Source organism: Talpa europaea, assembly GCF_964194135.1.
Source record: "Talpa europaea genome assembly, chromosome: 11".
In the NCBI taxonomy this organism is placed as follows: Eukaryota; Metazoa; Chordata; class Mammalia; order Eulipotyphla; family Talpidae; genus Talpa; species Talpa europaea.
Window position 1 is genome coordinate 81,338,864 of NC_140078.1, and position 144,179 is coordinate 81,483,042.

General features: G+C 44.0%; 2 protein-coding genes across 2 annotated transcripts; both read right to left on the reverse strand.

Moving 5' to 3' along the window:
* Nucleotides 1-7,613: 7,613 nt before the first annotated feature.
* Nucleotides 7,614-67,610, reverse strand: TRIM71 (tripartite motif containing 71; the record flags this gene model as incomplete). Its single annotated transcript, XM_084247294.1, has 4 exons — nt 7,614-9,133; nt 13,152-13,286; nt 21,733-21,900; nt 66,759-67,610. The coding sequence occupies 4 exons, from the start codon at nt 67,608-67,610 to the stop codon at nt 7,682-7,684; spliced, it is 2,607 nt and encodes an 868-aa protein (XP_084103420.1). The 3' UTR covers nt 7,614-7,681.
* A 26,581-nt stretch (nt 67,611-94,191) lies between these two features.
* On the reverse strand, nt 94,192-130,450 carry CNOT10 (CCR4-NOT transcription complex subunit 10; the record flags this gene model as incomplete). The annotated part of the gene is made up of 19 exons (XM_084247695.1): nt 94,192-94,343; nt 95,987-96,062; nt 97,846-97,973; nt 98,187-98,222; nt 99,054-99,184; nt 99,775-99,888; nt 107,123-107,203; nt 108,794-108,970; nt 110,938-111,059; nt 113,253-113,455; nt 113,612-113,761; nt 114,541-114,658; nt 115,019-115,102; nt 115,867-115,953; nt 116,832-116,974; nt 119,993-120,143; nt 125,206-125,367; nt 127,391-127,485; nt 130,249-130,450. The coding sequence occupies 19 exons, from the start codon at nt 130,448-130,450 to the stop codon at nt 94,192-94,194; spliced, it is 2,412 nt and encodes an 803-aa protein (XP_084103821.1).
* Nucleotides 130,451-144,179: the final 13,729 nt, after the last annotated feature.

Genomic DNA, 144,179 nt, shown 5'->3' on the forward strand with positions numbered 1-144,179 from the left:
TTATATGCCTTTAACTATTAAGACATTTTCTTACATAATCAACATACTTTCCAAATTTAGGAAATTCAACACTGATATAACATATCTAATCTACAGGCCATTTTTCAACTTTGTCAATTTTCCCTATAATATCCTTTATAGTAATTTCTTCAACAGGATCCATTGTATTGCTTCAGTTGCCACATCGCTAGGTTTTTTACATTGTTCTTTCATCAGTATTTTGAATGACCAACTATTTTATAGAATGTAATGGAACATTCAATTTTGACAGGTTAGGTTGCCTGTTATAATCACACGGATATTGACCAAAGGCAGATTTAAGGTGAAGCTAGTGATCTAACTTCTGTCTACTTCAGGAAGGAGTTAGCTGTGGCACTAACTCTGCGTGGGGATCCCCGAGCTGTGGAAAAGGTCACAAGTCTAGCAATTTCTCCCCGGCAACAAAACCACCCATGGTGGCTCTCACTGCATGTCACACAAAGTATACGACTTAAAGAATTTGTAGATGTTACTGTTATTTCCTCCCTAAAAACCTACCTTTATATAGTTACTACCTGCTCCCCGCATCTCCACCCTGCAGAGGCCCCTGGGGAGATGGGATGCAGAAAGCAGAAGCATCTCAGGAGCGGGGAGGACCTGTACTACCTGCTGGATCACTGCGTAGCCAAGGGCAGGGGAACGGTGTGCATGCCTCCCCGCCCAAACACACTGAACGAGGGACATGTAGCATAATGTTCAAAACGAATTATGAAAGGAAATGTTCTTAAACTACCAATAATAAAAGACAAACTTAAATCAATTCTGCCAGGTAAAATAATTTGTTCCCTAAAAAAATTATCAAAAATCATTCCTCTAAAAAAAAAATCATTCCTCTATGAAGAGGCAATTAGCGAATTCAGTCAAAAATACAGGGTAAAAGTATTAAGAGATGTGTTGTCAGTTAACAAGTTTCTCTGACTACTTTTCTCATTCTACATGTTTTTATTTGTATTTTTATAGAGAGCCCTGAAAATTGCAAAGGCTTCAGACTCGACTAGTTCTAGCTTTGTCAGTGGTTAACCACTACATAAGTACAGGAATATATAGTTTAAAAACTAAGAGAATGAGAGAATCATTAGAATCCTTACATCAAAAAATTGAAAGGAAAGAAAAATAACATTGAACAGCAAGAGCAGTAGAAAAGCACATAGTAAGCTGGTAGGGTGAAATTAAAATATATCATTACATTAAACTAAAGCTAAACAGACAATATTTCAGCTTAAAGAAAATTATTTTCACACTGGGAATTAAAAAATGTATAATCCTGCTATACATTATTTAAAAACACATATGTAATATAAATATACTCAAGAGGGAAGAGGAGAATAGTCCTCCCATAGCATATCTTTAAAAAAAAAAAAAAAAGCTTCCCAAGATTTCAGAAATTAAGATTTTAAAACCTTTATGCTCTTCAATGTTTCCTATTATTTTAAAATACTGGTATCCACTTATTAAAAAAAGAATCATTGCTCACCAGCCAGAATGCCACCTCTGGGCCCTCTCCCTCAGGATCTCTCCCCAGGGAGTAAAGCACATACGCCCTTACTTATTCTGGAGTAAGTATGACACGGACACATATTTCCATGGAAAAACCCTCTTGTTTATTTGATTAAACAAAAATAAAATAAGCTGCATAGGAACAATTTTAAAGTCCAAAGAGACACCAACTTTGTTTTAAGGCTGCAGTAGCTGATACAGCATCTCCTTGCTACCTTCTCCAGCCTTCTCTATGGACCACAGCGATACATTCAGAAGCCTGTTAGCTAACACAGGAGTTTTTGAACACTTTTCCATTGGTTCTTCATCTGCTCATTGCCTGTCATGCCAGCGGCCTACAGTAAAACAATTTAGGATTTTAAAATAAAAACCCAAAGGGTGGGAGAGACCCACACTGAACAAAAACCCATTTTAAAGGTTTTGGGGAAAACCTTTGATTCCCCATTCTTCACTTAACTAATGGGATCCACACCATCACAGCAATGTCTATTTTAAGCAGTCACAAGAGGCAGTCAGCACCCCCAGATGGGCTTGCAGTATGGTTTCTGTGGCCCAGGGAGTTACTCTGGTGGTGTATATTCCTTATATCTTCTCTGCCTTGGACAAATAGAAAAATAAAAACTTAAGTCATTCCAACATCAGGCAACACACCCATGTTAACTCTCCCAATTCTGCATTTTCCTTTCTCATCAAAACAAAAACAGCAACAACAAAGAAACACTCAGATCTGAGTCACAAAAATTAAAGCATTTTGCTGACCAGGCATGACAGCTAATGGACAGTATTATGCAAGATTCATAAAAAAATACCAACATCCCTCCCACCCACCCAAATATACCTAACATGCTAGTTAAAAACAACATCCCTTACCCACCCCACCCTCTCACCTGCATTGATTTTAGGGGGAAAAAGAAACCATACCACCCTAAGGAATAAGAAACCCCAGAAACGTGAAAAATCTTCCTCTGAAGAAAGATAACTACAAAGACTGCTAGAAACATAAAGAACTATTACAGAGCTGGTTATTTAAAGAAAGTAAACACTTTGCTACACATGTTAACATTCAGTCAGTGTGCTCTGAGATAGAGCTGTAAGACAAATACTACCTGAGCTTGAAAGTTAATACAATCATTAAAAGGAGGTCTAAGACCATGTGGATACACACAACTTTTAGAACCATTACTGGTTAAATGATGATGGAAAAACATCCCACCAGGCTGGCTGGTTAACCCGTAAGATCAGTTTTAAAAATAGACATCATTGAGGTATTTCTTCACCATGACATTTAAACCCAATTCACAATTACAGCGGTCTTAGGGTCCTCTCTTCCAATCAAAACAAAAATTAACTAGAGAAAGGAGAGAGGTGGAGAGGCAATACAGTATTATCATGGTAATGTGCTTCTCAACTTTATCAAGTATTTAATCAACAAGCAAAGGAAAAGAAAACCCGTCAACATGTTACCTTTGGTAGAAAAAGAAATTAAAAACAAACAAAAAGCAACACAGACTTCACCAGTCACTGCTCAGCACAACAGTAAATGTTGCAATGTCATGGTGATGGACATCATGCCTGGGTCCCGGAAAGCTACAAATACAATCAAGAAGTCTAAAGAATTCTCATTCCCTTCAAATATTTGATGTTTCCAACAACTAGACCCTTGGAATTGCTCCTAAAAGGGTAAATTTGTAGACATTCAAAATATAAAATATTTTTCTCTTGAAGAGAAAAAGAGACCTAAAGGTCTCTATTTGCAGTTAAGTCCTCAATAAGTCACGTGAACCAGTAGTTTCATTAATACTGAGCAATATGGTGGTGGTGCGCACAATTCCTGGCAGGGGAAGAAAAAGCCAGACTGGTATGAAATACTTTTTATGACTACATATGCCTGAGTTTAGGAATAATTTGGTTTCAAAGTTTATTTTTCAAGGTCAAAAACAGTTCTCCTGGGAGAAATCTGTTCTGGATTTATGAAAACATTTCCTTCTAGAGGTAGCTTCCCATTCCCGCCGACTCCCTAGTGGATTAATACTATTTTTTTTTCAGGAACTGTCAGGTGCTAATAACATGAGGTAGATGATCTTCGCCAAAAGTGAGGTAGAAACTAAACAAAAGCAGAGGTATTGTGGGAAGTGATGTGTGTCCTGTGCCCCTGGCCCGCAGGAAGCCAGAGAAAGCTAAAGAGCCTCTGGAGGTGCTGGCTCTACGATATCATCACACGCAAGTACAAGAGTTTGACTTTTATACAGCCCCAGACTGTTGGAAACTCGGTAAGAGTGATGTTTTAAATAAATACCCTAAATACTTTTTGGCACCATTAAAAAAAGAAAAAAGAAAAGAAAGAAAGAAAAACAAGCCTATAACTTTGGCATATCTTTTACTATCTACCAGAACACAGCAATCTTAGAATCTTCCAAAGAGGAAGACAACACATATACAAACAGTATTTTGCTGCCTCAAGTCTAAAAGACTCCTCAAATAATTAAGCTTTGGCTTAACTAGAGTAAAACAGACTGAGCCAATCTCAAGCTATTCTCCTACAACTCCATCACAAAGTGCCTTAAATCTGGCAACTTGTTTGGCCCAACACATAATTTAAAATCTGTTTATGGTACCCTTATATGTGTTTCCCCAAATAAGTTAGACTTAAAAGGGCATCCATCAAGCAAAGAGTTAGTGCACTTGGGGTACTGCCCAGGCCACTGGGCTCCAGTCAACTTGCGTGCCACCTGCCAGCCACGTAATACAGCACAGGTTCTAAGAGCACATTACTGCTCAGACCACATTTACAGAGGAATCGTTTCTTCAAAAATTAACACTTTGAAACGTTAAGTCAGTGTCAACCAAAAGTGGTTTTTACCTGTGGGTTAAATTTCCTTTAGTCATCTCAAACCTATACATCTAAATCTAATTGCTATCTCCATAGATAAACTGACCTTCCACCCCATACTCCAGCACCTGTCCAAATCAGACATTCATGGGGGTTATTGTGTCAATATCAGTGACTCACCAGTAACATTTTATCCTCCTCCCTCACAGCACCCAGGACCCTATCTTCTAACCATGTTAAAAAGACCCCCTCCCATCCCCTTCCCATGCCCCTTGACCCAATTCCTATCTGCCCTAGCATCACCTCATAATGGGCAGTGGACACAAATTTAAATATTCCTATTTTTAAACAGCCTCACTCACACTAGGGAGTTCTAAACATTTGCTTTTCGCATCTCTTTGATTTGGAGCATTCTACATTGTACAATAAACACACTCCAAAGTGCTTTGCACCAGTCCATGTGGGTCAGGAGTCAACCATGGGCAGCCACAGATGGCCAATGTTTTAAAAACAAAAGCTTCCCAAGTGTGACCATGCTTCTCAAATGGCAACCAGGCATAATTCTGGGTGCAAAAGGTAAGGCGGTGTGCTGCCACTGAGAACAGGGAGCCAGGACAACACCCACTTGCACACTCAAAGTCAGGGGAGGGCTTACCAGCTTTAAGCCTGCGAATCGGGTCAGTCTTATTAAGACCTTGATTTATTTCAGCCATGCAAAGAAACCCTGGCTTTACAACCAAATCCACATAAAAATTTTAACTAATAAAGCAGTTTTAGTTACAGTTATTCACTAAGAAAATCTCTCACTCAGGTCCCAAGATTTTCCCACATATGGAGAAACTGGGAAGACAAAAGTAAAGATGATGGATAGTACAAAAGTGAGGATGGAATAATCAAAGCAGCAACTACCTGAAGTAAACTGCCCCAGTCATTACCTAGGTTTCTGAGAAACTTTAAAGGACTTTTAAGATCATTTCCTCAGTAAAAAATATTTAAGCATTTAAAAGCAGTTGTCTTTGGTATTTAAAGGGTGATATGGGGGTGGAGGGTGGTATGTGAGGGAAGGAGGATTAGCACCAAGTTATTCTGAAATAAAAACCAATAAAAAATGTTTAATTGCATGATGTCTTTACCAAAGAGCTTAGGGGACAAAATAAAAGGCAACTGAGTATGAATTGGAGGGCTCATCATTAAATTCTTCAATAAAAGGAAAAGGCGCTTTTACAAAACATGATTTCCTAACTCCTCCCCACCCTGTAATGCAGCAGCTGGGAGGCAGCTGTGTAAAGCTACTTTCCAAATTTTTTAATCCATTATTACATACCGCTCTCCTTTATGAAGCAATGTTTCTCTCCCTTGGTCACTCAGAAACTAAAGCAATGAGAACACACAGGTACCTTTAAGCAGAAACTGAATGGCCAGAAGAGGTGGATGGGGAAAAAGACCTTGATTAGTTCTCCACACTGTTCCCCATCATCTCCTTTTCTTGGGATGAGAAAAAACAAATTATTTGTGAATTTATTCTGCTCATTTAAAACTACATATTGCAACAGAAATTTCTCTTCAGTAAGGAATGGAAACTGATGTGAGTCTTTTTAATGAAAAGGATTTTCACTTGCAAACCTTGCTTGCCAAATGATCGTGTGTCCGTGTGTGTAAAGAAGAGGTCTCCCGGTACTCCACTGCTGTCTGAAAACACCTCTTTTTCCTGAGGTGTGTTACTCTGGAAAGTAGTTCTTACTTCATTGTGGGAGAACACAGGGACCCATATGGGTTTTGACAAGCAGGGTATTTGCTTTTACCTACTTCCCAATCAAAATACAGGTAATGCCCAGAAGCATAGGTTTTGTACCTAGTTTACCACAAACACTGTAAAGTGACAAATGCCATCCCACAGTACAGCAGTGGGAGACTGGCTTAAATTTGCATTCTTTGGTACCAAGAAGTAAGTTTAACAGAAGATCTTAGTCCTTACATTTCAGGCTGGGGCAATTTGGTTTACAAATCCTTTACATTCAAAGGCCTTGCTGGGGGAGGGGGCTCAGGTTAACCAAGAAGTCCTACAGCATAAAAGCAACCCTAGCAAAGGGTGTGGGGTGGACTGTAACTATTAATGTGACTTCAAACATTCAATTTCCCTGAACATCCAAAGCAGGAAAAAATTGTGCTTTTAAAATAAAAGTATATCCCTTTGCCTACTCTTCCTAGCAAAACAAAGAACTAGCATTACAGAAAAACATTCAAACTAAGGTTAGGGATTGGCCCATGCCCTCCCACAGTTTGGGGGTGCCTTGCTTCTTTATCGTGCTCTCCACTTACTACCCAGCACATGCATGTCACCCACACTTATGTCCACATGTCAGTCCAATGTCTGGAAACCCTCTTTATAACCAACAGCAAACTTGACTGTTTAAGAATACTTTTGAAAAAATCCTGAACTACATCTACTTTCTGGTGGAAACTAAAGCGTAAAAAGAGGTTTCTTTAGGAGGTGGCATATCATTTTCAGCTTTACTATTTCGGTGCAAGATGGCTTACACAAATACACACCTATCTTCCCTTAAAAAAAAAAAAAAATTACATATCCTAAAATAGGAATGGTCTGCTTTTCTCAGCTAGTAAGTGACGGCCACATCGTCTAGTAAGAAAAAACTCTGAACAGGATGATAAACACTGAGGTATAAAAGGAGAACACAGCAAAGTTATCTGTTGCAGCATTTCAAAAAGGAAACAAAATTTAAAAAAAAAAAAAAAAGATTTTTCCAATAAGATCACACAACACAATCTAACTCCATAAACATAGTATTCTCACGAACACAGAAACTCTATAAGCATTTTAAATCCTATTTTTCCATGTCTTATAATTTTTTGTTTTTACTTAGTAGTTTTTTTTTTTGTGTTTCCTTGGCTCAATCTACAGAATTCACCTACCACACACATCCAGTGCCCTCCCAGCCACAGAGATGCGAGGCTTGTGCATATCACGCCCCACCGGAGAGGAAAAGGGAAGCGTGAACTCCACGGAGTGAGGACAGGAGGAGGGGGCAGAGGGCCTGCTGGAGAGGAAATGTACAGATTGATGAGGTAGATAGAAATTATCACTTCACAGGCTCAATCCCTGCAGAAAAGATAAGTACATTCATCTGTAAAAAAATAAAGATGAGGTAGGACTTAAGCAATGTTGTACTCTTCTTGTTCTCTTTTAAACAAAAGAAAAAAAGAAATTTCCCTGAGACTGTTTCGTCTTTGAAATTCAAAAGGAGAGAGAGAGACGCACACATGCACACCCCAAACACAGAAGCCTAGAAAACGTGATTAGAAGACGAGGATTCGATTGTTGCCAAAGTCCACCACAACGATCATTCCGTCCGGGGTGACGGCGATGCCGGAAGGGCGGTCCATCTGTCCAAAGCCGCTGCCCTGAGCGCCGAACTTGCACAGGAAGCTGCCGTTGGACTCAAACATCTGTACCCGGTGGTTCCTGGAATCGGCCACGATGATGCGACCCTCCTGGTCCACGGCCACACCCTGCGGGCGCAGGAACTGCCCATTGCCGGTACCCTCTGAGCCCAGGAAGCGTGCTGACTGGCAATCGGGGTGAATGACCAGGAGCCGGTGGTTGTTGAAGTCGGTGACCACCAAGTGGCCCTCGTGGTTGAAGGTCACACCCCGCGGGGAGTCAAAGTGCTTCCAGAGAGCTCCCTCGAAGCCGTACTTATTCAGGAAGACTCCATCCGGCCCAAACAGCTGGATCCGGTGGTTCCGAGTGTCAGAGACCAGGATCTTGCCTTCAGGATTCACAGCCACATCCCAAGGGTAGTTGAACTGCCCATTCTTGGTTCCTTTCTCACCAAACTTAAGGAGGAACTGGCCCTCAAATGTGAAGATCTGAATGCGATGATTGTCCTTATCCGCCACCACAATTCTTCGGGAGGCGTCGCAGGCCACTCCGGCTGGTCGGTCAAACTGCCCGGGCCGGGAGCCCAGGGTGCCGAACTTGTGGTGGAAGGCACCACAGGGCTTGAACACCTGGATGCGGTTGTTGCTGCGATCGGCGACAATGATATAGCCCTCCTTGTCCACACTCACGCCCCAGGGGCGGCAGAGTTTGCCGTCGCTGTCACCTTCACTGCCGAAGCTCAGGCCGGGAAGCCCGATGCCTACGTAGCTGCGACCCGACTTGACCACCACCTTGAAGGGGCTGTTCTCTATGTGCTGGTTGCACATAGTGACGGACACCAGGTGCTCGCCCTCTAGCTGGGGCCGGTAGCTCACCACATAAGTCCCATTCTGCTGATCGCTCACCTCTGCGCCAAAGAGATTGCCATCAGGGCCTAGGACCACGGCTGACATTAGATCACCTCCAGAAAGACGAGGTTCCCCATCGTGGTCATAGCCGATGACGGTGAAAGAAGCCACCTTGCCCTGGAGCGCCCTCTTGAGACCATCACCCGTGGCCTTGGTGAGTGGTGCAAAGGCCCCGCTGCTGACGAATCCGAAGGACTTGATGGCGAGATACAGTGCCTGGTCAGGGGGTGTGAACATGACCCGGTCATCTTCCTGGGGCTGCAGGAGGCTGCGCACGGTCTTGAGCTCCTGCACCTGGGCCAGCATGCGGTCTCGGGCCAGCAGTATGTCCAGCGCCCGCCCCTCCTCCAGGACCTGCTGTACAGCGCTGATGGTGCTTTCCAGCTTATTTAGGTTTTGCCGCAGCTTCTCCACCTGCAGGTATAAAGACTTGGCTTTCACCTGTCGAATCTTCTCTACCTGGAGGAACAAATGAGAATAAGGAAAGAGGCCACAGGGGCTTAGAACCAAGCTCAGAAGGCAACACATAACCCAGGCTCTACTCATGAAGCCTCAGACAAACCCCCTTCACCAAGGAACATAAAACACAACTAGTTTAACACGCTTCAAAAACGACCAAATCCATCGGCAGAGGAAAGCTGAGTAACTTCCAGATTAAAAGATGCTAGAAACATGACAACTACAGCTGTGCATCACTCACCAACAGGGATGTGTTCTCAGAGCTGCATCACTGGACACTCCATCTTTGTGTGAACACCACAATCTAACGACGCAAATGGAGATGGTACCGTCTACTTCCTATAGCCAGACTGCATGACATAGCCAACTAGGACCACTGTTGTATATGTGGTTCGTTCTTAACCTGAATGTCATGAAGTGATGCATGATTGTAAATGCAAAGAGTGATCATGGATTGGAGGGGGGCACATTAATAGCTCTTAAAGCCATTATGGAGAAAATTGGTGAAATCTGACCACAGTCTGAGGACTAGACACTAACAAAAGCACCAAGATTCCTGATTTTGATAGCTGTGACAACTCTGGACTATATAAATGAATGCCTTTGCTCAGAGGAATGGAACACTGAAATGTCTACCCACCACATGTCTATGCATACAAAGGATGATGAAGATGGAGCAAAATGTAAATGACTGAGTCTGGGTCAAAGACATACACAATTCTCTTACTATTCCTAAACTTTTCTGTAAGTTAGAAATTATGTATAAATAAAAATGAAAAATCAAAGTCATCCAACAAATGTTTACTGTGTACCTACTTTGTGGCAGGCACAAGTACACTCCTTGCTCTCACAGAGCTTTCAAAATGACAGATATTAGGCAAGTAAACAAAGAAAAGAGCTAAGATAATTTCAGAGAGTATAACAACAGGGCGTGAAATTCAAGTAACCTGGAAGGCCTGATTTAGAGGGCTGTCAGAAACCGTTCCTTACTGGAGCTGAGACTTGAAGATTGACACAAGCAAAGGGAGGTAAACAGAGACTGACCCAGGCAGAAAACAGAGAGGCAGGCACTTATTTGAACTTTTTTAAAGTTTTTAAGATTTATTTATTTATGCATATAAGAACTGGGGTGCAGGCCAGAGGGGTGGGGGGGGGGGTAAAAGGATTCATCAGAGACAGAGTGGGGAGCAGAACAGGTAGACTGACTAAAAACACACTGCAGAGGGGAGCAGCAGGTGAGGCAGGAGAGGTCTGCTAGGCCATGTGGGTCAGCTCCCTGGCCGGGGATCGAACTCATGTTGCAGTGGCTGCAGATAGCTTCAGAGTGCTGCGACTTAACCCCTTGTGCCACCGGGGAGGCCAAAAAAGCCAGTTTTAAGTAGGGAGTGACATTGACAGATTTGTTTTGGTAAACGTCAGCTACATAAGTGTGCACTAGAGAGAAGCAGCAGATAAGGAAGGAGATGAAACCCGTGATCATTCAGGTGAAGGAAGGTGGTAACACAGGCAGCTTAGGGGGGTGTGGAGGTGGAGAGAAAAGCAGCAGAACGGATCCTGGAGTCAGAATCAGCAGGGCTTCCTGATAGACTGGAGGACAAAGCTAGTCATGCAATCCCCCCCAAAGTGAATGTTGAATGCTGCTACAAAGAGGCAGAAGATAGGAGACAGTGTGTAGAGAAAGCAAAAGTATTTGGTGAGGACCTAATTCAAAGGTACAAAGTCCCCCATTTCTCTAAGTGTCCTCTTTTCACATCTGAATCTTAAGTATAGGTTTTAGAAACCTTCAACAGGGGACTGAAAGGTCCCACACCCCAGATTTAGAGATAGTTTTTGGCAACTGCTAGCCTGCGTTGTTTCTAAAGGAGCCCTTCAAATATAAGATGCTAAAAAACAAATATAAGATGCTGTTTTACATAAACATGGACCCTAACCCACCAAAATAATCCCAGCTTCATAAATTCTCAAACCATGGTCATTGGGAATGTGGGATTTTGTCTGACCACGAAACTGTCATCCCTCCGTTCTAATACAATAACTAATCAAAGTCCTCTAATTTTAAGTGATCATTTCCCTCATGAAGGGAATAAACAAGCAGCCTAGCTAGTTCATGCTCTCCTGCAGAGGACCATGACACTTTGGAGTGCTCGACCAAACGATCTGAAATCCACAGAAAGTCTTAAGTGTCCACTATTGGGTGACCAAGGGTTTAATTTTTCCTCTTGAGGGGTGAGGAAGTGATTTTTGACCCATTTATGCTTTCTCATCTGTCTACTATGGAGGCAGGACGTGTGTGTGCACAGGCTCCTGTGGGGACAGATCAAAGAGAAGCTTCATCCTTTGGTCTTGAACTGGGTCAAAGCTCTGGGCTTTATGATTCTTCGAGAGCTGCTTGCAGCTAACCTTACTGGGGAGGTCAAGTCCCCCGGAAATTTTTAAACCACAAGAATGAAGAGATACATGAGGAACTGGTACTCAAGTAACTCATGTCCAATAACTAAGGATACAAGAAAACAAAACACAACAAAACCCAGGCAAAAACAGGCAAGAAGGCTTTGCTGGAAGTGAACAGAAAAATCAGCAATTAATAAAAGAGAGGGGGTATGCCCACAGGCTTTTGGGCAACAAAACGTAACCAAGTGTAAAGTTAAATGAGACCCAGGTGTGTCCAGAATAAGCAAGCCTATTTTGGAGTTATCTGAGAATGAGCTGTTTATCCTTTTTAAGATTTGATGCTTCTTCCAAATTTGCTTTTCCTAGAGTAAAAATTTCCTTTCCAATTGTCCTGGAAAAAAACTGCCTTTAGAGAGGACCCTGAGTCAGCCTCACAGGAGGGAGGGCAACTAAGGTGAAATCTGCAGAAACTCCTACACACAAAGGCCTTTTCATCAGCAAATCCAGAAGAGCAAGTTTGTGACAGAGCTCACCGCAGAGCTCTCAGGTTGCAAGCAGGCCCCTTTCAGCTATAATTAACATTCGTGGGTGGCATGAGACTGGCAGACCACGGGGATATCTGAATGTCTGTAAACCATGTCAGGTCCACAAAGGTGCCTGAATAAAATATAATAGCTGAATTAAATCTTGGACTTTTCCCACCCAAAGAAAGGACTTTTCTTGTCAAAAGTAACTAAGCCAGATTCCTTGAAAGGTTGGAAGAAGCAGAAAGCAGCTAATTATTAGGTAACTAAATGAAAGCTGCAATGTGAAATCCAACATGGCCTTCTAGAACATGCTGGCTGGATGCAATAATTGCTAAGGGTCACTTTCAGAAACTACGATGTCATCTGTATCACCATATAGTTTAGATGATCAAAACAAGCTTGCTAGCTTGAGTGCACCCCTTTAACTGGCTATGTATACAGTCTAACTCATGTCTTCAGGTAATGAAATTAAAGTGAGCAGGTATTGGGCTCTAGCTCACTGACAGGTATAGTCCCCTCTTCTTCCTGAGTGGGAGTGAAGCATCAGAGAAGGAAATATTGGGGTGGTGCCTTGGGTGGAGAGTCTTTCCAGATTCCTGATTTCCTTCTAAAGAGCACACCCACATGCTGCTCAGCTCTCTTTGTTGCTCCAACAGAAGAAATGGCACACATTGACTGCCCTCCTATGTGGCAGACTGCTTTTCACAAGGGGTCAGGAAGCGCAACCTGCCAGGACACCAAAAATGAAAGATGCTCTCATAAGGACATTCTCAATTATATTCCTTTCTTTCTTGCTGCCTCCTTTTGAGTGTGTGGAATATAAAACCTGAGACTCTGTCCAGTCTTGGGTAGCCCCCAAGTTCTGGAAAGACTTATTGCTTCACTACATGGACAGCACCCAGTTTTCTAGAGAACCCTGCCTGTCTCTGCCAACAAACTTTTGAACACTACTGAAAGTTTTCTTAACTCAAGAGCCGGGGCCAGGATCTGATGTGAGAATTCTAGTCAAGTTTTACTGAGGTTCACAGAAGAAATACTGGCCAACCACCCAGGAGGCCAAGTGGGGGGCAGCCGAGTGGGGGTGGCATGCTCTCCATTACCTTCCACAGCAGCTCACACTCCCGCTCCTCCAGGGCCTTCTTATGTCTTGCAGTCACGGCTTTGACTTCTGACTGTACCACCTTTGCCTTCATCTCCACCTGTTCTGCCACCGTCTGGGCCTGCTCGATGCTCAGCTGGAAAACCAAAAACAACCTCAAGGCATCTGAAGGAACTTCTTCACTCATCAGACAAGACATTTAAGTCCAGGCACTTTTTTGTACCTGGGAAGTGAACAGCCTTCCTTGGCAGCCCCCATACTGCACAATCCACTTCCTTGGAAAGAAAGCAGGGACTTAGCGAGAGAAAGGCAGCTCTTGGACATGTAACTGAAGAAGCTTCTGGCAAGTGCTGGATTTCTTTGTATGAGAAATGGCACCTACACTGTGGATGACAGGACTATTAAGAGATACGTCGACACAGTGAAACCAGTGTTGCTGGGTCACAGCCGAACACTGGGAATGAGGAACAGATGCGAAATATACTCCGGACGCAACAACTTCCCACAGACTTTGCAGCCCACCTTCAGGAAAGCACAAGGGCCTGCATATCTCTCACATGCGGGGACAAGTGGCCGCCCTGCTCCTTCCAAGAGAACCAACACTAAGTGCAGCCTGAGAACATCACTGGACCCAGCTCAGAAACCACGTGCGAGTCCATCACGCACCACTATATACCCCACCCTGTACCACCAGCCCCAGTCAGTCAGCTTAATCAGAACGTATTATTGTTCATAAAAAATTAATCGAGACAGAAGGCCTAGTGTTTTCATTAATATTACATTACATGTCTTGAAAAGCCACAAGGATTGAGAGATTGAGGTATTAGATCAGAGAGGTGACAGTGACCACTGCTGCCGGTGCAACACGTTTTAGAGCAGGTGTCCCCACCAGGAGCAGGGTCTGGATCCTGATGGGGTCTCAGGAACCAGGTCATGGTAGCCAAGCCCCCACATGCCCTGCCTGGATGAAGGATTTCAGATATGGAATACAACTAAAACTTGGACAGGCTGAGTAAGCAGGTTAGATGGGTCTTCATAGGAGTCAGGAGACCTAGGTTCAAATCCTGGCCTTCTCCATCCTTGGTGAGCCTGAGGAAAAGGCAGAACAGTACCAGGCACAGAGCAAACCACTGCTATTACAGGGCATTCTGCAGGCTAGTAAGACCATTCTTTGCTGCACCCAGCTCAGCTCCTGTCATGCAAGCAGGGCCAGGTAACCTAGGCCTATTCGCACTTCTTGCCTTACTGTTTTTAAATCATGGTAAATACAAATAACAAATTTTACCATTTGTGAATCTAGCACATTCAACATTGTGCAACCATCACTAGTATCTGATTCCAGAACAATTTCATCACTCAAAAAAGGAAACCCCACGCCCATTAAGCAGTCATTCGTCATTTACCCCACAGCAACCACAGTCTACTCTGTCTCTATAGATCCGTCTACTCTGGATATTTCACATAAATGGAGTCAAACAATACATGACCTACTTTACATTTATGAATATAATTCCCACTAAACAGTTGTGACTTGTCTTAATCACTTCTAATAGGGGCCCCTCTTTGCCATCTTTAATCCTCTCCATATGAATGACACATTATTGGTACGGGAACCACACCCTCATTGCAGCTACCCCAAACCACTCGTGGCTGACAGGCCTAGCAGCTCACTACGGTTTTGCCCCAGTCCCCACAAAGCCTAAGAGTCCACTGAGTGGATCAGAGTTGGCACTTGGTTGCATGGCCTGGAACGCCTTCATCACCAAGTTCCCCAAAAACTTCAAACTAGCTTAGGTGACGCTTCCTTCCTAAAACTGGAAGTGAAGGACACTCTCCCGTTGTGTTTATTACTCCATCTTTACAATCCTGCCCAAGGGTCACTACATATCAAACTCAGAGGAGATTTAAGAACAGAGTCCATAGTACTAAGCCACTGGGTTGCAACAGGAACACTGCATGGGGCCTCCCCGGTGGCGCAGCGGTTGAGCGCTGGGTTGTGGAGCTGCCCGCAGCCTTTGCGGCACCGGTTCGATCCCCGGCTGCTCCCCGGCCACCGGAGGAGGGTCCCACATGGCTCGCAGACCTCTCCTGCCGCCCGCTGCTCCCCTCAGCAGTGTAATTTGGTCCTTGTGCCTGCTCTGCTCCCCGCTCTGGCTCTGGAGAATTCTCTCACCCTCCCGCGCTTCTGACTGTACCCATGCTTGTATAAATAAATAAAATAAATAAATAAAAATAAATCTTAAAAAAAAAAAAAGGAACACTGCACGCATTTTACATTTGCTTGTGTCTATGCCATAATGACACAAAAGGCACCAAAGCAACTTTGCTGGGTTAATGATTCAGGTAAATTCAGGCCCATCTGAAACCTGAGAATGTTGAGCTTATTTGGAAATAAGTTGTTTGCAGATCTAATTAGTGAAGATGAGGTCTTCCTGGATTAAGCTGAGTACTGAGTCTAAAGACTGGTATCCACAGAAGGCCAGATGAAAACAGAGATGGAAAATCACATGAAGATGGGGGCAGAAACTGGGAGATATACAGCTACCCAGCAAGGAACAACAAAGCACTGCAGGCCATAACCGGGAGCAAGGAAAGGAGGGACAAGAAAAACATGGTTCTGCTTATACACCCGATTTTGGACCCCCATACTTGAGATAATGAGAGAATTAATTCCTGCTGCTTAAAGTCTCCCTATTGTTAGACCAGCCTGAGAAAAGGAATATGGTAGCCAAGAAAATGAAGCAGATGCATATATTCAAATTACCCCAAAGATAAGAAATTAGAATGGCCAATCAATGAGGTATACCTATGAGCAGGTATTACAATGGAGTTGGTAAATTTCCAACACCTCAGGCTATCAGTCCTGATTGATTCAGAAAGAGAAACTTCACTAGACATTTTAAAACTGCCAAGGCCAGCAGCGCCCTGAGGACTAAAGACAAAGTAACTGCAGGAGCTACCTGCCCTGGGACTGGAAGTGGGGAATGGAAGGGGAGTGGGGGTGGGGAGGGTTTCACAAGAACCCAGAAATATGTAGACGTTATGTTCTACTCATGCTGGGAATTGCAAAACCTGGAAGTTGGAACCAACCTCTGTTATCAGGATGAAATAATGTTGCTGATAATGAACAGAAGTCAAAGGGAAGAAGCAATTTCTTCTTCCCACTTTCAGATGTGTGTGGTTTGATGCACTGCAGTCCTAGTATCACATGGATAAGAACTTAATAACCAGTACACCCTGTTTTCAGATGTGCTGGTTATTAATTAGCATAGAGCTACTCCAAGTAGCATGTGACCCACATAACAAAGCATATGTCATACTATTTTTTAATTCCTCAGTGGAAAGCACGGGTGGCAAATTGCTTTCTACCTGCACCAATGTCATGTCATTTACCAAAAAGATTTTTCACAAAAAACCAGAAATACAGAAATAATAGGCTCATAGTTGGTCAGGGCAAGAGAGGCTGGAGAGCAGTGATCACCCTGTACCCCAAGAGTGGATTCACACAGTGTCTCCTCCTTCTCCCCCGAACTGTCTCCCAATCAGATATGCACTCTGGTGTTTTCTTGCCAGTTCCTTGCAGATGCTAGGTTGGGAACGCCTATGACAACTGTTTCTTCCATTCTTCAATAGAACTGGTGCAAAAGGGCTTACAAATAAGTTATTCCCAAGCATGCAAGGATAATATTCCTAAAGTTAAGAGTCATAAAAAAAGTCGCATGTGTAGACACAAAATAGACCTTTCTGCCCCAGACAGTACACAACCCAGTCAAGGACTGCATTCCAGGATGTGCTGAGCTGGATCCCTTTCTCTAAAGCAGGTAGGAGGTAGGTGGGTGGAGGAAATAAATGACAATGTGTGACCAGCAGCCATAAAATACAGAAAACATAAGTGATACACTACTGGACATCAACCACAGAGACGTATTTAGGAACACAACTCCAACAGCAAGAGAAACAGAAGATGGGACTACATCGAACTCAAAAGCTTTTGTTTCACAGAATAAACCACCACCCAAAAAAAGGGGTGGACTGCAACATAAGGACTGGGAGAAGCTATTTGCACATTATATGCAGGACAAAGGAACAATTTCCAAAATACATAAAGAACTCCATACACCTCAACAAAAAAAAAGCAACCCAACCAAAAAAATAAATAAATAAAGGGTAAAAGACCTAAATAGACACTTCTCCATATTAAGGCATTCAGATGGCCTGTAGGCACATGAAAAAAATTACTTCAACATCATTTATTATGAAGGAAATGCAAATTAAAACTTCAATGAGATATCATTTCACTGCTACATCAAAAACACTGGGGAGGGGGGAATCAGGTAGGTGAGGATACTGAGGAAAAGAAACACTTGCCTACTGTTGGTAGGAATGTAATATCGCATTGCGTCTAATGGAGAGCCCTCAAAAAAAATAAATAAAATCAGAAACACTGTATGATTCAACAACACTACTGCTAGGTAATTACCCAAAGAATATGAAAACTAATATGAAAAGATTTGTTAACTCCTATATCCAAAGGAGCATTATTCATAACAGCCATGAAGATATGGAATCAACCTAAATTAAAGAAATTGTGGGAAGATTACTCAACTATTAAGATTACTGATTTACTAACAGAGGGAAAGTAATAAAAGTGTGTATCTCATTTAAGATTATGGTGAGCCTGCAATGAAACCCACTGTGCATAACCAGTATGATACAAGGCTGGGTTGTAGTCAATGGCTACAAGAAATGCTATGCAAGGCTTCTTCTTGAATCTCTATAAAAGGCTGGAAGAGTATGCCCACTTCTCTTCACTGTCCAGAACGTCAAGGTGACAGACTGAGTTCTGGCAGCCCTTTTGAGACACAGGGATCAATGTCAACACCAAGGAATGGTGGGTCAGAGTTGAAGGCTTCTCCATCGACTGTATCACAAGACTTCTTTTTTCAATAGGAGAGATCAAACCTTGAGATTTAAACCGCTATTCTGCGACAGTAAGGACCTTCAAAAATTCATTGCTGGGGCCTCCCTGGTGGAGCAAGGGGTTAAGTCTCAGCACTGCGAAGCTATCCACAGCCACTGCAGCATGGGGTTCAATCCCTGGCAAGGGAGGTGACCCACATGGCGCAGCAGACCTCTCCTGTCTCACCCACTGTGTCTCTGGTGAGTCCTCTTACTCCCTACACCTCTGGCCAGTACCTCAGTTCTTGTATGCATAAATAATCTTTAGAAAAAAATTCATTGCTAAATTCATTCTGTAGCTGATTCAAACAAAACAAAATCTTCATCTATCACAGAAAGCAGATTTAGTGGTTATCTTGAAACAGGAAAACAGAAAGGAAAGGAATACCACTAGGAAACTTGTGGAGGTTCATAATCTTGACTGTGGTGACATTTTCAAGGGTGTCAAATCTATGTTGAACACTTTACATATAAACAGATTTCCTCAAGAAAGTTGAAACAATTTTGCTTCCTTCCAATCATATGAAGAAAACACTATGATTAATATTTTGGTCCATTTTTATTATCCTCCCCTATTTCTTGCATTCTTTTCTGGGTTTCCACAATTTTTTCTTGAACCAACTTCATGGCTTTCTTGTTTTCATGAACACTAACTATGTTTTGTTTTATGTGGTCACAAATTTTATTTTCCCCAGAGCAATAGAAAGTACTCTTGAAAAGTTGTGAAATACAAGTGAAAACTAGCTTCTATTTTTTAACCTTAAGGGGGAGTTATATGTGTATTTTTAAGAAAATACCACTCCCCCCAAAATTGTATGTTGGCTGACTGCACACTTTCTGCTCCAATGTTCATACTAAGAACAGAAAACAGTCTTCACAACATCTCCACTGTACTCTTTAATACAAACACTATTAAATGACAACATAAACAGCATACAGTTGGGCATCCTATTTCATTAACATTTTGACTAAATGTCTGAAAGAATCAAGAGCCCAGTGCACTGCACACCCAAGACAGCATTTTAATGGCATTTCTACATCACTTCACCCCATGGACCTCATGTCAAGATTTCAGTGACTGTCGTTTTTTTTCATTGCTTAGGGAAACCAATAAAGGAGGAAACACTTATTTATACAAATCTAATAACTATATAAGCAAATAAAAGCATACCCCTGTGCTAGAGCCTTTCCCAGTATCTTCCAGATGCGCTTTGTAAGTGACTTTTGGAGACAGGGAATCCACCTGAACCTCTCAGAACAGGGTTCTCCCTTAACATAGAGGTTCAGGTCAATATTTGCTGAACACAAACTCCTGTTCTCAGTGAGTTTCAGTGACACATAACTACATCATCCTGACCCCTACTAGGAAAATGAAAACTGGGGCCACACCAAATCTCTTGGCCTTGGGGACAGAGCTCATTTCAGTGGCTTAAAAGGCAACAAACTAGCTTTTCGGCAACTGGTTTTTAAGCAAGGCTAAGAGTCCTCAATCTTTACCTCTACTTCCCCTCCCTGCCCTAAAGGTGGGTGCTGACATTACAGAGTTAACTCGGAGGGAAAGAGCTGTTGTGTTTTTTAACCAACACCCAAGGCCTTCTTTCTTAACAGGTATGGGGTGGTAGAAGGGGAGAAAGACATGCTCTACTTTCACAGAAGGTCTCCAGACAGTTTTCCAAGTAGAGTCAGTGTGCTCAGGATCTGATGCGCCTTTCAGATAGAAGAAAGGTGTACCAGATCACTGGCTGAATGCAGTTTGTGTGATTCCATGAGGGCTTTCTAATAAGTGAATTCACATTTGTGCAGTTGGTATTCCGCAGGTGCACAGCAGTGTGGCCATACAGATTAGCAAACTTAACTCCCCCTGACCCCAAGTACCAACCAACCACCTGGCTCCTCTGCCCAAACTGCTCCATGATCCAGTATTTACATTAGCACCAGGTAGGTAGTACCACTAACATTTGGTTTTCATTCCAAGGTTATTTTCACTGTTACAGCAGAATCTCAGCTGACAGTGTATCTGCTTTAGAAGGTTAAATATGGGGGCCTCCCTGCTGATGCGAGGGGTTAAGACGCAACCTATGAAGCTGTCCGCAGCCTCTGTAGCACAAGTTCAATTCCCAGCCAGCCAGGGGGCCACCCACATGGCACAGCAGACCACTTCTGACTCACCCGACGCTCCCCTCAGCAGTGTACTTCTGTCGATCTGCCGGTCCTGTTCCCCACTCTGTCCCTGGTGAATCCTCTCACCGCCCCCCACCTCTGGCCTATACCCCAACTCTTATATGCATAAATAAACAAAACTTTTTTAAAAAGTTGAATATGGTAAACAAAAACCTTCTGCACCCTCTCTGCACAAAAAACTACAATTTCCACTTCCCTGAGATTTCATCATTTTAAACACAGATCTCTCTTAAGCCTCCAGCAAATCACGACAACTCATCTTTCTCCCCTGAGTGTTTCATGCCAAAAAGGACAGAGAACACCAACATTCTCTCAACTGTGTCAAGGGCACTCTTAACTGTTTTCAAATATCCATGGACAGAAAGGAGTTAATAAGATCATCCTGCATCAAGGGGATACACCCAGAAACCAATTCTTAGTGTTCCCCAGATGATGCCAACAGCAGCCAATGCCCAAGATGCATCAGCAAGGATAAGCATTTGACAAGGTCCTAACGGCAACATAGGAAAATGATTCATGGAGACAGGATTGAAACCACCTAAAACTGTGCATGCCAGCAAAGAAGAATTTAGCAGCAACTAAGAGACACTCTAAAGCCATGAAGGAAAGGAACTCTGACACAAAAATATGACAAAAATCAGTCTTTCCAGAAATATGGACCCTCAAACTTCAAATTTTATGACTTTAATATCAGATAATCTGGCTCATCAGAAAGATTTCCTCAAAATCATGCATAGGAACTTGATAGTTGCTGAGAAATTTATTTTAAAAACAGGCCTCTCTGGTGGCACAGGGTTTAAAGTCTCAGCACCATCTAGCTATTGCCAGCTGTCTAGCTATTGTCAGGGGGAGTTAAGTTTGCTAATCTATATGGCCACACAGTTCAATTCCCCACCAGGGAGCTAACCCACATGGTGCAGCAGACCTCTCCTGTTGCGCCCACTGCTTCCCTCAGCAGTATATTCAGTTTATCTGCCTGTTCTGTTCCCCACTATGTCTCTGGTGAATCCTCTCCCCTCCGCACCTCTGGCCTACACCCCAGCTCTTGTATGCATAAATAATTAAAAAGAAAAACTGAATAGTAATGGTCTCTGTCTAAAAATCACTAAGTGTTCAGTCTTTCTGCAGTCTTGACTGAAATATACTAATATCCACTTGGATTGGGGGAGGGAGCTGGATGTGAAACAGGCAGATTAGGTGATAGGGGCCCGGTCTAGGTCTGAAAGCACCTTATAAGCCCTGACTGGCCACATCCTTCTATCTTCACAAGACTGCTAGAAGACATCTCCCCAGCCCCCCAGGGTACACATGGTATCACACGAACTAATCTGGGTCACTGTTCCATGGTCCTTACAAACTGGCATCTGCCTAGTAGTCTGCACATGCCATTTGAAAAGGAGTGGGAAAAGCTTTGGGGAAGGACAGGGTGTGAAGGGACTGACCTGGATAGCCTGGCGGCCCTGCTGGGCGTCAGCCAGCAGCTGGATGGTTAGTGCCCGTGAGTCCTGCAGCGCCTCCTGGAGGTAGATGAAGCTGTGGCCCCCATGCCGGCCCACTGTACACTCACGACAGATGGGCACTGAGCAAGTGTCACAGTACAGGTGCAGCACCTGGAGACCAAAGAGGGAGACAGGCATCAATGAGAGGTGTGGGGTGGGGGCAGCATGAAGGAGGAGTGCTCTGACCCATAAACCCAGACGCACTACCAGCAAGCACACTCCTACAGGGAGTAGGGGCAGAGCAGTCAACTGTAAGCACAGCTTGCTCCCCGCCACATTCCCACCCGCTCTGCCCTGTTCCCATCTGCTCTGCCCCAATCAAGTAAAAAACAACCCATTCCCTCATTCCCCTTTTTCATTCAGAACCACAACTGAGACACTTCAAAGGCAAAGATGAGACGAAACATTCCTCCGGGCATGAGATATTTCTATGTCTTAGATTAATTACCCAGGAAAGTTATAAGATTATGTTTCTCTGGTCTGAGATTGGTAGCCCTAATGACAGAATATGCCAAGAGCTTCCCTTGCTACCCCAGTCTGAGTGTGTACAGCAAGGTTAGGGGCCAGGATCAACCACCCTTGCACCCTCCCCATCAAGGAGATTAATGCAAAGGAGCTTTCTCCCAGCAAGCTCTGGTTAAGCTTCTGGATCGAAGGGGGGGGGGGGGGGAACCTAGTGGTAGGTCAGCCAGCTTCTTTTCTTTCTTCTTCCTGCCAAGTTGCTCCAAGGAGTTGACCCTTGGGAGGCAGCCTGGAATGACAGAATTGCTTTCTGTGATGCTATATATTTCCCTGGGCCCCAGCGTGTGTGTGTGTGTGTGTGTGTGTGTGTGTGTGTGTGTGTGTGTGAGAGAGAGAGAGAGAGAGAGAGAGAGAGAGAGAGAGAGAGAGAGAGAGAGAGGGAGGGAGGGAGGGGTTGGCACAAACCCCACCTGCTGAGAGAGAGAGAGGGGGGGAGGGAGGGGTTGGCACAAACCCCACCTGCTGATAAATGAGGAGGTCTCAAGAGAGAAAGTTCCTTGGCACAGAAAATGGGCCAGTTTCATTGTATCCTTCCACAGAACAGGGCACTTAGCACCACTCTCCGTAAATGTTTGCTGGATTGCTTTCAAGAGCAGAGCTTAAATTTGCCTCTCGTACACCTGGCTGTGAAGGAAAGCCAGCCAAAATGAAACAGGCAGGGAAGCAGTGTCCAAGCAGAGTCCTTTAGCTTACACAAGGGACTAAGTCCCCAGCTAGCAAGGAAGGGCATGGCAGGAAGCCTACGGGCGTCAATGAGGAGCTGGTACCAACACAAAAGATACCAGCCACCTCATCCAGAGCACAAGCAGCACCATGCTAAGTGTTTGTGGAGCTCAGGATACAGACAGCAGAACTTCTGGGAAATGGTCCTGGCCCAGAAGCAGGGCGGGGTGGGAAATATAGTGAGAAAAAGTAATAGGAAGGGAAGACTGGTGATACCCAGTCAGCTAGAAGCCCAACACAGAAAGACCTGGGGGCAAAGGCTAAGAATGCTGCTTCTTGCCTCTTTCCAGGTCTTTTATTAATTACCCCAAATCTTGGCACGGAGCATGTCCACTAGGAAGTGCTCTTCCAAGTGGCCTGCTCCACCTAGGGGTAGGAGAGTTAACAGGGAGGCGTGAGAGCTACAAGGGCTAGGCTGCCTCTCTGGGAACTCCCAGAAATAGGTAAGAGGAAAAGATTTAAGGCATTATGTTCCTATTTTTAAAGAAATGTTTGTCTGGTATGGTAGATTTTATGGATCCTATTCCCTACTTGGTAGGTGGGAAATGTGATCAGGTTTGTGACTTTACTACCCTTTCTGTCCAGGGAGGTGCTATTCCAGCAACCACGGTAGAGTAAGACCACCGGGTAATGACAATTTGCCTTCTTCAAGGCCAATCGCTTTCTAAAACAGGTCCATTTAGAGGTGGGTGATCTAACTTTTCTAACCCGACAAATCTCAAATTCTCAAGCTAACCTTAAAAACGAACTAAATAATGCTCAATTGTATAGATTCGGGGGGAATTCCTGCACAATCTCATTTTATGACAGGGTGCTAAAACAATTCTCTCACCAGTTTCAAGAACCCAACAGCACCCTTCCATTTGCTCTTTCCATTTGTCATGGGAATATAAAGGAGTCAGTCCTATGCTAGTGTGAAGTGTGAAAATCTCCCATCAGATGGTTCTTTTTAAATTAGAATGAAAACAAACACTGAATCTTCAGCTCTGCTCCCTCTCATCTCTTGTATCTTTTCTAAGGATTTACCTTTCCTGGAGCATAGCTGTGGGTACTGATGAGCACCCCCTTGCTTTCATCAGTGAGGGTGCAAGCAAACGGAATGGTGTAAGGATGAGACGGCTTGCATCCATCTGCACAAGCAGTCAGTGGAAGGAAACTGGGCTGTTAGCCTGAGCTAGCCCATGGTACTACCTGCCCATGGAATCTTCTGTCCAAACACTTGGTCTGAGCCCCAGTTTCACGTGAAACGGAACCTCAGGAGATCCCTTCACCACTTAAATCTCAGGAACCCTATTATCTCCAGGAAGTGGACATCAGAAATCAAAATGCTATGAAATAATTTCTGGTCCGAGCCATGTGCCCTCTGTGTGCAAAGAATTAAGGTGGTTTTTCAGCTTGTTATAAAATCCGACCCTGGAAGAAGATACCATGACAAACCCCACGACTGGTTGGCTTTTATAGGAATGTGCAGACGTAATGGCCAGAAGAGAAAGCCTCATCAGAATAGGTAGCAACTAGGGCCTCCCCAGTGGCGCAGCGGTTGAGCGCTGGGTTGCGAAGCTGCCCGCAGCCTCTGCAGCGCCGGTTCGATCCCCAGCCCCTGGCGAGGGTCCCACATGGCGCGCAGACCTCTCCTGCCGCCCGCTGCTCCCCTCAGCAGTGTACTTTGGTCCTTCTGCCTGCTCTGCTCCCAGCTCTGGCTCTGGTAGGTACCTGAAGTCCCTGGCACCAGGTCCCTCTCCTCCAGGACCTGGATACCTCTCAAATGTGCAAAAGTCACCCCACCCTCACAGGCAGTCTCCACACAGCATCATTTTCACACATAGATTTCCATGCAGCTCTAAGTGCCCAGAACACAACAGGTGATTTCAGATGTGTGCTAGTTTCTGTAGTTCAGGCTGGCTGTAGGGACTGCGGGGAGGGGGAAGCACCCAACTGAATAAAAGAGGCACAGCACAGGTGAGTGAAAATATGACCTCAGTGGTTCATGTAATCTACATACCATTGGTTTTTAAAAGAACATTGTCCAAAAATTATAAAACACTTACAAGCCATCTAACTGAAAATTGGGAGTAAAATTTTAAGATTTCACACTCCATTTAGAAGCTCCTCCCCTCATCAACTTTCAGTTTCTAAGCTCCCCGCCCCCAAAAAATTGCAGTTTTAATGTTGGTCGCATGTGGTCAATGGGCAGTAATACATGGTGCTCTTTGAACCCCTGGGAATCATTTTAGAAGAATGAACTGGTGCTTCCATCTCCAAAGGATTGAGCAGCAGAGAAATGTGAGCACCACCAGAAATGTGGCACCACCAGAAATGTGCACCACCAGAAATGTGGCAGAGGCCCTGAACTACAGCTCTGTGAAGTGGGGGAGAGGGGCTGGAGATTGCTGTCCTCTGGCGGCAGGAATTCCAGGGTCTGGCACAACCGGACTTCCCCGGGAGATGTGTGGACACGCCTCCCTCCACCCCATGGCGACAATCTGGCTGCCTCTGCTGAATGGAGCAGGCTTGACCTCTGACCTTGCAAGTGACCACCCTCTTCCCTGCCCCCAGCTTCCAGAAGGCCCCACCTACTGCCTTCCTCTCCCAAAATTTCTAAAATACCAGGCAGAGACAAAGACCTCGGAATGCAGGCCCAGCAGGAAGGGAAGGGAAAGGTTAAAGAAAAAATAAATAAATAAAAATACGGCGTGGTAGGTTTACCTTAACCAGTTTTTAAAATAAAGTTCCTTGTTAACAAACAAGGCCTTGTGCGGGTGCTTTAGAATGTAGCTTTTTATCCAACAAGGAACACATATCCCAGGACCCCTGTAAAGACCACCACACATCTGAAGAAATGAGCTTCCAGTTCAAAACACAACTACCCACATGAGTTGAAGAATGTAAACTGAAAGGAAGGAAAGGCCTTTCGTCAAAATGCCTCAACTGAAAAGTATCAACGGCTGTGAGCTTAGTATTTTGAGATGTCTTTAACACCCCTTAAAATGAAATCTCGCCTCCCCAAAACTCTGACCTAGCCAAGCGGCAGTCTCCATTCAACCAAAAGGGTGTTTTCCGCTTTATAGATAAGAGGTCTCTTGGGTGACCACCTTTCTACCTTACCTTTCTACCACTTTTGCAGGCTCACCTATTAAACAATGGCAAACCGGGCCTTCCTGGTGGCGCAGCGGATGAGCGCTGGGTTGCGAAGCTGCCTGCAGCCTCTGCAGCGCCGGTTCGATCACCAGCGAACAGGCAAGGGTCCCACATGGCGCGCAGACCTCTCCTGCCGCACCCGCTGCTCCCCCCCTCAGCAGTGTACGTCGGTCCTTCTGCCCGTTCTGCTCCCCGCTCTGGCTCTGGTGAATTCTCTCACCCTCCCACACTTATGACTGTACCTACTGCTTGTATCTTTAAAAAAAATAAAAAATGGCAAACCAAGTTCAAGGAGCAAAGTCCAGCCATGAAATTAAGTCCACTAGATAAACTTGATTTAGGGGAAATACACTGAGGCCCCAAACTCAAGGGAGAGACACCCCGGAATTTTGTCCATGTGGTTGCGGTGAATGGGGGTGGGGACAGACAGAGGAGAGGAGGAAGGAGTCTAAAGCTCTTCAACCACAAGATGGGGAGGGGGGTGTGTGCTACACAGGGAGCATCAAAAACTTTTTTTTTTGTTTATTTACATAGAGAATATGCACACATGTTAAATGCAAGGAAAAAAACTAAGTGCAAGTAGTTTTCATCTCCCTGATTCTCAATTATTTCTACTTTTTAATGTAGCCATGCCAGACAAGCTATATCCTATGCATGTAAATGTTCTGAAGACACCAACAGCAGTGTATTACTTTTCTCAGTTAACTCTTACTAACTTCGGTCAAGCTACCTGTTTCTGTAGTGCATGTGTGATGTTTGCCTGTTAAATACATCACAACTTATTTACTTAGTACCTGCTGTTTCCTTTCTTTAAAACACCACCAGCTATATTGCAATGAATATCCTTATTCTTTGTAACAATCCCTAAGATTTCACTTTGGTAATATATTCAATGGCCCTATCACTTGATACATGCAAGAATTCTGGAATTGAAGGTTAAGTCACATCAGCCTCCATGTGTGAAGAACACACCAGTTTCTGTCTCAGTAAGACTAAATGTACACAAAAGTCCAGCAGGGCAACACCAGGAAGATGGCCAATGCTGGGTTAAGTTCCACGGGTGCTTGGCTGGAAGGCCCTGGTGGATTTGGAGACTGAAAAGAATTATATGCTAGAGGAACAGCAAGAAAGCAAGCCAGCCTTGTGTTTCTCTCTACCATAGGGTCTGCCAGGGAAGACTGTCCCCCACACAACCACACCAGGGGGTGGAGGAAGTAGAGCTGCTTCTTTGGTGTGTCTCTAGACACAGCAGAGGGGGTCTTCAGAAAAACCCACCATCCCATTTCTGCAATACCAATGCCTGACAGGTTCTGGAAATGTAAAGTTCCCACACAGCTATTTACAGGCTGCAAAGAACTTAGTTTTACCTGTAACATTTAGCGTGAATTTCCATGTATTTCACTAAAGAAATACCAATAATTGTTATTTTGTGGTGCCACTTCTCAATATTTGTACATGTACAGTATTAACTTTTTAAAATCACAAAGTTGAGGGGCCTCCCCGGTGGCGCAGCGGTTGAGCGCTGGGTTGCGAAACTGCGGCGGCCTCTGCGGCGCCGGTTCGATCCGCGGCTGCTCCCCGGCCACCAGAGGAGGGTCCCACATGGCGCGCAGACCTCTCCTGCCGCCCGCTGCTCCCCTCAGCAGTGTACTTCGGTCCTTCTGCTCTGCTCCCCGCTCTGGCTCTGGTGAATTCTCTCACCCTCCTGCGCTTCTGACTGTACCCAGTGCATGTATAAACAAAACAAACAAACAAACCAGCAAACAAATAAATAAAGCATGCCTCTATAAAAAAAAAAAAATTAAAAAAAAAAATAAAATAAAATCACAAAGTTGAATGTGAGACACAGCTGATTCCAAGGATTAGGGTAAAAACTTAAGCCCAAATAAGATTCATTCCTGGGCTAAATGAGCAAAAGAAAGGGTCATGACTACCTACCTGATGGAGTGGGAAAGTCTAAGAACAACTCAAAGTGAGGTCAGAGCGGCCTACTCGGCTGTAGGCCAAGGTTTTTGACTCCATGGATGGGCAAGGCAATCCGACAAGGGCCGAAAATAAGAGAATACCCACCACTCTAAAAACTTCAGATTCAATGCAGTTGCTGATGTCAAGGGAGAATCCTAGTTTGACCATCACAAAACACCATGTGCTGTTCACATGCGGTTTCAGCGCCACCCAAAACACCCCAAAAGCCATAACTTAATCCTTTCCCTGTCTTTTTAAAGGAGAAAATCTTCACACCCCCCATTAAGAAATGCTCCCCAATTCCCAACACCACCCAACCATCACCACCCCCAACACCTTCAAAACCTGCACGCTCCTCTCTCACCTGCAGCCCAGAACCTCAGAGCCAGGGGTTTCTACTTTATATTCCTATAACCCTGCCCAAGGTCCTCGCAAAAACTGTTCCTTCCCCGGAAGGGCCCTCTACTACTGCAGCGGTGTAGAAAAAAAACAGAATCATTGCCTTTTTAAAGCTAAAAACAAACCCTCAAAGCAACATATAATTAGAGGAGCAAGTTCTGTTTCCACAGTTAAAGACTTCAATTTGCTTAAGATTATTTGCAGATCTGGTGAAAACTAACCCAAACACCGGCTTGCAGAACTGTCAGAATTATAAAAGTGAGCTCTCATCCTGGAAGAAACCCATTTCCCCTCTAGCACCGACTCCTGAGGATGAAGTCCCCCAGAACAAGGACAACCCAGGCAGCTCAGCACACGCACCTTCAACAGGTTTTGCTAGAGCCAAAGACTAGAGTTTCACAAATGTGACTACAGCGGCCTCCCAAAGCGGAGGGAACAGCAGTAAATCTGACTCAAGAAAGGGCCTTTCCGGGACAAGAAAGGAAGGCATAACCCTGGTCTGTTTTCTTTCTGGAATTCTGACCCTGCTACTCAGGCAGCTGAGTTAAACAGGACAGGTTACATCCCCCAGGTGAGCTTTAGAGATGGAGGTTGAGGCGGGGAGGGAAGAGATGTCTATGCCTCAGTTCATTTCCCTTTCCTGGGATACCCACCCAATAGCTTTTGATAAGTAACAAGTTCTCCCGCTGTAATCTCACTTCTGGAGAACCTGGCCTGCAAAGCCGCGCCGCCCCCCCCCCCCCCGCCCGTGGCTCTTTAGACCCAGGTCAGATTGTGGTTGTCTGGCTGGAGCTTAGTCAACTCTGCCCAACACACATGCACAGCTGGAGGCACACTCATGGCCAGCCATGCCCACAGCCTGGACTCTCACTTTATAAAGGATCCATGTAGGAAAAACAGTGTCTTCTGGGCAGCAGCAACAAGAGGCACACCTGAGCTACAGGTTTTCCTCCAACACGTCCAAGTTACATTCTATGGGCACTTCTGAAACATGCTAGAACTGTGCTTGGGATTGCTGCCCGCCAGACAGAGTTAATTTGTTTACTTAATAAGACTTGCTTACCAAAATAAAAATTGTTTACAAACTCATCATGTTCAAAAAATAAAAACAAGACAGCTAGCTACATCAACAGAGAAAGCCTATATATAGTATACAGGATTAATTTTCAGCAACGAAAATGAACTACTGATTTGTGCTATCACACAGATGAAACACAAAAAAGCATTATGCTTGGTGGAAAATGGCAGAATCAAACTGCATGAATCCATTTACATCGAGACAAAACTAAAGTGAAAGAAATCATGGGCCTCCCTGTTGGCGCCAGGGGTTAAGTCTCAGCACTATGAAGCTACCTGCAGCCATTGCAGCACTAGTTGGATCCCCAGCAGGGAGTTGACCCACATGGCACAGCAGACCTCTCCTGACTCACCAGCTGCTCCCCTCAGCAGTGTGTTTCAGTAGATCCACCTGTTCTGTTCCCCATTCTGTCTCTCGTGAACCCTCTCATCCCCATGCAGCACCTCTCTCTGACCTATACCCCAGCTCTTGTAATGCATAAATAAATAAAATCAATCTTTAAAGAAAAAAAAAGAAATCAGAAGGTGTACCTGAGAACACCTTCTGGAGGGCTGGAGGGCACTGTTCCAGGGTGATGGAAACATTCTATTTAATAGTTACAAGCTGTATGTAACAATCAAAACTCAAAATGTATCTTATAATCTGTTTGCTTCTTGTAATTTATACCTTTTTAGAAAGAGGGGGTGCAGTCTCCTGTCAACCTAGTACTGGTGGACTGAACTGGGAGCCGAGCTCCAGCGTGACCCTGTTCATAGCTGGGAACTAATAAATACTCGAGTATAACTCCATAAATGAGTTACTACAAGGGCCCCACATAATTTACTTCTAATAGGTTGCTACCATTCTTCCTCACTATATTCTCATTAGGTATTATTTTTCCTTCACCATCACTATAAATATTATCTTAAGTTCTCTCTGGAAAGAGGCAAGTACCACATGAACTCCCTGGAGGTTTTGAAAAAAATTAGAGCCCTGAGTCCGATTTACAGCACCACAGGCAGCCAGCGGTCACACAAAGCCGTATGAAATCATTAGTGTCCCAGCTGCCGCCCCGGCATGCATCTGACCTCTGGTGTACTAATGAGTGGCCCTTGCAGCTTCCAGCAGCATATAAAAGATCTGCTCCAACACAGAGATCACTGTCCATGCAAATTACAGATTTTAAAGCCAGACACTAAAAAGTTGGATTTTAACATAGATATGTAGTTATCCCGATGTCTCCAAGGTCGCAAAACAGAGATACAGGTTTAATCAGTTGTGTTCTGGACAAGTGTTACTTGGCGGCTGAATTTTAAAAAATGGCCAGGCTCTGTAGGTGGCCGTGTAACTCGGTCCTCACCTCTTAAACAGTGGGCTACATTGTGCACCTGAAACCCTTTTACTCCTCCCCCTCCCACCCCCCAAGTAGCAAAAGGGGTTTCAATTGCCAGAGTGCCTGAGATCCTGGACAGGTGGATTTAGACAGAGTAAGAATATTACTCCCTTATTTTCATCTGTCAACACACTACAACAAAAATTTTCCTTTATCTCCCTATTCCAACAATATCTTTTTTTATCTTGAGTAGCTGGGCTACCTCCCTCGTATTCTGCCTTGGGCAAGAAAGGGCCAGCTCTGACCTTCCCAAAAGCCCACACTGTCACCTGTTGGCAATTTCAGAAGCGGGTGAGGAGGTTATTATCCCAGTATCCATTGCTATTAAGAATCTTGTTTTAATCCATAATTGTTCACAGCAGAAATTATCTGAATTGGGAAGGGGACCAATCAAAGACACCTCTGAGGTTTCTCAATGCCAGTTAAGTGTCCAGTGCTTAGCAGGGGACCAGGGCAAGGATTCCAAGCCCCATGGCCTGGCCTCTTTTGAGGAACTCCTCAGAATGCCCCAACTTTCTGAACAGCACACTCTTGCAGCACCTCCTCTTTCCCTGACACCTCAAGAATCACCAGGCTTTCTCAGCAGTTTCCTCTGTGAGTAAAAGGCAACATAATCAAGGGCAAAGGGAACTCTACCCAAATCTGCTAGTGCCACAGTAGGGGTCAAAAGGAAAGGCCTTACATAGTCTTGTCAAGAGATAAGAATTTTCTTTTTCCTTTTTTTTTTTTTTTAGTTGGCAGTTTGTTAAGCAACAATTTAAATCACAAGACCCTCTAAAAATTAGAGGAGATAATCCTATGGAGATCCCACAAAAATGCCAAAGGGGCAGTTGCTGGTCAGAGCCAGGAGACCAGTTTTAAAGAACCACTTGTCACCCTAGCCAGGAGTCACCAGGGGAACAGGAGAGCCGAGGCGAGGCGGTTCTGTGATGTAGGTAAGATGGCAAAGTGGGTCTCCCCACCTCAATAAAGAAGAAAATCCCAACTATCGTGAACAATGCAGACCTCCACCTATCACTGACCTTGGCAGAGCAGATAGGGTAGGGATCAGAGCAGCAGAAACAAGGCAAACAAGAGCAAATTATCTCAGATTAAGAACCATTAACAAGTAGTCTTTTTAAAGAAGGGTGTGGGAACTGAAACCAAACTTTAACAATGGGTGGTAGACAGGTAGTCTAGGCAAACCAGTAGAAATTGATCCAACAGGGTGGCAGAAAAGCTGGATTCCACTCTGAAGGGATGTGGCCAAGGCAGAAGGGCCCACCAGTGCTGACATCCCAAGAGCACCACTGTCAGCAGAGGGTCAATTCAGAGGCCAAACCAGCCAAACAATCACCAGCAGCAAGGACAGATATGAAGCCCTAGTGCCTTGGAGTTCCCCAGCCTCTTCCCATGAGTGTGCAACTCTTCAACAGCAGCAATCTAAATAAAAAAGGTAACCAAATTGAGTTAGGGAGCACCAGAGTGCAGGCCAGTGGGATTTCAGGCAGGCAAATGCCAGCTAACTAGTATATTAAAATTCAGAGCAGAGAACTACCAGATAAAACCCATGGAGTCAAACTCCTCTTTATAAAACCTAAATGAATTCCCAGTAACACCCATCATACATTATATTTTCTCTCAAAGAAAAAAATTCTAGTTTCTGATACAGAACTTTCTCAGAAATTGCACTTCACTCCAACAAATGATGCTTGTGGGAGTGAAGTATCCCTTCAAACTCTATTTCTGTGCCATCCAATAGATAGGAATGGGCAACCTGCTGATCCTGACTCAATCAAGAGCTGCCACCCCCTCCAACCCATCTTCTGCCCCCACGCCCACCCTCCCAAGCAAATAATCAAGAATAAGCTCTTAAACTGAAAAAGATGAGAGATGGGGGGAAGGGCTGTTTCTCACTCTGCTAAGCTGTTGAAGCAATCAGGTGGGCCAGTTATTGTAATCTAGTTTCAGGAGGTAAATAAAAGTAAATAAAGAACTGTGCTTAATTTATCTCCACTGGATTAGAGAAATCCCTGCCTTCCTTCCTGAGGGCCTGTGCTGATTAAAAACAACAAAAAGCTGCCCCTATTTTTGTTAGGAACTAAGCCAGGAGAAGGTGAGCAACCAGGGAAGAGCTACCTAAATATTTAGCTCTATTCGATCCTCTAAATCATTGTTTTGAATTTCTGGCCCCAAATGGTTTTTCCTTAGTCCTTCTACCACTTTAACCCCACTGCACCTAAAACTCAAAGGGCCTTTCCCCTAAGAGGCACTAGCCCAAAGTCTCAGACTGGCCAGTCCACTTTTTGTTCAGCCATGGGGAACCTCCTGGTTCTTCAACTATTTCCCTCATGCACAGCCTCATACACACTAAGATGCAGGCACTGAGTGTACAATACCCTTACCCAGTGCTTTGTGTTCACTGCTGATTTTCTTTACCATTTATACAGACTTTAAGGTTGTAAACTAAGAGCCTTGGAGATTTGAAAAACTACAAGAAGCTTCCATTCTTCTAGAAGTCCTGGTTGGTCAGTCTGAGGACATCTATTATGCCATATTGTCTAGGCATATTTATAAGAAAGCCTGTGGGATGTAAAGTATCCCTTTCGCTCTCAAAAATGGTCCCATTTCAGGCCTCCCCGGTGGCGCAGCGGTTGAGCGCTGGGTTGCGAAGCTGCCCCCAGCCTCTGCAGTGCCGGTTCGATCCCCAGCTGCTCCCCGGCCACCGGAGGAGGGTCCCGCATGGCACGCAGACCTCTCCTGCCTCCCGCTGCTCCCCTCAGCAGTGTACTTCCGTCCTTCTGCCTGTTCTGCTCCCCGCTCTGGCTCTGGTGAATTCTCTCACCCTCCTGCGCTTCTGAGCGTACCCAGTGCGTGTATAAATAAAATTAAATAAATAAATAAATCTTTAAAAAAAAAAATGGTCCCATTTCAAAACCTGCTAGAAAGAATCGGTAAGACAAATGAGGAATAAACCAAAATACAAGAAAACATACAGAGAAAATACTTGCCACCCAGAAAAGTTGTGCAAAATGACTTCCCAGTGTAGGATTTATGATGGTCCCATGCCATGGGGGAGCAGGGAAATAAGAACTGGTTTAGAAAGAAAAGGACAGAAAGAGAGATACAGTGGGAGATTTACAAATCTCAGCCAGGGTCACCCTGTGTTCCCCAAAACTACCACCCCCGAACGCAAAGCTTAATTCTGGGATAAGCAAATCCCTCTGGGAAGCACTTTTTCGGGAAAGCACTCCTGAGCCTGTTGTCACTGTCCAAGATTACCAAGAGGCTTGGGGCTTGTTTCCTGGGTTTCCCTACTTCTAACTATTGCTGTCCTTGTGTCTCCCCTGGACTGTGACTTCTCACCGCCTGAAGGGTGCTGTCAGTTTGCTTGTTCATGGTCAATCCCATCGCTAGAACGAGCTTAAGTAGTGCAAAGGCTGGGAATTTTCTGTCTTGTTCATTGCTTCATTCCCAGCACCTAAGGGTCTGGCACATAGGTGCTCAGTAAGTATTTGAGTAATTATTTAGGAGAGTGGTTGGCATTTGTTCGGACAAGGAAGCTGGGGGGCTGAGCAGCCCGTAGCACCGAGCCTCCCAGCCCCACCTGATCTCCACAGTCTCTCTGGCATCTCTCCTCTGTCTCAAAAATCTCTCAGTCTCTAGCTTCTCAGCCCAAGTGTTGACAATCAGGCATGTGTACCCAGCACCCAGACTCCCAAGCGTCTTCTGCATCAACACAATCAAGACTGCAAGTGATGGCCACAGAGGCTACTGATATAAAAGGCCTGATTAATTCTGTTTACCCTAACACTGCGCCACGGAGCAACTTGACTCCCCAGTTAAATGGCAGGAATCTCACTATAAAACTTCCAAGTGGGCCTCCCCGGTGGCGCAGCGGTTGAGCGCTGGGTTGTGAAGCTGCCCGCGGCCTCTGCGGTGCCGGTTTGATCCCCGGCTGCTCCCCCTCCACCGGAGGAGGATCCCACATGGTGCTCAGACCTCTCCTGCCGCCCGCTGCTCCCCTCAGCAGTGTACTTCTGTCCTTCTGCCTGCTCTGCTCCCTGCTCTGGCTCTGGTGAATTCTCTCACCCTCCCACGCTTCTGACTGTACCCAGTGCATGTATAAACAAAACAAACAAACAAATAAAATAAATAAATAAATAAAAACATGCCTCTATTAAAAAAAAAAAAAACTAAAAAAAAAAAAAAAAAAAAACTTCCAAGCAAGGAGCTTTCACGGTTTGGAAGACTCCCTTTCTGGAAACCCGGTAGCCTCCCGAGAAGAGAAGCGTAAACCACCGGGAGAATCCAGGCACTGCACTACCAGCCAGGTGGGAAGGCTGCCTCCTAGAACAAATAGAACAAAAGACTCCATGAACAAGAATCCAGTCTACCTACAGAATCATGAAAAACAATCAAAACATTTTGTTGAGGTATAGCTGACATTAGTTACAGAATGTGCAACATAATGATTTGATATTTTTGTATTACAAAATGATCAAAACACTATTTTTAGGACCTCCCTAAGTGGTGCAAGGGGTTAAGTCTCAGCACTGTGGAGAGATGGCCAGCCAAGGAGCTAGCCAAGTGGTGCAGCAGACCTCTCTTGACTGGCCTGCTGCTCCCCTCAGCAGTGTTTTTCAGTCAATCTGCCTGTTCTGCTCCCCACTCTGTCTCTGGTGAATCCTCTCACCCCCTGGACCTCTGGCCTGTACCCCAGTTCTCATATGCATAAATCTTTTTTTTTTAAAAGATTACTTTATCTATTAGGTAAGAGGGTAAATACAAAAAATTACTTAAAATAGATAACAGAGGGGCCTCCCCGGTGGCGCAGCGGTTGAGCGCTGGGTTGCGAGGCTGCCCGCAGCCTCTGCGGCGCCGGTTCGATCCCCGGCTGCTCCCCGGCCATCGGAGGAGGGTCCCACATGGCGCGCAGACCTCTCCTGCCGCCCGCTGCTCCCCTCAGCAGTGTACTTCGGTCCTTCTGCCTGCTCTGCTCCCTGCTCTGGCTCTGGTGAATTCTCTCACCCTCCCGCGCTTCTGACTGTACCCAGTGCATGTATAGACAAAACAAACAAACAAATAAATAAATAAAGCATGCCTCTATTAAAAAAAAAAAAGATAACAGAGTGTGATGAATGGTAAGTAAAATTATTGTGATCGTTTTATAATAAATACAAATATCGAATCACTATGCTGTACACCAGAAACCAATATACTCTTAAATGTCAACTGTTATTTTAAAATTAAAAAGATAAAACAGTTTTTCAGTGAATTGGAGCTGGGGTCTAGGAGGCTTTCTTTAGCTGAATAATGCCTTCTTTCTTCCTTGAGAAAGGCCTAGGAATTGAATGAAATATTCAATGCCCTTTCCCAGCTCTGCAAATAGCTAATTTCCAACAAATTTTAATTCATGGATTCCCTTGCTGAGCCTTGATCAGGCAGCAGAGTAAAGAGGGAGAGGGGATGGGGGGAGGGAGAGGGAAGAAGGTGGGGAGAAAGAGAGAGAGAGAAATTCCCATTCCCTAGATCCTAAGAGCTGTTCACAACCTCTCAGAACCTCAATAGCCCACTGAGCATGTCAAAGACAGGCTGTGACACAGGTGGTTCTCCAGAGATAATCTCCCATCAGAATGTGATGAAAACAAAGCCATTAAGGGAGGAGAGGGGAATGCAAATCCCCAGGAAGCCTCCAAAGGGACCAACCCTTAAGTTGTCCTTCCACAAGACTCTCCCACAAACTTCAGGTCTGCCTGTGGTCCAGGAGCTGCATTTCTCACCACCGGGTGTGCTGTGATGTCAGGAAATGTCTTTTACTTATATTTCTTCTCAGGTAAGAGTGAATCCCTTCTCCAATAAACATGAACCTTTACAAACTACGGTGTATAGATGGGTTCAAGCCATCCAGCTAGGAATGGGGCACTTCCTTTAAAAAAAAAAGATGGGGGCCTCCCTGGTGGCACAAGGGGTTAAGACACAACCTATGAAGCAATGTATGAAGCTATCTGCAGCCTCTGCAGCATGAGTTCGATCCCTGGCTGGCCAGGGAGCTACCCACATGGTGCAGCAGACCTATCCTGTCTCACCCATCGCTCCCCTCAGCATTGTATTTCAGTCAGTCTGCCTGTTCTTTTCCCCATTCTGTCTCTGGTGAATCCTCTCACCCCCGCATCTCTGCCTATACCCCAAGCTCTTGTTGTATGCATAAATAAATAAATCTAAAGCCAACTGGGGGGGGGGGTGGCCAACAACAGGGGACTGGTGAGATTATGGTTAAATAGGTTGATTACTGGGCAACCATGAAAAGATGGAGCTGCTCTGGTGCCTTGGAATGATCTCCAAAATACATTACTATGGAAAAATAAGGGCATGGTATGCATAATACACTATTATTTGTGTAGAGGAAGAAAAACAATAACAAGTATTACTTGCTAATGAAATCCACAGTGAGGGGTGCCTGGATGCACTTGATGTCACAGAAGATTGTGTTTTTCATCCTACAGTACACCAAACTGGAGTGTGTCTATGTAGGTACATTCTTTCTCTCTCCCTCCCTCCCTCCCTCACACACCTTAAACTGCAAATACCTTTTGCTCTATCTTTCGTTCCTAACATATTTCCTAAGGTAAGCCACATTTTAATGCTAAATAACAAACAATAATGACTGATTTTATGGAAAGTGAATATGAACAGAATGCAAGTAAGTATTTACAGTGTGGACCCAATCAGGGAATGGAGGTATGCATCACCCCCCCCTTTTTATTACCATAAAATAATGATACATAATTTTTATCAGTTATCTTATTTAGGCTCACCAGCAATTTAAATTTTCTAAGACTCCCCCTTAAATTCTAAGATTCCTCGTGCACAAATGAGCACGAGGCCCAGGGCACTCCCCTAAGGTTCACTCACCAAGCTGTGTCAGACCCAGAAGGAATTTAATAAAGGTGAGCTGAGCGTTTCTGTAAGTATTTACAGGGGGCCGGTCCTAGGACAGGATCTTTGCATATCTTAACTTGTTTGAATGCTCATCACAGCCAAATTATCATCCTCATTTTACAGATGAAGAAACTGAGTCCTACACTAAGGTGCCCAAGAACAAAAGCAAAGCGTAAGCAGCTGGGTCCAGGTAGAAACCACCCAGCTTTGCTAGCTGCCTCTACTCACAGGAACAGGCCCTGGAGAAAAACTCACCTCTATCAAGCTTCATCTACCCAGCTAGGGTTTTGTAATCCTCGTGGCATGAGCATTGTTTGAGCATTGTTATCTACATGCCAACTATCACTGCTTTAAAAACAGACAGTAAATAAACAAATAAATCCCCCAACTGAATCCTTTTCTTTGTGACTTCAAAATTCCTCAATGTCTCCCTATAGCAAATAGGTCAAGAATAAATTCCTTTCGAGTTTAACATGCCTGACTTGAGCAGCACATTCCCAAGACACCCTAAAATGAGGTATGATGAAACCTCTGGAGTCAAAAGTCCCTGTCTTGCTCTGGGCCTCTGCTCTCCAGTGCTCACCTCTGAGGGCCTCCTCCTTCTGAGCTTCTTCCTCCCTACACTGCATTTCTACCAACCACTCAATCTTGGCTCCTAATATCTCATATTTCTATACAACCCCCTCAGGCATAAGCCAGTAAAACCTATTTACTGCCCCCACCCCCACCCTCCCTCTGGTCAGAGGGAACACTGCCCTCAGTGTCCTCCTCCAGGATGTGCCCCCAGGGGCTCCAGTTTAGGCCACAACACTGTCCCTGTCCCTAATTTCACTCCTGGCCCCACAATCCAAAAGGCTACCCCTAGGGGACCTGTGATCAATTTAGTCCAAGGCTGGGGGCCAATCATAAATCGCTGGGCCCAAGATGGCAGCTGGTCCAATACAGGGCCTTTGTTCATACAGCTTCCCTCAGGCTGCTCCAGCAAGAGGGTTCCTGGAACATTCTCTCTCCCACTGAATAGCTGCTTGCAAGCAGAGAGTGGACAGAAATTCCTTCCCCACCCCCAAAGAGATAGCTGTTCTTATGCCTGGATGGTAAAATCAGCCGTTTATTTTTTTTTTGCCACTTTGATACAATCTTTGGACACTTACCACTCACCCCCCCCACCGCCCTCTTGCTACCCTGAAATCATTAAGTTCCCCAAAAATTAATTTTTCATGATTGTCACAGAAGAGGTGATTAATTTAAACCAAAATTGCCCCTTCCCTCTCAAAGCTGCAGCTCTACCATCCTTACTGATAGGAAGAAAAGGTATGAATAAAACCAACCAAGAGATTTCATACAACTTTATATTTAGTTGAGTGAATTTAGTTGAGGAGAAAAGCATGAAGTTCAAGTTAACTCCACACAGGCTTTTCACCCATTGTATTTAACTCTATTAACAATTGTATTCATTTCCTTTGCTAAATGTAGGCTGCAATTCTAATTTCACTATCTACTTAGGAGTGTGTGTGGGTTTTTTATAAGTGGAGTGATGGGGTGTGAGGGGTGAAAAACCTAACACATTTAAAAGAACTTCTCCCTGTGCCCCACCAAGAAACACTATCAAAGGAGGTTTTTAAATGTCTAAGTAGCATTTAAAATGCTACTTAACTTTAAATTAAAAATACCAGTGACATTTTTAACCGCATTTTGTGAAAGGCAGTTTTTCAATAGGCTTGTTCACCAAAGTTTTTAAAAAAGAAAACATGCACGGTGAAGAGGATTGTATTAAAAATAATTTGTTTCATTGTGGTTTTGATAAATAACCTGTCCAATGGGGAGGGGCTTAAATCCCTCCCCCACTCGCACCTCAGGGCTTCTAATTAGAATGGGGTGAGTAGTGGGGGTGGAGAAATGACTTGAGATTTCGGGATTTGATCAATGCAACATGTTAGGGGCAGAGCACAAGGTCAAAAGGAAATGATTAATCCAGCAAGAGGAACAGGCGGATGGGGCAGGGAATAGTTTCCCTACAAAATCCTCACTAATAAATAGGCCAACAGATACTCTGGTTAGCTTTGCTCTGCTCAGTACGTCATCTTAAAACACATTTTTTAAAAATCCAAAGAACACTAATCTAACACAAGGTAGTTTTCCTTAGAGGTTATTGTTATTTGTCAATTACATTCCAGCCGTCCAAAATGGGGGTCCAGCATTAAGCAGAAGGGAGAATGATTCCAGTCATCTGAATGAGTATGACATACTATGACAATTTCCATTACTGGAGGGAAATGCTGATCATTGATGGAGAGGGGATATTTTAGGCCTATTTAAAAGAACTTACCAGTCAAGACATACAATATCCCTTTGAAATGCTATGACATCAACACTCTGAAAGTACATAAATAGGTCCAACACAAGAGGAGGGGGAAGGGAAATGCCTTACAAAAAATCCTCTGGGAGACAATTTTCTTCTTAGCTTTTTACCCTCTCTAATGCTTGTCTGCTTTTAGAGAATCACATGCAAAAATTCATATTACTAATTAATGACGTAAATTCCCTCCTCTTGTTTCAGGGCAGTCCCGATACAAAGCCTGTATGGAATTAGCTCAGGACATCCTTTCCCCTAACACTCTTATCACTCCATTCACCTACATAAAGCTCAGGCTTGCCACAGGGCTGGCATTGTCAACAATGTTCAGAATTGCTGACACTTTTATGGCCCACTGTGTATGTGCCCTCATCTCCAAAAGAAGCAAGCACCCAGAGTGGAAGGGTTTATTTTCCGCATCATCCTCAGGGTCAAGTGGGCTCAAATCTGAAATCATCCAGGTTGAGCAGGGGTTTTTGTTTCACTTTTTAAAATTTATGATTTACAGATGACTGTGTTGCTTTTACAAGTACTGAAAACGGTCTCCCCAAGAATGTTCTGAGAACCACGGGATCTTAGAAACAACATGGGAATGCCCCTCATTCTGTGAGCACTACACTCTGACAGTGGTACCCACCTTTCTCGGATGTGCACGAGGGTGCCTGGGCAAATTCTCAGAGGTCCCTGACTATTGATTTAAAGTGGGGGGAGGGCCTCCCCGGTGGCGCTCTGGGTTGCGAAGCTGCCCGCGGGCCGCGGCGCCAGTTTGATCCCCGGCTGCTCCCCGGCCACCGGAGGAGGGTCCCACATGGCCTGCAGACCTCTCCTGCCGCCCGCTGCTCCCCTCAGCAGTGTACTTTGGTCCTTCTGCCTGCTCTGCTCCCCGCTCTGGCTCTGGTGAATTCTCTCACCCTCCCGTGCTTCTGACTGTACCCAGTGCATGTATAAACAAACAAACAAACAAACAAACAAACAAACAAATAAATAAGTAAAACATGCCTCTATTAAAAAAAAAATAAAGTGGGGGGAAGGCCCTCCCCAGTGGCACAAGGGGTTAAGTCTCAGCAGGGTGAAGCAAGCAGCCACTGCAACACAGTGAGCTAAGCTGCATGAGAACTCTCCTGTCTGGTCCACTGCACCCCTCAACAGTCTATTTCAGTAGATCTGCCTATTCTGCTCCCCACTCTGTCTCTGGTGAATCCTCTCATCCCCAGCCCTGAAACCCTGGCCTACACCCCAGCTCTTGAATGCACAAATAAATAAATCTTTAAAAAAAAAAAAAAAAGTGGAGGGGAATAAGGTTCATTAACATGAGTAAAACAGGAGAACTGGAATTCTGTCCTCCCCCATCCTTGCTCCTTCCTCCAACCATGCTGTCTGCAAGTTGCAGAGGGAAATCTCAATGCTGGGTTAAGGACTTTGACTTCTCTGGGAAAAGATCAAAACTTCATAGCAGCCCCACAAGATCTGATTCCGTCTTGTCCAACCAAATTGAGTCCAAGGCACATCTTTTAAATTTAACTTACAATGTTATAATGACTATCCCCACAGCTCTCTACATAAGTCCCCCTCCCCCAGATCTCCCAGGGCCAGGTTCCCCAAGTTCCTATTTTTTTAAACAGATGAACCCTTAAACATTTTTTATTTTTATTTATTTATGCATACAAGTACGGGGGTGTAGACCAGAGGTGGGGGGAGGGGGGAGGGGATTTACCAGAGACCAGGTGGAATGACCGAAATACACTGCTGAGAGGAGCTGCATTGAGACAAGAGAGGTCTGCTGTGCCATGTTCCAGGCCCCCATTTTTAAATAGCCTCTTAACCCTTACCTAACCCCAGACCCAATTGTTGTGGGGAACTCAATGAAGGGGCTCTTGAGGATCTAGAAATGTGAATCCCATGACATCTCCAGGGCAGTTTGGTGTGACCTAAGGGGCAGGTGGGCAGCAACTCATCCCTTATGAGGCTCAGTCTCTGGGTCTTCCTGCATTCTTGAGTCCTGGCTGCTCCCTGTTAACCCAGGAGAACACCCCTCCCAGAACCCCCCTCTGGTACACCACCTTGGATCAAGGTGGTGGCCATGGATCAAGGAGCAAAAATGAAGGACACAGACATTTTAAATTTTTCCTGGTAAGAGGAAAGTAGCCTCACAGATGAAGGGAAGTGTATTACTAAAACGCATTTCCCCAAAGGAGCATGGGAAGAAGTACTCAAATATAAAACTATAAAAAGAGGGCAGAGAATTAGCAAAGTAAAACATCTCCTTGTTTCTTCCAAAGGACCTTCCCAACAACCCCGTGCCTTGATGACTCACTCAGGCCCCCATCCCTCCAGGGAAGAGAGCTGGTTTCAGGGACAGAGTGAGGAAACTAGCTGACTTCTGTAGAAAAGATAAGCGTTTATGGGCCAGGCCAGACCTTGTGGAACTCCCTTGGCAGGATTCCTGTCCTGCAGACCCATGAGGACAGAGAGAAAAAATGAGCCCTACCCTGGGGTGTACAACTGTCAAAACATTTCAGACCTGTATATAGGAATTCACGAATTATTATCTCTACTTAACAAGTAAGGAAATCGAGGCTAACAGATTAACTGGCTTGCACAAGGTCACGCAGCAGTAAATGGTGCTTGGTGTCTTGTGTAAAACACACCCAAACAGATTTTTCTAAAATGTGTCCTAGCACAAGCCAAAATAGAAAGAACAGAACAGAGCCCCATGTAGAGAGTGACTAGTGCCAAGATGCGGGGCCAAAGTGGGAGAGGATAGGCCTTCAGTGGTCAGCAAGTTCACTGGTCACATGAAGAAAGGGCCACATTTAACTGAGCACAAAGCTGAGCTCACAACAGATAACCAACGTGTACAAGCCGAATGGGTGGACACGGTAAATCAGGATCTGGGCTGGATGCTTCCCGAGATCATCGCATTCAGATAATAGCACAATGTAATGAGTAACAGTCTGCCCTCCATTTTAGTGGGGGAAACTCAAGTTTTGCCCCTATCATACAGCTGGTACACAATCTGACCCAGAAACCTCATAAAAGATCCCAAGAGGCATGCAAGTTAGTGTTATCAAGCCACAATACACACAACTGGTCTGAGATCTCATATAAAGCTCTGCTGCCTGGTGTGCGCTGCTTTAAAGATCTGTGTCATGTGACAGACCCTAAACAGGCCCCCTCAAAACGTATTCTCTGCATGAATCTGTCTTGTTGGATTGTCAGCCCAATGTCATTCACATCAGAGAACTGAAGGAGTAAAGGATGCTATCTCAGAAAGTTAATGATCCCCTTGAACCCTTTTTTCAAAGGTGAGGGCTGGCTACTGGTGGATAAAGCTATGACTCAAAGTTGAAGAAATATCAAGTTGGTTCCTTCGTTGAAGCGTCAATATTATCAAGGGCTGTTTAAGTCGGCTTTTGATGATAAATGGGTGTTAACAACTCGGGTCCAATCACTTAGATGGGATAAATAAAACATAATTTATGATTGGCAATGGGGGAGGGGTAAAATGCCAGTGCAAAATAAAAACAACAACTGTCTATCATAAATTATCTGTTTCACTTATCCCACCATCCAAGTGACTGGGTTGTGCTCAGGATTCCGCTGTGACCTTAAATCTCCTCTCCTGGGGCATCATTTAAATCTATTTTTCAGAGGCCACGGGCATCAGAACCCTGAGGTGCTAGTTAAACATGCAAATGAGCCCCACCCCAGTTTTAAAGATTCAGAATCCCGTGGGGTGGGGAGCCCTAGGGTTATCTTCTCCCTGTCCTTGTTCAACTGGAAAAGGCTGATTGAAACAGGAAACACAGAATGAAATGAGAAATCATAAGCAAGCTCGTCGTGGGCAGTCACTAAGAATGTTTTTTGCATAAAATACTTCTACTCTATAGTAGTTTTCTTCTTTTTCACATCCAGGCACCTTGAGTCCTTAACAGAAAAAAGTGCATTATCTAGAGTGATTTGCATAACACTGAATCCAGGAGGATTGATGGTGCTCCCTCACAAAGGCCGGAGGTGTAGTGTTTCCCGGCCAGGGACCAGATTAACCCTTGCCCACGCCCTGGTTGCTTTCGGGGTCAGCTCTGCACCTTCCCAGAAAGCAGCAAGACAGAAGTTTTCCTGGAGGTTCTAATGGCCCTTGGGAGAAGATTCCCTCTCACAAAGTTACTTGTCCTTGGCTGAGCTGGAACAGAAAACCCAGCGGGTAACGGGATAAGCACGAAGGCAGGCAGCCTGCTTCCCGGGGAAGATTAAACACAGTTAATTAAAAGCCTGCAGAACGGGAGGCAGAGGGATTAGCTGGCAGGGGGAAAGGAGGGACCTGCTAGCAGGAGAGGTGATGCCTAACTTCCCAGAGTTCTTTTTGTCTGTAATAATCAAGATTTAATACCCATTCCATTTTGACAGATCCTAGTATTCCTCGACTAAAGGGAAAAGGACTCTAGTAAACCCGTCCCCAAGAGCTAGCCAACACCCCACCAAGCCAAAGTGCTTTTGTCAAAAAGTTAGCAAACCCAGGAGAGTTCCTGCTATGCCTTAAACACTGGCAAGTGAAATGAAAGAAACTGGGGAGGGGGATCCTGTTAAGTGCAATACTCACTCAACCCTCAATTAAGGTCTCCTTTACATTTCTCATCACCCCAAGTCCTATTCTGAAGGTCAGGTGGGTGGGGCTGAAAATTGCAAAAAGCAGAGAGACAAATGCTGTCCCCACCTAGCTCCAGCACCCAGGCAGTCAGTGTATGTACCCAGTCCACATCAGCCTGGAGAGCTCCCACTACAAAGCTCCCAGTTACAGAAAGCCCAGGGCATCACCATCAAAAAGCATTTATTAAGCACCTAACTGCCTAGAGCTTCAGCAAAGATATAGGGGCCTGGCTCCTGCCCTGGGAGAGGGTCGTTTATGACCATTAAGGCAGGCTCCCAGAGGCCCATAAAACTCCCAGGGAAGGAAGTGGGGATTAACCACTTCCTCCCACCCCTCAAGATGGGGTTTCAGGCTCGACCAAATTGCAGAATGGAGGGTTCCCGGGAGGGTCTGGGAAGGCGGGGGTCAGAGGATCCTACACCCGGCCACAGCCTCTACCAGGGGACATGACTAACCCTGGGGTTTCTCAAATTGCTTTGATTTTTACAGATGAGGGCTTTGTAGTCCCTGCTGCCCCAGCAGTTCTATGAAGCACATTCTAGCAAGTCTCCTCACTGCCCCCCACACACCCCCGCCCCACCCCGGCACGGGTCTGGACTCTGTCCAGGGAGGGACAGAGCATACACCAGGATTATGTATTTGTTTGACAAGCGCTACACAGCTACGAACGCGTGATTCTTTTACATCCTCATCAGCCAGCTTTACTGCATCAACAACTGTCCATATCCCGCGCAGTTTACAATCCCCTCATCCTTCACTCAATTTTTAGTGAAATTGATTTCAGCAACTCTTACCCAAATCTAAAGACAGCAAACTTTCAAAGAAAGCCAACAACATGCAGCAACAAGCTTGAGTCGAAAAAGCAGAGAAGCACGTCAGTGAGACTTCCTAGATCTGAGTCCTTGAGTTTGGCTCTGAGTTTCTTGGCAGTCAGAGTAAAATGAGCAACACTATACAATTATGTCATTGTCAAACCATCAATTTGAGAGGACCAACAGTTTTCCTGGCAACAAATCCAGACACAGCAGTGGAACCTGCTAATTCCCCTCCTGGGCAACCCCAGATACACAGCAAGCAGCAAGGAACACAAAAATATAACCAACCTGCTTCTGAGTTTTCCTCTCCTCTCCTCTCCAAGCTCTGGAAATCCCTGCTGAATCACACAGGAACAATCTTTCTTGTACTGGAGAAATGCAAGTACATACAGGTACACAAAATTAAATGGGGTGCCCCTATGATATGTGGGGTGAGTTCCCAAGACTGCACCAAACCCTCTTCTGGAAATCACTCTCCTTATCCTACACTATGCAAACACTTGAGGACAGGAATGGGGGAGAAGTGGCAGCACCCAGTCTCACTGTGACCAATGCTATCAGCCCCCTCCCATAAACACAGTGGCCTATGGGGGACACTGAGATCCCACAGTGTTTAACAGTGGTGGACCAAGAGTGGGAGAGAGGAATTTCCTCCCTCTCTGGGCTGGCCCCTTTCTTAGTCATGACCCTCTTTCCCTTCTTTGCCAGAAGCTGCAGGGATTGGTATTGGAGGACTTCTATTCCAGGAATTGTGTCCTGTAACAAACTGCTGTCACCAATGAGGACTCCTGCAATAAGGGTCAGGGGAGGAAGCGGGGGACTCCTGTGTGGAAGAGCCTTCAGATTGGGGATTTCAATCCCTCCAACAGCTTTAAGGCGTGTCGAAATTAGAACTGGCATATAAAACAGCACTGTCAATTAAATTCCATTTCAGACAGCCATTTTTCCAATATAAGTACACTCCAAATGTTGCATGAAACATACACTGAAAAATTATTGCTGCATATGAGTTGGGCAGAAGACTGACCAGAAGACTTTCTGGTGAATTCTGGGAGTCAGATGAGAATCCACAAACATCTTGAGGAGAGTCCCAAACTCTTTTTTTTTTTGCGGGGGGGGGGGGGGGGAGGGGGGAGGGGAGATGGTGTAGGCAGGGGTGAGGGGGAAGGACTCACCAGAGACAGAGTGGGGAGCAGAGCAGGCTGACTGGCTGAAATACACTGCTGAGGGGAGCAGAAAGGGAGACAGGAGGTCTTGCTGCACCATGTGGGTCACCTCCCTGGCCCGGATCCATAGAGGTGATAGAGCTGAGACTTAACCCTTAGGCCACTAGGGCTAGGAGGCCTGAGCCCCAAACTTTTAACACACTGAGAAGCCATAGAATAGTACTAAACTTGTTGGCCATTTTTTAAATGGGGAGGAGGGGTGTCTTTACTTTGATTTCTTTTTTTTTTTTTAAGATTTATTTATGCATACAAGAACTGGGGTACAGGCCAGAGGTGTGGGAGGTGAGAAGATTCACCAGAGACAGAGTGGGGAACAGAACAGGCAGATTGACCAAAGTACACTGCTGAGGGGAGCAGCAGGCATGTCAGGAGAGGTCTGCTGGGCCATGTGGGTAGCTCCCTGGCTGGGGATTGAACTCCTGTGGACAGCTTCATAGGTTGCTCTTAACCCCTTGCGCCACCAGGGAGGCCCTAATTTGATTTCTTAATCCAATCCAGGGGTACTGAGCCAGAGACCACCAGGTGCACCCGTGTCTCCATCCCTGCTGGAGGAGCCCTGAGAACTCCCCAGGAGCTGAGACCTAAAGCTTGGCCACTGAGGCCAAGGCGATCAACATTCCAGGAGGCAGCCATTCCTGCCCTTCAGGAGAAACAAAGAGCCTGAGGAGGAATTCCTGTTGCCCAAGTTGGGGGTGGGGGGGAGAGGTAGTATCCAAACAAAACTGGGCAGAAAAAAGTGCCCCAAGCAAGGGGCCGAAGAAAAGGCCCACTTCCTCCCTCCCTGTCCTGTTAGAGAACTGAAGAGTACAAGGAAGACTCCAGCACTGATATTAAAACTGGACCCGATAAACTCAGAATATATTTTGGGGGGGGCTGAATATATAACCCAGATGGAGTAAAGAACTAGAGAAAAATCTCTCAGGGAAATAGACCCAAATCTCTGAATTTAATCATCAATTTATCTTGAGGATCTTCTTTGTATTCATACTACCAATCGGCTTTTACTGTAAACCAGGTATAGTTTACAGGGTCCTTCAAGACACAGAAGGCAGGTTTTGTCATTGTATTTTGATGTACAGCTCCTATATCACCAAAGATGATTCCAATCTAGAATTTTCAGCAAAAGGGACCTTTAGAGGGGGAACTAAGCGGGGGATAAGAACTGATGAAAGCAGCCTTTCATCCCTCTAGAAAGATGGTGGACCCACAAGTGTTGATAATACAGTCAACAGGATCTTCAGACAGCTCAAAGGGGAGTAGAACACTTGGATTCTCAAAAGGCTCAGTGAGTAAGTTTGGGGGCAAACTTACACAATTCCAGGGATGACTGCTTCATGAAAGTCCTCTTTGACCATCCCCAATCACAGGTTTTAGATGGGGCCCAACAGCTCCCTGGAGCCTGTTTGAATTAACTCTGTAAACATTGGTTGAACATTTGCTTTGCTGATAAAATTCTAATCTCAATGGAAGCCACACCTAGTGCTTTTCCCAGGTTTTCAAATACCCAGCACCTCAGAGGCTCCTTCCTATGTCTTTCTTTTCCAGGAGCACCAGGAGTGGGCTCTCTTCCTCAGCACCCTCTCCTCCCCACAAAAAGGGAAAACTTTGTTTTCATGCCCTGCAATTAGTTCTCACAATATTCCATCACTACTCCAGTCCGGCTCCAGCTCAACAATCTCAACAATCTGTCGCTTAAGGTTGCCACAGCTCTCACAGGGGGCGAGAGACCAAGCATGAGACAGGAGGAAAAACTGGAGAAACAAACTCTGAACCCTGATAGCATTAGGAGACTAGGGTACCCTCCATTGCAATAGAGCTCCACAGTCAGCTTTCTAAAGTGAAGACTCAAAATTCTGCAAGCAGGCAAACAGCCTAAAACCTACAATGAAGTTATGGGGCTGAGGGGTCACATGTCATCCAGAGAAAAGCAGTTCTGACTGACATTTACAATCACTAGTCCCCAAATTAGGAACTCCTCCACCTCAAAGTGAAATTTCCTCTGTAAATTAATATTTTCTAGGAAGCTCACAAAATTTTTCTGGAAGTCTTTGGAAATGGAAACCACCAACCCAACACCTCCAACTGTCCCAACAGGTCTGGAAAATTACGAATTTTCTCAAAAGTGTTTGCCACCCAATGGCCTAGAAGATAGGGATTTGCTCCTACTTTTCACTACCAAGGACCCTGACTCCAAGGACAAGGCGGATTTTGCTTCCCTACACCAACACCCACTGGGAGGACACAGGAAACTGGCACTGTTGTAGGGCTTCCCTTCTCCACTGCTTACCTTTTTTTTGAACCCTTAAAAATTTTAATACCTATTCACAAAAATGTAGTACTTGTACATCCTTCAAAATCCCCAAATCCCCAGTAATTCCATTTCCCTGTATAGTGAAGTAAGGGTCCCCAGAAGGGGACCCCTGTTCTAGTCCTTTGTGTCCTCAAACACCCGGAGAGAGTCAGGCACATGGCAGAAGCTCTAGGAGAAGTGTGTTGAGTGAATGGAATTCACTTCCACATTTTCCAAGCAATCCTTGAGGAATTTGCCTCCCAGCAGGCATCTGCTCACAGGAAAACAATGTGCCCTCCCTGGCTATTTGCATTGTAGCCCTGAAATAGCAAATATTGAAAAGAGAAAATGAGATACAATCTGGGACTTCAGAGGCTAAAGTGCCTCAGAGGTTAAGATTTCTGGGAGTTTCAAGGCTACCTTTATATTAGCCATTACCCAGGACGTCAAGACATTCCAATTTTCCATCAATTAGAGACTCATTCACATCCAAAGTCCTATGATGCTAGTTTCCATAAACCCTTCAGAGACCCAGCACTAGAGCTGCAGACCAAATTCTCTAGAGATTAACACGATAAAGGTACTGCAACAAGGGAAACTTCTCAGTAGGTAAAAACAGCATCTGAAATTATAGTGGTTGGTAGCAAAGATGTATAAATTTGTCAGAACCCATTTAAAATGTGTGCATTTGAGTGTGCCTAACTATATCTCAATAAAGATGAGAATGAGTAAGTATGCAGGTACTGTTTGCCATGCAAGGAGATGCTAGATTTCGTAATCAATTTAAACTTAGTGTACAAATAAATCGCTGGTGTATGGATGACTAAGTGGTAATCGCAAGGATAACACTGTTGCACAGTCTTAGAGAATATGACCAATGATGCTATCCAAACTGTTAACAGCAGTTACATCTGTGGAATTAGCAACTTACATTTTTTCTGGCAACTTTAGCATTTGTCTGCTACTTCTCTTAGAATGAAAAAGTAATCCTATACAGAAAAAAATTGGGGAGGAGGATGGAGAAAAGATAGCCACTAAGATAAAACTATATAACCAGCAGCTCTGCTGTCCTCCTGTCTGTGCAGGCGTCATCTTCTCTTTCTCTTCTAATATAAACCTATCCTTTTTGGAGACTTTAAAAAAAAAAACTATAGGGCCTCCCTCATGGCACAAGGGGTTAAGAGGCAGCCTATGAAGCTGTCCGCAGCCTCTGCAGCACAAGTTCGATCCCCGGCCGGCCAGGGAGCAACCCACATGGCGCAGCAGACCTCTCCTGTCAGGCCCACTGCTCCCCTCAGCAGTGTATTTCAGTCAGTCTGCCTGTTCTGTTCCCCACTGTGTCTCTGATGGATCCTCTCACTCTCCCACCTCTTGGCCTGTACCCTGGTTCTTGCATACATAAATAAGTCTTAAAAAAAAAAAAACTATAGGGCCTCCCCGGTGGCGCAGCGGTTGAGCGCTGGGTTGCGAAGCTGCCCGCGGCCTCTGCGCGCCAGTTCGATCCCCGGCTGCTCCCCGGCAACCAGAGGAAGGTCCCACATGGCGCGCAGACCTCTCCTGCCACCCGCTGCTCCCCTCAGCAGTGTACTTCGGTCCTTCTGCCTGCTCTGCTCCCTGCTCTGGTGAATTCTCTCACCCTCCCGCGCTTCTGACTGTACCCAGCGCTTGTATAAACAAAACAAACAAACAAATAAATAAATAAAACATGCCTCTATTAAAAAAAAAAAGTTGCTGAATCAAACCGAATTGCAGCAAGCTGTGGACTCAGAGAAAGGCTTTGCAGCAGACTGCTTGCTGGCTCATAGTATTTATCCAAAGTGACTAAAAATTGTTTTTAAAAAGGCAGATTCAAGAACCAAGGCAGTTCAAAGAGGTACTCCAAATGGCCAATAAACATATGAAAAGATGCTCACCTCACCATAATCACGGAAATGCAAAGTAAAACAACAGGACACACCATTTTCCCCCCCTGAGATTGATGGTAACTAGGACGGGTGGGGTGGGGTGAGAGGAAATGTGGCTGGTAGGAGGCAAGCTCTCAGAGCAAATTAACATTTCAAATGAGTCTCTCCAGCCTCCTAACAATTGGTGGGGGGGGACAACACTTCCCTCCAGAAGGGCAAGGAGGTGAACAATGTTCAAGAGAACATTGTTCCTCAGAGGCCAAAGGTAGATAGAGAAAATTCAAATAAGGGGAACTGCTAAATAAACTCCACACCATAAACACTAAGTTCAGAGCAGTAATGACCTACAAGTCAGTACAGGAAAGCCTACATATGTTTTGAAGACAACATTTCTATATGTGCAAGTGGCTGTTGAAAGGGTTTGAAAGAAAATGCACAAAACCCAGATGTACACTTTGGGGAAAAGTAGTGCTGGGGTGGAACAACTGTTTACAATTTTTAAATACAAAGACTTATGTATCGCTTGTATAATTAAATCAGGATTAGAGTTAACTTGTCCAATTTACTTCCTGGGAATACAAGGTAGCCTGAGAAAAATCTCAATTTTCCATTCATTCTGCAGTTAACAAGGTGAAAATGGTGACGGAAGGAATGACAGGTCTAATAAAGTCCCAGGGATATACATATTCAGAAAAATTACAACCCAAATTGACAAGTGGTGTGAAATCTAATCCAAAAAATTGGGTTTGTTTTTTAAAGCTCAATGTTATTAAAAGAACATAAATTTTAGAACAAAACTGTTGACAAATTTCCCTTTTTTTTGACCCCATGAAGTGTTTTGCAAATGTTCTATAGTTTTATTAAGCACTCATTCATTTGGGTTCTTCTTTTTTGTTCACTGTAGGCAAACCTGCCTGCCTTTAGCATCGAGAACATTTCCAAGTGCTGACTGCAGATCAAGAAATGGAAGAAACAGAAAGGCAGGGACCTCCAAGTTAGCTGTTTGTTTCTTAAGCTGCTGAAACCACAGGGTATTTTACCTTCGACATTCTGGGCTCCCAACCTGCATGGCAAATCCCCCTCCATTTTGGTACACAGGAGAAATTTGTTACAAACCAACCGAGCCTGAAGCCCAATCTCTTCTCCCAGACCTGAGGCAAACATCACCTGTTCCTCATCTTCACATTTTGATTATGACACATGATTTGTTCATTTTTTTCCAATAAAATATTTATTTCCTTTCATGCCTGTCAGTGGAGAAAAGAATGGGTTTCCTAAGCTAACTAGAAAATAAGTTCTATGGAGGTATAAAAACAAATAGGCACTGATTAACTGGGTAGACTATCCTTCCATTCAAAGGAATTCTGTGTTTGGTTCTGCAGCTGATCCTAGAGAATCAAGGAAGGGAAAACACTAATATGAAAACTGAAAACCCCAAATGTGAACATCCTTCCATCCTTTTTGAGAGGAAAAAAACTTCAAAACTGGCTGCACTGGAAGGCTTTCAATTAGGGATGCCCAACTTATTCATGCCTTTCATTACATCGTTTGTAATTAACATACATACACAGGTACATGTGTGTGTGGTTAACAACACAATTTAGCAAATAACCAACAGTAAAGCAAAAGATGCTGCAGATGAAGACAGATAATAACTTTAGTTCTCAGAAATGGAGGCACATCTATCTATTGCACAATAGATGTAAGGGTTACAAAATTAGTAGTTGTTATGACAAGTTCCAACTGTTGTCTAGAATAAACCCCCATCTCTTGCTAGGAGAGAATTTTGCTGTCCCTCCATAAATCCATTTTCATGTTATCACCACAAATAAACCCTAACACAAAATCCCTTTCTTCCCTCTGAGACATAAACCTTACTTCATCCCCATACATGGATGAGATTCTTTTTTTCTTTTTTAAAATTTATTTATTGGGCCTCCCCGGTGGCGCAGCGGTTGAGGGCTGGGTTGAGAAGCTGCCTGCAGCCTCTACAGGGTCCCACGTGGCGCGCAGACCTCTCCTGCCTTGCCCACTGCTCCCCTCAGCAGTATATTTTGTCAGTCTGCCTGTTCTGTTGTTCCCCACTCTGTCTCTGGTGAATTCTCTCACCCTCCCGTGTTTGCCTGTACCCAGTGCTTGTAAAAATAAATAAATAAATATTTTTTTTAAGAATTTATTTATTTACGCATAAAAGAGCTGGGGCACAGGCCAGAGATACAGGGGCTGAGAGGATCCACCAGAGACAGAGTGGGGAACATAAGTCAGACTGACTGAAATACACTGCTGAGGGGAGCAGTGGGAAGACAGGAGAGGTCTACCATGCCAAGTCTGGGGATCAGCTGGGATTGAACTCAGGCTGCAGAGGCTGTGGATTGCATCATAGTGCAGTGCTTAACCCCTTGAGCCACCAGGGAGGCCCCATGGATGGGATTCTTTTCCAAGATCCCCTTGAAGCTTCAAATAACTGAGTGGTCCACAGTTGACCTGAGCTATGGTTTTCACTTTTTATTTGCGCCCATGTGGTTTTTTAGCAAACAATAGGTAAAATTAATTTTCTCTTACAATATTCCTTTAAATCCCTGACAGTTCTGATAAAGCTAACACAAACTAGAAGACATAAATAAAAGGGGTGTAATTTTTCCAAAAGATTACTACAAAGGCACAACTGAAGAGCAGCTCCCACAAGTGTCTGCACTGTCTATGCAGCAATATCCCTGAATGAATTTCTTCACTCTAAGCTTGCTATTTTGTTCAGCTGCATTAATTTACAGGTGAATTGCAATTTTTCATCAGAAAACACTTCTGTTGAGTCGCAAAAAAAAGTCAACCCTGAGCAGAAAAATGCAAATGTCACCATGCCCTGTAGTAATAACACTAGTAGGTTCAATGTGACACATGTTTACTGACAAATGTGCTGGTCAGGAGGACTCACCAGAGACAATACCCTCATCACAGCATGGCACACACTCTAGGTATTAAAATGTACCACAATCGGGTCTCCCTGGTGGTGCAAGGGGTTAAGACACAACCTATGAAGCTATCCGCAGCCACTGCAGCACAGGAAGCAACCCACATGGCACAGCAGGCCTCTCCTGCCTCACCCGCTGCTCCCCTCAGCAATATACTTTGGTAAACCCTCTGTTCTATTCCCCACTATGTCTCTGGTGAATCCTCTCACCCCCTACACTTCTGGCCTGTGCCCTAGTTCTTGTGAGCATAAATAAATCAATCTTTTTTTTTAAAATGCACCACAATCACCCAAAGCTGGAAACATCGGTGTCCCTCAACTGGTTAATGTATAAACTATGGTACATAAACACAAGGGACAACTATTCAGCAAGCAAAAGGGAAGAACTCCTGACACCCAGAACCATGTGGCTCTTCACTGTTAAGATTCCATTTTAGGGGGCCTCCTGGTGGCGCTATTTTAAACCTAAAATAGTGCTATTAATCTATTATCAGCCACTACAGCACAAGTTGATCCCAGGCTGGCCAGAGAGCTGACTCACATGGCGCAACAGACCTCTCCTGTCTCGCCCTGTCTCGCCCGCTGCTCCCCACTGTCCCTGGTGAATCTCTCACCTCCCACCCGGGGCTTACACCCCAGTTCTTGTATGCATAAATAATTTTTTTAAAAAATATTCCATTTTCAGAGACAAAATCATAGGAATGGAGAACAGATTAGTGATGGCCTGAGTCTGTAAGACTGACATTTGGAGATGGGACAAAATGTTCTGTACTATTGTATAAATGGTTGTAATTATACATTGTATATACTCTTGTCAAAATGTGTGAAGTGAGAGATGAAAAGGTAATTTTACTATTATGTGAAGTATACTTCAATAAACAAATACAACAACCAAAACAAATCAAAATAGGAAATCACTAGGTTATTATCCTTGAGACCATCCCTCTCAGTCTAAGGTCAGGCAGCAAAGAAATGCAGGGCTAAGTGTGGGGGAGGAGACTACCTTGTGGCTGGGAGGGAGAAAAAGATGGGTGGGAAGGGGGAGCTCCCCCTTCTGCAGCCTGTACTGAACCTCCCCCCACTTAAGAAGATAACTACCAGGGAGGCACCAGGGAGACACCTGTGGTCCTCTACAAGCTGCCAGAAGCTGCCATGCACAGATGCTCCCCCCACTCTGTACCAGAGGCAGTCCCCACTTGGGTCAGAACCAAATCAAGGCCACTGGGGAAGGCAGGGAATCACCCATCCCAAACTGGTTGTATAAAGTCTGTGGGGAAAGATTTTGGAACTGTTTTGCTCACTGCCCTTTGCCCAGAGATTCCCACTTTGCAGATCTATTTTCCCAGAAATCTTTAAATCTTATGCAGTCTTATTCCATCTTTGTTCAAAGTGTATAATTAAACCAACAAGTACAATTTATATGAGCAGGTTTGAAAACAAAACAAGCAGTCTCTCCTGCTAAGCGCATAACCCGACTGGATGCAGGGTATGGGGGTGAGTAGGGCTGGTGAGGCTGCCGGCAGGGATCAGAGATTGGTGAGTTGGTGAAGAATAATCACACTGATAGATACGGGCTGATTACTAGTTTCAAATGGAATCAAGTCAGATGGAATCAAGTCATTGCTGCCAGGAGCAATGGCCCAGTGGAATAGCATCTTCCCAGCGGTGCTGCTTACTCACTCTCATGGCTTCTGTGCCTCACGCAGATCCTCCTTGGATCCCCTTAGTAATGGGGGGAGGGGACGGGTGGACTGTGACTGATAAACAAACCAAGCCTCTGCTTTGCCAGCTGGGTCCCTGTTAGGCTCTCCCAACAGAGGATGCTAGAGGGAGAAAGGAATTTGGTGCTCCCACCTTGTCAGTTAGCTGAGTCACACCAACAATTCTGGGTGACTCCAATGGCAGCACCTGACTCCACTTCGTAGTTTTCCAACATTGGAACCAAACAGCTTCACAGCCCCCCACAACCCCTCCCCAGAAAGGAAAGACCCTAAGTCCAACCTCCTCCTTTCTGATCCTGCAGCCCTAGGATGGTAACTGCTTCCTAGTTACTACTTCCCAGATTGCACAGTGTTTGTTCTCATCTTGCCTTTCAGCTCCTCCAGTCAACAATCCTTTACATTAAATTCCCTGTAAAAGTAACTAATGTGACTGACTTCTGACTGATGAGTGGATCACCCTCACCCCAAGAGGGGTTTTAAAAAAGTAGACCCTGGGCTTCCTTGCCCCTCCTGGCTTGGTTTCATGGCCTGGGAGTCCCACTTTATTTCTATTCCTTTTCTCCTCAATAAACTTTCTTTCTCTAAACAAAAAAAAAAAGTAGACCCTGGGCCTCCCTGGTGGCCTAGGGGTTAAGAGTCAACACTACCACCTCGAACGCCCACCACTGTGGCCTGAGTTCCATCCCCGGCCAGGGAGCTGATCCACATGGTGCAGCAGACTCTCCTGTCTCTCCTACTGCTTCCTTCAGCAGTGTATTTCAGTAGATCCGTCTGTTCTGCTCCCCACTCTGTCTTTGGTGAATCCTCTCACCCACCCCTGCACCTGTGGCCTGCACCCCAGTTCTATGCAAAAATAAATAATCTTAAAAGAGAGAGAGAGACCCTAACAAGCCTCCATAGGGTTGTTGAAAGACTTAGAAAAAATTAGGTGAAAAATTAGATTCAGGACACCCTCCTCTAGATCTACTCACTGCACAAACCACTGCCTAGGGGCCAGCCTTCCACCTAACCCCCACCATTCTCCAAGATTTATCTTAAACACTTTACCCCAAATGCCTCACCATAGAAACCTCTATCTTTTGGAAGCCAGGAACTTTGAATGTTTAGGAAAGAATACACACCGCCCATTCTCCTGCCTTTCATTTCTGTCTTCCCTCACAGACAAACTACAAGGCTCAGGGACAGGTCGCAGACGACTCTCATCCATCTTTGGCACGGAACAGACATTCAAATATTTTAATGACAAATCTTAACACATCGAGTGCTGTCAGCAGTGAGGAACGGCCCAAATTATTTCATGGTATTAAATATCCCTTGGCCATCAATCAGGAAATATTTTTGGAATTTTACTCATTTGGCTGCAACTTGCAAGAAAAGCTTAAGCCAAATTTTTTTTTTTTCAGGATACAGAGTTTCATGCATATATGTTAAAAAGTTTTGTAGCTCTCTCATCAAGCATCTTCATGTAAATAGCTCTAAAACACAGGTCTCTAAGCCGTAACCATTCATACAGCTTCCTTTGTAAAGGTCAGAAATCTAGAAGCAAAGTGACTTGTCCAAGGTCTCACAGCTACTGCAGAGCAGCACTGGACCTTACACATCAAGTCTAACAAGGCATATGTTCTTGGCTTTATACCAAAAACCTGTGAGCATTTTCCAAGCTTATGTTCCCCTTTCCTTTCATTCCCAAATTCCTCCCTCCATCTACATGATGTGAGAAAAGTCCCAAGAAAACAATTTTCCAGGGGCATTTTTTGGCTTGAAACCTAACTCTCCTTTGTTCCTAGCAAAAGGAATCAAGGCAGCAGCATTAAGCAACATCATTCTAAAACTGGTATCAAACATCAAAAGAGGTCAGGACTAGGCTGAATCCCTTCCCCTTCACCAATGCCATGTACCTGCTGCTCTGAAGTGCTCAGGGCAGAGGAAGTGGGTACTGTCAAGGAGGGAGCCCCTATTCTGAGATCCAGAACATAACCTGCCTGTATCATAAGCTAGCTTGCAGAGGAGCATACCTTCCATCAGATTACAGAGCTCTCCAATAAGACTTGTTATCACTTTAAGAGATTAATTAAGGGGCCTCCCTGTTGGCACAGGATTTAAAGTCTCAGCCTATCAAGCTATCACGAGCCACTGCTGCATGAGTTCCATCCCCTGGCAAGAAGCTAACCACATGGTGCAGCAGCATATTTCAGTAGATCTGCTTGTTCTGCTCCCCACTCTGTCTCTGGTAAATCTTCTCAACCACTTCCCTACCCTCCTCCCACACTTCTGATTGACACCCCAGTTCTATGCAAAAAAAAAAAAAAAATCTAGGCAATAAATATACCATTAAACATCAGGGTAAGGACCAGTTTCAAAAAAATTAATTTGCCAAATATTGACTATAAATCCCAATGTTCAGAGGTCTAGGCTTTGGGGAATTTCTAATCAACGAAAGTCATCTCATCACCCCAAGCCCTAGTCTCTCCCCCATTTGCAAAGCATCAGTTTTCTCTATAAAGATTGAAGATTTTTCTTGTAAAAGTTTAAATTGCCTCTTCAGATGCCTGCCTCTAAATTCATACACACAGCTGACAATACCATGAGGTTAAAGCTTATAAAATATCCCTTGATGATCAGACTGTTCCCTTGAGCAACTTGCTGTTTTCATGAACTGTCACAGCTCCAAAAACAGGTATCATGGCTTCAAAGATCAGCAGCGCTCTAACACATCAAAGAATATGTAAACCAAAAAATCTGGCATTCCATCTTTTAAAAACGCTGAAAGTATTGATATAGCCTCTAAATCATTTGCACCTATACTCTCTCCTAGGCGTGGGGAGTCCTAGAATCCTAAAATGATTCCAAACAAATATTCAATATTAGTATGTTCGGTTCTAGTTTTTCTAAAGTAAACAAAGCTTTATGCAGCTCTCTCTAGCTTGCCTTTATTGCCTAAAACACTACACGTCTTACCACTTGGACAGTGGCAAAAATGATAAAAGCACAGTTCAGTCATTATTTCTAACACTGAAAATTAGTTTTCTAAATCACCCTTTTGGAAAAGGGGGAAGGAGAGTGAGGGTAACAGTTTATAAATAAGTCATTGTAAATGTTTACAATTGCCTTTTATTATGAGACACTACTAACATTTTATGTTAATACTAATCCTTACAACACTACTAAAGTGTTGATGCCATTCACAATCACAGATAAGAAAACTGAGGCAGAGCAAGACACTGAACATAGAATCACCAGGTCTAAGAGTGCTCACATAAAGTCAAAGTAAAGCAGACCAGAGAGCTTTAATACAAAGCATGTTCTCCAACTATGGAAACTTTAGCATATCCATTTTTCTGCCCCAACACTTACCCACAACATTTATGTGTGTATACTTTCAGGACAAGCTTACAGGTGACCCTAAGAGAAAAGTAATCTCTTAGACACTGATCCCAGAGAGGCAAAAGGCACAGAATAAAATTTGCAGATATGGTCAAACAGGCCATAATAATGACTGTTGAAGCCACCTAGGCATAATTCTCACTTTGTATATACTTATACTGATGTAATCATAATAGATTCATATTTAGCAGAAAAATCTATGCAGTTTATAATATAATGGAATTTTTAAAGATTTATTTATTTATACAAGAACTGGGGTACAGGCCAGAGGTGCAGGAGGGGTGAGAGGATTCACCAGAGACAGAGTGGGGAGCAGAATATGCAGACTGACCTAAAGCACTGCTGAGGGGAGCAGTAAACACGACAGGAGAGGTCTGCTGAGGCAAGTGGGTTGCTCCCTAGCCTGGAATCTACTGCTGCAGAGGCTATGGACAGCTTCACAGTGCTGTGTTTTACCCCTTGCACCACTAGCACCAGGGAGGCCCTCTAATGGTATTTTTGTAATTATTCCATAAAACATGGATTAAGTCCCCTCAAACCACTGTCATTTCAAGAAAAACATACTTTTCACTGGTAACAGGCAAGGCTGGTCAAACTTTTCAGAAGGAAAAAAAAAAAAATCAGGGGCCTCCCTGGTGGTGCAAGGGGTTAAGACGCAGTACAATGTAGCTATCTATCCTAGCCACTGCAGCACAGGCCTGTGAGGTGACCAGCATGCAGCAGACCTCTCCTGACTCGCCCACTGCTCCCCTCAGCAGTGTATATCAGTCAATCTGCCTGCTCTGTTCCCCACTCTGTTTCTGGTGAATCCTCTCATCCCCACACCTCTGGCCTGTACCTCAGTTCTTATATGCATAAATAAACAAATCTTTAAAAAAAAAAAAATCACAGCTGCTGAGAGCTATTTAAGGAAGACACAGGTTCCTCTCACCCATTCCCTGAGGTTTCCAAACACTTAAATTTCCCCAAGACTATTCAGGGACCTCAAAATTCAGTGTGTCTAGGCCTCTTTGGTGGTGCAAGGGGTTAAGTCTCAGCACTATGAAGCTATCTGCAGCCACTGCAACATGAGTTGGATCCCCAGCCAGGGAGGTGACCCACATGGCACAGCAGACCTCTCCTGTCTTGCCCACTGCTCCTCTTAGCAGTGTATTTCAGTAGATTCATCTGTTCTGCTCCTTACTCTGTCTCTGGGGAATCCTCTTGAGCCCTCCCACCCCCACCCCCCATGCCTCTGAACCTCTGACCTACACCCTAGCTCTTGCATGCACAATAAATCTTTTAAAAAAAAGCTCAGTGCCAGAACCATGAGGGGGGCTGTCCTCAGTCTACACAAGTGGCCCTTACCCACCTCATTTTCATTTGTGTACACTTACTGTTGCATTCAAATTCCATTAATGTTGGCAAAATTGCTATTCTGCAGAAGCCTGTCACAAAATTGAGTATTTTTTTATCGCCAACCCTTCTCTTCCCAATATTCACAACTTCAATTTGCTAATAACTTTTTCACCAAAGACCACTGCTTCCTCAGGGCATCTGTGTGGAAAACTATTTTTGAACCAACGAAACTGTCTGCCAATTTTTGTGTCTATTGACCATTAAACTGGAATTTTACAGACTCGTTTAAAGAAGAGCTCACTTGATGGGAACAGATGCTCAGGTAGGAAACTGTCTGGGGTTAGTAGAAAATCCACATTAAAAGGATTCAACAAAACATCAGCCTGATAATCTTCACATTAAATATGACTCTCCCAAAAGACTTCCCAAAGTGGGGTTTGGGTGAGATGAAACACAGGAATTGGGGAATGGGGGTCCTAACCCCCACTTCATTTCACTGTATACTCAAAGCAAATTTTAAGGCAACTATTAACTAAAACAGGAGGGAAGCAGGAGATGGCATCTGAGAAGGTAAAGAGTTACACTAGAATAGTTTCAGATGTAAATAGGCAGCCCAGTTTCCCCCTCCCCCTCCCAATTTTTCTGTTAACAAGTCAAAGTCTTGTCAATCAAAACAGTCAATCTGGTTTCAGTCAACTCGGTTTGTGGGCATACACAAAACCTCAAAGGGAGAAGAATAATTTCGTATTGAGCAAGCACCAGGTCACATCAACTGAAGAGGAAAGATGGATCTAGCTTCCTCCCACAAGTCACAATACTTGAAAGGTCAAGAGAAGGGGGGGGACCCCAGTGGGCTGCAATGGGTGGCATCTTACCCCCTCCCTTTTAGGCAACTGTAATTCTTTATCAATCTTTCTCCTGGTCTCTCCCAAAATAATAGGAATGGCAAAAACAGCCTTAGTGAGGGAAGCCTAAACTCTTTGTTAGTGTTATGGGGGGAGGGGAAGGAACACTACTTTGAAGTCTGCCTGTTTGGTAGAATTCTTCCCAACCTTTAGCTTAAGTGTCATGAAGAATGACACCAAAATGGTCCTTTATTCACCAAGAATGAATACTTCTAAAATAAACCTTGCCCTGTGTGAGGAACTGGATGGAGAAATGGTAAGATTAAGGAAACCATGCAACATTTAAGTTAGCAACAGAGGAAGGTTTAAATTTTAGCTGTAGAGAAATTACCAAGTAAGTTATCACTTGAATCAGGCAAACTCCTTCAACAAAAGTATTATAACCACTTCACCTCATTCCCCCAAAACTACCTCTAAATATGCAAAATTTTAAATAAAAAAAATGAGCCAAGCTGCTAGGTTCAAAAAATTTACATGTTATTTAAATAGGTTCACATTTTCAGTAGTGCTTTAAATAAATAAGCTATATTTTTTAAGTTGGTTTTAGCATCCTAAACATGAAATTATCTTTAAAAAAAAAGTACTTATAAACACAGCTAAAATGGGGAGGATGACTGGGCTGGGAAAAGAAATTTTTTCTCAATCTTCCTGTTCAAAAATACTCTTATTCCGTATCTATTTAACTATGCTGTCTACACTGCTTAATTTGAAAACACCATCATCATCAAAAATTTTATAATAATACAAATGAAAACCTTATGTCTGAGAGAAACGTGCTTGTTTTCCTCCGAAATTATCTTCACTGTTTTCCAAAATATACGTTCCCACATTGGAAATAAACATACCGTAGACCAAAAGCAAATTTATGCAACTCAAACTGGTGTGTTGTACTCTTTTTAGGAAGAAAGTCAGTCACAAAAGGTTCCCCAGACAGAGCTGACATCAGAATAGCTTCAAATATTCCTAGCATGTTTAAAGACTTGATTGAGGTTAGTTATACCTTCAAGGCAACCTCATCAGCAAAGACCTGACAAACTATTCAATAGCTAGCCACTGCCCACTTCCCTGGAAGCCATATTGATAAAATTCATCTCTATACACGTTAGTGGAGGAGGAGCACATTCCTTTTGAAAAAAAGCACAGATTACATTCAAAAGTTAAGGAAACATTATCAATAATCAACTTCTTTCCCAAGATGTTTTCACCAAGCATGTTTTAAATCAACACACCCATCAACCTATAAATACCTACCTGCTAAACTGATTCAAAGCAGCAAACTCCACTTATTTCCAAAGTAAAAACAGTTTGGCTTTGGGGTGATATGTATGCAGAGCAGACACACACAGACCCCTAGTCCTATAAATCAACAACGGGATGTGGAGATACCACAATGCCCATTTCGATTCATTTTTTTCTCTTGTCCTTACAAAAAAAAAAAAAATTGCAACTGACTTATATTTTAGACAGCACATGCATGTAATTTAAAAACTAACATGCATTATGTATGCATACCTGTAAAAGGTTAGACTCTAGGAATATAGAATAAAATATATTAGTGTCAAACCCCATTTAGAGTGACTTATTCAAAACAAGATTCGTGATGAACTCAATCCACCACCCATTATTTTAGGAAGCAAACTTCACTGTGATTTGAGGTGATTTTTAGAGTGTTTCCTGGGGAAAAATAGTCACCAAATCTAGGTTTATTACTCAAGATCACTGCTGGTTAAAATTGTAGAACTTAAACATTCTGGGGAGATTTGTTTTCAAGCCCAATGTAGGGGCTGGTTATAAATTATATCAGCACCTGCACCTCATTTTCCATCCAGGACACTGGGAAAATCCTGCCCGCCCCCCCACGTTTGCCTAACAACAATATTGCCACTCTGGGGTGGGACACTGGTGGGGGGACAGCGTCACCCCCACTCCCAAACACCATTACCATCCTAAAACCCTACACTAGCAATACTAGCAACAGGGCCATTCCAAGGGACATGAATATGTTCACACCCCACTCCTCTACCACCCCTTACAGAATTCTGACACCTAAGTTCTCTGAGCCACAAAAACACACATTGGACACCCTGTAATTTCTGCTCCCAGTGTCCCCCTTCAAGGCAGCAAAGGACTCACATCCTATGTGCCAACAACACCACAAATTATGGGACAACTCATGAAAGGCTGGAGCAGTGGGGTCAAGTCATGCAACTCCTTTCAACTGCTGCCCCAAAACGTGTGCAAGCTGGTGCTGGAGAGGTAAGTGTTCTCTGGGAGAGAATAGTTTCTAGAGCCCAGAGGGCTCGGGGCTAAGCCGGAGAAAGCCCACAGAGGCTCTGCCTTGCTGCTCCCGCGGACGCAGCACTGACCAGGCCAGAGGCCAGCGATTCTCCGGATAAGGGTCCCCAATTACCGGCCTTGCCTTGCTGCCTACCGGCTTTTCAAACTGACCATTAAGGAACAAAACTAGCCGGGGGCAGGGGGACAAACTTTTTTAAAATGAGCCAGTAAGGGAGTGGAGGGCAATCGATTCTTAGTACTGCATTGGAAAACTCAACTCCTTCCTTGTGAAGTTTCTAAATCAAGTTTTAAACCCGATGCTATGAAACACCATCTTGGCCGAGGTGCTCTGGGGGGAGGGGTTATTAGGGTGCTTAAGGAAAACATTTTTGGGGGAATGGGCCCTGGTGGCTGCCTCCCACACCCCCCCTGGGTGGCCAATTCTCGGAGGCCCCTCCCTTAAAGGCCTCCTGCTTTGCAGAGGTCAGGTGGCACCAGTCACCTTAAGGCAAGGGTGCCTTGAATTATTTAATGGAGTCTGTTGACTGGGAGGCAACTCAGTGAAGTAGCACTTTTTAAAAATTGAGGTAGACTGTGCACAATGCTTAGGTTTAACGCATTCTGTCAGTCAAACTATAAAGTGCTTTCATGCTCCTTTCCCAGTTAGAAGCATGGCCTTTAAAAGGAATATTCCAAAACAATGAAAGATCACTTCCTTGCAAGGAAAAAGGACGAATTTAGACCACAGATGGACATCCCAGAACGACCCTGTGCTTTGCTTCGTGACACTTTAGTTCTCTCCTCCAAGTATAGGTCTTTAAACTGTCACCTTTAAGCTCAAATATTCTGGCCCTCTAAATCCAGCAAGATCTGAATTTAATTTTCAGGTTTTCTTCCTCGAAATGAAAAACTAAAAAAGGGCAAATTGAATTTTGCTTAAACCGAGGAAACCTGATGTTTTAAAGTTGACAATGCTATCTTTTTCCAATCAACTTCAACCCATGTTAAGCAACCCCTGTTGAAAGTTTAAAAAAAATTCAGGGCATCGCAGTACCTCCCAGTGTGAGGGGAGCTTCACTTCCCACTTTACATTCTCCCACACCGTTTGAATGGTCTTATAATTTAAAAAGTGCATAAACCTTTTACAAGTCTGGCAACACTGAGCGTCTACTGTTTGAGCCCAAATAAAATGTATGTGGATCTTTAACTGGGAATATAAATAAAACCTGACATTTAAGCTCAACTGCAGGGAGGGAGGGCTCAATCGAACTCCCTCCCAGGAGGGAAATTGTAGAGTATTCAAGGCACCCTCTCCCTTTCAACCGCCCCCCCCCATCTGACCCTAATTTTCAAGTGAATTGGCTCCATCTTTCATTTCTGCGATTCAGGCTGTTACTTCATTTCATTCATTCATTTTTCTAAAGTTGAAGAGAGAACACGACAGAGACATTCACCGATGGATGCAGAAACACTTTTTAAGCGGAGCCCATTCAAAGCCTTAAAACTAAGGAAAAGTATAACTGCCCCCTAGCTTCATACCTAGAAATAATGTAAGGCGTCCACAAGATTAGAATTTCAACTTTTTTCCAATAGGAGGGCCGGGTTATGGCCGTCAGACTATAGCTCCGCCCTCTTCCCCCCAAATAACAGGTTAGGAGATGGGTAAAGGTGCGCTGTGCAATGTGCAAGCCTCTGGCGCGCTGGGTACCCCGCATGCCCAATTTTTTTTAAAGCCCGGTCCTCTCCTCCCGCTAAGGCAGGGCACAGCGATGACAAGCACCCAGTGCGCGGGTGTCATACACTCGCCCACCTCCACCCCTAGCAGAACCTGGCCCTCAAATTTTCGGACCGCTTTCTCCATCTAAAGGGTTCGGGTGAGTGGAAGGTGCCTCAGTTTGTGGGGAAAAAAATAAGCCAAGCAAAGTTTCTGGCTGAAGAACGAGACGAAGCCCTGAGCGCACTCCCGACCTGGAGCGGTGCGCAGCAGGGGCTGGGATTCTTCCAAGTCGAGCCCCGAGTGAAGCGGGTGGGGACACCTCCCAACCAGGGAAACCGGTTCCCTAAGGGAACCCGGGCCGCGGCAGGCGGGCGCGGGCTTATGAAGCTATGGACAAGGCCCCCGAGCCCGCTTTTCAGGGCGCAGCCGTGGGTCCACGAAGCCGAAGGTACAATTGCACCTCGGGGAGCCTCTCAGGGAGCCAACACTTTTTACACAGGGCGAGTAACACAACCACGGAGCCGCAAAGAACTGGACAGGGGTTTCCTGGCCCTCAAAGAGGCGCACAAGGAGTCAAGGACTGCCAGTGCCCCAAGAAAGCCGACAGCCCCCCTCCACGAGCGTGCACGTGGGCACCAGTACCCCCACTCCACACAGCCACCCCCTCCTGCCTCGCGCCCCAGCTAAACGCAACAATCTCCAAGCTTTACCCAAAAAGAAAAGATTATTAAAGAAAAATTAAGCTACAGGAGAAATGTATCCGCCCCAGAAGACAACGTCTACTGACCCACACCCCGTGCCCTCGCAGGTCTTAAAAACAGAATACAAACGAAAAACTCCGCTTAGAACTTTGGGGGAGAGGGAAGTGGTGTTCCCAAACCTCGGGAGCCGTCGGCGGGGGGTGCAGGGGGACTCGCAGGCCGAGACCAGGTCTACGGTCACACCATCCATCTCTTCCCCAATCTCTAACTGGAGACCACAGTTGCCACATTTTGCCACCAGTCAACTACAAACGAAAAAAAAAGGGGGGCCCCTCTGCGACCCTTTGGGGGCCCCTCTCAGCCTTCCCCCTGAAACCAGGCCCTTCCCACACACCCCTCCCAGGCGATTCACCTGGGCTACCTCTGCCCACCGTCACGTGCCCAAAGGGGACACCAGAAACCCGGAGAGGCCGCCCCGCGCTGGCCCCGGGACGTGGGCGACTCCGCGCGAGCGAGCGAGCGAGCGAGCGCGCGCGGCTCCCGGGGCCCCGGCTCCCGCCCACCCCGCCCGGCGCCGGCGCCCGGGAGCCGAGCGGCCACTCACCTCGTCGTCGTGGTGCTGGCAGAAGCCGAGGCGCTCGGGGAACACCGAGAGGATGGAGAAGGGCGCGCCGGGGAAGGGAGGCCCGAGCCCGAGCTGCTGCGCGGCGGCGGCGGCCGGGGGAGCCGGCGGGCCGCGCTCGATGTAGTGGTCCTTGGTGAGGCGCACGCGCTGGTGCGCGCGGACGCAGTTGTCGCACAGGTGCTCCTGGCAGTCGAGGCAGCGGGACGAGGCGGCGTTGCCTTCGTCGCAGGAGCTGCAGCCGTGCGGCCGGCGCAGCAGCAGCGCGGACGGGGAGGCCGCCGGGCCGCCGGGCGCGGGGCGGGAGGGCGCGGGCGCCGGCGGCGCCTGCGGGAGCGGCGGGGCCGAGGCGGGCGCGCGCGGGTGCGCGTGGTGCGCGTGGTGCCGGTGGTTGCTGTGGCCGCCCGCGCCGGCTGGGGCGCCGGCACGGCCGTTCTTGGGCGGCGGCTCGTCGGCCGTGGCCACGACGGCGTCCAGCAGGTTGCTGAGCAGGAAGGCGGACGAGGGCAGCGCGTCCATCCCCGCCGCCTCGGCCAGCACGACTTTCTGGTCGCAGACGGGGCAGCGCAGCTTGAGCGGCTCTCCGGGCGCGCCGCCGCCCGCGGCCGGCAGCCGGTGCGCCTCGAGGCAGGGCCGGCAGAAGGCGTGCAGACAGGGCAGGACGTGAAGGCGGCGCGCCCCGGCGCCCGGGCCCCCGCCGCCGCCCCCCGACGACGTGGACGTCTGCGAGGACGAGGACGAGGCCGACGAGTTGGAGGAGAGCGGCGCCGGCGAGCCGCACATCTCCTTGCACAGCAGGCAGATCTGGAAGTCGGTCTCGGGGAACGAAGCCATTGGCGAGCCGGCCCGGGGGCGGGGAGGAGACCCGAGAGGAAGAGGAGGCGAGGCGCGCCGGCGAGGTGGGTGGGGGAGCCGCCGACTCACTCAGAAAAGCGCATCGACCGGGCCCGCGATCCCGCAGCCGGCACCGGAGACGCGCGGCCCGCCCGGCCTCGCCGCGTCCGACCCGCGCGCGGCCACCCCGACGCTGCGCGCATGAAATGGCACGATCCGGAGGGGCCAGATTCCGCCCGGAGGACGCGAGGGCTGCGCGCCCGGCGGAGCGGGAGCGCCGGAACAAGTCCCGACACGCGAGGGGCGAGCGGGGGCAGGGAGGTCAGAGGACTCCCTGCAGCAGCTGGGACCCGGCTTCCCGCGCGCCGAGGGGAGCCCCCCACGAGTCCGCCGTGCAATCCCAGCGTCGGCGGGAGGCGCGGAATTTGGTTCGACGAGTATTTGGTGTGGTGCTGCGTTGCTTTAAACGGCTTTAATTTCCTCCCGGGCGAGGAGGGCGCCCCGAATGCGTAAAGGCGGGAGCGGCGCGACGCCAAGCCCGGGTCCCCTCGCGCGACGCCGGCCGCCCCGCCGCATGACGCGGCGGCCAGGGGCTCCTGGGTGGCCCGGCGCGCTGAGCTGGGGGCTTCCGCACGGCCGGGCGCGGCCTCCCCTGCAGGGCGGTCGGCCCCGCCGCAGCTGCAGCTCGTGGGGACCCGGGTGCAGTACGCACGCGCGCCCCACGCGCCTCAAGTCTCCCGCGCGCCGGCCCGGCCCGGCGCGGCCGCTGGCGCTTAACACGCACGCGCGCTCCACGCGGCCCGGGGCCCTCGAGCCCCCGCCCGGCCCCGCCTGGGCGCCTCCCGCGCGCTCCTTCCCCTCCGGTTCAGCGGCGCTGCAGCAGCGCGGGGCCGCAGGTCCCCGCGGGCCGTCCTGAATTATTCATCCGCAGGAAGATATTGGATGTACCCGCTGCCCGCTCCGCGCGAGCCGTCGTGCAATGCTATCCGAGCTCCGCGCGCGCCCCGCGCCCCTCCTCCTCACGTCCGTCCTCTCTGAAACCTTGGCAGCGAAGGGGGATCACATTTCCTTTGTCATCGGGCCATTTCGCCCTCGCCTTGGTCCCCCCTCCGATCCCGAGTCGCGGGGACGGAGCCTCCTCCCGGGCGCGCTGGAATCAGTGGAGCCGGCAACGGCCCGGCGCGGGGAGCTCGGGAGCCGCGTGGCCAACGCCGCCGGCCCGCGCCCGCGTCATCTTCTTTCAGAAACGAGTCGCCGAGCTGCGCCTACCGGGCTTTTGGCTCGCGCCGTGCGCCCCTGGCCTCCTGGGGCTTTGCACAACTCCCCCACTTCGGGCTGCGGGCGTGTGTGCGCGCGCGCGCGCGCACCCCTTTCTCTGCTTTGCCGCCTCTTCCTTCTTCTCCGGCTCCCCCTCTCCTCGGTACGCCGGTTATTGGGACTGATCGGAATTCGGAATCCTTTTAATCTCCAAAGGAGCAAACTCACTTCCGCCCGAGTGCTGGGAGGGGGTTGGGGGAGGGGACACAGGGGAGGGGGTTCCAGGCAAACAGGAAACATTAGCCCTCTCTCGGCTCTGCGAGCTTTTGTGTGCTCCCTCCCTCCGCCCTCCAACCTCCGCCCCTCTGCGGGCCGCTCGGGAGATGAACGCCCCCGGGCTGCAGTGTGACGACCTTTGAAACCTTCGGAGCGAGGAGCGGAGAGCGACTCTTCCGTTTATTTAAAAAGGAAAAAAAAGATTTCATTCTGAATCCTGATTCCACGGAGGCTGGTAGCCACTGCGCGTGAGATCTGGGTTCCCTCCCCCGACCCCCCCCCAACACACACACACCTCTTCTGGTTTTTGCTGTTTACGTTTGCTTGAGGACTTCACTTGTCTGTGATCACCAAAACAGCGCACAGTTGTGTGCCGTTGGATACCTGGAATTAAACGAATCTGAATTCTGATCTGCAGAGGGGCCAGTTCCCTTTTGAGTTCTCATGGGGGAGGGTAGCACAGGGCAGCTGTTCTGGTGACGGCCCCAGGCCATCTGGGTGGTGCCCGAGGCTGCCTGGGTGGCTCTGGAAAAGGAACTTGCTTGGCCTTGGAAAGAGGCTGGTGGAAGAGCTGAGAGGGCCACATACCAGGATTGAGGGAGTATCTGGTCTGGAGGCCCACCGGTGGACAATGGTCCTTGTCTTAACACTGTCAGGCTGTTCATGACCTCTTGGGTCCTATTTAAACTCACATGGCCTACTTGTGCAGGCAGCAACCTAGATGAATCCCAAAAACGTCATGTTAGAAAGACGCCAAAAACAAGCATTCATTCCATGCATTGCATTTACAGGAAATTCTAGAACAGGCAGAACTAAACTGTGGGGACAGGAAAAGTACCCTTGGGAATGAAGGGGAATTGTCTAGAAAGGGGCTTGAAGGAACATTGTGGGCTAACGAAATGGAAGTATATCGCTGTATATATGTCTCAAAACTTGTAAATGTGCCGTGTAAGACCTGCGCAAAATTTCAGTTTGTAAATAATACTTCAATAAAAGAAAAAAAAAAATGGGCCTCCCTGGTGGCATAAGGTGTTAAGCACAGCACTATGAAGCAAGCTGCAGCCTCTGCAGCACAAGTTCCATCCCCAGCCGCCGGCCAGGGAGAAACCCACATGGCACAGCAGACCTCTCCTGACACCCTCTCTGCTCCCCTTAGTGTATTTCATTCAATCCGCCTGTTCTGCTCCCCACTCTGTCTCTGGTGAATCCTCTCATCTCCCACCACACCTCTGGCCTGTACCCTGGTTCTTGTATACATAAATAAATTAATCTTTTTTAAAAAGAAATGAAAGAAAAGAAAAAAAATAACTTGGAGTCCAACCCGAATAACTACTCCTGGATCATAAAGATTGGGGAGGGGGGCGGTGGAGAGGAAGACAACCACAACATAAACATCCCCAACTCCTGTGGTTTTTGGCTCACCAGAATTCAGGGGATTTTTCTAGGAGAAGATCATCCTGGAAAGAGCTCTGAAATCCACCAAGCTGGACAAAGATCCTGAATGCTTCAGACTGGAAACACCTCCTGTAGAGAATAAAGCCATTGTGGGGTGCAGGAGCTGCTCTGAGATGGAAAAAGCTTTCCAGTCCCCCAAAGAGCCTGGCAGCCCCTTTAGGAAGATGCAGAACCAGGTGCAGGGCTGCCCTCAGGTGTGTTCTCAGCTCCTGGAAGGCATCCAATCTCAGGACACATTCACTAAAATAAGAGTGTGGAAACTTCTCAAAATGAAAGCAGAGCTCCTCTGCCAAATGGAAGAGAACTTTCTGTGCTTTACAGAGGCTCTTCTCATGCTACCATCATCTATCGCCAATGCAGTGAATTTCTTCCATAATTTGAAATGGGCATGTTAAATGTGTATGCGCTCACACATGAATCTGCACACACCTATAGAATTTTCTGTCATGCTGGCCTTGCTCCAGAGGGGTGTATGTATTTTTCTGGTTTCATTTCTTTGAGTGTTTTTAATTCTTTTATTAAAAGCAAAAAAGAAGAAGAAAACAAATGGGGAAGAGAATTGCCAGAAAGGAACATGGCCTCAGAAGGTCAGAAAAGGAATGGGCCAGACCCACTGTCTCCTTCTTGGTTGACCCCACCCACTAGCAATCTAAAAAGATTTTTTTTAAAGGATAATAATAGTGGGGACTCCCTTTTGGCCCAGGGGTTAAGGACACAACACTATAAGGCAACCAGCCACTGAGCTTGAGTTCTACCCCAGTCCAGGGAGGGAACCCACATGGCCCAGCAAACCTCTCCAGAGTCACCCACTGCTCCCCACTGTGTCTCTGGGGAATCCTTTCAATCCCCTCCCCTCCCCCCACCCCACACACCTCTGGCCTACACCCCAGTTCTTGTATGCATAAATAAATTAATCTTCTTTCTAAAAACAGGATAATGTGGGAAACACCTTCTCAGTTCTCCTGATCCATAACTAAATTATTATGGAAGTGGACAGAAAAGATGAGAAGTCAGCTGAGGGAGACATCCTGGAGGAGCAGGAAGGCTGTAAGAAGAAGAAAGAGGAATCAGACTTGACAGCGGTTAGTGGGTTTGTTTCTTGGGGACAATTGCTGAAAAAAAAGAAAAGGAGATTTTGATTTCTGTTCATGAAGTAGACTCTCTTTCTTTCCTTTTTTGAATTGCCAGGACTTTGCCAGGAAACAGGACTACAGTGCAAATTTTTTTTTTTTTTTAAATAAAGATTTAGTTATTTGTGTATACAAGAACTGGATCAAACTTGTGCTGCAGTGGCTGTGGATAGGTTCACAGTGCTGTGCTTAACCCCTTGCGCCACCAGGGAGGCCCTACAGTGCAAATTGTTAAATTAGCAGTTCTTCATTTCCACTAAGACTTAATTTACCATATACAAAAGAAAAAAACCTTTAAAGCAACTAGACCCTATTGTGTAGAAATACAGTTATAATTCATAAGAAGATGGTATAATAATAAAGAGCAAATGAGGATTAGACTCACAACACTACAGCTTATCCATGAGAGAAACAAGAGCTACAGATCCAGATGAAATCGATGAAATCAATGACAGTCCCCTGCTATAAACTAGTATTAAATTTTTCATTGCCAACCTAGCTAATAAACACCCTTTCTTAGAAAGGGAGGACCAAGCAAACTTCCAGATTTCTCCTCACTATTTAACATTAGAAAGGGATTACCTTCCCAGATCCTGAAAATAAATCATTTGTATTTTAAAAAGTAACTAAAAACCGACTCTGACTTGCATCTTTCTCTAATTCATCTGCAACCATATTTTGCTTCGAAGATGACCCTCTGCCCTGACACACTCTCAGACCTGAGGTTGAGGCTTAGAGCACATTGCCATCAGAGCAACTTTGCATCTGCTGTTTTCATCTCATCTTTAATTAAGTATTTGAAGCACTGGCTTGTTTTAATGTCAAAACTGTACCCCATCATCCACAGGGTGCTTTCACATAATTTTTTTAAAGATTTATTTATTCCTGCATACAAGAATTGGGATACAGGCCAGATGTGTGGAAGGGTGAGAGGATTCACCAGAGATAGAGTGGGCAGCAGAACAGGCAGACTGCTGAAACACACTGCTGAGGGGAGCAGCGGGCAAGACAGGAATGGTCTGCGCACCATGTAGGACAGCTTCACAGCCCTGCACTCCACCGCCTGTGCAACCAGGGGAGGCCCCACATAATTTTTAAATAAATCATCAGAGTATTTTCTTTTAAAAACTAACCATTATATCACACTATTTTGAAACATGGAGATGGGAGAGGAGAGTACACCATTCCCACAGATAAAGGTAGCGGGGGAATGGAGTCCTATACACTGGGCCAGTTCTTGGCTTCACCCTGACTCTGGCCTTGGAATCTTGAACAGAAAGAAGTGTGTCAGCAGCTTTCAACAGCTGAGTTCAGAATAGCAACAAGTCAGATGATACCACTGAAGTGTTAGTCACCTAGAACTAAATTGACTGCGGGGCCTCCCCGGTGGTGCAGTGGTTGAGTGCTGGGTTGCGAAGCTGCCCGCAGCCTCTGCAGCACCGGTTCGATCCCTGGCTGCTCCCCCTCCACCACCGGAGGAGGGTCCCACATGGTACACAGACTGTACCCAGTGCTTGTATAAATAAATAAATGTACAAAAAAAAAGAAAAATCTTTAAAAAAAGACAAAAAGACTGCAGCAGGAAAGCTTGAATTGCACCTCCTAAAGGTATAGCTCATTATCCATTTTTGGAAGTTAACAGTAGTTCAGAGCTCAACTATATTTACATTCCAGCTCCACCAATCCTGTGTAACCTTGGGCAAGTTACTTAACTTCTCTGTGCCTCAGATCTTCTCATGCATCTGAACTGGACTTGTTCGAGTATCTACCCTTCAGGGTTAAATGAACTACTAAGTGTACAATGTTTGTATACTACCATTCACATATAAGTAGTCAGGCACACATTCAAATACTGGTTTTCTTTTTGTTTTATTATTATGTAGCAGAGTGGTTTGAAAACTGCCCACCTACCTAAAGTCTGTCATTGCCTAATTACTACCCTTCACTGACATCCCACACAACCAGTTTCATCCTCCTTCCCCTCTGAAAAGAAGAGCTGTGGTCTCATCTCCTGTCACTCTAAGTTCCAGACCTCACAGGGAAAGTCTGTGGCCTAGCACATTTCAACTAAGCTCTCGGCCTAGATTTTCTTTCTTCTTCTTTTTTTTAAGATTTATTTATTTTTATATAAGAGCTGGGATACAGGCCAGAGGTGCAGGAGGGTGAGAGGATTCACCAGAGACAGAGCTGGGAGCACAACAGGCAGACAACCAAAATACACTGCTGAGGGGAGTAGCAGGCGCTGCAGGAGGGGCCTGCCACGCCATGTGGGAATCTCCCTGCCCAGCCCGGAATCGAACCTGTGCTGCAGAGGCTGCAGACAGCTTCACAGTGCTGCGTTCAACAAGCTGCACCACTGGGGAGGCGCTTGGCCTGGATTTTCTAAAATGAAATATGTGTATTTCAGTGTAAGGGGCAAAAATATATATGTTGTTTTTAAAATAAATATAGCGGGACTCCCCTGGTGGCACAGCGGTTGAGCACTGGGCTGCAAGGCTGCCCACAGCCTCTGCAGCACCGGTTCGATCCCCGGCCACCGGCGAGGGTCCCACAAATAAATAAATAAAATATAGCAAAAATTAAATTAATAAAGATAAACAAAAACAATATAAAGGAAGGGAAAATAAAATATAGCAGAAAATCAAAAGATATATCAATCAAGGCCTCCCTAGTGGCACAAGGTGTTCCCTCCCCAACCAGCCAGGGAGCTACCCACATGGCACAGCAGACCTCTCCTGTCTCACCCCTCTGCTCCCCTCAACTAAGTGTATCTCAGTTGATCTGCCTGTTCTGTTCCCCACTCTGTCTCTGGTGAATCCTCTCACCACCACCTCCACATCTCTGGCCTGTACCCCAGCTCCTGTATACATAAATAAATAAATCTTTTTAAAAAAAAAAAAAAGTTAACTTCCAGGGCTTAACCTGGTGGGCCAGGACCTGTCTGCTTTGTCCCTAATCTGCCTTTCCTTTGCTCTTCCACATAAGCCCTGTCCACCACCATGGACACCCAAACTCAACTGGTTTTAGAGATTCTACTCAGCCTCTCCCCTCTCCCAGGGTTTTTCCCTGGGGGGAGGGGGGAAGCAGGGGGAGGTCTACTCCCCCTCGCCTAGTGTCTGGGCTGATAGGCAGCTACTCTGACCCATAGAGTTGGCAGAAGCGACACCATATCCCTTCAGGTCCTGGCTTCAATCTTTAAGAAAACAGGCAGCTCCCAGCTTGGTCTCTCATAGCCCGGATCACCATGTAAAAAAAAGGCCTGATATCCAGGCTTCCCTGGTGGCACAAGGGGTTGAGATGCAACCTATGAAGCTATCCACAACCACTGCAGCAAGACTTCAATGCCTGGCCAGGGAGCTAACCCACATGGCAAAGCAGACCTCTCCTGACTCGCCCGCTGGTCCCCTCAGTGGTATGTTTCAGTAGATCCGCCTGTTCTGCTCCCTACTCTGTCTCTGGTGAGTACTCTCACCCCCTTCACCTCTGGCTTATACCTCAGTTCTTGTATGCATAAAAAAAAAAAAAATCTGATATCTCTTCTGGGAAGGCCATATGGAACATCCACATAGAAAGTTAAAGAGGCTCAGATGGGGCCTCCCTGGTGGCGCAGCGGTTGAGCGCTGGGTTGCGAAGCTGCCCCCAGCCTCTGCAGCGCTGGTTCAATCCCCGGCTGCTCCCCGGCCACCGGAGGAGGGTCCCACATGGCGCACAGAACTCTCCTGCCGCCCGCTGCTCCCCTCAGCAGTGTACTTCAGTCCTTCTGCCTGCTCTGCTCCCCGCTCTGGCTCTGGTGAATTCCCTCACCCTCCCGCGCTTCTGACTGTACCCAGTGCTTGTATAAATAAATAAATCTTTGAAAAAAAAAAAAAGAGGCTCAGATGACCCAGCTTCCCATTGTCACCAAAGTGCCAGGCATGAGTACAGCCATTGTGACTCCTCCAGATCATCCTTCAGCACCAACGTGGTGCCACAGAGCTCTGATCTTCTGATTCACAAAATTCTGAAATATATTGAAATGGTTATTGTTTTTAAGCCACTAATTTTTGGGGTCATTTGTGATTCAGCAGTCAATAATTGGGACACTCCCACTCCAGTCTACCCTATATTCTCTTCCAGGTTAATGTCCCTAAGGTTCTTCTTTCTTTAAAAAAAAAAATAGCTTTAGGGCCTCCCTGGTGGCACAAGGGGTTAAGTACCACACTATGAAGCAAACTGCAGCCTCTGCAGCATGAGTTTGATCCCAGGCCAGGGAGCAACCCACATGGCGCAGCAGACCTCTTCTGTCTCACCCGCTGCTCCCCTCAGCAGTATATTTCAGTGGATCTGCCTGTTCTGTTCCCCACTATCTCTGGTGAATCCTCTCACCCCCACCCCCACACCTCTGGGCTGTACCCCAGTTCTTGTACATATATATATATATATATATATATATATATCTTTTAAAAATAAATAAAAATAAAAAAATAGCTTTATTGGACCCCCCTGGTAGCACAAAGGGTTAAGTCTCAGCACTATGAAGCTATCTGCAGCCTCTGCAGCACCAGCTCCATCCCTGGGCAGGGGCCAGGGAAGTGACCCACATGGCACAACAGACCTCTCCTGTCTCTCCCGATGCTCCCCTCAGCAGTGTATTTCAGTAAATATGCCTGTTTCAGTAAATATCCCTGTTCACCACCCCCACCCATCTGTACCTCTGGCCTGTACCCCAGCTCCTGTATGTATAAATAAATAAAATAAATCTTTAAAAATAAATAAATAGAAATAGCTTTATTGAGGTATAGTGGGCACACAATAAACTATACACATTTAAAGTACACACTTGGATAAGTTTTGATATATAGATACCCCCACAAAACCACCACAACAAGAGAAGGAATATATCCACTATTTGCAAAAGTTTTCTGGGGTTATTTGAGTGAGCATCCCCCTACAGTCAATCCCTTACAGGCCACCAATGATCTGCTTCCAATCATAGTAAGTCAGATTGCATTTTCTAGAGTTTTATAGAAGTGGAACAGATTCTTTGGCCAATCTGTACTATTTTATTTTATTTTTTCTTTAAGATTTATTTATTTATGCATACAAGAGCTGGGGTACAGGCCAGAGACGCAGGGGGTGAGAGGATTCACCAGAGACAGAGTGGGGAACAGATCAGGTAGACTGACTGAAATACACTGCTGAGGGGAGCAGGGGAGAAACAGGAGAGGTCTTTGCCTTGTGGGTATCTCCCTGGGTGGCAGGAGATCTACCTCCTGCTGCAGAGACTGTGGATTGCTTCATAGTGTGGTGCTTAACCCTTGAGTCACCAGGGAGGCCCTGTACTATTTTAGAGGGATGGAGATCTGGTTTCTCCCATTCATCCTGATTACTTTGTAGTTAATCCACCTTGATATGTGAATCAGTAATCCATTTCTTTTTATTGCTGAGGTGTCTCCAATATGGATGCCCCATAATTTGTTTATTCATTCACCTATTGGTCATCATCTGGCTCGTTTTCCACTTTTGGCTATTTAAAAACAAAGGTGCTGGGCCTCCCTGGTGGTGCAAGGGGTTAAGTACAGCACTGTGAAGCTATCCCAGCCTCTGCAGCAAGAGTTCAATCCCACCTGGCCAGGGAGCTACCCACATGGTGAAGAAGCAGACATCTGACTCGTCCCCTGCTTCTCTCAGCAGTATATTTCAGCCAGTCTGCCAGTTCTGCTCCCCACTCTGTCTCTCGTGAATCCTCTTACCCCCCACACCTCTGGCCTGTACCCCAGTTCTTGTTGAAACAAATAAATAAATCTTTAAAAAATAAAAAAATAAAAATAAGGGTGCTGTCAACATTCCTATACAAGGTTTGTATGAACAAGTATATCTTTTCTCTTAGAAAAGTAACTACAGGGCTCCCCCGTGGTGCAGCAGATTGAGCCCAGCACTGTGAAGCTGTCCCCAGCCTCTGCAGCGCGGGTTCAATTCCCCGCCTGCCAGGGAGAAACCCACATGGCACGGCAGACCTCTCCTGTGTCCCCTGCTGTTCCCCTCAGCAGTGTCTTTGGTCCACCTGCCTGTTCTGCTCCCCCCTCTGTCTGTGGTGGATTCTCTCACAGTCCCGTGCCTCTGACCTGTACACCAGTTCCTGTATAAATAATAAATCTTTATTTTTTTATTTTTAAAAGATTTATTTATTTATTTGTTTGTTTGTTTGTTTGTTTGTTTATTTATTTATTTATACAAGCACTGGGTACAGTCAGAAGCGCGGGAGGGTGAGAGAATTCACCAGAGCCAGAGCGGGGAGCAGAACAGGCAGAAGGACTGAAGGACACTGCTGAGGGGAGCAGCGGGCGGCAGGAGAGGTCTGCGCGCCATGTGGGACCCTCCTCTGGTGGCCGGGGAGCAGCTGAGGATCAAAGCAGCGCTGCAGAGGCTGCAGGCAGCTTAGCAACCCAGTGCAACCCAGTGCTCAACCGCTGAGCCACCCGAGGCCCCTATCATCCCTAATGCCTAATGATGTGGGCTGGCTTTCATCGGTTTATTTGAAAATCACATCTTCTTTGATTAATTGTTCTAAACTTTTACCTTTTTTTATTGGATTGTGGGTTTTCTTATCATATGTATTTTCTTACAATTTGAGTCTTTTATATATTCTTGGATATAAATCATTTATCAAATACATGCTTTGCAAAGATTTTCCTCCCAGTCTATTGCTCGTGCTTTCCCTTTCTTTTGAATGAATTATAAATTTTTTATTTTAAAGATTTATTTATGTATGCATATAAGAACTGGGGTACAGGCCAGAGGGGTAGGGGATGAGAGGATTCACCAGAGACAGAGTAGGGAACAGAACAAGCAGAGTGACTGAAATACACTGCTGGGGGGAGCAGTGGGAGAATCAGGAGAGGTCTGCTGCGTCATGTGGGTAGTAACTCCTTGGCCAGGGATGGACCTTGTGCCCCAGTGGCTCCAGATAGCTTCATAGGTTGAGTCTTAACCTCGTGCATCACCAGAGAGGCCCTGTACCCCAGTTCTTGTATGAATAAATAAATAAATCTTTTTTAAAAATCTCAAAAAAAATAAACTAGATCCTGATTTTCAGGACGATTAAAAGGATTAAATGAGATAATGTGTTTATTTTTGTAAAGAATTATTTGTATTGGGGCCTCCCTGTGGCACAGCGGTTGAGCGCTGGGTTGCGAAGCTGCTGGCAGCCTCTGCAGCGCCGGGTCTATCCCCAGCTGCTCCCCGGCCACCGGCGAGGGTCCCACATGGCGCGCAGACCTCTCCTGCCACGCGCTGCTCCCCTCAGCAGTGTATTTCGTCCATCTGCCTTCTCTGGTCTGATTCTGGTGAATTCCCACAGCCTCTGCAGCACCAGTTCGATCCTCGGCCACCGGCGAGGGTCTCACATGGCGTGCAGACCTCTCCTGCCGCCCGCTGCTCCTTTCAGCAGTATACTTTGGTCCTTCTGCCTGTTCTGCTTCCCACTCTGGCTCTGGTGAATTCTCTCACCCTCCCGCCCTTCTGACTGTACCCAGTGCTTGTATAAATAAATAAATAAATAAATAAATAAATAAATAAATAAATAAATAAATCTAAAAAAAAAAGAATTATTTGTATTTATTTATGCATATAAGAACTAGGGTGTAGGGCCTCCCTGGTGGCTCAAGGGGTTAAGTCCCAGCACTATGAAGCTATCTATCAGGAGCCACTGAAGCAGGAGTTCAATCCTGGCCAGGGATGTGACCCATATGTCCAGGCAGACCTCTCCTGTCTCGCTCACTGCTCCCCTCAGCAGTGTATTTCAGTCAGTCTGCCTGCTCTGCTTCCCACTCTGTCTCTGGTGAATCCTCTCAACCCTGCCAGCTCTTATATGCATAAATAAATAACATAAATCTTTAACAAACAAACAAAACTACCAGTTTACTATTCTTTACCATCAATCTCAACTTCAGACACATTATCTTATGAAAAAAAAATGTATCTCTTCAATGTGACAAAATATTTTTTAAATAGAGCCTGCACTAGGGTGGGTTGTTGAGAGAAACAAAAGTCAGGAGGAGGGGAGAAGGGTGAGTGCAAGTTTTTGGCCCAAGATGTTGGACAAATGAGTTGCAGAACGCTGGGGGACTGAATGAGGAATGCTGCAACTGGCATCCCAAGGACTTTGCAATTTACAGGTAGGACAGAAAACAATTCTTAGTCCTGGCTGGGCTGCTTCCAGGACTTTGCATTCTCAGATCCATTTCTCTCCTCCCTGCTCTGCTGTTTATCACAGAGGTGCTGATTCTTCAGCCCTTCCTCCCCCGGTCCTGCCTTAGTGGACTTCTTTTTTTTTTTTTTTTTAGATTTATTTATTTATGCATACAAAAGCTGGGTGTAGGCCAGATGTGTGAGGGGTGAGGGGATTCACCAGAGACAGAGTGGGGAGTAGAACAGGCAGATCTACTGAAACACACTGCAGTGGGTGAGACAGGAGAGATCTGCTTTGTCATATGGGTTAGCTCCCTGGGCAGGGATTGAACTAGGGTTGCAGTGGCTGTGGATAGCTTCATAGTGCTGAGACTTAACCCTTCGCAGCACCAGGGAGGCCCCTTAGTGGACTTTTGGTTGGGTTTAGCTAAAGGGAAGTTGGCTCTTGTCAAAGAGAGGAAAAGCTAGGGGAGAAATTTATTTGCAAATGTGTCAAGTCACTTCTGCTTTCCTGAGCTGGCCCTGACCATGGGACTGTAGGCTGAGGGCTTATGTGAAAGCCTGCAGGCTCAGGTGAGAGACAAACACCTTGCACAACCTCACCTTGAGCAGACTCTCAGGCTCCAGGGTGTTTACTAGCCCCTCACCTTGGGATTTGCTCATTCCTGACCTCTGTGCTTTTGTACCAGACATTCCCTCCATCTGTGTGGAATACATGGTTTCCAGTCCTCTGTGGTCATCTTCCTTCTTCAAGGCCAGCTCTGAAACCCTGGCCTCCTGTCCGCCTTCCAGCTGTATAGTGCATGTCCTGCCTCCTCCTGGGGCATTGCTCAAGGCACTGCTGTCACATTGCCCAGGGGCTGTGCACATGCTCCTGCCCCTTCAGCTGGGAGTCTCTTCCCTCCATCAGTGCTCACAATTCCCTTTTACAAAGTTTGTCTCAGCCTTCAAAACCTGCTTCAAGGGTAGAGTGTGATAACATCCATCTAAAGAAGTGTGCATCACATATAGGGTCATAAGCCAATGTTACCTCAATTAAAACAATTATTTTTTAAAAAGAAATTCACTTACTTTAAGTGTCTAATCCGGGAAGTGTTTCTAGGCAGGTTCCCTCCTGAAACTGAGATGCACATCCTCACATCCTCGCTGTCTTTGGGGTTCCTGTGAAGACACACTGCAGTGCTTTATACCTGTCTGTCTCCTATACAAAATTGCCAGCTCCTGTCCCTCCTTGGTGGCACAGGGGTTAAAGTCTTAGCACTATCAAGCTATCTGCAGTCACTGCACTAGTTCGATCCCCAGCCAGGGAGCTGACCCACATGGAGCAGCAGACCTCTCCTGTCTTGCCTGCTGCTCCCCTCAGCAGTGCATTTCAGTCAGTCTGCCTGTTCTGCTCCCCACTCTGTCTCTGGTGAATCCTCTCGCCACCCCACACCTCTGGCCTGTACCCCAGCTCTTATAAGCATAAATAAATAAATCTTTAAATAATAATAATAACTCACACTGTAGTGGCTGCAGATACTTGATAATGCTGTGACTTTAACCCCTGCACCACCAGGGAGGCCCTCCCTATATATATTATTACATGCATATAATTTTTGTATATACTACCTGTACATAATATATACAATATATTCACATACTGGTATCATGTGTGTGTAGTATATATATATTTATGTAATTGCTGTTCTGAACCCCTGGGGATGGGCTAGAATGCCCCTCTATTCCTTATGACTTGCTCATGCATTTCCTAAGAATAGGAACTTTATCTTACATAACCACATCACAGTGTTCAAACCAGGGGAGGACACACTAACTCCTTATCTAATCCACAAGCTGTGTTCACACTGCACCAGTTGTTGCCCTGATGTCCTGGGCGCATTGGCTTCACCCTTCCCAGGACCCATCCAAGATGGGCCTGCTGCCTTCAGCACTTCCCTCTCCTGCACCCTTTAGTCTGAGACAGCCCCCAGCCCACCTTTGTCTTTCAGTACCCTGACATTTTTGAAGCTTCCAGGCCAGTTGTTTTGATTCCTCACAGGTTTCAAAGTGTCCTTCAGATTTTACCTCTCACCATGTTGTTACCAAACTGCCTTCTCCCCCAGACTCAGGGGAGGGACTTTTGTAGGGCCTTGTAAAACCTTAAATAAACTACATGAACAAATTCCACTTTGACCACTATCTTGTTAAAATTCCTTAAAAAAGTTAACTCATTGGGCCCAAAGTACCTTAACAAAAGCCAGGCTGCCCTTCTCCTAGTCATCACTGTTCCTCAAAGGGTTTTATGTGCTGTTTAATGATTTTTCACAAATAGTTTTTCTTGCCCTTAAAGTCGGATTAATTGAATTTTAATTCAGTAGGATCACCCTCTAAAAAAAAGGAACACTGGCTTTGCAGGTCGAGTTAGGGCCGAGAAACCTAATTAAGGCCTTTTTTCAGCAAAGAGGGGTTTTGAAAGGTGGAAAATTCAGCCACGCAGCACCCTAACTCACCCCTATTTTGGATAATAAAAAAAAATCCCCTTTTCCTGGTCAGCAAAGGAAACCCTCTGGCTCCATCAACTCTTCCTCTCAAATTTGAGTCTACTTTGTTTTAGGTGGCCTAAGATCAACCGCTCCCCGGCACCGTGGCCCAAGTCACACTTCCATTAGCTCCATTTTCTTTCATTTATCCATGAGGCCTCACTTGTTTTTTGTTTTTTTTTTTTAACTTTTTATTTTGATTAAAAGCCTTTTTTGGGGGACGTCCCTGGTGGCGTAGGGGTTAAAGACACAACGCTATCAAATTATAGCCAGCCACTGCAGGATGAGTTCGATCCCTATCAGGCCAAAGAGCAACCCACATGGTGCAGCAGACCTCTCCTGTCTCCCCCACTGCTCCCCTCACCAGTGTATTTCAGTAGATCCACCTGTTGTGCTCCCCACTTTGTCTCTGGTAAATCCTCTCACCCCACACCCACACCTCTGGCCTGTACCCCAGCTCTTATATGCATAAATAAATAAAAAAAAAAAACCACTTTTTTGAATCGTTAAACAGTGAAAATTCCCAAACAACAAAGGACTATACCAAGAGAAGTCCAGACTTTCTTTCCTGAGTCCTGCTTCAGCCTCACCATCCTGAGCTGTGTCTGTGGCTCAGGCAGGAAACTGCATCATTTGTGTAAATTTTTTTTTATAAAAGATTTATTTATTTGGGCCTCCCCGGTGGCGCAGCGGTTGAGCGCTGGGTTGCGAAGCTGCCCGCGGCCTCCACGGCGCAGGTTTGATCCCCAGCTGCTCCCCGGCCACTGGAGGAGGGTCCCACATGGCACGCAGACCTCTCCTGCCGCCCACTGCTCCCCTCAGCAGTGTACTTCGGTCCTTCTGCCTGCTCTGCTCCCCACTCTGGCTCTGGTGAATTCTCTCACCCTCCGCGCTTCTGACTGTACCCAGTGCTTGTATAAATAAACAAACAAACAAATAAATAAATAAAACATGCCTCTATATAAAAAAAAAAGATTTATTTATTTATGCATACAAGAACTGGGGTACAGGACAGAGATGCAGGGGGGTGAGAGGATTCACCAGAGACAGAGTGGGGAACAGAACAGAACAGTGAAACACACTGCTGAGGGGAGCAGCAGGCAAAACAGGAGAGGTCTGATGCTCCATGTGGGTTGCTCCCTGGAGGGCCAGGTATCAAAAGTGCTGCAGTGGCTGTGGACAGCTTCATAGGTTGTGTCTTAACCCCTTGAGCTACCAGGGAGGCCCCCATTTGTCTGAATTTTAGTAGTGAATTTGTGGCTGAGGGACCAAAGCTTATCATTTCTTCCCAGATTCCTGCTTTCTATTTTCGAGATAATTGTAGCCAGGATTTCTGTTAAAAAAAAAATTGAGAGGGCCTCACTGGTGGTTTAGGGGTTAAATCCCAGCTCTATCATTGCTGTGACCTGAGTTGGATCCCCAGCCAGGAAGCTGACCCACATGGCACAGCAGACCTCTCCTGTCTCCCTAGCTGCTCCCCTCAGCAGTGTATCTCAGTAAATCCACCTGTTCTGCTCTCCACTATGTCTCTGGTGAATCCTCTCATCCCCCGTACCTCTGGCCTGTACCCCAGTTCTTCTATGCATAAATAAATAAATACATCTTTAGAAAAAAAAGATTAGGAAAAAGTACATAAAGAATACATACACAGAGTTCTAGAAACACTCATAACCTAAAAAAGAATTTCTGATTTTAAGATTTATATATTCATGCATACAAGAACCAGCGTACAGTCCAGATGCGCCGGAGGGTGAGAGGATTCACCAGAGACAGAGCGGGGAACAGAACAGGCAGATGGACAGAAATACACTGCAGAGGGGAGCAGCGGGGGAGACAGGAGAAGTCTATTGTGCCAAGTGGGTAGCTCCCTGGCCAGTTATAGAATTCATGCCTCAGGGTCTGGGGACAGCTCTATAGTGCTGAGACTTAATTCTGCCCTGCAAAGTAAGGGCTGCTTTCTGTTTTTAAAAAATGAGGTATATTGTGTTTATTGTGGACAAGCTTCACTAATTTGCAACATCTAAGCATTTTAGATGTCCTGAGGTGACAATGTATGATAAAAAGTAGAGCTAGTGAATTAACCAGTTTGTAAATAATTTTTTGTTATAGAAAAGAAACATCTTGGAGGTAGTCTTATTAAACCATCTCTGAGCAATATATGTTAGACTTGTTCAGTAAGTTGGCAACAGGCAGAAAGAAATACAGAGGGAGAGATTATGCAAAAATGTTCATATTTAATTTGATGCTAGCCATTGATATGTGTGCATCTCTTAACTGCGTATAGGAAGCATTGTTAAGTAGTTTAGTGAACATACGTCCTTGCTAATATTTTAACAGGATAGATTGGATAATGAATTACCTTAGAAGCATTATACTTTGTTTATTCTGTTGCTTTATGTCTCATTTTTAATTGAACATTAAGGGAATGTAGTATTTTGGTTGTAATTCTGCCAGTATCTTTATCTAGAGGCATGTTGCCATTTTTGTCTTTATGAAATTTTTGTTGCCAAGAGAGGCAGGATCACTTTTTTTTTCTTCCAGATTGAGTTGGTGTATGTATTCTTGGCTATCAAAATACTTGTATTGCTTTGGAACTTGGAAATGGTAAATATTCATAGTGTGTGGGAAAGCATGCTACATAACTATACAATCTTAATTACATAAAAGTGGATGCTTAGTTATGTAGAAATAAACACAGGACCTCAGAGGAAGTGTCAAACTAAACTGCTTGTAATTATGGATGACTTTGTTCTTTGCTTCTTGTGCTTTTTAGTTTTCCTATTATGTTAACTTTAAAAAAATAAATCTTACTTTAAACACCTGCAAAAAAAAAATAAATAAAATAAATAAATAAAAAATGAGGTATAGGGCCTCCCCGGTGGCGCGCAGCGGTTGAGCGCTGGGTTGCGAAGCTGCCTGCAGCCTCTGTAGCGCCAGTTCAATGCCCGGCTGCTCCCCGGCCACCGGAGGAGGGTCCCACATGGCGTGCAGACCTCTCCTGCCGCCCGCTGCTCCCCTCAGCAGTGTACTTCGGTCCTTCTGCCTGCTCTGCTCCCCACTCTGGCTCTGGTGAATTCTCTCACCCTCCTGCGCTCCTGACTGTACCCAGTGCATGTATGAACAAAAAAACAAACGAACAAATAAATAAATAAAACATGCCTCTATTAAAAAAAAAAAAGGTATAAACTGACATTTAACATTAAGTTTAGGTGTATGCAACATAATGATTTGATTTGATGTTTGTATATATTGTGAAATGATCACAAGAAATCCATAACATCAGCACATTACTCTTGTTTTACAGATATGAAACCTGAGGTTCAGAGAGGGCAAGCAACTTGCACACAGTCACACAGCTGGAGAGCAGAAGAGCTGGGATTTGAATCCAGGAGTGTCTAATTCAATACAGAGGACTTTTCCTGAGCTCATCTTTCTTCCCTTTGAGACTATAGGAGAGGACTGGATGCAGGATTTCCAAATGGCACTGACAGCACCTTCTGCCTTAACTTTATTTAACCTTCACTGATCTGGTACTTACTAGATGCCAGGTATTTTCCCTAGAGCATTACAAATATTAAATATTACTTCATTTAAGCCTCACAGCAGGTTGATGATCTATGTCTTATGTTGATTCCATTTACAAATTAGAAAACTGCAGCATAGAGAGATGAAGTAACTTACCCAAGGCATACAGGAAGCAGAGAGCCATGGATTTGGACTCAGGCAATTGTGTTCCAGAGTCTTCCCTAAAGTCAGACCCAGGAGCAGAAAGGGTATGCAAGTGGATGCATCACAAACAAATTAGAAAGTAAAGTGGGGCATCTCCAAAAATCTGTGGAAAGGAAGCCCATTCTTTGCCCTGTCTGAGTGCTGAGAACTTGTATTGAGAGTCTTGCCCAGGCTGTATTTTCACTGGGCCCATAGACAGCTCCCCTTCTGGGGAACCCTTTCCCACAGGACAGCAGGAGCCTTGTCTGACCAGGCTTTATGGTTGGACAGACTCTGACAGTGTCTTCCAGACTGTGATAAGGGCCCAAGGATCCAAGAACTGGATATCCTCTTTCACTCAATTCCCTCATCAGACCAATCAAAACCCTGTGAGGAAGAGAGCCCCAAAACCTGCCTCCACCTGGAGATGGGTTAATCTTCTGTCCCTGGCTCAATTATAATATCAAACCATATCTCTGACTTTCAGGAGTTTTAATTTTAATTTATTTGGGGTAAGACAAACATCCTGAAAAACTAGCTGAGATAGAGTTATTTTCAGTGCTTCTCAAGCCTCAGAAAATACACTGGCCCCAGAATAAAATGAAAAAGGTATCCATTCTTTCCTTCCCTTACAAATAAGGGAAAATAAGTTTAAAAAAAATTAGATGAGACAAATGCATAAAATAAAATTGAATAGAGGGAAAAGCAAAACAATTCATTAGTAAAATGAAATGAATAGGAAATGATTAAACCAAAGAAAACGAAGTGGAATAAACGAAATTAAAAAAGAAGTTAAAGGAAATAATTAAAATAAATAAAAAGGAAGAAAATTAAGACAAACAAAATGAAAAGAAATGAAATCAAGGACATAAACACCATAATCACGGAAGGAAACCATAAGTGCATTTGTTGCCCAGTATCCTGATTTTCCTGATTTTCCACCTGCATCTTCGAGCCCCCGCCGGTCGGCCAGAGCCAAAGGTCAGTGCTAGGAAATGTTGGGTCCCCAAAGGCACTGCACCCCTGAGGTTTCCAAGTCGATACTAGCAGAGTCTGGTGGGGAGAAGGCGCTCTCCGGGCGCGCTCACCGAGCCGACGTGCGGCCGGTAGGTGGCTCCAGCCGCTGGCCGAGTCCGCCTGGCGTGGTCCTGCCCAAGGACGCACTTTCGGCCTGTGCCAGTGCTGCGTGCGCCTTGCTGTGGGACCTTGGAGCGCAGCGACAGCATCAGTTAAAATAAGCACAGCACCCGCCACCCGCGGTCCTTCGCTGCACAATGAGCATGAGCCACATGCTTGGAGCTTCTACAAAGCATCACACCAAATGCTGGGTTCTTCCCATAAAAGCATCAGCGTGCAGGGCCTCCCTGGTGGCACAAGGGGTTAAGCACCGCACAATGAAGAGATCGCAGCCTCTGCAGCACAAGTTCGATCCCCGGCCGGCTAGGAAGAAACCCACATGGCGCAGCAGAACTCTCCTGTCTGGAAGATGCTTTATACTTGTGGCAGGCTTTGGGGCCTTGCTCTGGGCCATTCCCATATCGATGGACTTTTACCCACGAGGGGACGAGTAACTCTGGGTGCTTCATTTAGAAACTAGATTCTTTGCCTTTCCTGTATTGTTTCCTAGTTTTATTAAAGTTCCTTCCCATTAAAGTCTCACATGTTTTGTGTTGATGTGGCGATGGCAGAACCCATTTAGAATAGGCAGGTTTGCAGGGTTTGGGCTGTCCCTCTCCCTGTCCTATAACACCCTCAGCAGTGTATCTGTCATTCTGCCTGTTCTGTTCCCCACTCTGTCTCTGGTGAATCCTCTCACCCTCCGCATCTCTGGCCTGTACCCCAGCTCTTGTATGCATAAATAAATAAATCTTAAATAAAAAAAAAACATCATTGTGCAACTAGGCTCGTGGGTGACTCATCCCACGCCGTATCATCCTCGATGGAATACGTTGTTTCACATGCAGTAATTGAAAGTGTAAAGCAACTGGAAATAACATTTCACCTGCCTGGTCCCTCCGGGTAAAGGGTGTTCATTCAAGCCGCTCCAGGGTGGCTACCTGTGGCCTTGGAGCAGGATTAACCGGTGGCCGAGGATGCCGGCGGCTTTGCCATCAGCTCCAAAGTCCCCAGCGAGGCAGTGCTGGGGGGAGGGGCGCGTGGGGGCGGGGTGGGGGGCCGGGGGCCGCTCACATGCAAATGCAGCTGTGACAATCCGGCTGGGCGCCCCGGCGCCTCCGGGAGGCCGAGGCTGGAACAAAGCATTAGCATTTTCTACATGTGAAAAGCCCGCATTCCTGGGCGGGGAGGCCGCGAGGGCACCGCCCCCCTCTTCACATTCACGCTCGGGACCACACAGAGCGCCTCTCGCGCCAAAAGCTGGAAGGTTCGTTTCAGCTTTTCTTTTGACTAGTGCGATGCATACGAAATGTAGATATTTCCCTAAACGCCGGCTTTGACATTTAATGCGATCCTAAGTAGTCTGAAATGTGGATGGGATTAGGAGGAGGCTTGGGGCCCACAGGGACACTTGGCCAAATCCTCCTAAATCCTCCAGGACAATTGTTTGTCACCACACGGATCCCCTTTGGCCCAAATGAGGGGCCTAATGAACTTCGCAGCCTCCTCCCTTGTCATCCCCGCTCCTACCCCACAGCCTGCATTTCTGTTCTGTTCTTCCTTCCCAGGGAGAAAAGGAAGCTGATTGGGTAAATTGCTTGCTTTGTGCGTGTATGGGTTTGGTTACTTTAGGCTGGGCCCCCTGTTTGACCAGTAACCCAGCCATCCTGGGCCACTATTTAACTCTCACTCGATAAGGCTCAGGGGGTCAAGGATGCCGAGACCCTGTGAACCTTTGGAGTTACATTAAGGCCAGCCCCACCTTGAAAGTAGGTGCTGTGACATTGCCAGGCCCAGAAAGGAAACATCACCAAAATTTCTGTTCAGTTCGCTTGACTGTTTACTAGAACCATCCCCACACTACATAATATACAGCCTGTCTTCAAAGTATTCATACTCCAGGAGGGTAAAGAAAATAGTTGACAAAGAACAGAACATAGACTGTGCCTGCAGATCTGCCAGGTTACCATGGGGTCCAATAAAAACGCTTACCAGCCCAGGACATGCACTTGGTAAGCACGTGTGGAATGGAGTGTTGAGGCATAAGGAAAATCTTCGTGGTTAGGGCCACAAAGAGGCAATGTGAGATGTGTCAGGGTGCAAAGGATACCATCCCCCACCCCTTTGGGTGCTTCTAGACTGGCAAATAAACAAGCATCAGAGAACTCGATAAGGAAAAAAGCCACAGAGAAAATTTAATAATAACATGGGCATACCTCACATATCGCTGGGAGAGACCCAGCATGGCTAACTTACACACGTGGCCTTACAGGCCACCTTAAATATACAGGGGAGGTTGGGAGGAAGGGAAAGGCAGTTAGAATTTACAAGTAGAGGGCCTCCCTGGTGGCCCAAGGGGTTAAGACCCAACCTATAGGGCTGTCCGCAGCCACTGCAGCTCGAGTTTGATCTCCGGCCAGGCCAGGGAGCTACCCATCGGGCACAGCAGACCTCTGTCTTGCCCGCTTCTCCCCTCAGCAATGTATTTCAGTCAGTCTGCCTGTTCGGTTCCCCACTCTGTCTCTGGTGAATCCTCTCATCCCCTCCCATGCTTCTGGCCTGTACCCCAGTTCTTGTATGCATAAATATATAAATCTTAAAAAAAAAAAAAAAAGGAAAAGGCAGAAGTGCCTTTGTTTTCCCCTTGTAAATTCTTTTTTTTTTTAAAAAAGATTTAGGCATACAAGAACTGGGGTGTAAGCCAGAGGTGCGGGGTGGTGAGAGGATTCACCAGAGAGACTGGGGAGCAGAACAGGCAGATCTACAGAAATGCACTGCTGAGGGAAGCAGCGGGCGAGGCAGGAGAGGTCTTCTGCGCCATGTGGGTTGCTCCCTGGCTGTGGGATCGAACTCGTGCTGCAGTGGCTGTGGATAGCTTCATAGGCTGTGTCTTAACACCTTGCGCCACCAAGGAGGCTCTTCAATCAAAGAGATAATAGAGAAAATGTCTGCCTGGCAAAGACCCTTACAGACATTTTAGATATAAACATGCAAAGCAACTTCCACCTGCTTTCAGAGTCGCTCCCATTTAATATATCTCTTGCAAAGATGTGGACATGGCCTCCCCGGTGGCGCAGCGGTTGAGCGCTGGGTTGCGAAGCTGCCCGCAGCCTCTGGGGCGCCGGTTCGATCCCCGGCTACTCCCCGGCCACCAGAGGAGGGTCCCACATGGCGCGCAGACCTCTCCTGCCGCCCGCTGCTCCCCTCAGCAGTGTACTTCGGTCCTTCTGCCTGCTCTGCTCCCCGCTCTGGCTCTGGTGAACTCTCTCACCCTCCCGCGCTTCTGACTGTACCCAGTGCATGTATAAACAAAACAAACAGACAAATAAATAAATAAATAAATAAATAAATAAAACATGCCTCTATTAAAAAAAAAAAAAAAAAAAAAAAGATGTGGACATGTTGAGGGGGCCTCCCTGGTGGTGCTAGGGGTTAAATCTCAGCACTATGAAGCTATTGGCAGCCACTGCAGCACGAGTTTAATCCCTGGCCAGGGAGGTGACACACAAGGTGCAGCAGACCTCTCCTGTCTGACCTGCTGCTCCCCTCAGCAGTGTATTTCAGTAGATCTACCTGTTCTGCTCCCCATTTTGTCTCTGGAGAATCCTCTCACCCCCTGCACCTCTGGCCTGTACCCCAGCTCTTATATGCATAAATAAATAAAATCTTAAAAAAAGAAAAGATGTGGACACGTTGAAACTGGAAGAGACCTTTAGGCAGTGTAGGACACAGAACAGAATCCAGAATCCAGTTTGGGTAGCACATTGGGTGGAAGGGGGGACTCAACAGAAGCTGAGTAAGGAGAGAGGTGGTATTACCACGAAGGGAGCTTGCAGGTCTTCTGGAGGCAAGGAGACAGGACTTCTTGTCATCACAATTTAAGGGCCTGGGCAAGGTAGGTCAGATGGGATGAGAACATACGATGGCAGTATTTACTGTCTCTCCATCCCATCTGGGCTCTCCTGAGGCTGTACACATGAACAAATTAACATCAGACAGATTGCTAGAATACCAACATTTAGTAACATGTGTGGAGAATTTCCATGGATGTTAATTTCTAGGGGAAATATTTAGTCTTTAACGGGACTTGAGGCATCGAGGAGAGGGAGAAACTTCATGTGACAGACCAGAAGGGGGTGACCTGAAGATGAGACTCTGGGATAACGAGGGTGATAAACCTACACCAGGATGATACCCCCAAACTATATTATTCTAGGTTATAAAGAGGGGGGCAGTGATGGTTTTTTATTAGGAATAAGGGCAAAGGACAAGAGACCCTAAGACCTTCACTGCTCTTAATCTAAAATAATCTATATTCTTCAAAGAATGGTAATAGTGTCCTAGGGCTCACAGGTTCCACTCACCTTCAATTCTCCACACCAAGGTAGCACTTACTGTAAGAGGCCAACTCTAGGCACACTGAGAAAGGCCTATTTGACCCTTTTGGGGAGACCAACCTTTAGTTCCCTACACTCACCCAGTGTTACCTCCAGTATCAGAGGTTCAGCATTCTCTACTTTGATATTCTATTACACATTGAAAATTAGTTTCCTTTAGAATGTTTGGAGCTCAAGGCACATTCAGTAATAATAATAGCCAGGTCCCTAAACCTCATTCCAACCCAAAGAGGTAGGTACTATGAGTATCCTCATTTTACAGATGAAGTAACTGAGGCACAAAGAGGCACATCAATTTGTTCCAGATCAGAACTGTCCCAGAAAGTGAGAGAACCAAGATTTGAAGGCAAAGAATCTGGTTTCAGAGTCCAGAGTCATCAGTCACTTTTCTTCAGGTAGCTTCCAGGAAGGGAGAAGGTGGGGACAGATGAAGCGAGGTACCAGTGAGATGAAGGAAGTGTGGAGGGTGGCTGGGCTGAGCAGGTCCTACAGGAATGGAGCGGGGTAAGGTAAGTGAACTCACCTGTACTCAATGACTACTAGGCACACTCAACATCTCCTTTTAGTCCTCAAACCTAGCCCTGAGAAAAGTTACCAACATTTTACAAACAGGTCAAAAACCAGGTAGAGATCACATCATTTGCTCAAAATCACGTGGGCTGAGTAAGGGGCAGAACACCGGGCTAAGTAGTCAGAGACAGGAAATAACAAGGCATGAGGTTATGAAAGGGTGACACTGTTTGGAAAGAGGCACTGGAGGGTGAGCAGTGACCATGCAGGCAGGTGGAAATGGTTTAGGAAAGGCCACTGAAGGTTGCTGAGCCCAGAAGCCAGGGGAAGGGGGGTTCCAGCTCTTCTGTGCAAAAATAAAATCTTCAAAAAAAATTAGGGTTAGGGCAGGAAAAACAGGTGGGAAAACACCTTTTTGACTGATGGGAGGACATGAATAGAGCCAGAGAGATGGTGAAGAGCTTACATTTAATGTGCTAGGATCTGCCCAGGTCGCTAGACAGATGGAAGGCAAAGCTGGACTGCTGGAATGTTAACGTGTTCATGTTTCACATACAGTTCTCTGGGTGGGAAAACACTTAAGTGGCCTCTCCTTAAATGAGCAGACCTGGCCCAGCAACTGAGGCAGACTCTGTTAGTGACTTAACCACTTTCTCCGCCTTCCTAGCAGCTGAGGATGGTTATAGGTCGTGATCCGACAGGTAGGTAAAATGAAGTCTGCTGGTGGTATCTGGTAAAGCCCTGTTCTTGATAGCCATTCAGGTGAAGTTTCATATAAAACATGACCCTTCTGTCTCCAGCTGTGAAACTGAGGACCTGTGAAGATTCAGCGAGGATGTTACTCTTCACTATCCACACTTGGTCTCCAAACTAGGCAACTAAAGAGATGGAGACAGCAAGGGAAACTCCTACCAAACATTATCTTAACTAAGGGGTCACCAAATTTTTCTATAGCATATCTGTATCATGTTGCCTTCTGCCCCATACTTAAAGTTAGCAAATTGACCCTATGAGCAAATTTTGGCCATTCAATCCTGTAAAACTTAACTCTCTCTTGGAAATAAGGTTTTAAATTTCTTTGGGGAAAAGAAAATTTCTTTGCATTGGCAAAGGGGGATAGCAATGAAGCTTAAGTTCTCTGCTCACAGATTCTAGTATCAGTGCCCTGAACCCTGTTTGTCTTCATTTGTAATTTTTATGCAAAGGATTCCTATCAGATCAGTCATTTCTTTTTTTTTTTTTTTTTTTTTAAAGATTTATTTATTTATTTATACAAGCACTGGGTACAGTCAGAAGCGCGGGAGGGTGAGAGAATTCACCAGAGCCAGAGCGGGGAGCAGAGCAGACAGAAGGACCGAAGTACACTGCTGAGGGGAGCAGTGGGCGGCAGGAGAGGTCTGCGCGCCATGTGGGACCCTCCTCTGGTGGCCGGGGAGCAGCCAGGGATCGAACCGGCGCTGCAGAGGCTGTGGGCAGCTTCGCAACCCAGCGCTCAACCACTGCGCCACCGGGGAGGCCCCAGATCAGTCATTTCTTAACTCAATTTTATTAACCCAATGGGTTTTATTATGTATCTTCTGTTTCTTTTAGTCAAGAAACACTTCAGCTTCCTTCCACCTCTACCCACAGGTCAGATTCTGGATTCTTCTCATCTATTACTAAGGTGGTTCTCTCAATTTTTAAAAATTTAACACCAACTCTCAGATGCCAAAATACTCTAGTAGTTGCAAGAAAGACAAAATAAGTTATTCAAGACTGTTCTGATAAGACCAATTTTTAATTGCCTATGGCACAGACACATCACATAATGGCTCAAAATGAAAAGTTTAGCAAAGATTAAACAGATGAAAATGAGTTTGTGAAACCTTAATTTCAAAGTACGATTCTGACCAAAAAATCAGGGGTTAGAATCATTTCAAAATTATCTTCAAAACTAGCACCTGTTACCATCTGTCCTTTATTCATTTCTGTTGTGATACAACTAGAAGGGCCCTTAAATACTCCCCTGGGTCTCAGGTAACAGTTTTCCAAGAGCAAAACGTCACTTTCTCTGAACAGTGAAAGCTGGCATTTGGATGGGCTGGATAGGGTGGACAGGCTGAAACACTGGCTTCTTTCTCATTTCAGAGAGTGTTTTCACTGCAGGCAGCAGCTGATTTCTTTTGATGATCTGTAAGGCCAGCTGGGTATTACCTATAAAAACATTTTCCATTAAAAGAAAAGCATGTAGCAGTATACCAAGCAAACCCTTCAGAATTCTGTATGGAGGTAGAAGATGCTGTGGGAGGGCGGGAGTGTGCAACCTTGGCCATACACAGAAACACGAAGCCCCTGTTCCATCCCCAGAAATTCTCACTTACGACATCTAGGGTGGGACCTGGGCAGTGGGATTTTTAAAAGCTGCCCAGTGGCACAGCTCAGGTGGAGAACTCGTCTACAAGTAGACTTATGGAAGAATGGATCTGAGACCATGCACCAATCCTAACTATGCCTTGGAGGAGGCCAAGGCCTGGTGGGTGTCAGGCACTTAACTTCCTTCTTCAGCATTTTAAAGGAGGGGAGTCTTATAAGGATTCCTATTCTCGAAGGTGAGGCGGTATGACTTGAACTCTTACTATACCTGGTCTTTCTGATTTCTAGCAATCTAATAAGCAGAAAACTTCTAATTTCTCCTATTCATATCTCTCTTCACATGATTTTTTTTTTTTAAAGATTTTTTAAAAAAATTTATTTATGCATGCAAGAACTGGGATGTAGGCCAGAGGTGCAGGGGGTGAGAGAATTCACCAGAGACAGAGCGGGAAACAGAACAAGCAGACTGACTGAAATACGCTGCTGAGGGGAGCAGTGGGCAAGACAGGAGAGGTCTGCTGCGCCATGTGGGTCAGTTCCCTGGCTGGTGATCAAATTCATGCTGCAATGGCTGGCGACAGCTTGATAATGCTGAGACTTTAACCACTGTGCCTCCAGGGAGGCCCCCTTGCTTCACACTATTTCAAATGTAGGGCCTTTTACAGGCGTTCTTCTGGTTATCTACCTCCTGGAGGTTGTACATGCCTTTAGAGGCATGATCTGGATTTAGGTTTGACTAAGTCTCAGCAAGATCTGACTTACTATAAAACTCATGAATGACATCTGTGTTCAAACACTATGTGTACAGGGCCTCCCCGGTGGCGCAGCGGTTGAGCGCTGGGTTGCGAAGCTGCGCGCGGCCTCTGCGACGCCGGTTTGATCCCGGCTGCTCCCTGGCCACCGGAGGAGGGTCCCACATGGCGCGCAGACCTCTCCTGCCGCCCGCTGCTCCCCTCAGCAGTGTACTTCGGTCCTTCTGCCTGCTCTGCTCCCCGCTCTGGTGAGTTCTCTCACCCTCCCGCGCTTCTGACTGTACCCAGTGCATGTATAAACAAAAAAACAAACAAACAAATAAAGCATGCCTCTATTAAAAAAAAAAACAAACAAACACTATGTGTACAACTCAAAGCAACTGGCATTCTGACTTGTGTTCTCAATCAGTTATTTGGTTGCTAGGAGAAAGGTTGATTAGCAGAGATTAACTAAAAGAAGTTAAGCTATTCTGCATCTTCCCTTTCAAATCTTTTTTGCCTGTTTATTCTTCATATTCATAGCTAAAATAAAATATGTGTAATCTGTAAGAGTTGATAATTTGTAAACTACTGAAAACTAGCCAGTCACCTAGGTCCATTTTTGTTTAGAAGAACTTGGTGGGTTACATCTTCAAGGGAGGTAAATTTTCAGTTTTGAAGGGAAAAAGCAGATGCCAAAAAATCTTGGACCCTTTGAAGGAACAGTCCTAAACTGAGAGCAGACTCACTCACCATTCTGCAGTTCAAGGTAAACTGCCAGTAAGATGGCTTCGGGGGGCACTTCCTTAGGATGGATCATTGAAGCCGCCTTTACTCAAAACAAAAGACACCCATGAGGAAAACAACCAGCTGAAGATGCAAACTCCAAGTAATAACAAAAACAAGAAACAAAAACCCAAGAATGTCAATGGCAAGTGAGCAAACTTTTCTGAGCTCTTCCTTATGTGACTTCCCAGGGACTGGGCGCTGCTCTGAGGGCCTCAGCTGCTTTGCTCGACCCCTATCAATTCAACTAGACATGTAACTTTTAGTTGAACAATTATTTTCCCTTGTCTAATCCATAATGAGTTATTAATAAGGGAAAGCTTTCTTCCCTCTTGGTTTTGTTTTGGATTTTTATTCTATCTATTGGCTATAATTGTTTTGAGATGGGTGATCAGACATGCCTGATTCTAAATCCCGGTTATCCCCCCAGGTCTGCTGGTAGCACTTCACCACAGATGCGTTGTACCTACATCAAAATCTACATGTCTGCTTGTTTTCCTACACAGCAACTCAAGTTCCTAGTGTTAGGAATAAGAATTCAAACTTAAATGTACCGAAGTAATGAAGACTGCAATAGTAAATTTAGCCAAATAAAATAATGTATAGCAGGTCCTTGAAAACATTTCATTCAACACCATTTAATCATCATATTGATGAAGAAAAAAAGAAATCCAAGCAGGGACTCCCTGGTGGTGCAGGGGTTAAAGACACAGTGCTATCAAGGTATTGCCAGCCATGGTGCAGCAGACCTCTCCTGCCTCGCCCGCTGCTCCCCTCAGCAGTGTATTTCAGTCGGTCTGCTTGTTCTGTTCCCCACTCTGTCTCTGGTGAATCCTTTCACCCTCTGCACCCCAATTCTTGTATGCATAAATAAAATGATTCTTTAAAAAATAAATACATCTTTTTTAAAAAGCTGTGGATAGCTTCATAGGTTGCGTCTTAACGGCTTGCGCCACCAGGGAGGCCCTACATCCAAGTTCTACAAATAAATAAATAAACCTTTAAAAAAATATAAAATCATCAGGAATAAGTGTCTGACAAGTGCTTGCATTTATCTACAACACAATGATCAGCTGTTCACCTTGCAAGAATATTCTTTTTTTTTTAATAGATTTAGTCTTTTAAGATTTATTTATTTATTTATACAAGCACTGGGTACAGTCAGAAGGGCGGGAGGGTGAGAGAATTCACCAAAGCCAGAGTGGGGAGCAGAACAGGCAGAAGGACCAAAGTATACTGCTGAAAGGAGCAGCGGGCGGCAGGAGAGGTCTGCACGCCATGTGAGACCCTCACCGGTGGCCGAGGATGGAACCGGTGCTGCAGAGGCTGCAGGCAGCTTCACAGCCCGGCGCTCAACTGCTGCGCCACTGGGGGAGGCCCACAAGAATATTCTTAAGCTTGGAAAAGTAGTATTCCAATATTTATTTTATTTATTTTTTAAAAGTTTTTTATTTATGCATATAAGAGCTGGGGTACAGGCCAGAGATGTGGGGGGTGAGGGACTCACCAGAGACAGAGTAGGGAACAGAACAGGCAGACTGACTGAAATATACTGCTGAGGAGAGCAGTGGGTGAGCCAGGACAGGTCTGCTGTGCCACGTGGGTGGCTCCCTGGCCGGCTGGGGATCGAACTCGTGCTACAGAGGCTGTGGACAGCGTCAGAGGTTGTGTCTTAACCCCTTGTGCCACCAGGGAGGCCCAATATTCCAATGTTTAACAAACTAATCAGAAGCCTCAGAAAACATTAACAGGAAAACATAAACTCCAAACCCTTTGCTGGTTGCTCTGTGAAAAGGTTTGGTACTGTCTGTCCCTTCCTGCCTCACCTGGTGAAGACATTTTCGGGCTTTGTCATATTCGCTCCTCAGGCAATAGGCACTGCCAAGGTTGAACAGCATCACGGTCCTGGCAGAGTTGACGGAACTGGGGTAGCACTGAGGGGCCCGCTTCCCAGCTGGGGAAGAAGAACACAGACACTGGTGAAGAGGCCAAGGAGGAGGGAGAAAGCTAGTCCACATCCACCCCCAACGCCCTCACCCCGCCAGGAGCTGCTCAGGCTAAAGCACAACATGTTCCTTAGGCTGACAAATGAAGGACATAGAAGGCTAAATCTTTAGGGTGCAGGCCAGGTTACTTAAGTATTTATTTAACAAAGCTTCTTACTTACAGGATTCCATTGCTTCATTTTCACCTTTGTCTGATCCTACAAAGACATGAAAATCAGTCTGAGAGGACAGGGAAACAAAGTATATTTTCTAAAAATCAGTTTCTTTATGAAATGGAAATTTAATATCAAAGCAATCTGTCATGGTATTTAGTTTTCATATAGTGGGGCTTCCACTAAAAGATGTCAGAACGCCGCTCACACCACTGCATGCCTGAGAAATAACCCTGAATTGAATGAATGCCTGTCTCACTCCCTCTAAAACTCAGCCATGATTTAAGACTGACATTTGAATGCAATATCTTTCCTCTCCCCTGGATTCTGAAATCACTTCAGAGAAAAATGTAAGAATCAACACAAAGTGTCCTAACAACTATCAGCCTCTCAAAAGCGGAATTCAGATCATGTGATAGCCAACTCCTTGGTCTACTCAGACAACAATTATTCCAAAGAAAGTACAGTAAAGGGCCTCCCCTGGTGGCGCAGCAGTTGAGCTCTGGGCTGCGAAGCTGCCCACAGCCTCTGCAGCGCCAGTTGGATCCCTAGCCGCCAGGCGAGGGTCCCACATGGCGCGCAGACCTTTCCTGCCGCCCACTGCTCCCCTCAGCAGTGTACTTTGTCAGTCTGCCTGCTCTGCTCTCCCCTCTGGCTCTGGTGAATTCTCTCACCCTCCCACGCTTCTGACTGTACCTAGTGCTTGTATAAATAAATAAATAAATCTTTAAAAAAAAAAAGAAAGTACAGTAAAAACACAGTCAATTTAAAACTGTTTCCTTTAAAACTGTGCCTTTAAATTAACACTCTTCCTCAGTTACAACAGGAGGGCATTGGAAATGGAGACCAGTTCTAATGAAATATATCCTCATTAACCTTGGTCCTGCTCATTTGAAGAGATCCCTAAGGAGACATCAGTGACATTTTCTGGGTTCAAGTGAGTAATGGCATCAGATATTCTGTCCAGAGAGATGAGGGCTTCTGCGGCATATAAATGGCCCAAAAACCTAAAATGAAAAAAACAAACAAACTAAAAAACCCCATATTTCAAGCTGAAAAGTAGGTCAACACAAAAACATCCTATGTATAATAAGATTTGGCATATGTTTCACATACTTCAAGTCCTTGAATGAAGTCTAAATTTATAGGGGCCTCCCTGGTGGCCTATGGGTTAAGATTCAGTGCTATCACCGGTATGGCCTGAATTCAATTTCTTACCACAGAGCTAATCTACATGGCACAACAGACCTCTCCTGCTCCCCTCAGCAATGTATTTCAGTAAATCCACCCATTCTGCTCCCCACTCTGTCTCTGGTGAATCCTCTCATCCCTTGCACCCCTGGCTACACTCCAGTTCTTCTATAAAAAATAAATAAAATCTTTAAAAAAAAAATCACCATCATATACGAGTTAAGAAAAATTTTAATCTGTTGCTTTCTCTAGATAACATATACTTCACTATGTGTGTGTGTGTGTGTGTGTGTGTGTGTGTGTGTGTGTGTGTGTGTGAGAGAGAAAAGAAGCAACATGTACCACAAACTAACTGAAAACCTCCTAACAAAACAAAGCAGGGACACACATGGCAAGGTACACTTACTTGAGAGATCCTGACAATTTAGGCTGCTGAAGAAGTTTATCTGCATGATTCAAAGCCATAAGGTTATCACCCAAAGCCAGAGCCACGTAAGCACTACAGGCAAGTATGGAGCATCTGAAACACAAAAGGGAAGGGAGAAAACTGAGTTACAAAACTGACATTGGTTGTTAAATATGAAGGAACATCCTATTTATTGTTGTGACAATCTGGACACAAGGGCAGGAGAAAGGAAGCACGTACTAATGGTAAGAATTAAAATTACACATACACTCATATAAAACTTCCATCTGAAAAACTATTTATAGTTATTCACCTAAATCAATCATGTTTCGCTTCTGTCCAACTGACCCTCAAGTCTCCATCAAAACAACCAAATGAAGTTATAACATGTATTTACCTGGGAAAAAATAATGTAGTTAATGACCTCGTGAGAACTTATCTCCATAGAGATTTCTTTTAATAACCTAGAAATAAAGTTACAGAAGCATGTATATTCTTTCTACACATATTTTTGATTTTGCTAAGAAACACGATTAACTAAAAAATACATTTAATTTAGCTTCTTGTAAAGTTCCTTCTCCAAACCCTCTTAAGAAGTCTGTCATTCTTGCTAAGCAAGAGTATCAAGAGCATCTAAAAGAATTTCATTCACATAGGTATTGTTTTCCTAAATATTAAAAAAAAAGTGGAATTAAAAAATTTAAGTTAAATTGATTTTGCTAAGTTAAGTTGGGTTGGAAACCTAAATTCCTGTTTGGTCTTCTATTTAAAGGGCAGCTCATTTAAAACAGGTCCAGCTTAAGACTTGACACTAATAGATCACTTGAATGTTAAACAACTGCTACACAAAGCAATCTTAAAATAAACCCTTGTCAAATAGAAATGAGGCCTGAATGGCTGACCACAGAGGACCCAACTTAGACACAGGGTTCTGACTTATGTGCACAAATTACAATGCGTATATACACCACTAAATGCATCTGGGTTATAATGTCAGTCCCAGGAAGAGTGTAACTATCATATCATCATAGAGTTTTCTAAATTCTGAAATTCTCTAACTAGAAATGGCCTTTCTTATAAAATCACAACTGCCTGTGCTTTAAGAAAATTATTCAGGGCCTGCCAGGTGGCGCAAGGGGTTAAAGTCTCAAGGGTATCAAGCTATCGCCAGCCATGGAGGCATGAGTTCCATCCCTGGCCAGGGAGCTGGACCCACATGGCGCGGCAGACCTCTCCTGTCTTGCCCGCTGCTACCCTGAGCAATGTATTTCAGTCAATTGGCCTGCTCCCCACACTGTCTCTGGTGAATCCTCTCACCCCGAAACCCCCACCCCTGCCTACCTCCAGCTCTAATATGCATTAAAAAAAAGGCTCTCTCTTAGTAACTTTCAAATACATAATAATGATAGTCACCATGCTGTACATGACATCCCATGACTTATTTTATCCTTACGATGTTTCTAATGAATATATTAACTATGCACCCATATGTAGTCTAACCTGTCTTTTAAAAAGGAAAAGAAACAGAGTTAAATCAAACAGTAGTTTATATTTTGTTACTGAGTACATCATTTGCAATCTGAATTCTGTTCACCAAAAAGAGTAACTTAAAAAGCAGACAAGCAGTGTGATTTCCAAAGGGATTTTCCTGACAAGCCTGTCAATATCTCTCGGTCTCCAAGAGCTGCCTTCACCAGCAAGTCTCCCCTGTGGCCATGTCCCCTGGCATGTGTGGGGGTGTCTCTCCCTCATGGAACAGTCAAGGGTCCAAAGTAGGGGGGCATGGCTAATTATCCATTTTCAGAAGCACTTCAGTGGACAGTTCTTTGTGGTAAGATTAGGGTAACTACATTTCCTCATTTGGCTTATTTAAAATGGCAACAAATATTCATTCATCAGTCAAGTATATATTGTTTATGAAGAAGAAGAAAGGCTTTAAGGTCTACAATCTCCAGAGCCCATGAAGACCATCAGATTCATGGTTGATAAGAATGATACCATGTTTAATGCCTATTTTCTTTTTTTTTAAGATTTATTTATTTATGCATACAAGAACTAGAGTGTAGGCCAGGGGTATGGGGGAGGTGAGAAGATTCACCAGAGACCAGTTTAAAGAGCAGAACAAGCAGATCCACTAAAATATACTGCTGAGGGTTGAAATACACTGCTGAGGGGAGCAGGGGGAGCGACAGGAGAGGTTTGCTGCACCATGTGGGTAGCTCCCTGGCCGGCTGGGGATAGAACTCAGCCCTACCAGTTCCTGGAGTCACTGTCCAATCTGTTTACCAACTCCTCAGTAGATCTGGCAATTCATCAGACTGGAAGTACTTTACCTCAAGACAAGAAGTGACACACTAGCCTCTCCCCCACTGTGGAGGATCTCACACAGCCTCACACTCTCTCCCCCACATGCTGGAGGAGCTTGCTCTAGGTCCACAGAGCGCCAACCTTTAGAAAAGAATAAAAAAGACAAAGAAGAACGGAGAGAAAAGGGGAAAAATAACTTTCCTTAAAGCATCAAATTACAGCACCATGCCACACAAGACTGGGTAGCAAAATTTGTCAAGTCACATTTTCTGTGAGTTGAATGAATCTAAACCAAGTGCCTGAAATCGCTCAGCTTTACTGTAAGAGCCTAAAAGATGGGGATGAATCTAGCCAGTCACCACTTGCCAAAGGAAAATAAATTTACAAAGCAATCTCATAGCAAACATTATTGAAATAGTGGCTAAAACACTCCAATAAAGAATTTCTTTCCAACAAACAATAATGGTACTGGCTTTCAAAATTTCAAAAAACATATTTCAAGATATTTCTGTTTATCTGCAATAATCTAGAAAATGTTAAACTTGTCAACTTTCAACTCTTAAGAAAACTTAGAAGTTAAATTAGGTAACTTTTTCACTTTATGCCTTCTGTAAACATTTTGCTTTCTACTAACAGTTCTGTGCAAAAAGAATCTGACAAATACACCCCAAATCAACATAAATAGAAGCCCAATAGAAAAGAAGCTGAGACTTTACTCTTTGACTTAGTATATCAAAAAGACCAGTCAACAACAACAAAAAAATGCGTAGATTCACAGACATAGCATTTAATACAAGGACAAGACCTTAAGATCACCCAATCTAGGGCCTCCCCGGTGGCGCAGCGGTTGAGCGCTGGGTTGATAAGCTGCCCGTGGCCTCTGCGGCACCAGTTCGATCCCCGGCTGCTCCCCGGCCACCCGAGGAGGGTCCCACATGGCGCGCGGACCTCTCCTGCCGCCCGCTGCTCCCCTCAGCAGTGTACTTCGGTCCTTCTGCCTGCTCTGCTCCCCGCTCTGGCTCTGGTGAATTCTCTCACCCTCCCGCGCTTCTGACTGTACCCAGTGCATGTATAAACAAAACAAACAAACAAACAAATAAATAAATAAATAAAACATGCCTCTGTTTAAAAAAAAAAAAAAAAAAAAGATCACCCAATCTAATTCGCTTACTTAACAGAAGAGGAAAGTAAGACCCAGAGGGGTTAAGCAATTTGTCCAGTGTCAGCAGTGGCCCCAGGGAGTTTCCATCAAGTGGCAGACCACTGAAGAATTACTCAAACCTTGACTTGTGATCTCTCTCCTCACCAATTCATCTAAATGGGATCCTGGAACACAGACGTGAATCATGCCAAGATGAACAGAAACTGCTGATAATGTGAAGGCAATGCCACACAGCCAGGCCCTCAAGTGGAGTTTATTAGATGGACAAATCTCAGCAGGATCATTCTCAATTATAAGACTGAAACTCAGCTGGGTCTCTAGCAAGAGTAGCAGGAGATTCAAAAGATTATTAGCTATTCCTCTGTTTTAGGTCTATCTAACAAGCTACACTATAACCAAAAGGCTAAAACCAAAAGAATTATGATTCCTTAAGTACACTAAAACTGTCTTTAATATTTAAGTTATTAACCATTTGTCTGATTCATCTTCTTTTATAAACACTGGGCCACGGAAGATCCATTTTAACTGAATGGGAAATAATTCACTGAGTGTCACATCAGAGTCTAAATGAACTAGCTAAGGTTCCATAATTTATACTTGTGGAATAATGTAATTGGGCTTAATTAAATTTAGTCTGAACATTTCCTTTTATCTATTTTTGAGCCTCTTATTAAAAAAGAACAAGCTGAAATTTCATTTTTGTTTTGTATGCTTTGATTTTCATTTCTCAGACATTTTCCACGTTGGCCCTTTTTCCAGTTATTATACTCTTTTCCAAGTTATAGAACAGCCTCACTTTAATTTTAGGAATCAAAAATTCAATTAACATTACAAACAATGAAAAAATAACAAAGACATCTTGTCATGCGACATGTAAGATTCAATACATAACCAGGACAGTTATCAAATCCTATCTAATAATTGTAATGAATGCTACCATGCAATGTTAATATGTAACTAATCCTATAACTTTATTTCCTTAATATTAATCGATACCATTTTGCCAAAGAATTAAGCTGAGCCTTTACCTCATACCCTATACACCCAGTTCTTGTATGCATAAATAAGTATTTTAAAAATAATTGGTGAAAGACCTAAATTTAAGAGCTAAAACTATTAAACTCTTAGAAGAAGACATAGAAATAAACTCTCATGACCTTGGGTTAGGCAAAGAATTCTTAGGTATGACATGAAACCCATAATCAATGAGAGAAAAAAAAATAGATGAATTGAACTTCATTAAAATGAAAACTTTGGGGACTCAAGAAACACTTTCTGACCTGGGCTGGTTTACCCCTCCTTGGGCAACCTGGTGAACACCTCCTCCCCCTCCAGGGAGGCCACCATTTCATGCCAAATTTATCTCATAGCACACTACAGCTCAAAACTCCTGGACTCAAGCAATCCTACTACCTCAGTCTCCCAAATAGCTGGAGTTACAGGAGTAGGCCACTGCGCCCAGCTCAAGGGACACTTTCAAAAAGTGAAAAGAGGGGCCTCCCTGCTAGCACAAGGGGTAAAGTCTTAGTACTATGAAGCTATCCCCCAGCCAGGGAGCTGACTCTAATGGCATAGCAGACCTCTCCTGTTTTACCTGCTGCTCCCCTCAGCAGTGTATTTCAGTCAATCTGCCTGTTCTGCTCCCTACTCTGTCTCTGGTGAATCATCTCATACCCCCCCCCAACTCTGATCTGCACCCCAGCTCTTGGATGAATAAATAAATCTTTAAAAAAATATCCATCCTGTACAAGCTTTTACATTCTAAGATTTCATTTGGACACGGGACCTTTCAAAGACAAATTTTTTTCTGAACGTATATTCAGCTAAAATCTGTGGTTTGTGAGAAAACTGGCACAGTAACTATAGTATATACTTGTAGAAACCATGTAACAACAATACAAAGAATTCAAAATACAGTTCTAAAGCCTAGTGAAAATACTCAAAGGCTGTAGACCCATACCATAAGAAGTGGCCATTAGAACAGTCATGATAATTTACTGCATACTAGTTATGCTGGAAATAGGAAATGAGGTTTTGCATTGGTGTCTTGAGTATTAGAGACCACAGGGGTCAAATATAATCGTCCATAAAAACTAAACTATACACTAGTCACACACATTTCCAATCACATAAAAGAAGTCAGGTCACAAACAGATAAAATCTCTAAGAAATCCACCATCTTAACAGAAAACTAATATGCTCAGGCTCCTTCCTACTACAGAAAACAGCTGGCTCCTGCCATAGAACTGCCCTTGAATACATCCAACTGTATTGTGAGCTTTTACAGCTTTGAAAATTATGACACAGATCTCTTACAACTCCCTCCCTGCACCACTTGTCCCCACATTATCATTACCACTGTTTTTCATAGCAGTTCTGTTTATCACTCTACCCCAAGGCTCCTTCCATTTTGTTCCATTTCCTTTATTCCATCTGCTCCAAAAGAAAATGGTTAATATAAACCAAGGACCTCATCTTTGCCTCATTTTATGATGATGGAATTCCTTATGAAGACCCTTTCTTTGCCCCTTCCACAAAAATAGGAAAGTAATTTTATTTTCCCTGAAAATCACCAATCCTCTTAACTAGGACATGTGATAAGCAGAGTTGTGCCAATAAAGGTACAAAACTCTTTGGGAGGAAGTATGCCTCCCTGTACCTACCCTTCATTTCAATGCCATTTTCAGAAGATAAAATTAAATAACACAATTCTGTAGCTGTTCAACCACTATGGGATAATACACCTTTTAAATTACATACCTAAATAAAATAACCCTAAGATTAGTATCAAATTAGTTTGTGAAAATTAAATGCAGTGTAAAAACAGAGTAATGTGAGGGCCTCCCTGGTGGTATAGGTGTTAAAGTCTCAGCACTATCAAGCTATTGCCAGCCACTGCAGTCTGAGTTCAATCCCTGGCCAGGGATCAAATCCACATGGTGCAGTGGACCTCTCCTGTCTCGTCTCGCCTGCTGCTCCCTTCAGCAGTGTATTTCAGTAGATTTGCCTATTCTGTTCCATACTCTGCCTCTGGTGAATCCTCTCACCCCCCGCATCTCTGGTCTGTACCCTACAGCTCTTGTATGCATAAATAAATAAATCTTTAAAAAAAAATTAAACATTTAAACTTCTATACTACCTAGCAATTGTACTCTTGGGCATTTATGCCAGAGAAATGAAAACTTATATGTCCACATAAAAACCTATACATGAATATTTATAATGGCTTTATTTGTAGAAGTGCAAAAGTGGAGTCCACTTAGAAATTCTACAAGGGTGAATGGTTAAACTGTACTACATCCATAATGCAGAATAATTATCAGTGATTAGAAAGGAACACACAACAAAATTGATGAATTTTCAGGATTATGTTCAGTAAAACAAATTGAACCTGAAAGGTTACATGTTGTGTGATTCTGATCAGTATGGTTTATTACCACATTGAAAAGTTGGTTTAACATTTGACATTCAATCAATATAATACGAAGAGAATAAGAGGGATTAAAAACAGTGTGTTCAGGGCCTCCCCGGTGGCGCAGCGGTTGAGCGCTGGGTTGCCAAGCTGCCCGCGGCCTCTGCGGCGCCGGTTCGATCCCCAGCTGCTCCCGGGCCACCGGAGGAGGGTCCCGCATGGCGCGCAGACCTCTCCTGCCGCCCACTGCTCCCCTCAACAGTGTGCTTCAGTCCTTCTGCCTGTTCTGCTCCCCGCTCTGGCGAATTCTCTCACCCTCCTGTGCTTCTGACTGTACCCAGTGCATGTATAAACAAAACAAACAAATAAATAAAAAACATGCCTCTATAAAAAAAAAAAACAAAAAAAAAAAACAAAACAGTGTGTTCATTTCAACAGAGGCAATGCTCTTTCGTTTAGATACTCACTTTAAATTTTCTAATTCCTGTTTTCTCAATGGAGAAGAAGGTGGAGCTGGAATGAATTTATCTCCATCATGGCTTTTACTGCTAAAACAGAGACAGATTGGAATTATAAAGAACAGTAAATAATTAAATGTAAAATTCTTTCCCTAGCCCCTCCTCAAAGGCATTTTTTTTTAAAAGATTTATTTATTTATGCATAGAAGAACCAGGGTACAGGCCAGAGGTGTGGGGAGTGAGAGGATCCACCAAAGACTTAGTAGTGAACAGAACAGGCGGACTGACTGAAGTACACTGCTGAGGGGAGCAGCAGATGAGACAGGAGAGGTCTGCTGCGCCATGTGGGTTGCTCCCTGGCCAGCCAGGGATCTAACTCATGCTGCAGTGGCTGCGGATAGCTTCATGGGTTGTGTCTTAACCCCTTGCGCCACCAGGGAGGCCCCTCAAGGGAATTTTTTATGACGAAAGTGTAAAAAAGCCAAAACAATGAAAAATGCTTAGTAACTGGGTATCACTAATATATTGAAGCTATACTGTAATACTAGTTTCTCCCTCTCCCCTTATAACATTGCTTTTAAATATCTTTAACCAGAAACAATATCTCTGTTACACTAAGGAAACCACGCTGATATTTTCACATCTTTCCCATTGTTCTGATCATCTTTTATCAACTAGCGCAAAACATAACCTGTTGCTGAAGAAAATAAAAAGTCCCAGAACTGTATTTCCAATTTTCTACACTAAATATACACTTTTATTAAGAAAAAATGCTGGGGAGATTGGAGTTTAAAGATGTCATGTGGGGCCTCCCGGGTGGCACAAGGGGTTAAGACACAACCTATGAAGCTCACGGCAGCCACTGCAGCACGAGTTGAGTTCGATCCCTGGCCAGGGAGGTGACCCACATGGCACAGCAGACCTCTCATGACTCGCCCACTGCTCCCCTCAACAGTGTATTTCAATCGATCTGCCTGTTTTGTTCTCCACTCTGTCTCTGGTGAATCCTCTCACCCCCCAAAACTCTGGCCTGTACCCCAGTTCTTGTATGTATAAATAAATAAATCTTAAAAAAAAAATAAAGATGTCATGTGTAAAAAACAGTTTTACATAAAATGGTATTTGTTTTACTAACAATCAAATAAGATCCCAATGTTTACTGACTGGCATACTTTTGGGGGCATAATTTTAACTTACATTGGAAAATTAGAAATATATATATTCTGGAGGTTAGTGGCTTTTAAGATGTCAAGAGAAAAGGCATGGCCTCCCTTGTGGCGCAAGGGGTTAAGACACAACCTATGAAGCTATCTGCTGCCACTGCAGCACAGAGTTCGATCCCTGGCCAGGGAGCTGACCCACATAGCGCAGCACACCTCTCCTGACTTGCCCACTGCTCCCCTCAGCAGTGTATTTCAGTCAATCTGTCTGTGCTGTTCTCTACTCTGTCTCTGGTGAATCCTCTCACCCTCCACACCTCTGGCCTGTACCCCAGTTCTTGTACACATAAATAAATAAATCTTTAAAAAAAAAAAAAAGAGAGAGAAAAGGCAGATAATAACAAGAAAAGAGAAGATTGCCTTGTTACTCTCTCCTAGAAAGACTTAAAATTTTAATACTAAATACTAATAGAGTCCTGAAAGGACTTTTGCCAAGGGCCTCTCAAAGGAATTAGAATACCTGCAAGTTTCACTGCTTTCACTGCTTTCCGCGTTCCCACCTAGTTGATTACTATTTTTAGATCCATTTTCCTGCTTTGAATCTTGCTGTTCTTCGGGTAACAACAACAAGGCATTTCTGAGACAAATGGCTGCAAACTCCATACTGGCTACAGGAATGGCTGAAGATTGTCCATCACTTAAAAGAACAAAACCAAATTAATTAACAAAGGTAAGTAACACTTTTCTATTATCAGGAGTAAGACAAATATAATTATAAATGAAAATGTTGCTTATCAAGACATAAATTTTAATATAAGCAATTATAAGAGTGCTAGAGAACTCAAATACTAAATATTATATGCAATATATAAAAATATACATAATAAATTGCAAATATATGGGACCAAGGAAGAGAGACAACTTAAAGGATACTGCAACGTCAACAGAAGAGAGGAACTACAGACCAGGAAAACTGTACCAAGGGCCACGACAGGCTTAGTAAGGTTTGCAAAGAAGGGAAGAAAGGAGGTTTTTACATTTGAGCCTTATTTTGGTTGATCCTTGCTTTAAGAAAATGTCTTATTTTAAGTTTTGAAAAAGTAGTGTATCTGTTTGCCTTATACTTCTGTTTATATTTTACATAACTCTCTATTGGTTTGATTTGCTAAAAGTAGTCAGCTTTATTGGGGGGAAAATGTGAAGAGTAGCAACAATTTGATATTTTAAGGAAATGATACTTTACCATAAATACTTAAGAAATATTTGTATTATATTTGAAATAAATTATATCAAAATATTGTGTGCCAGATACTATTGAAAAGCTTTGGAAAACTTGCATTTAAAAATAACTTTTCCTATTGATCTTTATCCTAATGGGTCTCAAAGTTGTGCAGATTTTTGGTCAAGTTGTTGCCACGACAAAATATTGACGTTATAAACTGGTAAATTAAAACTCACACACATACACATACAATCCTCAGATGGTCCACCACTAAACATTCTCCTTTTTCTGAGCGTTATATGATTCCTTGTTAGTAATGACATTTCTTTTACCACTAAGCTTAAATGGTCAACTGAGACAGTTAAAAATATGGAATGCTTTGTGAATTTTTCATTTCATCCTTGAGCAGAAGCCATGCTAATCTTCTTTGTAGGAGCTGCTGAAGAGAGCACTGGAAAAATTTTTCTTTGAAAAAGAAAAAAAAAAAACAACAAACAGCTCTTTTTTTCCCCCAAAAGACATTACTTTGGAAATATCTGCAATTCTAAAATGGAATCTTTATATAAGATAAAGAACTTCATATTTACAAGTTGTTCAGCTGACGGTTGTACATGTAGCAGCTTAATATTCTTTTGGTTGCTTTATGTATTAGTACTTTGCCCCTCCAGATAGGAAGAATTAGACATAGGAACTCTGAGAAAATAACTAAATGAAAAGCATCTGAGATAATCAAACTATATAAAAAAGAAGCACTAAGATGCCCTCTTCTGGACATTCTGAATAATGACACTAAGGAGACCAGGGATTCTCGGGTCTTGAACAATTTCAGTACCTAAGGATTTAATAAACAAAGTTTTTGGTCTGTCTGCCTGTTCTGCTCCCTACTCTGTCTCTGGTGAATCCTCTTGCCCTCCTGCACCTCTGGCCTGTGCCCCAGTTCTTGTATAAAAATAAATAAATCTTGGGCCTCCCGGGTGGCTCAGCGGTTGAGTGCTGGGTTGCGAAGCTGCCCGCAGCCTCCGCGGCACCGGTTCGATCCCTGGCTGCTTCCCGGCCACAGGAGGAGGGTCCCACATGGCGCGCAGACCTCTCCTGCCACCTGCTGCTCCCCTCAGCAGTGTGCTTCGGTCCTTCTGCCTGCTCTGCTCCCTACTCTGGCTCTGGTGAATTCTCTCACCCTCCCGCGTTTCTGACTGTACCCAGTGCATGTATAAACAAAAACAAACAAATAAAAATAAATAAAAAAAAATGCCTCTATGTAAAAAATAAATAAATAAATAAACAAATAAATAAATCTTAAAAAAAAAAAAGTGACATGTTCCATAACATTCACTACAGGAGCAACAAAACCTACTTACAAAGTGGCTTCTCAAACAAAATATAGGTAACATAATATGAATAGTGTTAAATATATACATACTTCCTTTTGACAAAATACTTACTTATATACAGTATTCTGTATGGACTGTGATGCCAGCACTATTTTACGATGATAGCCTTGACCAACAATAGACTGTACAATTCCTTTTTTGCTTGGAAGACCTTTAGTTTCCTGTTCAGAAGTCTACAAAAATACAAATAATTTTTAATTAAGTTAATGGAATTGTAAAACATGGGGTATAAAAAAATGATCCTTTTATCTGTCCCAACTGCTCTCAGAAAGTTCTCAAGATAGAATCAATGTGGGGTTTTTGGTGATAAAAGTCTGTTTAGTACTGAAGAAAAGAATGCATGAAGCTGAAAGTCTGTGATCTATTAATATGAAGTTTGAGGTAATTCTAAAGAAAAAAGGCATTCAAGAATGACTCAAGCACAAACTGAGAATGATTTATTGAGAATTTTCTATACCCCAGGCACCATGCTGCATATTATAGGCAAGCTGACATGAGAGTAAGGAAAATAAGAAAGCCACAAAAACACAGTGAAAAAGAAGAGAAGCAGGGCCTCCCTGGTGGTGCAAGGGGTTAAGACGCAACCATGAAGCTATCTGTAGCCATTGCAGCGTGAGTTTGATCCCCGACCAGGGAGCTACCCACATGGCGTGGCATACCTCTCCCGACTCGCCTGCTGCTCCCGTGTATTTCAGTGTATTTCAGTGAATCTGCCTGTTCAGTTCCCCACTCTGTCGCTGGTGGGTCCTCTCACCCCTCACACCTCTGGTTTGTACCCCAGGTCTTGTGTGCATAAATGAATAAATCTTTTAAAAAAAAACAAACAGAAGCGACTCTGCTCCTAAAACACAGATATTTACTTTTTTAATCAAAAATATTAAATTGTCAGCAATGTGAAAACTCTAACATGCTACCAATGTTCACATTTACATGGGCACAATTCTTGCCTTCCAGGAAATTAAAGTTCCCAAACCCTGTAAACATTAAACTGAAAATAGTAAAAGCTACATGAGCTTGATGATGCCAATTTCATTTATCTTCCCCTTGACTCTAAATCTTTGATTTACCTGTAAGTGGAATCCCAACTAGTCACGCTATCAAGTCATCCAGGTTCTTTTTTTTTTTTTTTAAAAGATTTTTTTTTATTTATGCATATAAACTGGGATGTAGGCCAGAGGTACAGAGGAGGGTGAGAGGAGTCACCAGAGACAGAGTGGGGAGCAGAACAGGCAGAATGACTGAAATACACTGCTGAGGAGAGCAGCAGGCGAGACAGGAGAGGTCTGCTGCACCATGTGGGTTAGTCCTTGGCAAGCCAGAGATCGAACTTGTGCAGTAGTGGCAGGCAGTAGCTTGACAGTGCTGTGTCTTTAACGCCTGCGCCACCAGGGAGACCCCGAAAATTGTCTTTTCAAAGGCAAAGTACAATTACTTAAGTCATTAGAGCCTTTCAGAAATAATACTCCTCTTTTTCCCAGTGATGAATTCAAATCATAAATATGTAGGTAGAATGTGTGAAAACTGACAGGCAAACATACTTCTTTAAGTCCTTTAGTTCTTATAGTTGCTTCTTGGGAAGAGCTGCCCGGCAGGAGAGCCTCATCATTTTATATCACCCCTATAGCAGCAAGCCAGGCAAAAACCTCAGTATGCTTTACTTCCCCAGTCTCCACATACCCAAGGAGGGTGTGGAGGGGTAGAAAATGGGTGATACAGACATCTGGTAATTCTGATACCACCTCTCTTTCTCTTACCCCCAATAATCCCTCCCCACTTGAGATTCAAAAGGCTTCCATCAACTGCTATTTGGAGATAATCTACCGGGTAAACTGGCCTATTTCTCATAGCCACTACGGACAAACATATGTCATAGGGAAACAGCCGGGTAATCCATGAACTCTAAACCATTTCCTGAAACAAAAGTAAGGTCTGCAGACATTGAAGGAAATTCAGTTCAATGCAGTTCTTTCCACACTCACTGTTATCTCCAGTCTTTCTCTAATCGCCTGCTGTACACACCATTCTCAGGCCAGCAGAGTGCATGACCCCTGCCCCAGCGGATAGCAGACCACTGCTCTGACAGATATGACCCCCTTATTGGCTTCAACTCTGTAAGGTGACTGCGGATACATTTTGCCATACTTACCAAACCCCAGAATGTTAACAACAGACTTTATGGAATTTAATTTTTTGTCTGATAAAAAACAGACAGGACTATAAATTCCCCAAGAGTTAAAAAAGGGATGAGCTCTTGTATGTTTCTGAGTATTTTCTGCTTTCAATGTGACAACTGGGGAGGAGTGGGAAGAGGGGTTAGGTGGGACGGGGGAGGGCATGGGTTAAAAAGATACCCAAGCAGCACTCACCCCCTTATTGGCAGCAATGCAGCATTCAGCCAGCCTTAGCCAGAGGCGAGGATTTGCGTGATAAACCTGAACAGCTTCAATCAGACACTCAAAGGCAGCAAGAGGCCTTCCAATGTGAAGAAGCTGAATTCCACAGTTATACAGCAGTTCATACCTCTTGTTGGTCAGCAATGTACACATAGGTCTTCCTGAAAATTTTTTGCCTGATGATAAAAATTAGATTATAATAAATCATTAGATTTACAATAAGTTCCACTGAAAACATTTATTCTGCTAAGTGCATAGAATCACTGCTTTGCTTAATACCATTTCGGTGAGAATAAATCTATACAAACTACTCCCCGGGGAAAGGGGCTCACCTGGATCAGTGCTGCCTGCACTGAGCTGTGCACAGACATTGTCGTTTTCCTGCAGAGCCTTTTTAAAGTAGAAAATGCCCAAATTGTGCTTGCTCATGGCAAAATGGATGCAACCAAGATTATTCCAGAACATGCACCGCAAGCATTCACCTAAGAAAAACACATATACATTTGTCCACAGACAAATTTTACTGCTGATGTACCTCGAATAAGAATTGGGCATTATCTAGCGTGATTTAATTCCATGTGCAGTTCTACTTAGTCCCTACAGAGAAGTTTAAAAAACATTTGGAATTTAAGAAATATCTGAAAATTTTGTAAGCTTTTCTTTAAAAATCTTTTATTAAAGTGGTAAACTAGGGGCCTTCCTGATGGCGCAAGGGGTTAAGCACCACACTATGAAGCAATCCGCAGCCTCTGCGGCATGAGTTCGAGCCCTGGCTAGCCAGGGAGCAACCCACATGGCGAGGCAGACCTCTCCTGTCTCACCTGCTGCTCCCCTCAGCAGTGTATTTGAGTCAGTCTGCCTGTTCTGTTCCCCACTCTGTCTCTGATGAGTCCTCTCACTCCCCTCACACCTCTGGCCTGTACCCAGCTCTTATATGAATAAATCTTTAAAAAATAAAAATAAAAAAAAAAAGGTGGCAAACTAATCTTACCACATTGTTAAGTCTGTTTAGTTTCCTGTGGTTTAATTCTGTGATTTAACAATTAGAGGCAAATTACGTCTGTATCACTAACATAATAGGTAAATTGCACACATACAACAAAACAATATTCAGAAAAAAACTGGGAACAATCAAAATGCAGTAAGCAAGAATAGCAGGACCACATAAAATAGAACATATAATACCCTCCTTTTTTTGTTTATTAAACTTCAAGTCTCCAATGTTTTTTGAGTTCACACTTCTTTAACAGTTTTCTTTTACCTGTTTTCATGAATCCTGGATGCTCAGCAATGTTTGAACTATTTAATAGCTTCACAGCTTTTCTGTAATTGCCTCGTAAGTATTCAAAATTGCTTTTGAGAAAGAGAGAGGGTGCGGACTGTAAAGAGAGTACATGTTACTTAGAATTTGTTTTCATATGCCTAATACGAGATTATAATCACATGGCTACACTGATATATGTTCAAGAACGTAAATGAATTAGATAAGTCTTAAAATTTCTAAGTGACGTAAATGAATTAGATAAGTCTTAAAATTTCTAAGTGAAAAACATATATTAAATTGTAGACACAGTATGACCCCTACTTCTCAACTCTATATCAAGGTTTGTATCCATGAGGACAGTGTATGTATATACTAAAATAGGTTAAAATAAACTACTTGAAACTGAAAAATACTCATTGTCCAATGAAGACATTTTAGGACATAGAAACAATAAGAGAAAAGACAAGAAACTTACATTCCCAGCTGTGTTCATGACTGACTTGATTTCCCTTTTGCATGCCTTCAGGGACTTCATTTGGATATAAGCTCTTACTTTATACTGTTCAAAGAAAAAATGTTAGTATGTAGGAACTAAAGTGGATTTACACATGCTAAAGTGGTTTTACTTTACAGCTAAGGAAATAACAACCAATTTGTAATATAACTGTTATTTGTAAAAGCAAACTTAAAATTATCTTAGATAATCTATTTTTATTATAAAAATAGATTCCAAAAATGAAAAAATCCTGTCAATTCTTATCTGTACATGGCTAAATAGCAATGAATTTTAAATTATACAAATTGATTTTATCCTTCAATATATTCCTAGGTCATTTCTCTCAATCTCCTATAGAGGAATTAAAAGAAATGATATCACATTATTATCTTAAGCAAAGTATATTTAGAAGGGTAAATGTGTTTTAAATCATAATACTTCAGGGCCTCCCTGGTGGCGCAGGGATAGCACTATCAAGCTACCGCCAGCCACTGCAGCATGAGTTCCATGGGCCAAGGAGCAACCCACATGGCGTAGCAGACTTCCCTGTCTCACCCGCTGTTCCCCTCAGCAGTGTATTTCAGTAGATCTGCCAGTTCTGCTCCCTACTCTCTCTGGTGAATCCTCTCACCCCCACCCCCCTGACACCTCTGGTTTACACCCCAGATTTTGTATTAATAAATAAATCCTTTTAAAAAAATCATAGTATTTCAAAACCAAATAAAAGTGTATGCATTGAATTATTTCCTGCTTTCAATGATCTATCACATTCTTCATTTATTCATAACTACAAATGCAATGTATAACCTTTTTAAAATTTATGTCACCTGGTGGATCTTTGATTTAGCAGCTTCTATTAGAGCTCCACTTTCAGCTTTGTGGTTAGATCCATCTTTGTTGGTATTGTTGCCAGTCTGTAGGGTGGTGATACAAAATTAACCAAAACTATATATTTTTAATTTAAGTATTATTTATATTATACCCAAGTGAGGAAATCTGAATCATCCAGTGAGCACTTTCAAAATTAGGAATCCCAAGTTCCACCCCCAGAAATTCAAGTTTAATAATAGTTTAAAGTCGGTGACAGGAAACTCTGAGAAGCTCAAGGTTTAAGAAGCATAGACTGGGTAGGTTTCAAAATCATGAATACTACTTGCAATCATTTTCTAAAGAAAATTCTCCAGGAATTCGTAAAAATTTTCTCCAGTACTAAACAGTCAACAACAATGGATTCAAAGTCTCTCACTGCATAACCCATATTTACATTGCCAATCTTCTCTCCCACTGATCTTCATTACACTTCTCAGGTACCATGTAGACCAAACATACACCTTTTGTGCTTTTTTCCTCTGCCAGTGGGGTTATCCTGCCCTATCCCCCGATTTGTCAAATGATTACATCTTTCAAGACTCAATTAAAATCCAAACATTCCCTATCCTCCTTCCTCTCTACCCAAAAACAGAAGTTGTTCAATCTTTCTCCTCTGACCTGAGTTCCTGGAAAAGCAGGAACTGCAATGTTTTCATTTTTGTCAACTTAGTACCTAGCAGAACACATAACTATCAAAGTGAATTATATTTCATCAACTGTTGTAAGTACTGAATATAAAAGTGAAATATTTTATCACCTGGTATTTAGGAATAATGCTAATTACTTAATAGCGATGGTTTACAAATCTATGAGTAAACCACTAAACTGTACACTTTAAAATGATAATTTTTTTGTATGTGGATTATATTCCAAAACTATAAACATATTTAATAATAAAAAATGAGCCATATATTACACTTACCTCATTCTTCCCATTTTTGTTATTGTTACCCTGTGAAATCATTTTTTCTAGGACAGCAAGAAGATGCAAAGCTTTCTCAGCTTGGTAGGTTAATATATACAGGTCTACAAGCAAAAAGCACACTGCTTGGGCAAATTTTTCTTCTGGGGGGAAAAAAAAGAAAAGAAATGTCACAATCCAATGTGAAGCAAACATCTCAGGACCACAACCCCCCAAAAATAGTTCTAACGAGCAAAACCTACATCTTTACTTAAATGATTGTTGATCACCTAGAACCAACTTGCATCGACAACACCACCATTCTGTGGGGCACCTCAAGGGCCTTAATTTCAGGGATTACAGTAACTAAACCTCCTTTAGCAGAATCTCTACTAAAGTACATGGAATGAGGAATATGATTACTGGTAGAAGGAAATTTTAATACGAGTACCTGCTACTTACTAGATGTGCAACTTATTTTTAGATACCAGCTCGCTCTCCTGCAAAGTGGAGAGACTACTTTATCTGCTTGAAGGTAAAAGCAGATACCAGGTGATCTCTTCAGATTCCTTCTACCTCTGAAAAATCTATGACTCTAGGAAATAGATTATTCTCTTAGGCATGGAGATGGGAAAAAGAAATAATCTGATTACAGGGCCTCCTTGGTGGCGCGAGGGGTTAAGACGCAACCTATGAAGCTATCTGCAGCCACTGCAGCATGAGTTCGATCCCCGGTTGGCTATGGAGCAACCCACATGGCGCAGCAGACCTCTCCTGACTCAACCGCTGCTCCCCTCAGCAGTGTATTTCAGTCAGTCCGCCTGTTCTGTTCCCCACTCTGTCTCTGGTGAATCCTCTCAAACCCCACAACTCTGGTCTGTACCCCAATTCTTATATGTATAAATAAATGAATCTTTTTAAAAAAGAAAAAGAAATGATCTGATTACAGGACCAAAGACACAAAGGGTGGGCTGGAGTATATCAAAAGACTGGAAATGCCAAGAAGAAAATATACAGACGTCAAAGGAAGAAGAGTCCAGTGAAGTGAGGAAGGGTAACCTGGTATGAATTAACACTTTTCCTATCCTTTCAAAAAAAAGGATAAAAGAAAAAGTTACATCTAAAAGACAGCTGCTGTAATCAAGAACAGAAAATTTCAAAAGAAATCTTCCTGATTTCACTCTCGCTTTTAGAAAGCAGCCAACATGGAATCCATTTAAAACTGAAATCAACAAAGTTGATGTGCAAAGGTCACCCATCTCTGAGGGCTTCCTGCCCCACTGAAAAGAAAACCCTTACTAAGGTTACAGTGCTTCACTGTAGTACCTACCTCCAGTCTCACAGTGGCCCTCCAGCTGTTCCTCTCACTCACCAAATTCTAGCTCACCTAAGATCTTCTACACATACTATTATCTATCACTGGAATGCTCCCCAGCTTTCCTTGATTATGTTATCTAAAAATAACATCGCAGGTCAATCTCCAGCGTCTTACCCAATTTAGTTTTAATCCACAGCATTTAACTACCTCACAACATGTATTTATTGTGTCTCTCTCTGTCCCATTAGACTATAAACTTAATGAGGGTAAAGAATTTGACTCCATTATCTTCAGAACCCAAAACAGGGTCTGCTCCTAGTATATGAGCAATCAATAGATGCTGTAAAAAGAACCAAGAAGTTAAAAAAAAAAATTTCAAGGAAGAAAAATGGATTTGAATACTGACCAGTTGGTTTCTATACTCTGCTTGGCCACAGCACAGATTAAAAGGATTTCTTGAATGTTTCTGCAAATTCTAAAAACCAACTTAATACATATCTGTGCCATCCTAGAAATTCAATTCTGATTTTCAGCTTAACAAAAGAAGGGAACTGGTCACCGGATACATAACTCTTCACCATTGATGTCTCTCCTGGCCTGTCTGTCCATCCATCATGCCCTCAGGGTTCAGGAAAGAAGAGAAACAATATGAAAATGGCTCCCAGGCCACAGTTACCAGCTGTTCAACCAATTGTCAGCAACAGTAACTCCTCCCAAAGCACCACAGAGTAGTCACACCCCACCATCTGTCCTGGGGTGACCACATCCGTAATTATGCTGTTTATTCACCAGGAATTCATATTAAGTGTTTTAAGTTTAAAAGAGAGTAACCATGGAGAAAAATGACAAAAATATGAATCACAAGTGAAATCTGCCTGCTAATGGGCTGGAAACCAACAATCCTCTCTACCGGCCACTTCCTAGGTCCAGCTTTGCTGCTTCATTTGCCCCCTTTCACCCTTACCTTTCTTACTAGAGGCTACTAATTGTGAGCTAGTTAAGAAAACAGAAAAGCTAACATAGTCTGGACTACTTACTCTACCAATTCCCCAAAAAATTTTAAGGAGACAGACAAATGAACACTAACTATCCTTTTCCTAATATTCCCACCTTACATTCTACTCAAGTAGGAAAGGATCAGGTACACTGAGGTCATGTTTAACTGCAAAGGAAAAACAAAAATCACTAGGTCTTTTCCAAATTCAAATAGCATTTCCAACAGTATCTTCATAAGTTGTGGGGAGAGAGTGCTAAAAGAACAACTGTGACTCATCTAAAAGAGATACAATTTTGATCTTTTTTTTTTTTTTAAGATTTATCTATTTATGCATACAAGAGCTGGGGTACAGGCCAGAAGTATGGGGGGTGAGAGGATTCACAAGAGACAGAGTGGGGAACAGAACAGGCAGACTAACTGAAATACACTGCTTAGGGGAGCATCGGGCAAGGCAGGAGAGGTCTGGTGGGCCATGTGAGTTGCTTCCTGGCTGGCCGGGGATCGAACTCATGCTGCAGAGGCTGCAGACTGCTTCATAGTGCTGTGTTTAACCCATTGCGCCACCAGGGAGGCCCCCAATTTTGATCTTTTCTAGCCACTATGAAAACCTTACAGAAAAACCTACAAAGTTTTCTTTCTTTCTCTCTCTCTCTCTCTCTTTTTTTTTTTCAAATTTATCAGGAGGAAAAGGAGAAAGAAGAAAAAGAGAGGCACCTGCACAGTAACAGGTGGGCAGGAGAGCTGCCCTTTTTTTCTTTCTTTAAATACTGACTTCAGTTCTCTGATTTGGGTTATCTGGCTACAAGCACCAGAGACCTCTGTAAGTATGAGAAGATAGGGAAATTTTTCATTTGGCAGAAAACATACCAAAAGGTTCTATGAACTGATAGAGTTTTTCGCCAACTGATATTGCTTCTGTATACTGCCGCAGATGATAAAGGATGACTGCTTGATTGTAATACAACATGCTGTTTTCAACATCATCTAATCCATCCATTTCTTCAACAGCTGAGTGGACCTATAAACAATAAACAGGAATTTTGTTTTAAAATACAGTAAGTAAATAGAAAACAAAAATGAAAGAATCTATATGAATAAACATGAACACAGGTCAATATTTTTTACTCTGAGTTCTTCCACACTTTCAACAGAACCGCTACATTTTAATTACTCTCACATACTAAAAATTATTTCATTCATAATCTTCTTCTGTTAAGTAAAATATTTTGGTGGGTTTTATTAAGTACCTAGCACAAGGCAAGGTGATTCTCTTCTTTGCACTGTGAAGATATCTTCAGTGTTTTACTGCCAACATGACTTCTCAGTTGGATTCTACCTTCTAGTCTCATGAGCTGCAAGGTGCTACATGGGTAACAGGCAAAACCTTTCCCATGAGAATGTTACACAGCATATATAACTGTAAATACATAATAAATAAGCTTGATTCAATTTTATAAAAACTAAGGTAAAGTTCAAACATTAAGACACAGCGGCTGGCGTGGCAGACCTCTCCTGTCTCGCCCACTGCTCTCCTTAGCAGTGTATTTCGTCAGTCTGCCGGTTCTGTTCCCGGCTCTATCTCTGGTGAATGCTCTCACCCTCCTGTGCATCTGGCCTATACCCTGGTTCTTGTATTAAAAAAAAAAAAAAAGTTCCCTCCCCTCCTTTATTTATTTTTTAAAAAAAAAGATTTATTTATTTATTTATTCAAGCACTGGGTACAGTTAGAAGCACGAGAGGGTAAGAGAATTCACCAGAGCCAGAGCGGGGAACAGAACAGGCAGACTGATGAAGTACACTGCTGAGGGGAGCAGCGAGCAGCAGGAGAGGTCTGCACGCCATGTGCCATGTGGGGATGGAACCAGCGCTGCAGAGGCTGCGGGCAGCTTCCCAATAGCTTCCCAACTCAGCACTCAATCACTGCACCACCAGGGAGGCCCCCTCCTCTCCTTTAAAACAAAACAAAACAAAACACAGTGGCTAACTACTTTCTATATGCCAGATTTGCTACATTGAAACTTTTACAAAGAACACCTCATTTAATCCTCACTAGACTTGGAGACATAGATAATATAATCATTTCCATTTTATTAATGGGAAAACAGCATGAAAAGCTTAATTATCTTGCCCAAGGACATGTATATAAGGAGCGTATTTTCTGATTTTCCTATTATGTTCAGGTTTTGTTCCCATAACAAAAAAAAAAAAAGATTTTTTTTTTAAAGTAAGAACAAAAATACATTTCTTCACTTATGGCATAGGATTTTCTTTTTTTTTTAAATAGAGGCATGCTTTACTTGTTTGCTGGTTTGTTTGTTTGTTTTGTTTATACAAGCACTGGGTACAGTCAGAAGTGCGGGAGGGTGAGAGAATTCACCAGAGCCAGAGCGGGGAGCAGAGCAGGCAGAAGGACCGAAGTACACTGCTGAGGAGAGCAGCGGGCGGCAGGAGAGGTCTGCACGCCATGTGGGACCCTCCTCCGGTGGCCGGGGAGCAGCCGGGGATCGAACCGGCACCGCAGAGGCCGCCGCGCGCAGTTTTGCAACCCAGCGCTCAACCGCTGCGCTACCGGGGAGGCCCTGGCATAGGATTTTAATGACTTTACTAGAACCCTAACATCCACATCTCATACTAACAGAAAAAAAAATTATAACACTACATTTGAAAGCAAGGAACTAGAAGATTCATTGTATACACAGTGATTTGTAATCAGGTTTCTGCAGACTTCAGTCACTCACAATGTGAGCTGGGGGAGAGAAGATCAAATGTTAATTGGCCCTAGTTAACCAAAAACATGACATCTCAAAGTTTGGGGTTCTTTATAATTTTCATTTCTCGAGTCACTATCTTTAAGTGACGAAAAAGTCTCTTTAAATGGAGAAAACTCAATTTCAATTAAACGCAACATTTCTTCATAGTTAAGAGAGAGAAAGGGTTAATTCTCAGCCAGAAAGTGAGATTTTGGATAAATTAGGAGTTTGGGGTTTACAATTCATAACATGAATAACTGCCACATTTTCTATGATTCACTAAAATAATCTAACTGTTCCAATCAGAACAAAAACTACTCATTATAATTTATTTAGGTTTTTTAAACATTTATTTATTTTTATACAAGAGCTGGGGTACAGGCCAGAGGTGCAGGAGGGTGAGAGGATTCACCAGAGACAGAGTGGGGAGCAGAACAGGCAGATGGACAGAAATACACTGCTGAGGGGAGCAGCAGGCGCAACAGCAGAGGTCTGCTGCGCCATGTGGGAATCTCTCTGGCCAGCTGGGAATCAAACCCTGCTGCAGAGGCTGCGGATAGCTTCCTAGCACTGCGCTTAACCCTCTGCACCACCGGGGAGGTCCCCAAAAAACTACTCTTTAAATGAAACAAAACATTAATGAAAGTGGAGTAAGTTGTCACTGTGCCCAGAATGTGACTCTGCATAGAAGTACCACTTAGAGAAAGCAGGAGACACATGGACAAACACTTCTAGCAAACTCTGAGAGCTGGAAGGCACTAGCAGGGTTAATGAACCAACCTTATTAAGAATGAAGGGTGGTGAAATGACTTAAAAAAGCAGTTTTCTTGGTTTAACAGGAATCTTGCAGGAGCCTCTTCTACAAAAAATGTTTGTTTTTTTTAAAGATTTATTTATTTATTTACATAAGCACTGGTACAGTCAGAAGTCGGGAAGGTGAGAGAATTCACCAGAGTCAGAGAGGGGAACAGAACACACAGACCGATGAAATACACTGCTGAGGGGAGCAGCAGGCATGGCTGGAGAGGTCTGTCACGCCATGTGGGACCCTCGCTGGTGGCCGGCGATCGAACTGGCACTGCAGAGGCTGCGGGCAGCTTCGCAACCCAGCTCTCAACTGCTGCGCCACCAGGGGAGGCCCTACAAAAAATGTTTTAAGGATGAACTTGTGCTAGAAGAAACTGCCTACAGGGATCACAGGGTACCTGCACTAGGTATCAGCAAACATCACCTTTCCTCTGATTCAGGAACTCCAGATGAAATCATAGCTAATAATACTGGAGTAATGATGGAATATGATGACATTTATTTATGAAGACTGAGGAGTTTACAGGAACAGATTCAGGAGTCTGGTTCAGATCCTGCTCTCCCTTTCCCAGCTGTATGAATTAAATTGTTAAGACTCTCCTCAGGGCATCCCCTGGTGGCACAGGCGGTTGAGCGCTGCACTGTGAAGCTGTCCGCAGCCTCTGCAGCACCAGTTCGATCCCGGCCGGATGGCGAGGGTCCTATATGGTGCGGCAGACCTCTCCTGTCTCACCCGCTGCTCCCCTCAGCAGAGTATTTCGTCAGTCTGCCTATTATGTTCCCCACTCTGTCTCTGGTGAATCCTCTCACCCTCCCGCGCCTCTGGTCTGTACCCCACTTCCTGCATAAATAAATGAATCTTTAAAAAAAAAAAACTCTCCTCAAACCCTAGTAATAAAACTACCATAATAAGGACTGACCTCAAGGGCTAAATGTGAAGATTTTATGAGACAAGACACAAAAAACAATTATATGGAATCTGGAATCAAGTAAGCATTTAATAAATGCTGGCTGTTGTTCTCATTTTTGTTGAAGAATTTGAGTTGAAAAATTACTCCTATAAATAACTATGAAAAGCCTCAAGAGGTCACTTATTTCTGACAATGTCACATTTTTGGGTGATAATATACAATGTAGTGGTACTCATGAAAACAGGACAGGGGCTCAAAAAGAACTTCAGACTAAAGCAGTAATCGAAAGTACACACTCTGGAGTCAAGCTGAACTGAGTTCATGTAGCTCTCATCATTTAAAAGCTTTCTGCTATGGGCCTCCCCTGGTGGCGCGGGTGGTTGAGCGCAGCGCTGTGAAGCTGTCTGCAGCCTCTGCAGCACCGGTTCGATCCAGGCTGGCCAGTGAGGTCCCATATGGCGAGGCAGACCTCTCCTGTCTCGCCCGCTGCTCCCCTCAGCAGTGTATTTCTTCAGTCTGCCTGTTCTGCTCCCTACTCTGTATCTGGTGAATCCTCTCACCCTCCCGTGCATCTGGCCTGTGCCCTGGTTCTTGTATAAATAAATAAATAAATAAGTAAGTAAATAAATAAATAAATCTTAAAAAAAAATATTTAAAAGCTTTCTGCATTTGGACAATTTACATAAGCTAACTTTACCTCAATTTTCAGATCTGTATGATGAGGGAAAAATACAGTTACCACTTCATGGGGCTACTGGAAAGAATATAAGTTGTTGTATAGAAGGTGGTTAGCAGGACCTTGGTACACAGCAAGCACTAAATATTTGCTAGCTGATCTCAACAGCATTATCATTGTAATTAGCACCTTGGAATATCAAAGGTCTAACCTTGTGATGTGAAAAAAGCTGTTATAACCAGACCAATGACCAAGGCAAGTCTGAAATTATATATAAGTAACAAAATTACCCATTTAATCAATTAATCATTCCCTGATCTAAAATGCTAAAACAATTAACAACTAAATCTTTGCAGTTATTATAAATAAGATATAGAGCCTCCCCGGTGGTGCAGCGGTTGAGCGCTGGATTGTGAAGCTGCCCGCAGCCTCTACAGTGCCGGCTCAATCCCTGGCCACCTAGGGAGGGTCGCACATGGCGTGCAGACCTCTCCTGCTGCCCGCTGCTCCCCTCAGCATTGCACTTCGTCAGTGCCTGTTCTGTTCCTGCTCTGGCTCTGGTGAATTCTCTCACCCTCCCGCGCTTCTGACTGTACCCCAGTGTTTGTATAAATAAATAAATCTTAAAATATATATATATCTCAGCAGTTAAACTTATTCATATTTTACTTTCTCAAAGCTCCGAAGTTCATTTAAATTTGGTGTATTATTCTGTTCAAGTTAAAAGCATAACAAAATAAAATCACACAACATACTTTTCATTTCCTGGAATAATAATTTTATACAAATAAAATTAAGATTGACAAATATTTCATATATTAGTAAAATGTGCTATCACTATCAGACAAGAAATCACATTAATTTTCCTTAACTATTTTTCTTTCACAATTTAGAAAACCGCACTATATTTTTATGGCTCATTTATTTGTATATCACCTGATTCTTCAGCTGGTTAAGAGTTTGTCTCAAATTATCCGTTGTTGTTTGGTTACTTTTAAAAAACTCAGCTACTGCTGTATTCAAAATTATTTTATAGTCATCTTTGTTTATATCCTGTAGGCAGGCAAGGTGTTGCAGACAGGTGTCATAATTTCCTGCCTAAAACAAAAACACATACACAAGCAAAATTACATGTGAGCTTTGAGAACTATACACTCACTTCCAAATATATTTTCCATTTTCATTTGAAAAACTCTTTGAAAGGACAGATATCATTCTATTAAATAGTATCAATTAAGAAATTATGGTGTCAGTTATATTTTAATTAAACTGGGGAAAAAAGAAATTATGGCTATTTATTTCCTAAATATCAAACTCAAACACTGATACATGTATACTGCATCTTTAAGACATAGATATAGATACATAGTGGTAAGTAAAATACCTCTACATCTAATATATATAACATCTAATACATACAACAGTGATATATTTATAGATATATATTGCTAACAGAGCATAATAGCTGATTCAAGAAAGGTAATATGATTATTCCAAATTTTAATTTCCAACAAATATACATCAAATATCTACAAATAAAGTTTTCCCACTTACCTATATATAACCTGGTAATCAAGTAAGATTTTCTTTCATATTGCTTGACAGAGAAATTAAAATTTTGAGAATAAATTTTGACTTATTTTTTAAAAGCATAGTCAGGAAGAACTGAAAAGAAGTGAAGTGAAAAAAACTGACCCACATATTTCCAAATCTCATTTTAAGAGACTTAAAAACAACACTGTGAGAGTTAAAACATGTTTATGAAAACACAAAATGCTGGGCCTCCCCGGTGGCGCAGCGGTTGAGCGCTGGGTGGCGAAACTGCCCGCAGGCTCTGCAGCGCCAGTTCGATCCCCGGCTGCTCCCCGGCCACCGGAGGAGGGTCCCACATGGCGCGCGCGGACCTCTCCTGCCGCCCGCTGCTCCCCTCAGCAGTGTACTTCGGTCCTTCTGCCTGCTCTGCTCCCCGCTCTGGCTCTGGTGGATTCTCTCACCCTCCCGCGCTTCTGACTGTACCCAGTGCTTGTATAAATAAATAAAAATAAATCTTTAAAAAAAAGAAAGAAAAATAATGGATGATGAAAAACAGGAACATGACAAAGACTGAGAAAATAAGACTTTAAAAAAAAAAAAAGAAAACACAAAATGCTGGGAATAGTTCAAAGTACTCCCATTTCTTTCATATTTAAACTCTAAGATGTTATTTTTTACTTCAAAACTGAACTTACTCTTGAAATTTAACTCTTGTGTTATTACAAAATAAACATTATAAATTAAAAAATTCACTATGGGGGCCTCCTTGGTGGTGCAAGGGGTTAAGCACCATACTATGAAGCAATCCAAAGACTGCAGCACGCGTTCGATCCTCAGCTGGCCAGGATGCAACCTACATGGCAAAGCAGACCTCTCCTGACTTGCCCGCTGCTCCCCTCAGCACTGTATTTCAGTTAGTCTGCCTGTTTTGTTCCCCACTTTGTCTCTGGTGAGTCCTCTCACCTCCCACATCTCTGGCCTGTGCCCCAGGTCTTGTATGCATAAATAAATCTTTTAAAAAAAAATTCACTGTGAAATCTTTTAAAAAAAAATTCACTGTGTAAGAAGCATTCAAAAAAGATAAACACATTCAATTTGCAGCAACATGGATGGCGCTGGAAGGGATCATGCTCAGCGAAATAAGCCAAAAAGAAAAAGAAAAATACCGGATGGTCTCACTCATAGCAGGAATCTAGAAAACTTAAATAAGGGATCAGGAAAATGAATAACTATAAGAAAGTGAAAATCAAAATCAACAAAAAACTATGAACCAGAGACACTTTTTAGGGGGTGGGGGCCGGGAGGGGAGGGATTGGGGTCAGAATGGGGCATGTGCAGTTGTATGGGGGAATATAAAAATAAAATTTATTATTTAAAAAAAAAAATGCCAAAAGTCAATTTTATGATAAAGGATAGAGTTGGATGTTAAGTGGTAAATTTAATATAGTATATACATACAGGCATTGATTTATAATGACACACACTTGAAATTTATATAATGTTGTATTGTAATGTAACAAGTAAAAAATAAATTGTTCCTCAAAAAAAAAAAAAAAAAATTCACTGTGTAAGAGAAACCAATTCTTACCGTGAAGGCTTGGAAAGCACTGGAGGACAACTCCTTCTCTTGATCAGTGATGCCAGAAGACTGACCTGTCCCTTCATGTTTCTCTGCTCCCTGATCTGCGAACACACAAATTTTACAGTTCTTTAGAAATAAAAGCTGTGTAGTAAATGTGTCCTCAGTTTTCTTCTTCCTCATGAAGTTGCTGAAGTTAAAGCTCTTTTAACTATAATGGCTAATTAGTTTCATAAACGAGTAAGAAGTGACCCCTCTGAAAAGTTAAAGAAGAAATGTTTCCCTTGGTTGTGGTCAAACACAATGAAAACCCACCATCACTTCTGCAAGGATTATAGCTCTGTCCATCAGGATGTTGTGGTCTCTTAAAATATTAGATATGCCAGGCCTCCCTGGTGGCGCAGCGGTTGAGCGCTGGATTGCGAAGCTGCCTGCAGCCTCTGCAGCGCCGGTTCGATCCCCAGCTGCTACCCGGACACCGGAGGAGGGTCCCCCATGGCGCGCAGACCTCTCCTGCAGCCTGCTGCTCCCCTCAGCAGTGTACTTCAGTCCTTCTGCCTGCTCTGCTCCCCACTCTGGCTCTGGTGAACTCTCTCACCCTCCCGTGCTTCTGACTGTACCCAGTGCTTGTAAAAATAAATAAATAAATAAATAAATAAATAAATCTTTAAAAAAAAATTAGATATGCCTCTCCAGAGCAAGATACCAAGAATATTCAAGATACTGTGCCAGTCCCAAAAAATACAACACTAATTTGATGATATATATGCATCCCCATATTTACTGCATCATCATTTACAATAACCAAGAACTGGAAACAACCCAAATGTCCATCAATTGACAAATGGATAAAGATGTGGTGTATATATACACAATGAAATACAATACAGCAATAAAAAGACAAAATCCTGCCATTTGCGAAAATATGAATTGACTAAAAGAATATTATGCTTAGTGAAATAAGCCAAACAGTGAAAGACAAAGTATGATTTCACTCATATGTGGGGTGTGTGTGTGTGTGTGTGTGTGTATGAACAAAACCCAAACAAATCAAATAAATAAAATAAAAATAAACTCTGGACTATGGGAACACTTGGTGGTTACCAAAGGGAAGAGGCAAAGGGGGTGGTGAGTAAGCTGGGAGAAAAATGAAATAGAGAGGGATGGAATGAAATGTTCCATGTATCATGCAATATTACTTCAATTAAAAAAAAAACTAAGTTAAATAAGGAAAATTTTGTTATATTTTAAGGAATTATATAAGAGGAAAGGCTCAAAATGAAGATTAAAAAGTAAAGTTCAATGTATGTATATGTGTTACTTATTAGTAAACTATGATTCTTAGACTCATTTAAGCTCCTTATATTACAGCTTTCAGGTTCTTTATGACCTGTCTTCATATTTTTCTAACTGCATATTTTTCAATACTCTCCAATTTCTACCTCCCATTTGCCATAACAATAAAGGTCTTTTTTTTTTTTTTTTAAGATTTATTTATTTTTATACAAGAACCATGGTATAGGCCAGATGGCGGGAGGATGAGAGGATTCACCGGAGACAGAGCAGGGAATAGAACAGGCAGATTGAAGAAGTACACTGCTGAGGGGAGCAGAGAGAGAGACAGGAGAGGTCTGCTTCGCCATGTGGGATTCCCGCCGGCCGGCCAGGATCTAACCTGCGCTGCAGAGGCTACAGACAGCTTCACAGTGTGGCGCTCAACTGCCTGCACCACCAGGGAAGCCCTAAAGGTCTTTTTTTACAAAAAGATTTATATATTTATGCATACAAGAACTGGGATACAGGCCAGAGATGCAGGGTGTGGGGATTCACCAGAGACAGACTGGGGAGAACAGGCAGATCTACTGAAATACACTACTGAGGGGAGCAGCGGGTGAGAGAGGAGCGGTTTGCTGCGCCATATGGGTCACCTCCCTGGCCAGGGATCAAACTCATGCTGCAGTGGCTGTGGACAGCTTCACAGTGCTGCATCTTAACCCCTTGCGTCACCAGGGAAGACCCCAAAAATAAAGTATGAATTTAGACTGAAGCAAAATTCTCAACTCTTTGTTCATCATAAAATTTTAACAATGAACATAAATAACTTTTAAACATTTCAGGAAATACTTACATAAACATTTTAACAAACATAAAATGTTTAAATCATTTATCTTCCCTCACAAGAAGTTTATTCAATTTAAACCAAACACCAAAAATACTGACTCTGCCATCAAGTCATCTCCATAGCTTCCTTTAAACTATATCCTCTTCGATTAGATGAAATTCCCACTTCTACAAACATTTCAGAGAACTGAGTTCAAAAGCCTATTATTGGCCTTTATTTTAACCAACACTTATTAACCAACACTTATTTTACCTACATTCTATTACTTTAAGATAAAACTTACCCAAAAAAGCCCACTTCAATAGGGTTAATATTTTAGTTTTCCTTATCATCTTCCTGCACCTTATAAATTTTCTACAAGGAATGGACATTATTTTTGTAATCAGTTTAAAAAGCTTTCTTTCTTTCTTTCTCTCTCTCTCTCTCTCTCTCTCTCTCTCTTTCTTTCTGCGTACAAAAACTGGGGCACAGGCTAGAGGTGTAGGGGGGGTGAGAGGATACACCAGACACAGAGTGGGGAACAGAATGGGCAGAATGACTGAAATATACTGCTGAGGGGAGTAGCGGGCCAGATAGGAGAGGTCTGCTGCTCCATGTAGGTAGCTCCCTGGAGGGCTGGGGATGGAACTCGTGCTGCAGAGGCTGAGGATAGCTTTACAGTGCTGTGCTCAAACACTTGCACTACCAGGGAGGCCCATTTTAAAAAGTTTTTAAAGAATTTATTTTATAATTGCTGACTTCTTACCAGAAAGCATCTGTACATAATTCCACAATGTGTCTTTATTTGACCAAAAGTAGTCTCCATTGCCAATTGAAAGAGTATATGACCGTTCATCCATAAGTTTGACTTTCCTTCTACCCTGGCCCAACGAACATGGCTGACTTTCTAGGCGTACAGGGTTTTTTGATGCACAAACCTTGACACTCTTTAGGCCAACAGACTTCATTTCTAACCAAACAAGTGCCTTGAGGTTTAAATGAAGTGGAAAAGAAACACACTGCTTTTCAAAACTGAAAAATTTCAGTTAACTGAAAGCCCAGACACATTCCAATACAGAATGTTAACAATTCAAATTTGATTGGAGGAGGATCTTCCATATAACCTATACTATGATGTTCAAGGAATTTTTTCCAAAAGAAAAACCAAAATTTTAAGGTCGAAGAAAATCTGCAGCTACAATCATAAAATACTAAATACCATATAGCTGAGGTACACGCACCCTGCATGTGGTTTTCTATCCTTCAGTAATGCCCCTGACCTATCAAAACCCTACATGTAATAGCTGATTTCTACATTGCTCAGAGATATAACATTTAAACATACCTGAGCAACCAAGAAGGAAATAAAGGATCAAGAATCAAGAATGTGGGCCTCCCCGGTGGCACAGTGGTTGAGCGCTAGGTTGCGAAGCTGCCCACAGCCTCTGCGGCGCTGGTTCGATCCCCAGCTGCTCCCCGGCCACCAGAGGAGGGTCCCGCATGGCGAGCAGACCTCTCCTGCCGCCCCCTGCTCCCCTCAGCAGTGTATTTCGTTGGTCTGCCTGTTCTGTTCCCCGCTCTGGCTCTGGTGAATTCTCTCACCCTCCCACGCTTCTGACTGTACCCAGTGCTTGCATAAATAAATAAATAAATAAATCTTAAAAAGAAAAAAAAAAAGAATCAAGAATGTCAGCACACTTTGGGGATCACAGGCAAAGAAGAAGGCTACCACTGCAGTATTTTTATTTTAATACCTAAGTCATTTTTATGCATAGAAAAAAAATTCACTCTAGTTTTCTTTTTTTTAAAGATTTATTTATTTATGCATACAAGAGGTGGGGTACAGGCCAGAGATGTGGGGGGTGAGAGGAGTCTCCAGAGACAGAGTGGGGAATAGAATAGGCAGATTGACTGAAATACACTGCTGAGGGGAGCAGCAGTCGAGACAGGAGAGGTCTGTCTCGCTATGAGGGTTGCTCCCTGGCCAGCTGGGGATCGAACTCGTGCTACAGAGGCTGCAGATTGCTTCAAAGTGCGGTGCTTAACCCCTTATGCCACCAGGGAGACCTGATTCACTCTAGTTTTCAAATTTTTTTAAAAACTACTTTTTTAAGATTTTATTTTATTTTTATACAAGAACTGGGGTACATCCTCAACATCATAAAGGCCTAGCCAGAGTAATAAGACAAGAGAAAGACATACAAGAATCCAAATAGGGAAGAAGTAAAACTATCATTATTCGCAGATGATATGATAATATACATAGAGAACCCCAAAAACTCTACAGAAAAACTAATCAAACTAATCAATAAGTTTAGTAAAGTAGCAGGGTACAAAATCAACACAAAAATCAGCAGTCTTCCTTACACAAACAATAAATCTGAAGAAGAAATCAAGAAAACCATCCCTTTAATTATTGAAACAAAAAAAAATCAAATACTTGGGAATAAATCTGACAAAGAGGTAAAGGACCTACACAAAGAAAAGTATAAAACACTGTTAAAAGAAATAGATGAAGGGATCATGCTCAGCGAAGTCAGAATGAAAAAGAAAAATGCCGGATGGTCTCACTCATAGCAGGAATTTAGAAAACCTAAATAAGGGACCAGGAAAAAGACTAATTAATACAAAGTAAAAATCTAAATCAACAAGCAACTATAAACTAGAGACACATTACGGCGGGGTGGAGGAGATTGTGGGGAGAGGAGTGATTAGGGTCAAAATAAGGGGGGGTGCAATTGTATGGGGAATATAACAAAAATGAAAATGCATACATTGCAAAAATGAAAAATGATGTAAGAATTATACAAAATAAAATATTATAAAAAAGAAATAGAAGACAAAAAGAATTGGAAAGACATCCCCTGCTCATGGATTGGAAGAATTAACATCATCAAAATGGCCATCCTACCAAAAGCAATTTACAGATTCAATGCTATTCCAATAAAAATTTCAATGACATTCTTCAAAGAAATAGAACAAATATTGATGAAATTCATATGGAGCCACCAAAAACCCTGAATAGCCAAGGCTCTCCTGAAAAAAAAAAAAAAAGAAGGGAATGGTGGCATCACACTCCCAGACTTCAAACTATACTACAAAGCCATAATAATTGAAACTGCATGGTATTGGAATAAGAACAGACACATGGACCAATGAAACTGAACAGAAAATCTAGAAATAAACCCACAGATTTATGGTCAACTAATCTTTGACAAAGGAGCAAAGAATATGCAAGGGAGCAAAGAAAGTTTATTTAATAAATGGTGCTGGGAAAACTGCGTCGCTACATGCAAAAGATTGAAACTTGTCTACTACCTCACACCATGCACAAAAACCAACTCAAAATGGATTGAAGAACTAGGCACAAGACCTGAAACCATAAAATATATAGACGGAAATAGGTGAAACACTACATGACATACACCTCAGTAACATCTTTAAAGACACATCACCCAAAGCAGTGATAGTGAAGGCAAAGATAAACAGCTGGGACTACATCAAATTAAAGAGCAAAACAGACAGTAAGCAAAACAAAGAGACCCCACTGATTGGGAGAAAATTTTTGCACACAACACTAATGATAAAGGACTGATTACAAAAATCTACAAAGAGCTGATGAGACTCAACAAAAACAAAGTAAATAATCCAGTCAAAAAATGGGCAGAAGAGCTAAAAAGAAACTTCTCTGAAGAAGAAATGCAAATGGCCAACAGGCATATGAAAAAATGTTCAACATCACTTATAATCAGGGAAATGCAAATCAAAACTACCATGAGATACCATCTTACACCAGTGAGAATGGCACATATTAAAAAAAACTAGCAACAACAAATGTTGGCGAGGCTGTGGAGAAAAAGGAACTCTCCTGCACTGCTCGTGGGAGTGCGAACTGGTCCAACCACTACGGAAAGCTGTGTGGAGGTTCCCCGACCTACTAAAGATAGAGCTTCCATATGACCTGGCAATTCCACTCCTAGGCATTTATCCAGAGGACACAGAAACATTAATTCACAAGGGCAACCGCACTCCTATGTTTATAGCAGCACTATTTACAATAGGTAAGCTACGGAAACAACCCAAATGCCCAAAAATAGATGGCTGCGCTCAACCTGCTGTGGCACCAGGGAGGCCCTGAGTAGTTTTCAAATATTAACACTTGACTTCCTTAAACTTTAATATTCAACTTAGATACCTTATTTTTTTGAATTTTAATTTTAATTGACTTTGATAACTGATCTCATTTCCAAAGTAGATTATTTTCAAATATTAAATTTTCACTATTCAATTTTAGGTGTAATTGACTTATAAAGACAAAATTTCTGTGAACTTAAATAACTGGAAAATAAAAAAAATAAATGTATAAAATGCATCACTTTATTTTCCTCATAAGTCAACCATACATTATAAACCTTAAGCATATCATAGTCATGTGATTTCTTCAGTAAGTTCCACGACATCTGCTTTCTGCGGTTTACAGCTAGAGTGGTCTCAAGTACTCAAATACTAAAAGCACAGATGTTTTTAGAGTTTTTTTTTTTTTTTTAAAAGAGTTATTTATTTATTTATACAAGCACTGGGTACAGTCAGAAGTGAGGGAGGGTGAGAGCATTCACCAGAGCTAGAGCGGGGAGCAGAGCAGACAGAAGGATGAAGTCCACTGTTGAGGGGAGCAGCGGGCGGCAGGAGAGGTCTGCGCGCCATGTGGGACCCTCCTCCGGTGGCCGGGGAGCAGCCGGGGATTGAACCGGCGCTGCAGAGGCTGCGGGCAGCTTCGCAACCCAGCGCTCAACCGCTGCGCCACCGGGGAGGCCCTGTTTTTAGAGTTTTAAATAACATATTTGGGACAACCGGGGGACTTTATACATATACTTTATACATGTACTTTATACATATTCAAATATTAATTTTCTTAAGTAAGATAATGGTATTATGGCTATATAGGTGAATGTCATTATGAAGAATTGTTATTTAGAAACAAAGTATCATGATGTCTATAAATTATTTAGAAATGATTTAACACTCAAAATTGTTGCTATAGCTAGAGAAAGTTAACATGGCAGTTTGTTACAACTGTGGAATGATGTGGCCAGGTATATAGATATTTGTAGAGTTTTTTTCAATTTTTTTTTTTTTTATGTTTGAAGTCATTTGTAATAAAAAGTGAAAAATGGGCAGACTGACGAAATACACTGCTGAGGGGAGCAGTGGGGAAGGCAGGAGAGGTCTGCTCGCCATGTGGGTTGCTCTGAGGCCGCGGGGATCAAACCGGCACTGCAGAGGCTGCGGACAGCTTCACAGCGCTGCACTCAACCACTTGCGCCACCAGGGAGGCCCCATAGTACAAATTTAAATCTAGAATTGTGTCTTAGCTCCAGTCACTTTCTCCCCACAAAAAGTCAAATCAAATACAACATCATCCTAAAACATGGTTGGATTTCTTCAGTTAAAAATGATAGTGGTCTCACAACATTGCTTATATTATCTAGGGACACATGTAAGCCTTCCACTGCCCCTTTAATCTTTGTCATTGGCTGATGCCCCATCTACCTGGGACACCTTTCCTTTACAACTTGGTCGAAACACAACTTAGGGTATGTGAACTGCTAGCTGGTCAGTCAGTTTGAAGACATGCAATCTAGAAGTACAGGTAAATAACTCCTGGTGGGGTAAGTCTCAGCCAATTGGAAATGGGAAATGGAAGGAAGTTGGATAGATAAATCAATCAATCCTTTCTTCTCTCTCATATATACTATCTAAAGTGTGATTACTCCTCCAAATCTTTTCAGAAAAACCCCATATGCAAGTGATCTTCACAGCTCAAGGTGAAACAATAGCCATGGCTGTAATATGCTGCATCTACCTTTGCTTCACTTCTTTACTCTCTTTCACTTTCACTGCCCTGAGCTTGCACCTTTCCAAAGAAAAAGTTGGTTGTGCATCTTGGGTTGCACTTCCCAGAGAATATGTGCTAATACATATATCTTATCTCATTGAGTCTCAGAAGCTACAACTCTGAAGTAAATAAATTAGAAAGCTATTAGGAATAAATTAGAAAACTATTAGTACCTCCAATTCACAAAGGAATCTGAGGCTCACCTTTCCCAAGGAGCAAGTCTTTCTGCTCACCTACTATATCAGTCACCAAATTCTGCCAATTTTACCCCCTAAACAGTTCTCACATCTGCCTCTTTTCTACATCCTGGCTGAAGTCCTATTAGCCAACATTTTGAAAAATTAGGACCAGAGATGATCTCATTTTACCCTTTACTAACTCTGTAAGGTAGAGTTTGATTTGGAATGAAGAAAGCATTTGCCATTAAAAGAAAGAAGGGCATTACCACTTAGAAGTGCTCAAAAGAGCACAATGCTTTCCAAGTCATGTCTGGTATAAACAGTTAGATGTATTGATACAGAAACATCAGCTGGAAATAAATTTGTGAAGAGTGTCACAAATGACACTAGAGAGTGAGGGCACAAAATGTGGTCCTTAGAAACTTTATAGACAGGGTGATGATATGATCCAATTAGTTTTATAGAAATAAAACAAAAAGGCAGCAGCAAGAAGAATGGATCATACAGGAAAAAACAAACATCAGTCAGAAAGATGCTGAAATTGGGCCTCCCTGGTGGCCTGGGGGTTAAGTCTCAGTGCTAGCACCACGAAGGCCTACCCTATGGCCTGAGTTTGATCCCTGGCCAGGGAATTAACCAACATGGCGCAGCACACCTCTGTTTCACCTGCTACTTTCCTTGGCAGTGTATTTCAGTGGATCTGCCTGTTCTGTCCTCTCACCCCCTCCCCCACTTCTGGTCTACACCCCAGTTCTATGTAAAATAAATAAATAAAAATTGTACAATAAAGGAATACTTTTTTTAAAAAAAGATGCTGAAATTCCTATTAACCACATTAAGTAATTGAAATCAACCTCATTAAGAGCTAAAGGTCAGAGCCATAGTAGTAGACACGGGGATAGACAGAAGAACAGAGAGAATCAAGGGAGCCACATTAAACACTCATCTGCTTCAAAAAGATTCAATCTTATTATTTAGATAAGAAATTTCCTGCAACATAGTTTATATACTTAAACCAATCAAATAAATGCCACCCCCATCCCATCACTCTAGATCTTATTCTAGTACATATATTGTTTGGTTCTTACTTAATTGGGAGTGTTATTGTGATAGATCTGTCTCTTAACAGAATAATTAGAAGCTCCTGAAAGGCAGAGACTGTTTCATATCCACTTCTTCAACAATTAAAACTGTCTGGCACTTTATCTTTGTGCACAAATGCATGAACAAGTGGAAGAATGCTTTATGACCAAGGTAGAGGGCTTTACGTCTAAAAAGGTCATTCTAGGCAAGTACAATGGTATGGGTAAGTAGGAACGGTAAATCTGGTAAACAGTGTCCTAAATTAAGAAGAAAAATGTTGGTCCCCTTATCCAGTCTTGGTCAGATCAAGCCTGGCATGTTTTCCCCATCAACCACTCCTTATTCCATACAGCTCACTCACTTCATTCAGGAGTTAGTTGGCTCAAATAGCACCTCACTCGAGGCTTTCCCTGACCGCTACATCTAAACCTACAGCACATTGCAATTTCATCCCTCTTCCTTTTTAAAAAAAACTAATTTCGCTATACAAAGTCTTAGCTTTGACCACCTCTAAGTCCTGTCATTTAAATTCTTTCCAACAAAACCTGGAAGTCACAAAGAACATTAATTTCTCCCAGGAAACATTCACCAGACCTTCCCAGGAAGTAAGAAAGAAATTTATATTTCTTAGTAGAGATTCTAGGAATAGGGCAGTAATCCATAAAGAAAATCATCAAGATTAAATTGATCATGATGGCATTTATTTGATCTTGAGAAATTAGGGGACGACAGCGTCGAAACACAATATACTAGGAGAAAAGACAGAGGTAAAACACTGTTATTTTTCTGTCCACTTAAAATATGTTGTTTACTCAAAGTTAATTACACAGGCCGTCGCTGACCAAAGGCAGATTGATGTGGCCGAAAGAGCCCAGGTGAGAGCAGCTTATGCCAGGGGCTATTAACAGAGCTGTGTGCTCCGGGGTGAACTTTCCTCGCTCAGCCTTTCCCATCGCTAAGTTGAAAAGTCTGCAAAGTGGCTCAATAAATAGAAGTGATATTCTGGGGAGCAGGGCCGAGGCAGTCAGCAGAGGCTTCAAGATGCACTTGGGTAGTAACAAAGTACAGGACCTGGGCGCCTCACTTCAGCGGCTGCCGAGAGCGGGGCCGCGGGAGAGCAATGCACACCCACCCTAAAATCACCCTCGAGTTCCCACCCTTCAGTCTCCACCCGGGCCCCGCCACGGCCGTCCCCCGGGTCTGCCGCCCCTGCTGGTCCCGCCGCCCCAGCGCCGGGGGCCAGGGCGCCTCACCTGCAGACTTGTCCGCAGCCATCTTCCCACTTCGCTCGGGTTCTTCCCCGCAGGTGGCGCGGCCCCGATTTCAGCTGCCGGGCTGGTCGCTGTCCCGGACCTCGGGGGACGATCCTGTGCCCACTCCGGCCCCCGGGCCCCCGGGTTCCGGCCTAGGGAGCAGGGAGACGGCGGGCTGAGGAAGTGACGAAGGCTAGCTCGCGTCGTCTAGCAACAGCAGCAGCGTCCCTGCCGGGGCAGCCCCACCGCCTCCCGCCATACGCGGCTTCCACCCTGCCACTTCCCCGTACACACTACTTCCGGGGGCCATGGCCGGCGTGGGAACGGCGCCTGGCCCCGCCCCACGCCGGCGTCCCCTCGTTGCCTCGCCCCTGCCGCGCGTGCGCGCGAGCCTGGCCCGACGTGCGCGTGCGCGTACGGGTGTGTTCCTGGCCGGGTGGTGGCGAAGTGCCTGCTACTTCTTTGGGCTTAGCGTGACGGACGTAGTTACGTGGAAGCCCGCGCGTTCTTCATTTTACATAAAATACCCGGTGGCGCAGCGGTTGAGCGCTGGGTTGCGAAGCTGCCCGTCAGCCTCTGTAGCGCCGGTTCGATCCCCGGCTACCGGGCGAGGGTCCCACATGGCGCGCAGACCTCTCCTGCCGCCCGCTGCTCCCCTCAGCAGTGTACTTCGGACCTTCTGCCCGCTCTGCTCCCCGCTCTGGCTCTGGTGAATTCTCTCACCCTCCCGCACTTCTGGCTGTACCCAGTGCTTGTATAAATAAATAAATAAATAAATCTTAAAAAAAAAAAAAATCCCAATAGCGCACCTGACAATTTTGTACTAAATTCTGAGCCTACGCTTGGCCTGTTCCCTCACGTGGATTTCTCACTACTCCATGAGGAAGCACTGTTGTAGCTCCCTGTTTCAAAACAAAACATTTATTTTAGAATAGCTTTAGCTTTCCACAAAGAAGTTGGAAAGACGATAGGGCTCCTGTATACTCCTTACCTGCTTTTCCCCTGTTGTGACTCTCTTAAATAATTGCTAAGTTACAGGCATATATCTAAGAAACCACTTTGGCACATTACTATTAACTCACATGCACCAGTTTTCTCCCAACGCCCCTTTCTTGTCCCAGGATCCTGTTCAGATGCTACATTTTTTTTTTTTTTAAGATTTCTTATTTATGCATACAAGAGCTGGGGTACAGGCCAGAAATGCGGGGTGGGGTGTGTGTGTGTGTGTGTGTGTGTGTGTGAGAGAGAGAGAGAGAGAGAGAGGATTCACCAGAGACAGTGGGGAACAGAACAGGCGGATCTACTGAAATACACTGCTGAGGGGAGCAGCAGGTGATACAGGAGAGGTCTGGTGCGCCAAGTGTGTTAGCTCCCTGGCCAGGGATTGAACTCTTGCTGCAGTGGCTGCCGATAATTTCGTAGTGCTGTGACTTAACCCTTGCACCACAGGGAAGCCCACCCCCCCCCCCCGCACCTTTTTTTTTTTTTTATATATATATATATAGAGAGAGAGAGAGAGGCATGTTTTCTTTCTTTCTTTGTTTTTTTGTTTATACATGCACTGGGTACAGTCAGAAGCGCGGGAGGGTGAGAGAATTCACCAGAGCCAGAGCCAGAGCTGGGAGCAGAGCAGGCAGAAGGACCAAAGTACACTGCTGAGGGGAGCAGCGGGCGGCAGGAGAGGTCTGCGCGCCATGTGGGACCCTCCTCTGGTGGCCTGGGAGCAGCCGGGGATCGAACCGGCGCCGCAGAGGCCGCGGGCAGCTTTGCAACCCAGCGCTCAACCGCTGCGCCACCGGGGAGGCCCACCCCCTGCACCTTTTTAAATGATTAGTCAGGGGTTATGGGTTTTTAGGAAGAAGATCACACAGGTAACTCCCCATTCTCATCAAATCAGAAGTATGTGCTGTCAAAATGACGTCACTCATGTTGTTAACATTGATCACCTCGCTGAGATAGTGTTTGCCAGGTTTCTCCATTGTTACCTTCCACACTGCTCTTTGGAAGCAAGTCATTAAGTACAGCCCATATTCAATTAATGAAAACATTAATCTACTACTGACCACTAGGTGACACCCTATCACAAATTATACTACATTCAGGGAGATCACTTTAAGACAGTTTTCTTTGTTTGAAGATGTCTGATCTCATCGGGGTAATACCTGCCTCTAGAGTGTCAAGTTTAAATATTGTGAGTCCAGTCCCAATATGAATTTAAAGAATTTGGTTGAACAATACACACAAGTAACCATATAGTGAGGCTGGCTGAGGTCTTGTGCTATTTCTCTGTTCAATCTGGATTTGTTGGATGCCCATCTATCTATGTCTTTCTGTAGAAATGATGCTTCTATGACTTACTTCTTTTTTTTTTCTTTCGATGATTTACTTCTGTTTGGACTACCAGATACACTTACCCATGCTAATCTCATGTCTTTTCTCCTCAGTCCAGCTGCTTTTGCCTCAGAATTTGCCACCTTTCCCTTTCATTTATCAATAAATAGAAGGAAGAACAATAGGACTACAAATCCTTTTCATGGTTTGTACACGGAGGCCAAGGTCACACTATTTATAGCAAGTGGACAAATGGAAATAAATCAAAAGCTCTTATCCTGTGGGTGACTTTGATTGTTCTGACTCCTTGTTCCTGTTCAACTTCCTTCGGTGATGGTAGACATATTCCATGCAGTAGAATCCCATATGCAGTGGACCTGGCTCATTATAGCAAATACTGGGAAATTCAACTCAACTCTCCATATGGCTTTTTCCTGTGTTCAAGCAAACTGACAGGCTTGCTGTTTGAGTTCCTGTCATGACATTTTCCTTTGTTTCATGTCCCTACCTTTCTTGATTCCAAACATTTTCAGCCTGCAGTGTCAAGGCTTGTTTGTACTGTTCACTGGTCACTCTGTGAAGGACTTTGCCTCTGGCAGAGTATGGTAGGATGCAGAGGATTTTAAAAAAATATTCATTTGTTTATGCATACAAGAACTGGGGTACAAGCCAGAGGTGAGAGTGTGTGTGAGAGAATTCACCAGGAACAGAGTGGGGAACAGAGATGCAGATGATTTTAAAGCGGGAAAAAGTAGGGAGAGATGAGCAGGTTAGTTACAGGGAGAGACAGCATGCCTACCAACAAATATGGGAATCCCCTGCTGGCTTGTATTCTATTTAACTCAACAGAAAAAAGAAAGTGAAAAATCAATAAGGAACTTAGTTTTAGCCTGCTTTTGGTTTGTGAGATTAAAAACAATTCTTGTTTTCTCATCATAAACCTCAGATTTATTGTAGGTAGTAATTTGTATCTAGAAGGCAGAAACAACATAAATTTCTAGCTTTACTTAGACTTTGGCAAATAGAATGACAGTGTTGAGATTAGCTATGTGAAGTCACCAGGCAAACTAGACTGTCACCTGGCCCTGGGGTAAGGAGGCAGGCTAATTGAAATGAGGAAATGAAAAGCAACAGGTTAATGGGAGGGGTCACAGTCCATGTGGAAATAAAGGGAAATAGTGAAGGAAGGATGACATGGGAAGTAAAAGCACACGTCCTGCACTGTCCTGGAGAAGCTTGACACACAATTGCCCTTCTTTGTGGCAAATATTTTATAAATACACTGCTCTGGGCTTTTCATTATTTTTGGACTTTTTCATAAGTTTATAAATTGTCAGTAACTACAAGTTATACATATACATAGCAACGCAAGTAGTTATCATGCAGACGCGTAAATAAATTTTAATAGGTGGAAATGCAATTGAATCCCCTCTCTTGCTGTATTATTCCAATTTTGCATCAATTTTTAAGTTCATTTCAGCACTATTGAATATATAAGGATATTTCTTTGAATTATTCTTTGAACAAATTGTAATATCTTATTAGTCTTATAATTTATTCATGAGTTAGATACAATCGTTGGCCTAGTCTTATTTTATATTTGTATGAAGTCAAGATTAAACCCTGTTTTCTTTCTTTATTTTTAAAAGATTTATTTATTTATGCATACAAGAACTGGGGTACAGACCAGAGGCATGGGGGGGGGGTGAGAGGATTCACCAGAGACAGAGTGAGGAACAGAACAGGCAGATTGACTGAAATACACTGCCGAGGGGAGCAGTGGGTAAGTCAGGAGAGGCCTGCTGAGCCATGTGGGTCACTCCCTGGCTGGCCGGGGATCTGAAAGCTTCATAGTGCTATGCTTAACCCCTTGTGCCACTAGGGAGGCTCAACAATTATTTTTAATATCCCTCATTTTGAGTTAACCTAAATTAAAAAAAAATGATTATATTCAGGTTATGCATTTAGAGGCAGAAATAATGTTATGTCTTTCTCAATGCATCAATTCACAAAGCACCTGATGTCAGTTTGTCCCAATATCGGTAGTGGATCCCTTGATAAAATTGGTGTCTACCAGGTCTAGCTACTGTCAAGTCATTATTTCCCCCTTTACGAATAATATAAGATTTGGGGGGAGATATGTTGATACTCTGCAAATGACCTATTCTTCATTGAGCCTTTTACTCACTAGTTTTAGCTTTCATTCATGATTCTCTAAATACTCTGGTTTACAAGGTTTTGATTTCTACTCATTTTGGAAGCTGTTTAAATATAGTATGTCTTACTCCTAAGTTAATACTGATTCTTCTACAAAAAGGTCGTATAAAAAAAAGTGTTGTTAGTCTGGCTATCGAGCTCCTGAACACAGAAGAAGCATGAAAGCCAAGAAAAAGTTTGACATGAATTAAAAAACAGCAGGGTGTCTCCTCTTTTCTCTTTTGTTTTCAAATGCAAGCTCTGTTTCTAGACATGGAAATAAACACACAATTGTTCAGTATAATTATATCTATTGTTTATGGGGCTGAATTAGTCTGGTGGAGGAGGGCTGACTAATGAAGAGGTTAACACTTTTTTTTCCTTCCCACTCAGACACAGAGTGGAACAAGTACAGCTTTGGAAATGTAAAATAATGTTTTCAATGTCTTTATTAAGCCCATCCTTTGATTTTTTTTTTTTTTTAAGTTAGTCCTGGTGAGTGTGGGTGTGGGCTTATGGTAAAGCTATAGCTCAGGAGACATTCTGGAACTCAAATGCTATAAGGAGCTCCATGGATTGGTGTCTCAGCAGCACCACTTCCTGGCTACACACGGACTTTAATTTAAGCCTCAGATTTCTACTCTGAAAAATGGGGGTGGGGAGCGAGGGTGGGGTAATGTTAATACCCAACTAATTGTTTAACAGATTAAATGAGATAATATAAGGGAGCACCCATACAGCGTTGACACCCAGCAAGTACACTGCAATGTTTGTTTTTATTATCACAATGTTTGTTGTTACTGAGCAATCTTAACTGGGCTGGGATTGTTGCCCTGACAATATTTTTAGGAGAAAGAATAAGTTGTTAGGCTGGGTGCTCATGTCTAAAATCTTAATACCACTGCCAACTAATTTCATCAATACAGTACCATCCATTTTGGCCTTTGAAAGCCTTGGTAACTCCAGGTGTTAACAGCTGAAAAGGAAAGGCCCACCTGGGTTGTTGTAGTAAAGCTCTGGGAGGGACTGGAGTACGGGCACAGAAGGATGCAGAAGGGTGGCCGTAGGCACCAAAATGCCTGAGTTTAAATTTCACCTCCCAGGAACCAGTGGTGTGAGTTTCATTGTTTCCATCATCCTCTGGTCCTTTGGTTTCCCCATTTGTAGAAAAGGAGTAATGCTAATAATATTATTTATTATATGTCCCTCTGTGGGGAATTTAAAAAAAAGGCAACAGATTTTGTCTTTGTTATACCCTCAAGAGCTAGATGCACACTAGCTTTCCCTCCTATCCAAGGAGAGCAGTTGGACTTGCTTGCAATCCGAAACTGGAGTCTTATCAAAGGTAGGTAGTATTGGTAGATATAAAATAGATCTGGGTTAATCTGAACCAAGAAGGAGACATCCCAAGTGGCCTTATTAACAATGGCCAATATTTCTTTTTAATAACCTCCTACTCAGTACCAGGTGCCTTGAAATATTTCCCGTGTATTCATTGACTCTTCACCATGAGCCTATGACACCTTGCAGCATCATCTCAACATTACAGGTGAGATGTCTCAGGCACAGAGAAGTCACCTCTAGTAAGGGATGGCGCCGATTCAAACTCAGGCAATGTCATGCTTTTCATCAATAGTCTGCTCCTTAAATGTCCATAAATATAAGGAGGGTAGAACCCAGTGTTGCTGAGGAAGGTCAGATCATCATGGCCTGTTATCAGGCACTTGATGGAGAGAGAAGCATGCTATAGGGGCTCCTG